This window comes from Lissotriton vulgaris, chromosome 6, assembly GCF_964263255.1.
Source record: "Lissotriton vulgaris chromosome 6, aLisVul1.2, whole genome shotgun sequence".
In the NCBI taxonomy this organism is placed as follows: Eukaryota; Metazoa; Chordata; class Amphibia; order Caudata; family Salamandridae; genus Lissotriton; species Lissotriton vulgaris.
This window is the reverse complement of record NC_141694.1, coordinates 1,211,188,748-1,211,332,926: the sequence shown is the minus strand read 5'-3', so window position 1 is coordinate 1,211,332,926 and position 144,179 is coordinate 1,211,188,748.

Genomic DNA, 144,179 nt, shown 5'->3' with positions numbered 1-144,179 from the left:
ACGGACAGTAATCCTTTCTCCATTGCCTCTCGGCCCGCCGGAGGGTAAGCTTTTTTGTCTTCAAATCGTCGCCAAACCACCGATTTGATTCCTTTGATCTTCGGGTAGATATCCGTCGTAGTGGGGCTACCGAATCGCAGCCTCCAGCGAGCCAGGTGTCGATGGCAGTGGCTTGAGCGATGGAAGACAAGCCCTCTAAGATGGGTGCAGAGTTTAGAAGAGAGGAAGACAGAGCCGAAAGGTCTACCCTGTTCCAGCTCCGCGCCCAGGTGTTTTTAGCAGGCGGGGTCTTTATTACTGACTTAAGGCGGAGGGAAAAGGAAATCAGGGCATGGTCTGACCAGGGGCAAGGGGACACGGTCATGGAAGAGACCGAGGTATTAAGAGACCACACCTGGTCTAGTACATGACCGTGAATATGCGTAGGAGTGTGCAGATGAGAAGTGAAGTTCAGAGATGTAAGTGAGTCGGAAAATTGTTTAGAGGCAGTGCATTCGTGAGAGTCTGAGGGCCAATAATTAAAATCCCCTAAAACTAAGACAGAAGCGTGATTAATCGCTAAAGTGGCCAAGAGATCCTGGAATGCTGGTAAAAACAAATGAGAGGGTTGAGGGGGACGATACATTAATAAACAGGTCAGCGGGGGAGAAAAAGCCAAAGAGCGGGCCACAAGGTGCTCAGTGGGACAGTCATAATTTTTCTATGCATTATCTGTGCATCTGCAGTTAGCAATTCTTGGACTGAATCAGGCACATTTGAAGCAGTAACACCTGGAGGTATTACTGTCAGTGCTGAATCAACAGGTAATGTGTCAATATAAAAGGTCTGCACAGTTTTCTCAATCTGTGTTTTTCTCTGTTCAACAGAAGCAGTAGCCACTGTAGTGCTTACTAGTACACTATTTTCAGTATTTTTAATGGGAACCACATAAAGTGGTGGACACTCAGTTAACAATGCATCCATTATTTCATCACCTGAATCATTATTTATTTGAAGCTCTTTATCATCATTAATTCTCTTCTCCTGCATTTGGTGCTTTACCTTTTTATCCTCACTTGCTTTCTCTCTTGCTGTCTTTTCCCACAAGCTTAAGGCCTCAAATTGTGCAGCTTTAGATGGTGTCTTTATTTCACATAAGACTTCCCTTAATTTGTCAATAATTTGCAATTCAAAAGTACCATCTTTTGGAAACCTCAAAACACCCTCTTTTTCAGTAATCTTGCACCATTGGTGAACCCACATACATGTATTTTGTCCCAAATTGATAGACATAAAATGCACAGGTGTTCCTTCAGGAGCATCACCAATAAAAAACGAATTTTTCACTTTACCTCCTAACAGCTTCTTTAAGCCTTCAAACAATTTCATTTTTGCAACAGTTCAGTGCGATTTCTATTTTCCAAAGCTGTCAGTCTCAATTTTAGTCAGTTTTACTCCTACTACTGACCCTCCTCAAAACTTTACTGCAATATTTTCTTAATCAATAACTCTGTTAGTAACAACATAAATACATTTGCTACTCTGTCTGTTGTGCTAAATAAAGGATAGATTTATATTCACTGCAAGTAACACATTCCGCTTATCCTTCACAAAGTAAGACCTTCTGTTTACTCTTCAAACACTACAGGTAAATCGCTTCCGCTTACCTTTCACACAAGCTCAGAAGAACCTGCTACTACTTTGGCCTTTTCCTTCAGGATATATCTTAGGCCAAAGTTTCACCAGCGAACCCTTTTGCTGTCAATCAAGCTCAGAAGAACCTGCTACTCCTTTAGTGTGACCCTTTCTAGGTGATATCAGACCAAAGTTTCACCAGCGAACTCTTTGCTATAAATCACTCACACAGAAAATAGTCCCTAATTTAACACTGCCAGCCCTACCTAGCTTCTCAGTGCTATTCCAACAGACGAGTAACCTCAGTGCAGTGTGGCTTCCATTTACCACCCGCTATTCCTTCCCGGGATTCCACAGGTGTGCATACCTGCGTGTTTCAAACAACATAGAACAAGACACTAACTTAACATGAAAAGTTAAAACATGTAATCAATAACCAAAAAAGTATGTCCTATGAAATTACCAATATATTTCAATAACACCATCAATTCAAAATGAGCAAAATATCACCAACAGTAAAAACCCTTACTATTTTCAACACTTCAAAAATACATGCTTTAAAAAAAACATGCTAGCATATTAACAACATTTCACAACCCTATTTATACTCACACCACTTCTTGCATCACCTGCCAGTACTGCTTTGCCAGTCTTCCGGGTCCGAGCATTGGAGTCAGGAATCAGGACTTGGACATTTATCTAACTTGGGCAATTATTTTATTTCCCTTCTTAAGGTCAATGATCCATTAGTTGAGTAGTTGATGGTGAAATCAATAATCATTAATCACCAAACTAATCAATAATAACCATCCTCTGATTACCAAAAACTGATGGAGCGGTAATCTCTTCTGGTAATTTCTCAATGCAAAACCCTCATGCTACCTCTAAATTACCGCTCAAAAGGTGTTGGGCCCTTCACACCATGTATTACCTTCAGGAGACTTTAATAATCATGAACAGTCAAAAATGCAATTATTATTTTAAGCCAATAAAGAGAGTTGTTGAGTATTTAAAGGGTTTTATTTTCTAGTCAAAAGTTAATTTTTCTCTGACCCTTTATTCATTAGTAAAATATCAATCAGGTTACAGAATTTGGAAAACAGAAAAAATAGCATTAATACAGAACACATTACAGTCTGCATATAGGCATAACATGTAGGAATGTGGCGCAAAATGTCATTCAAGACTCAAAGAGTTTCTAAGAAAAATATAGTCTTGCAAGGCTAATCAAAAATCAAATAGTTTGCAAAAATCTCCCATTAAGAAAAATAAATGCATAAGTCAAATAAATCTTTTCAGACCTAATTAATTTGTCTAAGCATAACTTGAAGTTTAGCATCTAATTCTATTTAATCAGCTGTTCTTCTGCATCTGTCTGTGTCTAAAGAGCAAGCAGGGAGGGAGACAGCCCGCCCTTCACAAGACCTCAAAGGAATGTGGCCAAGATATGACGTGGAAGCAAGAAACCTCCCCCTGATTCTCCTCGGACGCAAACCCTCAGCAATCTCCCGGGACATTTCTCGTACCTAACCCATAGAAGCCTAAGCCAAAAATGAGCAAGAAGCCAGCTGAGCTGAGAAAGCCCGCCCCTGTCAGTTTTTATACACAAAATTTTGGCAGACTACACAAAATGTTGCATTTCAGGAAAACCTGTATGTTGATTGGTTAGTCATGGTGGCATGAGTTCTCATCACCCTGACGCATTCTAAAAACCTGACCATGCCAGTTTTTAACAAATGAAGCATACATAATAAATACATTTTATAAGTTTGCAACAATTGCTAGGGAAAATTTTCAATAGTCTTCCTTCCTGCCAAAGCGCAGTAGGACGGATACTTTAGTTAGCCGGTACATTGGCACAATCAGAAGAATGTACAGTTCAAGCTGTCCTTCACTTCTTGGCATGAGGAAAGCTGCCACAGTCTGCGCATGCTCCCTTCTCATTCAAAGCAAGCCATAGCTTTTGATGGTTTCACAGGCAGCCATTTAATGGTAGGCCCGAAAATAAAACAAACAAAAAGATAATATTAATGTCATGTGAATCAGCACATTATGTTTCCAAACTCCATTATTTATGTACAACATGTAAAATAAATGTGCAATGTGCAACAAAGTAAAAGAGGTGTTATTAACTGAAAATATTTATCAAAATATGCAACAAGTCAAAGTCTTTTAAGACAGGAATAGTGGATTTAGATTACATGGGATGCGCTGGGAAGAGAGAAACACATTCTATTAATCTTCAAAGCTAAAAAGGCCACTTTTCTCTACATTGCAAAAACACATGTTAATTCAGCAAAAGCATGTCAGACTGAATTGGTCTCACTTTCATATTGTGCCATGTTTTTAACTTGCACCAAAATGTGCGTGGCAATTTAAATGCAGTCTGTCTGAAGCACAAAAATAAAACAATGCCTGACTGCAGAGGAAATCTGCTCCATCAATACCACTAGAGCATTTCCACAAATTTGCAATGCACAAATCTTCAATTTCATTGATTTCAGTGTTATTTTCAGATTCCAGTGGCATTCTGCTTAAAAAGTCTGCTACTACATTCTTTACACCTGGAACATTTTGTATGCCATACATGTAATCCAACAGGCGCATCGAAATTCTTGCTAGACGTGGAGAAGCTGTGTGTAGACCTTTCGTGGTGAGGACCTTCGTTAAAGGTTTGTGGTCCGTGCAAAGGTTTACTTTCCAACCCCAGATGTACTGTCGAAAATGCTCGAGGGCCCAGGCACAGGCCAACGCCTCCTGTTCAATTACTTTCTTCAGCTGATGTTAGCGATTGTGATGCAAACGCAACTGTGTACTCCGCTCCTTTGGCATCTTTCTGTGTTAGTACGGCCCCTATGCCTTTGTTGCTTGCGTCAGTTGTCATGTAGTTTTGGAGAGTGGGATCAAATCCTTGCAAAGGTAGCGTTTTGCACATATCCCGTTTTAGGTCCTGAAAGGTATGTTCGCATTCCTCAGTCCACTCAAATTTGTTTTTTAGTTTCAATTGCTGTCTTAATGCATAAGTTTTTGTTGAAAAGTTCCTGATGAAATATGCATAGTACTCCACCAATCCAAGAAATGACCTTACTTCGTCTTTGCTGGTGGGTACTGGTGAGTCCTTTATAGCTTGAATTAGGTCGTTCTTAGGACTGATGCCTTTACCAGTTATCTGATGGTCCAGATAGTTGACAGAATTGCATGTGAAATAAAATTTCAAATGCTCAGTGGTTAATCCTTTTACATTCAATATGTCTAGAACTTGCTCCACCCGACTGTCATGTTCCTCTCTTGTTTTCCCCATCACTAGGATATCATCCTGGAACAACAATATTCCAGTGACACCTTCAAAGATGGTATTCATTAATCTTTGGAACATTGCAGCCGCAGAGGCAAATCCGAATGGAACGCGGGTGAATCTAAAACATCCAAATGGTGTTACAAAGGTGGTTAATGACTTGCTCTCATGGTGTAGTTGTACCTGGTGGTATGCAGATTTTAAGTCGATGGTGGTAAACCATTTGACGCCCTTGGTAGTGAACAGCATCTCATTTATCTTTGGCGGTGGGTACTGTTCCACCAAGATATTTTGGTTCAGATCTCGTAGGTCAATGCAGAGTCTGAGTTTCCCGTTGGGGCGTTTTGCTACGACAAGAGGTGCGACCCACTCTGACACCTCTACTCTCTCAATTATTCCGTCCATTAGTAATTTGTCAAGTTGCTTTCTGACCTCTTCCCTTATGGCAAATGGTATGTTCCTTGCTTTGTGTACTGTGGGTGTGGTGATGGGTTTCAATTTTATCTTATGTTGGTATCCCTTAAGTACACCCACATTGCCACTGAATACCCTGGGGTATTTTGTTAGTATTTGACTAGCATAGTTGTCTGTGTCAGACAGACTCAGCACGGGTTCATTGCTGTTTGGATCCAGCTTGATTCCCAGACTTCCCTGGTCCATCCAACCGAGTACTGATGGTCCAACTTTTGAAACATAGAGTTTACATTCGGCTTCTCTACCCTTGTATATGAATTTCAAACTTCTGTAACCACGTACTTCTATAGGTTTGCAATTGAATGATTTTATTGCAATGTCTGGTTTATTGAGTCATTCTCCAAACTTCCCTTTGAATTTAGTTACCCAGACCTTCTCGTTCACGATGGTATAGGGTGAGCCTGAATCTGTTTATTTCCACTCCACCAATTGTCATGGTACATACTAGTTACTTTGTCTTAGCTTTTAATTTGGTTCCATTGTCTTTTTCCTGTTCATCGTCTATGTTGAGAATGTACATGTTGATGTCTTCATCATCCTCATCATTTTACTCTTCTTCTTCATCTTCCATTGCTTTTACACGTTGGGGTCTTCTCCTATTGCATGCTTTGTTAAAATGTCCAATTAGACCACAATATGTCAATTTTGCTTCACGGGCTGGGCACTTAAAGTCATACGCCATGTGAGCAGTGCTGAGGCATCGGTAACAATATCCCCTACTCCGTGTCTCATTCCTCCTGTAAGTTTGCTTGGGGTCTTTTGGTTTCACATTCTGCTTACTAACTTTCCAACTTTTTGATCAGACACCTTGTTGACGTTCTCTCCTTCCTTCTTTACTTTATCTTCTTTTAGCACCGCTTTAGCGCATCGTCCCGTGAGTTCAGCCTTCCTCGCTATATCTATAATGTTCTGCAGAGGGTACCCACCCTTAGCCCATAGATTATCTTGAATGTTTTTGCTTGAGCCTTGCATTACAATTTGATCCCTTATTAATTCATCTTGAAGGTGTCCAAAACGACAGTTTATTGCGGGGAACAGCGTTTACAGCGCAACTTTTACAACGCAGTACCTTTACGACGCAACCATTACAACGCAAGTCATTACAACAACTTGCGCTGGGGGGCTCTCTAGGATAGGGAATAGTTTTAATTTACTATCCAACACCTTCCCTACTATCCACGGGGACTGGAGTTGGAATAGTAAATTAAACTATTCACTATCCAGCGCCCCCCAACGCAAGTCGTTGTAACGACTTGCATTGTAAAAGTTGCGTCGTAAAAGGCATGCGTTGTAAAAGCAGGCATTGTAACGACGTACATCCGTCTATTGCTAGGTCTTTTAGTACTGATACATAGTCGTCTATTGACTCTTCCTTCCCTTGTTTCCTATGGAAGAACTTATACCTGCCTACCCCAACACAAACCGTCCGTTTGTAATAAGCATTTAGATCGTCAAAGGCGTTTGAGAATGCATCACTTTCATTTTCTCCTCTTATTTTCTTGTTTATAGAATTATAAACTTTAATTCCTCCTACCCCTAAGATATGCAATAACATTTTATACTTCTTTTCAGGTTTTATTTCTGCATCTTCTTCAAGCGTGGAAATGTAGTTGGGGAAAAATTCCCTCCACTCTTCCCACTTTAACACTGGTTCACTGCCTGCGCACAGAAATAATTCAGGGGGTGAAACGTTCCAGATACAGCCAGTTGCCATGTCACTGATTGTATTTCTTGCTTTATAACGGTTTTAGTGTAAATAGTAGCTGATGTTATGTGCAATGTGCAATGCTTAAACGCCTGAAAGTGTTCTTTGTAATCGTTTAAGTTTGCTTTTGAATGACACTTTTCCTTAAAAGTTTATTAAACATACGCTGCTTTAACTTTAAAATCTAAGATTTTTTTTTTAATGTTTTCGTTACCGTCTGGTCCTCCGTTTGCTGATACTCGCAGATCCATGCCTTTTTGTTGTAAATTGCCATGCGCACTGTCCGCGTCGCTCTTTGCGAGTGTTTTGCTTCCCGGTGTTTTTTTCCTATTGACTGCACCGGTATGAATGAGGCCCCTAAATGTTTTCTTATTTTCAACGTGTGCAAATGCTAAAGCAAAAGCAGACTGCAAATGCTGGACTACACAGGGGAGTAATGCATGGCACTGCAATGCAGGGGGGATCCAACCCTCCTGTGGGACCCCTTCCCTTCAAGGGGCCCCATTCAGGCCAAGGTCAAGGAATATCTATGAGATATGGGAGACTCGAGGGACAGTCATCACACCCTGCAGTAGGGGCCAACTATTTTACTTTATGCCATTTGAACTCCATGCTGGCTTTTACCAGACTACAGTAGTGAGTATACGTAGCCAGATCTGTTTGCAGGGAGCTGCACACCTATGCTGTGTATTTGTTTGGTATACGAGATGATTCCACATAACCAGATATATTACATTACAGTCCAGACTTTCTTTAAAAAGATGTTGTTATCTGCTAGTTTGATCGACATATTTTCCAGTGACGTGAACCACAACCAAAGCTCCCACAATGCACCAGGATGCTAAATGAAAGCCGATGAGTGTAGCAATGATGCCCCCAGTCAGGCGGGCAACTAGAGACAAATTTCTGGGGGGGGGGGGGCTGAAAAATATTTCGGGGAGGGCTAATTCTTCCAACCATAGACAGAGTGACTGAAAGAAGGGGTGAAAACACAACAAACACCTAATTTACAAGTGAATGGTCTTTTAAAGATCCGTTAAGTACTCAGGTGCAGCTGCAATTAGATGGTCACCAGCCTGCGAAGCTGTGTCAGCCTGGGCTGACACACACGACGGGGGTGGGATGGAGTGGTTATAGGGGGGGGGGGGCTGAAGCCCCGTGAGGCAAATTGGTGTTGCACGCCTGCCCTCAGTGTCATGGTTTCATGTGATATTTAAAGTCTGCTGAATAATAGCAGTAGGCGGTTCCACTTTGTTTTCATTTACATTGCCTTTCTGTTTCCTTGTGGTGCATTTTGCTATCATAATTTACCTGTTTGTTCATTATTTTGTGTGTAGTTATGTTGCGTGAAAATCAGTCCTCAAATGCTTTTGCACAAATCACGCATCCTCCCACTCTACCTCATAATTCCTCCACAGATGTTACTGTGAATTCTCTTTGTCATGCTATGGCTTTTACAGCAGACTACACAGCAAGTGGGGAAATTGATTGTCTAATATATTGCCTCATTTAAATTGCTTACCACAAGATCAGCTAGCTAGGAGGTTAATAATCTAATTTCACATTTTAATATGGCCAGATAATACAGACTGCAAGCATCAAAGGGTAGGTCAGGAAGGAATTATTACTCTAATAAACCCGGTCTTGACAAATGTAGATTTGCAGAATTCCGATAAACTGCACACAGCAAAGTGAATCGTTAATAAGCCTTTTATGGAATGAGCCATGCATATTAATTAACGTTATAGTGCAACATGATGTCATGGCACCGAAAACAAAAAAAATCTAATTTCTACAGAAGTAGTTTAAAAGCACTAATGGATAATTTGTTGAACGGTAAAAGCCATAATTGCATATTTTGTCATTTTTCCATAGAAAAGAGGACTATTTAAACGTGAAAGGTATGAACCTTGGGGCATATTTACTAATCGTTCACACAATGCAGTTGCTGCACTGCATTGTGCAGAAGGAAGAGATCAGAAATGCTCCATATTTACAAATATATTCAGCATTTCTGCCCTCACCTAGCTTTACCCCATTGTGTGATGCCTAGTGCCAATGCAAGCACCCTTGCAACATATTTTAATGGTTCCTGTGATACAAGCAGGATTGTTTTTGTGCAGGAAGGGACACCTTCCTGCGCAAAAACATGCTTTAGAGGCATTTTCTGTTTCTATTTGTGCTGCAGAATGCCTCAGCAGATCAGATTTACTATGGTAGTGCGTGGGGGTTATGCCACTTTTGTTGCACTGGGCTAACAAAACATCATTTTTGATATTTGCTTCATCAAGTCAAGCCACTTTGCCTGGCTTTGCGTGGTTTAAAAAGTAACACAACACAGAGCATAGTGCTGCATTGCTTTACCTATTATTGAGAAGGCGATTGAAGGGTGTATTATGGATGTTTTCATGCATCCACCCATGAATTTTGGAACATTCTGAGATCTACCAAAGCTAGTAAATCTGGGAATGAGTCGAAGAGCGACATTTTCCCAAGTGAGATGTAATGAGGAGAAATATCTGTTTTTCTCCTTGTTATTTCTTCTTTTGACGTGGGCTCCATTCTGCAGCACACATACAAAGAGGAATACACCTCTAAGGATTGTTGTTGGGCAGGAAGGTATCCTGCTCGCTATGTAGGCACACTTACACCATGGTGCAGTGGCGCCTGTGTTGGTGCTAGGCAGCCTCTAGTGTGCCAGAGCAGCATGAGAGCTAAAGAGCAGTAAATATGCCCTGCAGCATTTTGACGCATTCCCAGATTGACTATTTTAAGTAAATCTGGGAATGTGTCAAAATCCATGGGTGGATGCACAGGAACATCCTTGCTCAGTCCACGGATTGCCTCCTAAATTGAAATGTAATGTAACACAGGAGAAGCAGCTGACCTTGTGTTAGATTTCTTTACAAATCCAAACAAGGCAGCACAAATCACCCCAGCATGCTTTGTAAGTATTGCTAAAAACTTTGGGCCGGATTACGTCTTTGGCTGTGTGCCAGCGGGCCACCACGCCACCACCCCTCTGCCACAGATTAGGAGTTTCCTCCTGGTCTGGCTGGTGGTGCTTTGGCGGTCTGAGGCAGTGAGCCTTAGAAAGGCACCACAATGGGAATACCAAAGCAAGCGCCTGGAAAGCATGAACTGCTAAGTCCATGCTGTGCAGGAACTGGGCATGCATACAGATAGGAGGGGTACACAATGTGTCCCCCTGCATGCATCCCTATGGCCCTGAGTCACCAGGGACTCTGTAAGGCCCCCTTAATTTCATGGTGGGTTTACTCCCATGAAAACTGTGGGGGTGAGGAAACTTGTAATATGCTTGGCTGCGCCACAGCAGCACTGACAGGTTATTGCGAGCCTCAGACCACTGCAAGACCACCAGGGATTGTGGAACCCTGGCGGTAGCAGTGGGACTATGGCGATCCAACTGCCCAACTTGTAATAGGGCGGTCTGAGTGGCGGTGCCTGCACCGCCACCATGCCCACATAGGTCTATCGGACTGGCGTAGTCATAATAAGGCCCTTTATGTTGTCCTTCAGTCAACTTGTGTGATGTAAGGACATTGCAAAGGCTTCACAAATTTGGGCCGTCACATAGAAATATATCTCTATCATGTTACATTTTTTCCCAATAAGTATTTCACAATAATGTGTTAATCACTTTGGGGTCGAATCACAATTATTTTTAAATATCAGAAATCTACTCATCCTTTATTTACTTCAATAATTTGAGTACATTTTTGATTTTTGGTATATGTACCAAGTTCCCATACGTGGTCTTGAAGGTCATAGATTTCACTGAGTTCTACTGATGCCCTATTAAGATCCCAGTAACAGACAGCTTTCAGCGAAGGTCACCACTGCAAATGGAAAGAGCACGCAAATGGGAGATGTCCAAGACTGCCCCTAAACAGTAGATTGTCACCAGTGTTAAAAATTAACGACAAACAGATGAGGTAAGAACTGATTAACCTCTTTACTGGCCATCCACTCTCCGACTTCCTTCACAGTACTCTCACCAAGATTCTAAGGCAGACTCCGTAGGAAGAGTCCACTTGGGTAACCTGGGGGGTGGGAAAGTATCACTGGGGTAGGGGAGGAAAAGGGAAATAACAACACCAAGCTCCCATCCTAGCCCTTTGCCCTCTTGGCACCTTGACTAAGTGAGCCCCTACAGATCTTAGATTACATGCAGTTATGTAGGGTGTTATGTTATGTTGTGTTATTTGCACTTATAGCGTGCACAGATACTCTGAGGAGTGTCCCGGCGCGAGCCCAGAGAAAGGGAGAGTAAGCACAGATGCCTGAAGATGTGTTTAAGTAAAAAGATAAGTCTTCGATATTTTTAAAATAGATAGAAGCCTTGAATACTGTGGCGAGCCAGGGGGTATGCGTTCCAGGCTATGGTAGATCTGACAGCAAGTTAGGTACCCCCCACTCTAGTGAGCCAGAAGCGGGGAGAATGGGCCAGGAACAGAGAAGAAGAACAAAGATATCTGGTGGGGGCATAAAACTGGAACCTCTTCCATAGATAGGAGGCGCCACAGTCATGCAATGCTGTAATGGCAGAGTTGTTGGCTTTATTTAGCAGTGATATAGATCATTAATCTTGCTCACATCTAGTATAGGTATTCTTAGCCTGTGTTGGCCCTTTTAAGCCCTTTTTTCCAGACCTAGAAGAGGATAGCTGCTTAATATGATAATAGATCCTTTATTCTTGACTTTAACCTGTCTATTGCCTATTGGCTTTGACATATTAGACACATTGGTATGGTTTATGTAGGTATTCTGACAGAGCTAAGGAGCATTTCACCCCTTTCAGGCCTACAGGCCTAGAGCTAGAGGGACTCCATCTTGATGAAGCTGAGAGGCTTTTCAGGGCAAAGGCAAAGTTTATAGTTAAGGCTGTTTTTCACTTGGAGAGAACCGGTCTGGGCCAGCCCTTATCGGTAGGCTGTATTATTCTCTGTGTGGAAGACACAACAAAAGGCCGGCCGGCTGGGTGTGTGTCCTTGATGCGAGGTGATGCAGAGACCTGGTGGGCGGCAGGCTGATGGCTGGAACTTTCCATGAGGAAACAGCATTCTATATCAGTGAAGTGCAGAGGCGGGGTCAGTGAGTCGAGCAGAGTGAGAGTCGAGTAGAGTTGCAGTCGAGTGAAGGTGGCGGTGCCAGAGAGTCGTGTTAAGGTGGAGGAGTGGAAAGCAGTGGAGTGGAGTTGGCAGAGCGAGAGGGTTCAAGCTGGAGAAAGCTGAGTTGAATAGTGAGCTGGAACTGAAGGAAGCAGTCAGAAGCAGTTGCTTATCAGGAGGAGGTGTGAATAGCTGAAGTCTGAAGTAATGCCTTTTAGAAGAGACGGAGGAGAGATCGTGGACTAACCTATGGGAGCAGATGGAGTTAATTGGACATTGGCGCAGAGACAGAGTGAATAAGCTAGTGGAATGAACGGTGATCAGAGCGGCAGGAACCATTAAGATTGAAGCTGGAAGGTGGAGACAGTTCGTGGGGGAGAGGAGTCCAGTGCAAAGTGATCAGCGCAGAGGTGTACCCAAGAGTGCAGGAGAGAGAGGGAGTCTGAGATGAGCCAAGGCACAGACGAGAGAGGAACCCAGATGACAGCTAGAACAAGACTACACACTAATAAGGTGACCTCCATCCTTAATCTTGTCCTTATTCCCTAAGCCATTGTATGTTTTAATCTTTTCTCTTTCAGCGGAGTGTTCCTGTTATGTTTAATCTTTTCTCTTTCAGCGGTGTGTTCTACCTATAGTCTTTGTCAGTCACAGATCTGTGTAAATGTTTATATTGTTGTAATAAAATAACCCCCCAGTTTGTAACAAACTGGCGTGTATCTCATACTTTTGCTCAATCTAGGTAAATGCATATCCTAGGTGTTTACTAGGTACATGAGGCCTGCAGGTGATTAGGCGCGCTATAAAAACCCATTAACAATAACAATAACAATAACATGAATGGATGAGTAATCCCAATCAGGTAAGTGGTGATCACATAAATAGGGAGTGAGTGGACCTATGATGCCAAGAATAGGAGACACACGATATTAATTGGCTAACTCCTATTATTGTAGTAGCAGACCCTTAGTGAAGAGACTTCCCAATATACATATATATATATAGGTGTTCATAGGAATGTGGTCGTCGTTGATATGCGGCGCTAGTGAGAACGCTGGGGAGGATTACCAGCGTGGAGGGCTGCCGGATTGCGGCCCGTGTGTAAGTGAGAGCGCCAGGAAGGAGACTGGCGTGTAGTTTTGCAGAATTGCGAACAGTTTGGAAAAGGGAGCATTGGGTTCTGCAGGCCCATGTGTAGACGCACCGGATTGTGTGTCATATCTGCCCTAGGGTAGACCGGTCTGGGTCTGAGTGGCCGCGTGACCAACTGATGTGAATATAAGTGTGGTGTAGGGTATGGATATCCCTAGTAATCAGTGAGTATTCTTAGTATCCCTATAGATTTAGTGGTGTTTTTAATAATATGAGCTTGTATATTGCGAGTTCCCCATCCTCAGGTAGGTACCCAGGTGCCTGGATAGTTGGTCCTGAGGAGGGATGTGATTACGTTCTGGCTGGGTTGGAGGGGCCCCTAGGGGCTGATCCCACCTACTCAGAAAATCCAGCCATAACAAATGCACAATGGACCAGGGCAAGGGCTTGAAATTTGACTCGATTAGCCACAGGCAGCCAGTGGATTGATCGCAAATGCTGCCTGACATTGCTTCGCATCGGGATGTTAAAAACCAGCCTGGAGGCGGAATTTTGAACAACCTGTAATTTATTAAGAAGATAGCCAGGCAAGCCGGCATACAGAGGATTGGCAGAGTCGAGCCGCGAAAGTATCAGTGCCCTGGTCACTGTTTCTTTAGCTGCTCTGGGGAAATGCAGGAGAAATTTCCTGAGGGTTTTAAGTAAACCAAAGCAGCTCCCCGCTAGCTTCTTAATCTGAGTGGAAAACGAAAGGTTCTCCTCGAACCAGACTCCCACATTTTTCACAGTTGCTCCATTGCAAGGGAAAATCCGCTGGCCATAAAGTTTCTCTGAACTGGGGCGGAGTCCCATAGAGAAGAATTTCAGACTTACCCTAATTACATTTGAGCTGTGCTGAAGAAAGCCATTGAAAGACTGCTGCAAGGCAATTTTTGGCCTGTAACAGGGAGCATTCTGATTTATCAAGGTAAACAGCAGTTGAGTATCATCATTGTAAGCTATAATTTTGGCTCCCAGCTCTTCAGCCAAATAAATCAGAGGGGTGATATATAAATTACAGAGAAGGGTGCGCAAGAGGGATACCTGCAGCACCCCGGTGGTCACCTCCTGAGGTGAGGAGGAGAACGGAGGGAGCCAAACTTGTTGGGTGGCCCTTCCAGGAAGGATTTAAGCCAACTAAGGGCAGCACCCGAGATCCCCATGTCCGCAGGGCAGGTAAGCAACAGAGATTGTGGGACAGTATCGAATGCTGCTGAGAGATTCACTAAAATAAGAGCTGCCCTCCCTCCCGTATCCAAACATTCCTGAATAGCCTCGAGACTTCCATCAAGGCTGACTCAGTGCTATAGGAGGCTCTGAATCCGGATTGAGCTTGATGAAGTAGGCCAACACTCTTGACGAAGTCTATGAGCTGTTTATTAACCACCTTTTCGCAGGCTTTTGCCATAATAAGGAGGGTGGAAATGGGACGGTAATTGACTGGGTTCAGCGGATCTATTGTTGGTTTCTTTAAGAGGGGCAGAATCTTAGCCTGTTTCCATACTAAAGGAATAAAGGCCTCCTGAAGGGACAGATTGATAAGACTGTTGGCTTCAGGGTTCACTGCCTCTGTGACCGAGGCCAGGAGTCTGGCTACGCAGGGATCGGTAGAGGAGCTTGACTTCAAGGCCTTAAGGATCTTTAGTGACTCAGGGAGGTCAAGAGGTAAAAAATCTGTCAGGGTGGGAAACCCAATATGTGGCACCCCGAGGGTGAGGGCCTGGTCATGGAGTGATCATCTAAAAAAAAAGAAAGGAAGCCTGGATGGAACAAACCATTTCAATAAAAAAAAAGAGAAAGTATCTTGCACCAAGCGTTTGACGAGGGAAGTTTGACAGATTCAGCCCTAGGGGCCATAAAGTTTTGGACGATGGAGAAGATTTTTTTAGAATTGTTCCCCGCTAGATCAATGTGGTCCGCATAGTAGAGGCTTTTGGCCTGAGCTATTGAGGTATAATACAGCTTCTGGACTTTCCTAAAGTTCAATTTCGCCAAAGGGCAATAGTCCAACCGCCATACACGTTCTACCTTTTTGCAGTGTGTTGCTTCTGCAGTCTAAGCTCATGACAAAACCATGGCTGGGATGGAGAATCCCTGGATAGTATGTGGGGGCCGTGGGAGAGGAATGGGCCACCACCCTCTTGAGCCAACTGGAGAGGTTTTCAAGCACGTCCCCCAAATTAACAGAGGGGGCTGGTCTGGACTCAGCGATAGTGCAGCAGAAGGTTATCGGGTCGATTTTAGCAAAGGCCAGGCTTTGACCGGTATTGCTCGGGGAAATACTACCCTCCAGAACCTAGGAAAAGTATGTCAGGAAATGATCGGACCAGGGCATCGGCAGAGGATCCTCCACCTTGATAGGGAAGTTGGAACAGATAGGATCAAGGATATCTCCACCTAAGTGTGCTGGTGCCCTGACCCATTGAGTAAGCTGGGCTAGGTTAAGCAAGTCAATAAGCTGCATTCGTCGCACGTAGTCTGGCCGTGCCTTAAACGTAATCTCTCCCTACCTTGATGTTGCCAGGGAAATATATGGTATGATTGTCAATCAATCAATCAGGGGTTTGTAAAGCGCTCTACTTACCCGTGAGGGTCTCAAGGCACTGGGGGGGGGGGGGCAGCTCCGGAACAGTCGAAGAGCCAGGTCTTGAGGTCCCTTCTGAACGTTTGCAGGGTTGAGGAGCATCTGAAGTTCACAGGGAGCTTGTTCCAGGTGTTTGCAATAATGTAAGAGAAAGCTCTCCCGGCGGTTTTGGTTCTGCGGATGCGCAGGACCTTATCCAGGGCGAGTTCAGTGGAGCAGAGGTTCCTCTTGGATATGTTGAAGGATTCTCTCTCTCGTTGAGGTATTTGGGTCCAATGTTGTTGAGGGATTTGAAGGTGTAGGTGAGGAGTTTGAAGGTGACCCTCTTCTTGACGGGGAGCTGGTGGAGGTCTCGTAGGTGTTGGGTCATGTGCTCGTGACCCGTAGTCCAGAGGACGAGTCTGGCTGCGGCGTTCTGGATGGTTTGTAGTTTGCTCAGAAGAGTTTGGTTGATTCCGGTAAAGAGGGAGTTGCCGTAGTCCTTGTGAGTAGAACTTAAACTTGGTGTGAGATATAATGAGACATATCTGAAGGGAGCTTTTTTAATTGGCTTGTTAGACCATCGTTAAACCAGGGGTTGGAATTCTGTAATCTAGATGTATTCTTAGTGGTCCCGGGAGCTATCTCATCCAGGGTATCTGATATCCATTTTTCAACTTTCATGTTTGCCAGATTAACATCCCCCCCAAGCTGAATATCAGTACTTGAAAGGGTATTAGTAACGATTTCTGAAATAAATTTAGCCCACTTCCTTCTAGTAATTATCTGATTAGACTTAATAATGGGTGGGAACCTGTGAAGAGGCACAGACAAAGCCAGCAGGTGGTGTTCTGGTCAGGTAACTATTAACGGAGCATCAACCTCAATCATAGAGAAATTGGCAAATATCAGGTCTAATATATGTCCCAATTGATCGGTGGGGCGCTCATTTTTTGTGTTAGGTTCATGGTTTTAAGCTCCTTACATAGAGATGTGCCTCTGAATTGGAGTTATTGTCAAAGTGCATATTAAGGTGACCTGGAATTATCAGGTTATTATGGCGTAGTGCTGGCTGAATAATGTTCTCTACAAGACTAGATATACACTGTTTTGTGCTCCATGGTGGATGGTAAATTAAATAGCTCGCTAGGGCGTAGTCTTCTGCTAAGCAAAGGAGAAAGAAATGTCCTTGTAGTTCTCAAGGTTAGCGGCCTTAATGATACACTTCAGGAAAAGTTTATGAATTATTTCTATCCCTCCTCCTCTTTTTACTGGGCGGTCCTGTCTTAATATCCCATAACCTTGCGGCATCACAGCTAAAATACCGGTGCTGAAGACTCATTAAGCCAAGTTTCCATCCAGAACAAAGAGTCTGGTTGCTTCTCCATCAGAACCTCAAAAATTTGGTTTTTATGTTTGACCATTGACCAGCAATTAATCAATAGAAACTGCATTTTATAGTCATGTGACAGGGAAAATGTCTTATGTTCTAAATTGCATACAGCACAGGTGTTCGAAGCTAGACCTCAGTATCAGATAATTCAGAGTTCAGAAGGTTGCCAGTTATAGTTGCTTTATATGAGAGTGGTGTACAATTCTTGTGCTACGTTTTTACAAACCCTGAGAATATTGCATCTACATAATAAGAGAAAGAAAAGTGATTTTACCAATGAACTCAATCTACCGGTATGTTAATTACATTTTTTGTAAGTAAAAATAAATATGAATAAGGTATATAATTATCTCATATTGCAACAAAAGATGTTGAAATATATATAATAACAATAAAAAAAGAAAGATGATATATAAATCAAATTGTAAGTTTTTTATATATCTGTTATTAGGTAACTAAGACATAATTTTTCTCTTGTGCAGATCAGATGTCTATCAAGTTAGTTTAGAATGTAGAAGAGAAAGAAATGGTGGCAGTGGAACTTGAGAAACAGCCAGCACCTCCACTATGTTTGCAATAATAAGTTGGTGACCCTCTCTTTTAAGGCGTGCTCTTTGTCTTCATACCGTGCCACCCACAGTAACACCTAATACATTACAGAATCCTCTGTACATATTAATAAACTTGCAAACATAGACAGAGCACAGCACAAGATAAGTAAACAGCTGATTGATCCCAACCAGCAAAGTTAGTTTAATACAAAATTTGGTAATAAGTTCTGTTCAGCATACAATCTTCATAACAGTTGTTCCAATTGTGCAATATTGATACCGCTACAGCTGACACGTCTTTCATCGCCGTTCACAACTTTTTCAAGGCTGTTGACAAGATCATAACATTTGTATTACAATCAAATGGAGATATATAACAGATTTTCTCTTAAGAATCTTTGCTCGTTATATTTCAGCTTAAAATTAAAAAAGTCCCACTTTCCTCTGCCTTGGTGATCATGCAAAAAAGGAAAGTGAAAAGTGATTTAAAAGCAAGAGATCTCCTATTGCTTAGAAATAAAGTAAGTAAGAAACGTGAAAGAAAAAACAAATTCAGATGCCCAAAGAGAGCACCCATTTCAGTGATTCAAAGAACAGTATATTAGAAATTGGTATAAATACCTTCTAAGTAAAATTTAGGTCAAAGACGCAAATGTCATCTAATTCGATGGATCAGAGAACACGTAATCTGAATATAATAGTCCAGAAGCGAGATACTGAGGTTCAGATTTAGTTAAAGCGCCACCTCTATATGTCGATTTTTTCTTCATGAAGATTTCAAGAAAGAAAGGAAGAATATTTAAAGTAATAAAAACATGATCTAATGTTGGCCAAAAAGAGACACCAGAAAAATACTAGAATTGGTATTACGCAATTAATGTGCGATAATAAAGAACCTTCAAAAACATAGGATACAGGTTATAACCCCAATTTACAGGAATTCTAAAGAGCCCACTATCATCTTAACGGACTAACCTGAAAAAAAGTCATAGTGGATAGGTTGAATATAAAACCATATTATTGCTGGTCAAACACTTACTTCAAATTCGCTATTTAAGGGCTTTAAACCAGTGAAATCCTGGAAGATCTAAGCCACGATGGCCAAAATGAGCCGATCCCTATGTAAGTGGTGCCCCATAAAACGCTGTTGAAAAAAAGGGGGAAAGAAGATAATAAGCAGTGGCACCAGGGCCCTAAAACGGACTTAATCTAAAAAACTAAACAACCTAAGGTAGCCACAATTATCCAGAACACTGGGTAAAGTTCGTATTGTCTTTTTTACCAAGTCCAGATGAGAAAATGAAAATGAAAACTACCTATGCTCACCTCTCTCGAGCATAAAGTAATCATTAAATAGCATCCGATACGTTGTCGTGTTCTTATATAGGACCCTAATTCGATATTCCCGATTTATGCCCTTGTGAGGTTATAAATAATAATGTCTTGACAAAGGCATAAGAATCAGATTCACATTCAGTAACAGCCCATGCAATCCAAAGCACAGCATGGCTACTCCCATCGACTCCTAGAAAGCACAACGCGTTCTTTAAACAAACCAAGCCTCCAGCCGCCCGGAAAAACCCCCCCTGCTTTTGTTTTGATTTGAACAAGAACTCCTGAAGTCCTACAAGAACTGTTAGTTCTTGGTGACGTCTTATGTCCAACCTTACCTCAAACCCGGCACCTTTCAGGTATAAAATACCAACAGTTGCCTTAAGCAAACACACGGTGGTTTGGAGCAGAGCAGCCATCTACTTGCCCGAGAACCCAGCTGAAGCGAGTGCCCGCGGAAGCCACCCCTTCTGTTTGACGCACTGAGAGAGACGCTGTCTTTTTCTCCAGCGGAGAAAATCCAGCTCCGGTGTTTCCAGCCTACCCTTGCAGGTTGCTGGGATATCAATTCCTGAGGAAAGAGATACCAGACCTCCCACATTCTATTACCAAGGTACGGAGCTGATTAAACCCTTAGGAGAATACTTGATGGAGATTCCTGGCAAAATTATCTTAACCAACTTAGCTTAACACTGCTACTTATTTGTCCCTTCCCACGTATTAGGCTTAGGTCAGGTACACCGGGGTAGGCGTAGTTAGAAGCACCAGTTGAGCCTTTTAGTCAATGTATTTATGTATGTATATATTTTAACCATTTTAAAGTATCATATGGCTAAGAAACCGTATCATTGCTTTTATAGTATTATTTCATAATACTACTTTTACTGTACGCACTTTACTTTACTTTAAGTAATGCAATTGTGGCAATTCATTTCTCTTGCATGAGAAGGAAGACTGCTCAATAAATAACACCTTTTTATTGAAAACGCCCGTCTCTCTATTTCTCTGCATTCCGGTGAAACTAAGTATGCACTGCTGACTGAGTGAAATATCTGTCTATTGTTTTCACACTACTCTAGAGATATACTCTTATTCTGAGGGAGCAAAGTTGTCATGTTTATGCGGTTGTCGGAAACTGAATCCCTTCTTGTCTGAGCCAGGGAAGGTTATCCCTCCCTCTTCATTCAAGAAAGTTTAAAATGTGACCTCTGAGCTAGCTGGCGCAAACCTAAATTAAGTTTAACATAGTCAGTAGAGACCTGGATGACCTCAGTCCTACGTCTACACTGCTGTTTATGTTATTCCAATGCGCAGAGCCTATTGGGAAAATAGGAACTACACTACATGGCGCCCAACGTTTGGTAAGGCGATAATCTAACGCAAGACAATAGAGTAACTCAGTCGTGCTTTTTCACACAGAACCCTTTTCCCATAAAAACTCCAATAGACGCCTGGAGTGGGTGAAAGGTTAATATCCGCCGGAACTTAGTAGGATGAGAATCCTATGTATCAGTTTCTGGTTTTGATCAATGTTGATGGATACAGAGTTCCAAAATATTGTGCACCTAATCTTTGTTTCCTTGAAATTCGATCTGCAACAGAAAACATTCAGTCAGTTAAAATGTCAGAAAGTGACGAAGAAAGGGAGTGATTAAGAATAGCAGCTTAGAGGAAGACACAAGTCTTCATGAAACTGAACCAAATGCTATACTCATTCCGGTCAATCTAAGAAGAACTATAATTCTAAAACTTACAGAAAATGGGCTAACACCGCGAGGTGGTACAGTTATATTCGTGATAGAGGCACACGAATATCGGCAGACAGAGGTATTCTAATTATGGATATACTATCCAGCAGCACATGCTACGACAAAAGACTTCCACTATTACAAAATAGAGGAACCTCCAGATGAATACACTCCTTTCGAGGAGATTGAGATTCCACTAAAATACCAAGAGCACCTGCTCTGGTTTAAAGGCACCCTAAAACATAATAATCATATCACCAGGCTGGGTCCACTAGGTAGACCAGAAGAAACGGGGCCGGTCCTATGCAACTATGCAACACACCCAGACTACGAAATAATGTCAAGCGAACAACTCCTAGTTAAACTAAAAGAATTAACAAAGGCATATAGGGAATTAGTTCAATTGGCAAGGGATGATATAAAGAACCTCCAGAAACTGAAGGAAATAGATATAGCAGCCCAACCATTGGAACTTGCCAGAATCATAGAAAAATCCTATGAAGAGCTAGGAAGAGATAGTTTGGGTGGGAAACCGATAAAACCCCAACTAACTGAAAATCCTGAAAAAACATTTATTAAAAAAAATTTTAAAACTCCAAAAAGAGTTGGGAAGGTATTAAACAAACCATTCCCAGGGAAAAAGGTTTCCAGTCCAGAGGAAGGTCTCCTCAGCATATAGAGAGATCTCCAGGTCGAGAAGACAAGTCTCCCCAAAGGGAACCCTCAGAAAAAAGATACAACCTTAGAGATAGGGATAAAATAAGAAAACCAGACAGATATCAAGATGTTGATACATGTCCTTCTAGATCATTCTCACTGAATTCTTCTCGATCTTCCTCACAGAAACCGGAAAGAGGAGGACGGTCGGAACACAGAGAAGAACACGCCAAGTCCAAAAACAAGGAAACTGCTCATCAAAGTAAAAAATTACAATTTCCCAGAAAGAAGGTAGAAAGTATTAAGATTAAACATGCCGAGGATACTGAGGACACAGCTGAAAAACGGAGAGTGGGCACAGACAATGCTAGACAGCGGAGCAGAAGTGACCATAGCTCACAAGACCCTGATGAATCTTCTGGAGACAGTGGACACGAATGAATACATTCAGGTGGAAACTGCAGTCACGCGAGTTAGCGTGCCCCATACACTATATGAAATACCACTACGTATAGAGGGAAATAAAACCAGGAAAATTAAAAGTCTCTTTTGGGAAAAACTTTCAAAAGGCTATGAAATTCTGTTAGCTGAGAAAGACTGGCCACCAGAGTTTGTCAGGGAGTGCCCTCATGGCGAAGAAATGATTATGCCTGCCTTCTCGAATCATATCCCGATTCATAAAAAATATACTTATGCAAGAAAATGGGCAGTAGCCCAAGCTCCTGCTTTGTACAAAAATCATGTAGGATGGGATGAGGACTCACCTCATCACAAGACCCAGTGAAAAAATCAGCCCACTGCACAAAGACAGTACCCAGTTAAACAAGAAGCTAAAAAACAAGTCAGAGAGATCTTAGATCAACTTGAGTACCAAGGGGTGATTGAAACATGCACCTCTCAAATGAACAATCCGTTGTTTCCTGTCTCCAAGCCAGACGATTCGTATTGTCTAGTTTTGGACTACAGACACCTTAACTCCTGTTGTAAAACATTTGCAGTACAAAACTCACATAGGGCAGCACTCATGAATAACATTGTGTGCAAAAAATATAAAACGACATAGATATCTCTAATGGATTCTTCTGTCAAAACATTGCACCAGAAAGCAGGTATTTGACCGCTTTCTCAATTTTTGGATCGCAAAAACAATTTTGCCGACTCCCACAGGGATTCAAGAATAGCCCAGGATTATTCTCAGCAAGGGTAACAGAGTTACTACAAATATATGATGATGAAGCATTATCATATGTCGATGACATCTATCTCACAGATGATGACCTAGAGACTCACTTAAAAAGGGTGAACACCATAATACTTGGACTCGCCTCAGAGGGTTACAAATTCAACTTTAAAAAGTCACGAATTGCCCATCTAACTGTCCTATTTTTAGGTTATGAATTATCAAGTGAAGGCAAAAGCCTGGCAGACAATTTCTTAGAGAAATATGCTATACTCCAAGCTCTAAAAACGCTGAATAATTTACAATATCTACTAGGTTTCCTGAATTTCGGAAGAACATACATTCTAAATTATGCTTAGAGGGTTAAACCTCTCTATGAATTAAAAAAAAACAGATTTCAAACAAACCAATTGGACTCAGAAACACACAGAAATTTTGAGATCACTACAAACAGACATGTTAACTAAAACAAAATTGCAAACACGTGAGAACACACGCAATCTTGTAATCCGAGTCATCCCAGGAAGATGCGGATTCGCATACCTGACCTCTAATGAGGGAGAAACGGTACCTATAGCTTACAAATCACATTTATACACTGAAGCTGAAATGAAATTCAGCTCCACAGAGAAAATTCTAACTGCGGTTAGAACTGCTGTAACTAAAGAAGGAGCCCTAGCCCAAGGCAAGAGAATATCTGTTTTTTCAGCAGAATCAGCCCTTGAGGTGTTAACAAGTCCACGTAACCTGGTTAAAGGAGTATTAGATCCAGAATGGATAGAATGGGAAACTTCTTTGGCTACAGAAGATGTTAAATACTATTTTGATCCAAAACTGAAAAAAACTAGATGATCTAGTATATGAACGAGAATATCCTCTGCCAGCTGAAATTCTGCCTCTAGAAAAATATACCTGCGTAATCTATATGGACAGATTCGCGCAACACTTTGATGTAGGAAACAAATCTTATGATGCAGTGTGCGTGATTGTTAAAGGTCGCTGGCGCTCTGGTAGATTCAAACCAATGATTACCAAAACTGAATCACTCAGGAAATGTTCAGCTCAGCGAGCTGAAATAAGAACCTTAAAGATGTCACTTGAAAATGCTGATCGCGAATTCCCCACACTAATAGTGTGCGATTCGTATTTCTGCGTCAAATCCCACAACAGTGACATGCAGACATGGATCAAAAATGGTTACAAAGATGACACAGGTGCCACAATAAAGCATAAAAGGCTTTGGGAACAGGTAGTTCTTTTACAGAAAGAACTACGAAAGACTCACGTAATACACGCATTGAGTCATCGACGAGACGGCGTTCACGTTGCAGGGAATTCATTGGCTAACACTGCCATAGCGGAAGCGGCTCGCCCGGCTTCCGTAGCCACTGAAAAGCGTTCAGAAAAACACATAGATGGGGAAACCATGCTAGCGGTAAAAGCCTCGTTAAAAGGCGATTATTCAGCATTACCTCTCTATCCACTTAGTAATACATACATAATGATGCAAACTCCGTTCCGTTTGCTCGAATCGCTGGAGTGGGGGATAGGGTAATTCCAAACACGAGCAGGAGAGTTTTCCTTATTGAAGACGCACACATGGGACTGGGTCCAAGGCACCAAGAGATAGCAATATCTCTAAAAGAATTACAATCAGAGTACTGGTGGCCGGGGATAAACCTGTAATGTTTCAAATTTGCAAAGGATTGTCCGGACTGCAACAGAGATCGCAGTCGTGAACCGACCGGAGTAATGCCAGGACCCGTTTACTAGAAAGCTTCAGGCTATCTTTAACACAGAAATCCAGTAGGAGAAATGCGTCCCCATAATAATTAAGACAGAATTCACTTAAAATGTAGACCACCATACTCGGCTGACGCCAGAACTGTTATAAAAGATTTGCGAGTCTTTATCGGCACATACGCAATTGGCATGCTACATTCTGATCAGGGTCCCGTGTTTAGCTCTCGAGCTTACAAAGAGACCATGAACAGTATGGGCATCGCATTGCAGTAATCTTCTCCCTTCCATCCTGAGGGAAATGCGGTTGTGGAAAGAAAAAACCGGGACATAAAGCAATCTATAACGGCGAGGGTATTAAGTTCAGGTGATGGGTGGGTCAAACATTTAACAAGTATCCAACGTAGTCTTAATAATCTGCCAAGAAATTCTCTAAAAGGTCTCACTCCATACAAACTATTGTTTGGAACTAGAATGCTTATTAAGGATTTAGATAGTCACACTTCAGTGGTAGAAGAAAAAAGGTTTGATATCAAAGATCGCTTGGCTGTTTTACAGGATCTAAATGAAAAAAGAAAAAAACCTGAGTAACATAAAGTTGAAACAACAGTCGACATCCTCTGAGGAAAAACCACCTGTCCCAGCTAGACCTGTCTGGATTCCAAAGATTGGGGATCTGGTCAGAGAAAAGATCGCGGTAAAGAAGGAATTTGGGCCTTCATACAGAAAAGCAGTACCTATCTTAGCTATCAACGGAACAAGATCAGTAGTACTACCGCCCCTTGCTGGTAAAAGGAGAACCGAGTTGTATCCATCGACCTGGTAAAACCACAATCATGTGGCCAATAATAAGTAGTAGGCCCAGTGGACTCCCAAGAAATAGCAGAATACCAAAGTTTGCTACAATCCAAGAGGCTCATGCTAAGAGACTAATCAAATTGGAGAAATCAGTAATGAATAAAAAAGGACTGTGCAATAATGCCATGGAACTAGTGCCTCTTGAAACCCAAATAATACCAATTCGTCAAGAAACACCAATCTACAATGATGTGGCCTCAGACTATTCTAATGAAACAAAGAAAAATGCAAAAGCAAATGAAAAACCGGAAGCAATTCCTACAATTCATAGAACTGCATCAGTCTACTTCATCAACTTCGACAATTTATCTGAAGACCCAAGCGAACATGAATGAACGCCTCCAACACAAAGTTTTAAAAACAAAGTAATTGAACTTTTCCACCAACTGAAAAAGACTTACCTAATTTCACCATGGATTGAATTTTGGATTGTGTTAGGTGTTCTTTTTCTCCGGCTTTGGTTCATCATGGTTATATGTTTGGGAAGATTCATTGAAGGAAAATATAGTACAAAGGAGACAGCAAGTCAGAACACCAACTTGGTCCTAAAGCCACACACATCTTCTCACATTGAGAAAAGAGAACAGTCATCAGTGAACATCACAGCCATTCCAATACCCGGTGGGGTAGCATGGGACAGAACTGTTTATGACATTTTGGGCCCGGTCGAGCTTTTAAAGTATCCCCACCAGCTCAAGATTTCATTAAGTGATTTTTTGACACCTAGTACCTTCTCTGGTGATTGGGACTTTGAAAAAATTAATAATATGATGTCAGATTTAGTAATGTCAGCCAAATTTACAGAACAGCATTACTTGCAGGGGTCATACAATTATGAAGAGCTTTACTGCTACAACCATTATGGTGATCACTATTTGCATAAAAGTGTTCAGCCTAGAAATGTTTTATCTTTTAACCAGTGGGAACACTATCCTACTCCACCAAAAGGCAGTTCAAAAAAGTTTTCTGATAAATTCCAATACTTCTCAGAACTTAATAAGAGTGACCCAAGAACGTTTTATTTTAAAATTTCAAACAGAACAGGAATGAAAATAATGTTGACCAATACTAAATTGATTTATCCAGAAACATTTTATGACAACATGTCTACATTAGGTTTCGAAATTTGGAAAAACACCATTGAAACAAAAACAATCTGGGGTTCCAAAGATTGGCAAGTATAAGGCCTAGTAGCTCTTTTTAGGGCCTGCACGATCCCAGAACAAATTATTTTCTTAAATGACACAATTCAACAAACTACTGGTCTTGGCCTTGCTAAGATAAAAGACATGAACACACCGTCTATTCCAAGACCCATGCCTAATAGTGACAGCACTACCGATGTGGAGATAGACGTTTCTAATATTTTATACCAAAACAGAACACATACTGATTGGAAAAAGTGGTTTATCTGGCCAACAGACACGAATAACTGTCAAGATAGATTCCTGAACAAAACACAGGGGCTCAAAATGACCAGACCAGACCCTAGATATTCCCAGAGAAAACATCCAGGGATAGTTACAACATACAGTGTAGGGAAACTATGCCTTGAGTGGCTACAGAAATCCACACTGGCTGAAATTAAGTAACACTTGACTTTACTTAAAGACGGTGCTGACTTGCGTGATTTCATAATGGGACCACGCAAACAGCGTCAAAAACGTTTCATAGCGGCTGGTATATACCCTGCATACACGGAAGCATGGAAAATAATGCAAATTGAGACAGCAGAAAAAAATATGAGAAATTGATCATATAAATTTGGAAAAATCACTTTCTGTTGTGGACAATGGATTAACGACTCTGTCTTCCAGAATATATTCACTGGACAGTATTGTATCGTCTGCCTTTGACATAATAGAGCAGGACTTACTAATGCTACAACATGGTCAATCTCAATTACGTTCTATTGTACAGCTTGGATGGACGTTGCAAAATCTGCGTTCAGGCTATGTACCATGGCGTTTAATCAACACAACGTCATTATTCGGTATCTTTAACCTTACTGATAAACAAATCAGTTTGGCACAAAAAGGAGCAGATTATACAATCCTGAGCATTGAAAAACTCGAGAGATTACCATTGACAATGTCAGAAAGACCTGTCATTGAATGGATAATACATGGAACAATTACAATTCGGATAACAACTTTCCAGTTTAATTACTGTCAAGAGTATATACCAGCAGGCCAGTATGAAAGGTTGGGTAAAGAATACATCAAATCAACCTGGGATTCACCTTATACACACGGATGGTATAGTGAAGGAAACAAGGAGGTATTTCTTAGTGGTATAAATTGTAAAAAATCACTAAGCGGTACACTTCTGTGTCAAGGTATTATTTTGCATGGAGCCTGCGAAGGGTCTTCAAACAACCTTTCATGTCACCTGCATGGCACACCTGCAAAACAGATAGAGCCATTTTTTTAGACCACTTTCTAATGGTAGTTACATTTTAATAAGTGACCACAGCTGTTGTGGCATGCTGCCAGGAAAAGCCTATCTGACAACTGTAACTTCTAGGGCCATTTGCTGTATGCAAGTATTGTATCCACACAGCAATCCAGATATGGGGGCTGCGTTATGGCCTCGGTTGAATATCTCTTCTATTCGAATTGATACTTTAAGCAGAATGAAGTCTATTCTTTTACAAACAACTGTGCCTCTAACGTCATCAAAAGAAACATATGAACTGCAAGATGCAAGGACGACAGCAGAGATACATACCCTTTTATCAACAAATTGACCCGTACATTTCGTAGAAGTGTTAAGCCAAATCCTAAACATGTCTGATACCAGTGGAATCGCACATGTATTTAAGACAATTTTTTCGGGACTGTTAACACCATTTGAAACAGTTCTGGGCATCTTCCCGAATTTTGTCCATTCTGTCTTTGGCGGCCTACCCTTAATCTTAGGACTCGTGGCAGGAATTTTATTTTTGCTTCTTCTGCACCGATATGGCAAGCCAATCCACAGGCAAGACTCTAGCAACGATTGAAGAAATGATCTTAGCAATACGATACCAAGACCGTATCACTAAGGTCCTCGGATTGGGCCGGCTAAGAGATCTGAAAACAACTTGGTTTCTTTCATTCAGACCAATCTGGCAAAATTATATAATTCCTGTGCTTCGATGTCTGCTATGTGGAGAAGAATGCATGTTGGACATCTGTCTTACACTACAATCAGCAGTACCAATGGATATTGATACTTTGCTAGGTCCTGTAATGACTCATGCATCGTGTTGTCCCCAGCGGCTACCGATTCTGATGACGGCATTCGTTGAGACTTCCCTACTATGAATAGGTGGCAGCGAAGTATGAGAGGAAAGCAGCACCAAACAGGTACAGCCTTCTGTGAGCATTGCTGATCCAACCATCGATGATAGCAATCACGCAGAGAACTGCACAGTGGCAGTATTTTCAAACTTGGTCGAACTTTCACCTGAAGTGGTAGACCAATTTTTTGCAGGTTTGTCTGAAATAATGTTCTCTCCAATCAACGAGAATAACTCTTAAATAAAAACAATGAGCACACAGTGTTCCCTGAACTCTGAATTCGGCCTTCAGTTTTTTTAAACAAAGCTACAGAAAATATTTGGAACTTTTCCCCTGAAAGCGAAATTATTTTGCCCATACTTTCAAAATATTTACCTTTTTTTGGCACAAAGTAGAACTATTCTTAGAGAACAGAGCTTCTATTTGAGGATACTAGAGACAATATTTTACCTCAGCCTCTAGCAGATATACAGCAATTTGTATAAATATGTGATGAAATGGTCTTGACCTTCTTTTCTGTATTTAGAGCCATTTCATGTGTAATTTTCGCAATTTGTTCAGCTGATATATATATGCATTTATCTGAATGATAACAGTGCTTGAAAAGCGTAAAGTACAAATACTCATTTCCGTGTATTTACCGTATACCATTTTAAATGCGAAATATGTATTTTGGGGTGGGTCGGAAAAAACACATGCACCTTTGAATGTTTAATATTGCTTAGTTTTTAGTAATGATGGACATCAATTCGTGGAGTGGATGTCGTGTTCTTATCTAGGACCCTAATTTGCTATTCCCGATTTTTGCCCTTGTGAGGTTATAATCAATAATGTCTTGACAAAGGCATAAGAATCAGATTCATATTCAGTAACAGCCCATGCAATCCAAAGCACAGCATGGCTACTCCCATCGACTCCTAGAAAGCACAACGCGTTCTTTAAACAAACCAAGCCTCCAGCAGCCCGGGAAAACCCCCCCCTGCTTTTGTTTTGATTTGAACAAGAACTCCTGAAGTCCTGCAAGAACTGTTAGTTCTTGGTGACGTCTTATGTCCAACCTTACGTCAAACCCGTCACCATTCAGGTATAAAATACCAACAGTTGCCTTAAGCAAACACACAGTGGTTTGGAGCTGAGCGGCCATCTACTTGCCCGAGAGCCCAGCTGATGCGAGTGCCCGCGGAAGCGCCCCTTCTGTTTGACGCACTGAGAGAGACACTGTCTTTTTCTCCAGCGGAGAAAATCCAGCTCCGGTGTTTCCAGCCTAACCTTGCAGGTTGCTGGGATATCGAATCCTGAGGAAAGAGATACCAGACCTCCCACATTCTATTACCAAGGTAGGGAGCTGATTAAACCCTTAGGAGAATACTTGATGCAGATTCCTGGCAAAATTATCTTAATCAACTTAACTTAACACTGCTACTTATTTGTCCCTTCCCACGTATTAGGCTTAGGTCAGGTACACCGGGGTAGGCGTAGTTAGAAGCACCAGTTGAGCCTTTTAGTCAATGTATTTATGTGTGTATATATTTTAACCATTTTAAAGTATCATATGGCTAAAAACCATATCATTGCTTTTACAGTATTATTTCATAATACTACTTTTACTGTATGCACTTTACTTTACTTTAAGTATTGCAATTGTGGCAATTCATTTCTCTTGCATGAGAAGGAAGACTGCTCAATAAATAACACCTTTTTATTGAAAACACCCGTCTCTCTATTTCTCTGCATTCTGGTGAAACTAAGTATGCACTGCTGACTGAGTGAAATATCTGTCTATTGTTTTCACACAACTCTAGAGATATACTCTTATTCTGAGGGAGCAAAGTTGTCATGTTTATGCGGTTGTCGGAAACTGAATCCCTTCTTGTCTGAGCCAGGGAAGGTATCCCTCCCTCTTCATTCAAGAAAGTTTCCAGTGACCTCTGAGCTAGCTGGCGCAAACCTAAATTAAGTTTAACATAGTCAGTAGAGACCTAGATGACCTCAGCCTACGTCTACACTGCTGTTTATGTTATTCCAATGCACAGAGCCTATTGGGAAAATAGGAACTACACTACAACGTGTATTCAAATACTCTGGCGGCAGGGTACAAAAAATGTCAAAAGCTGCAGAATGTTGGTAATACTCTGCCTGTAAAACAAAATACAAACAAGAAACAGCTAAAATTGAACTGATGCTTGCCGCCGAGTTGCTAGGTGAGACCAGTAAATAAATATTAGTCGGAAAACCGGGAAAACCGCTAACTTTGTCTATCCGGCTTACCAGAAACAACGGAGCAGTTCAATCCCCAACAACGGTAAAGTCCAAGTGTCGATCTCTGCGTTGGCTGGCTTCGGCTATTTTAAAGCTGTGTAGAGAAAACGCTGTTTGGCTTGTGTGGTCGCGCGGAAATTCGTCATGCACGTTCTCTCCTTCAAAAAGTCCTAAAATCTTAGAGGCTACAAAAAAAAGTGAAATATGCCATCACAAACTGATGGTCTGAAGTTGAGGTAATTGGGGCCACCTAGTAAAATTAGATTTAGAATGTATTTGACTAGACAAGATAGAAAAAGTAAGAATATTGGACTCGGCGTGTACTAATGCGCAATTTATCAGCTCCATTTTGGTAGTTTTTGTGGTAAATAAAAAAAATAAGGTGCACCTAATTCCCGTTTCTCTCATAGTTGGGCTGTGGTTATGATGAATCATGCGAAAAGAGACACAAAAGATAAACCTTTCTCAGTAACAGTGGAGATATGAAAATAGATGTAGAGAAAATCACCACAAAGTTAACCCAAAATGTGGCCTCATAATATAAATCACAAGTATGACCGTGGAAAACGGCAGCAGGGTATATCACTTCATTAGGTGGAGGTGCTACTTTGACTTTCAATGCCAGATGAAGTGGAGGATGGGCGTGGCTGAATTTGTTTCTGTTGTTCACTTACAGCACCACTACTTGAGGTCGAGCTGGATGGAGGTCCATGCTGGCCCTTCTGACTAAAAAAGATGGAAGCTGTAGGTCGTGTTGGTGTTGTAGTTAACGGTGGTGGTACCAGTGCCACGCCGCCCATATCCCGCTCGGCAGCCATTCGGGATAGGGTCGAAATGTGTGTCTACTGCATGCCCGCTGGGGCAGGAGTGACGACTGTGATGACTGGGTCGTCATCAGACTGTTTATCAGCAGCAGAAGACACCACTTCTTGTTCGTCATCATCACCCATAAGTCAAAGCCTTGCGGGAGCCTTCCTTTTAGGCTTGGCTACCTTTGTCGGCTCATGGCGTGACTCACTCTCAGACTGCATTGCTGGGTTCCAATCACAATCAAGGTCATCAGAATGAAGGGGGCTTGAAGACGAACTTGTAGTAGTAGTAGTATCCCTCCTTGACCTTTTTCTTGCTGGGGATCTAGAAGACAATGGATCATCATCAGGAGGAGTGGCTTCCTCGGATGATACATCCTCTTGAATATCAATTTCCTGATGTGCCCCTACTTCTGGAGGAACAAGCGCTGTAGGCAGTTGTGCCGCTCCATGAACCTCTAGTTGCACCTCTCCATGCACCTTTCCATGTGCCTCTCCTTGCGCATCTCCTTGCGCCTCTCCTTGCGCCTCTCCTTGCGCCTCTCCTTGCCCATGAACTTGCGCTTGTACTAGTTGCAGCTGTGTTTGTGGCTAAGGTGTTGAACACTCGTCAGCTGAGTTACACCCGGCGTTGATTGGATGGTACTTTCTTGTGATGAGCCAAAATCACTGGTCGATGGTGATTGAACAACCAAAGTGGCTGCCGCAACAGCAGCACTCATGTTCTTGGACCTAACCTGGCGTGGTGGCACTGAGCCCAATGCAGCAGAGGTGCTGCTTCCAGCTTGGTCCCCGGCGGACACCGCTGCTGCTGCAGGCGTAGTTTTTTTTCCCCAAAAAAGGTGCCGGTGGGCACACTAGTCTCCTTGGTAGGTAGTGCCACTTGCTTCTTCTGCTCCTTCTTACTGGCAGTGGCACTGGCAACTTATTTCGCTGAGGCGCTATGGCCAACTTTCTTTGGGGCCATCTTCTTGAGATGTCAGAACAGCAGGCCGCAGTTGCACGAGTTGCAGAGTTGTCTTGTCTGTGGCCACACGTGACGTCACGTGATGTTGTGCTGCACACACCACTGCAGTCCTTCTTCCTGGCACTGGTGGTTCTCTTGTGCACCTAAAAGCAATGGAAGCCAGAGGAACATCAGTTATACAACCCAAAAAGTAAAAAAACATTCAAAAAATCACCACAATCAAATGCCATCCATGCCCTCAATGATGTTTAAATTCAAGACACCCCACAGAAAGACTAGGCCCATGCAGCACTGAGTACCCCTGGGCATAATGGTTGAAAGCAAAGCAAACTGGGTGCAGGCCTGAGCACACTGCCTCGCTTCAAATTGTCCCCTTGACCCCCACCACATGGCCAGTTCCTGCCTGTACCAGGCCTCAAAAAGGCCCCTACCCATATGGCCAGGCCCCAACACCAACGCAAAAATTCGACAAAAAACACACAAAAATCACCATAATCCCATGCCATCCATGCCCTCAATGATGTTTAAATTCAAGACACCCCACAGAAAGACTAGGCCCATGCACCACTGAGTACCACTGGGCATAATGGTTGAAAGCAAGGCAAACTGGGGGCAGGCCTGAGCACACTGCTTGGCTTCAAAATGGCCCCTTGACCCCCACCACATGGCCAGGCCCTGCCTGTACCAGGCCTCAAAATGGCCCCCACCCACATGGCCAGGCCCCAACACCAACCCAAAAAGTAAAAAACACACACATATCACCACAATCCCATGCCATCCATGCCCTCAATGATGTTTAAATTCAAGACACCCCACTAAAAGACTAGGCCCATGCACCCCTGAGTACCCCTGGGCATATTGGTTGAAAGCAAGGCAAACTGGGTGCAGGCCTGAGCACACTGCCTGGCTTCAAAATGGCCCCTTGACCCCCTACATGGCCCGGCCCTGCCTGTACCAGGCCTCAAAATGGCCCCCACCCACATGGTCAGGCCCCAACACCAACCCAAAAAGTAAAAACACACACAAAAATCACCCCAATCCCATGCCATCCATGCCCTCAATGATGTTTACACTCAAGACACCCCACAGAAAGACTAGGCCCATGCACCACTGTGTACCCCTGGGCATAATGGTTGAAAGCAAGACAAACTGGGTGCAGGCCTGAGCACACTGCCTGGCTTCAAAATTGCCCCTTGACCCCCACCACATGGCCAGGCCCTGCCTGTCCCAGACCTCAAAATGGCCCCCACCCACATGGCCAGGCCCCAACACCACTTCAAAAAGTCGAAAAACACACAAAAATCACCACAATCCAATGCCATCCATGCCCTCAATGATGTTTAAATTCAAGACACCCCATAGAAAGACTAGGTCCATGCACCACTCACTACACCTGGGTCTACTGGCTAGTGAGGCTTTACAGGGACCCCACATTTTTTTACAAAATCAACATATAACAGTGAGCTAAAATTCCATGACATAAATGAGAATTAAGTTAAAAAAAAATCACAGAACCAGTAGTATCATGCACCCATGACTAGCCCTGGGCCTACTGGATACTGTAGCTACCCACAATATATATTTTGTTAAAGTTGTGAAAAAAGTTTTAGAACTGTAGTTGCTTCAACTGCAATTACCCAAATAAACAACACCAACTTACTTGTAAAATCTCAAGTCCAAAAGTGATCCAAACTCCAAAGTCCAAAAATTCCTGAAATACAAATATCCAGCAGCAGCCACAAAAAGCAATCCTTCCAGTTCCACATCCAAATCAAAAGTGAGCAGGACATGGACAAAGCACTGGGAGGAGCCTGCTGGACAGGAACAGGAAGTTGGAGACTCTGGGGCACTTCCTTCCTCCACCCCACCCCAAAAAATGGACTCCTGCACCAAAAAGTGCAGCCAAATGTCAATCTGAGGAGTTATTCTGATCAAAATCATAATTTTCACAAGGTTTATGCTTCGTGCGGTGGATTTATCGTGCAGAATTGCAATTTTTGCAATTTTGGGAACGTGAGCTGTTCAAATCTCCTGCCGGAAGTCAGCTGCGCGATGCATCTACGTGTTCGGCATTGTTTACTCCCGCAATGCTTGATCGCGGTCTTTTATGACGTACTCGCGTTGTCAAACTCTCGCTGTGCAAGATGGCAAGCTGTGATAACATAATTGCGTTCGAAAAACTCTTGCGCGATCACGCACAAGATGGAAAATGGTGCAGCACACGCAAACCGGGAGAAAAACAACTCGGCGGACTCAGAATCACGGTAAGTCAAAGCTGCGCGCGCGTTATTGTATTTTTCAAGCGCCACCAAGCGAAATAATTCGTAGCTTGCGAATGTGCGGATTTTTGGACAAATACGCGCGATTTGTGGATCGCGAAATTGCCAAAAATCTGCATATTTTCCCGCGAAACTGATTTTACGCCCATACTTAGTCCTGTGGTGATATATGTACCTCTCCTTCGATTGAATTGCGGTAAAATGTCTTAGATGGAGATTCTCTGAAAGTCCCATGTCATACTACGAAGTGCTCCTGTATGTAAACTTGTTCACGTATCATTCTTTTTACATAATATTGCTTTGTGATGTTGTGATCTGTCACCATACCATCACAATTGTTTAATAAAAAAAATGAATACATTTTTTTTTAAACTGGACTATTGGGTGCAAGTGTACACCATCAGATTGGTCACTGTAGGATGAACAGTTCATATTTGGTCAAGGATATAGCCTTTTGTGCGAGTGGGCAATGTTATGTTATGTTATGTTATGCGTTTTTATTTGGCGCACAGATGCTCCAGCTAAGGAGCGTTCTGGCGCCCGACAAGGCAGCTGCACAACACAACTAAACAATAAACAAACATAAGTATACAACTAAGGAAATAAAAACGTTTTCACCGCGCGGCGAAAGGAAAGCAAATCGCTCATAGCGCGAATTGCCAGGGGCAAGGAGTTCCACAGAGCAGCTGCACGCACACGAAATGAGCGTCCACCGGCCCTACTCCGCTTGAAGCGCGGCACAACGGCCAGTTCGAGGTCTGCAGATCTTAAGGGTCACGCTGGGATGTAATTGGCCAGGAGGGCCGTAAGGATCGTTGCCGGGGACCCCTTCAAAATCTTGTAGGCGACGCAGAGGACCTTAAACTGGATCCGCTGGGCCACCGGAAGCCAATGCAGTGACCGCAGGGTACTGGAAGTAGGAGAGAATCTTGGGAGGCCTACCACCGCTCTAGCTGCGGCGTTCTGAATCCTCTGTAAGCGCCCGATCTCTGCCAGATTCAGACCGGCCAGCAAGGAACTCGCATAATCCAGCCTGGAGATGACAGTAGCTTGGATCATGAGTTGCCTGGTAGGGGCATCGAAGAACTTTAGCACAGGACGGAGCCCGCGCAGGATGCCGAAGCAGCATGCAGCCGTGCGTTTGGTGTGGCACACAAACGTGAGGGAAGGGTCCAGCCAGACCCCGAGGTTCTTAAGTTCGGCGACTGGGATGGGAGCAGGACCCAACTCCCCCGGCCACCATCTCTCTCCCCACAGTTCCGGCTGTCTGCCAAAGACCATGACCTCGGTCTTACTAGCGTTCAGCTGAAGACAATTGGACGTCATCCAGCTGGCGACCGCCCGCAGTCCTTGTTGAAACCTGGGGGCGTCGACTTCGGCATCCCCGCTGATCGTGACCGCCAGCTGGGTGTCATCGGCATATGACACCATGGTCATACCCCATTGTTTGACAACCTCAGCTAGCGGCCTTACGTACAGATTAAACAACGTAGGGCTCAGCGAGGAGCCTTGGGGGACGCCCAGGTTTAACGGATGGAATTTGGACTGATAAGGCGGGACGGTCACGCTAAAGGCCCGGTTGGTTAAGAACGACCGGAACCACTCGAGAGCGGTGCCGGTGACACCAGCCTCCTCTAGTCGCAGCAGAAGGATAGGGTGCGAGACGGTGTCAAAGGCAGCGCTTAGATCTAATAACACAAGCGCTGCCGTTTGTCCCGCGTCAAGCACGGAGCGAAGATGCTCCACCATGTAAAGCAGGGCCGTCTCCGAGCTGTGACCCGCCCTAAACCCGTTCTGCGTTGCGTCGAGGATATCTGCTCGGCAGAGATGTTCCGAGAGGACAGCATTTACATGCGCCTCCATAACCTTAGCCGGCCACGGCAGGAGTGAAATAGGCCGATAGCTCTCCGGCTTGCTCCCGTCCAGGCTAGGTTTCTTAAGAATAGGCCGAACCATGGCTCGCTTCCACTTCAGTGGAACTTTGCCAGATGTTAGTGACAAATTGATCAAGGAACATAGCGGTGAGATGTCGTGTACCGCTAGGTCCTTGAACACATCAGGGCAAAGTGGATCCTCTGGGGACCCAGACTTCACTCTGCGGGCCAATGTGTCTAGGCTATCAGATGTTAGCAAAGGTAGAGAATGTAGTCCCTCAGATGGTGGCGGCTTAAAAGATGGATTAGCCGAGGGAGTGACCAGAGGAAAGGCTCGATAGATGGCATTCACCTTTTCCAAGAAAAACTCTGCCAATTTTTCACAATGCTCAACAGAGCTCTGGTGTGATGTTGTGACTTTTTTGGCAGTGAGGTCTTTCAGTACCTTGAAGATAGCCTTAGACGGGTTCGAGCTATTCCTGAATTGTGCAGCATAAAATGCGGCACGAGTTCTACATACCGCCCGATGGTACACTTTCACAGTTGACAGATATAGAACTTTCTTCGAGCTGGTATAGGCTTTACGCCACGCCCGCTCTGCGCGCCTGCAAGAGACCTTCAGAGACCTCAGTGAGTCATCGTACCAGGGGCTGGCCTTGCCAGCTCCAGTTTTGCAGGTTACCAAGGGAATAAGGGTGTCCAGGGCCCTGGAGACCCAGTCGCAAAACCTGTCATAGACCTGATCAGGCGAACCCAAGAAGTCAAGCGGGACCGCCGATAGGAGGTGGAAAAACTCATCCAGCTTAAGTTTGTTCCAGCGTCGTCTTGGAACCGAGCACACTACTGGCTTAGGTTGGATAGCCACGATAGGGCAGTGGATCTGTATCAAATAATGATCAGTCCATGCCAGAGGTGTGTAGCTGGTGACGCAGGCTTCCGTAAGATTAGTGAAAAACGGATCAAGGGTATGACCCCCTGAGTGGGTGGGCTGCGCCACCAACTGATTCAGCTGGAGTGCCTCGAGGTCTGCCAAGAAACTGGATACTGAGGGACTGATGGAGTTGTCAAAATGCAGATTTAAGTCTCCAATGATGGAAAAATGCCACATGTTCGATGAAATTCAGCCAGTCAAGAAGGTTGTACACTTCTGTTCAGTGTGGGCCTTCCAACTCATTATTTACCCAATATCTAAAATCCCCAATTAATAATATTTTGGCATTGTGGATTACTAAATGACATACATGTTCTGCCAATAATTGAGGGAAGAGAGGCATGTTGTGAGGGGATCTGTAAAACTATACACAGATCAAGGGATGGAGGATTTAAGTTTATTGACTAGGCTTTCCACAGAGGTGATATCTATTGCTGTGAGAGTAGTGAACTTCAACTCTTGATGAATTATAGCTGTACTCCATCCCCCAGTTTTCTCAAGAGGCCGATTGGTCTGAAGGATGTAGTAGTGGCTAGGAAGACCAGTGAGAATGTCTGGGTTGGATTTCTGAGAAAGCCACGTTTCAGTTAGGAAAAGTATATCTGGTTTGGCAGGAATCCAAGAGATGGAAGATTTCCAATTGGTGTTTCACAGGGATAGGGTATGCAGATATATCAAGGTTAGGTCATGTGCCCTGTGTTTATTATTATACTTTCTCTGAGTAAAGTTTTCAATGGGAGGAGTAAAGGCAAGTTCAGGGCGGTTGTCCCTAGGATTCATAATCCCCAGGTTAATCGCCTAGCATGGATATCAGAATTACATGGGTAATCTTTAGAGTACGTCAGTTTTTCTCAGGTTGTGCCACACAGCAAAAGAGATGCATCTCCTTGGATGGGTCCACAGATGGGCTGGCCGAGAACCTCCAGACCCAATCCAAGGGTCCATAACTGAGGTGGCACCACTTGGCTATGTAGGACTCACAGCTGGCAGAGTCCAGGTGCTGCTGTCAAGGTTATAGGAGCCTTTTGTCCTTGAGGCTCTAGTTAGGAGGCCAGCCAACTAGTCCAAGGAGTCACTTTTGAGTCCTGGGTTCAACAGATAGAAGCTTAGTCCTTGTCACCCAACCAAGAGTGCAGCAGGCATTAGAGCAGAACAGCAGGGCAGCAGTTCCTTCAGGTCAGCACTCCAGCAGAGTGGCACAGCAGACCTTCTTCCTGGCTGAGTATTGACAGGTCCAGATGTGTACTGAGGAGTTGGTGTCTGAGGTTCAATATTTACACCCACTTCTGCCTTTGAAGTGGGAGAAGCTTCTAGAGGTTTCCCTATGAAGTCCACAGGCATCCTTCCTTCTCTGCCCTGGCTTCGGGCTAACTACAGGTGGTATGCGGCCCTTTGTGTGGAGACATTACACAGCCTATTCAAGTGTAAGTAGGGCTGTGCCTAGGTCCACCCTTTCATCCTGCCAGCGTCGGTTCATTCAGGCACACCTAAGCTCTCTATTGTGTATGGCTTTCCAGGAGGATTATCAAAACCTCATAGGCAGCTACACTCAGTCATGTGACCTTGGGACAGGCTGCAGGCACTAAATGGCTAAAGGAGGAAAATGTCAACTTTCTAAACTTTTCAGAATAGAAATTTGCAATCCGACTTTACTATAGGAGAGGGCTTTTTAATACAATTCCAAAGACACCAAACATGAACTGGTTACCTGATATAGCTTATTAAACTTAATAAGGTAACCCTAACGTTATCCTATAGGAGAGGTCGGCCTTGCAGTAGTGAAAAAAAATTACAAAAAAAGAAAGCGCAACTTATCAGGATCAATGCAATGACACCATGGCGGCCACAAACTTGTGATACCCTGGAGCAGTACACTCATGTGAAAAACGCCTCGGCTGCTTTGAAGCTGCTTCATGTTTCACAGCGCGGGCGGCAACACACCTGTACTTTTAAGAGGGTTTAGAGAACCCCTTGCAGGCGGGTGCAGTTAGTGACTACATCCACCTGCAAGTCATTGTCTGGGGGTCCCATGAGATTCCCTTACACCCTCCAGAGGGCTGACATCAGGGGGCACACTGAGAGTGTGCCATCTTGTAGGTAGCGCAGTTTCAATTTGGTCTATCAATTTTTCTTTTTGCATTTGTCACACTAAGTGGGAATGGTATTCCAAGATGTCAGACCCATGCTCACCATGCCACTGAAGTCAAGGAAGCCTGTCTGATGAGGGGTGATACCCTGAAACCGGCCCCAGGATATTTGATTACGGGCCAGCAGGACCTGGCAGTGTAGTCCAAGCCCGACTGCTTCCATGGGGCATAGGGTCAAGACTGATTTGCATATGACCGGGTCTAAACTAGAATGGAATGTTGTGCAAAAAATAATGGCTTTAGGCCCCAGATCTCAGTACTAGGGGTGAAGGTTTGACATTGTTCAATATTCCATCCTTCAATTGTTCTTTTTGCATGAACCTTTCCGGAGGTCATGCCTAAGTTTCCCACAATGCATAAACCATCAACTTTTGGGCAATCACCCAGAGGGCCTGATGGCCCGCGATTCTTTGATTCCAGTATGTTGGTTTTACCTGCAATGTGCAGAGGACTAGTGAGAGCCTGAAGTTGCCTTTAGCTATTAAAGAGATCCCTCTATCTGGGGGAATCAGCCTTTGGTCCAGGACGAGTCTCAGTCATGCAGTTCAAGAAAGGTTGCCACAGGTGCAGAGTATCACACCTTTAGTTTGTGTAGCTCCTCCGATTGCAGACCCAGGTCTCTTTCTGTGTCCTTTGTGGCAAGTTCCAAAGTTCTGGTATAAGGGGTAGCCCTAAATCCTAGATTTAGGTGCATTAAGGGGTGTAGGTGCAAGTGGCAAATTGGCTACTTGCCCTATCGGCTAATCCGTCCCTGAGGTGACCACATCTGGGGGTGTGTATGTCACCTTTTCTACAGTCTATTCTGCCATTTTTAAAAATGGCAGAAATCTTCCATAGCTGTACAGAATGGGTAGCCCACCCTAGAGGTGTGAATAGATTTCTAGTGGAGTACATCTCCTGAATGCCTAATTCTTATGTCTAACTGAGTACAAATGTGCCTGGGGAAGGGGGAGGCTGTTTTGTTCTTTGGGGGCAGCCTGCTTGCATATCCCAAGCGATGGTGTTGTAATATTTTGGCACACTTTTTTAATAAAACAAATTGAAGATATCTTCTCTACATTTCCCCCACTATCAGTTTTGGCAAGTACCCCCCCTATCTGATGACCAATCCCAATTTTTAGATCCTCTTATTGTATCAATCCCTCCCATGGATATGAAAGTTTTAAAAATGTACTTCAATCATTTGAAATCCAGTTTCCTTTTTGATATTGCACCCCCCCCATCATTCTCAATCAGGATTTAATTCTGTTGCCCCTGTTATTCTGGATCTTGTTAATATCTCCTTTTCCTCGGGGATCGTTCATTCCTCATGGAAACAGGCAATGGTTTTAGCTCTTTAGAAGAAACCGACCCTGGACCCTGAAATCTTTGCTAACTATCGCCCAATTTTGCTCCTGCCCGAGATTGCCAAAATAAGTGAAAAGTATGGTAACTCTGTTCTCTCCACAATTTTGGAGGAGAATGAACATCTACATTCCTCCCAAATGGGCTTTAGACCCCATCAAGGCACAGAGGCTGCCTTATTAGTGGTGATCGAAGAATCGAGGAAAATGCTAGATGTTGGAGGGTCTGCTGCCATCATATTACTCGACCTCAGCGCGGCATTTGACACGGTCAATTATCAACTTCTGTTAGCGAGACTCAGAAAAAGTGAGGTGACTGGAATGCTACTCAAATGGCTTGCATCTTTTCGGGTAGATATGTCATTCCAGGACTTTGATGTCAATGCTGTCTCTGAAAGGATGCCTCTGTGATGGGGGTACCTCAGGGCTCCTCCCGGAGCCCCACACTTATTAATGTTTATATGGGCCCCTTGTTCAAGGTGGTCGAGCCCTTTGGGGTCAGGATCATCACATACGCTGATGACACTCAGCTTATTGTGTCCCTCAATCTTTTGGACAATTATAAGACCAACCTGGCCAACTGTCTGGAAAAGGTCTCAGCATGGATGGACGGCTCATTCCTAAAACTGAATGCTGCTAAAACCGAATTGATGTTCTTGGGTAAGACCGCCAACCTAGAGATCACCGGATTCGGGCCTAAATGTCTAGGTGCTATGCCACCCCCCAAAGATCAATTACAAAGTCTTGGGGTATGGCTGGACCACATCTGAACTTTAGGGAACCGGCACGGAGGATGGCAGGTACCTGTTATGGCATCCTGAAAATGATTAGGAAGATTCTATCCCTTCTGCCCTTTAATGCTAGGAATCTGCTGGTGCAAGCCTTGATCCTTTTGCGGCTTAATTACGCCAATGTGATCTATTTAGGCTCCCCTTGCTCTACCATAAAAAACTGCAAATGGTCCAAAATTGTGCTGCACGACTTCTCATTTAGGCTCATAACCGGGAATCTGCTAAGCCACACATCATCTCTCTACATTGTCTGCCAGTGGCCGAAAGAATCCAATTTAAGGCCTTGGGCATTGCCCATAAGTCTCTTTCGGCTAGTGCCCCGCCGATTCTCCAATCCATCATCTCCCCGTACCTCCCAAAAAGATCACTGCGCTCTGTGAAGAAACATCTTGCAACTGTTCCCAGGGTTAACTGAGTTTGGAGCAGTGGCCGTCTATTTTCCGTCATCGGGCCAAAATTTTGGAATCAGCTACCAGACCATATTCGGCTTGAGGCCAACCATCTCTTATTCCTCAAACGTCTGAAGACGCTGTTGCTCCCCTGAATCTGTTGACATTCATCGGTTTAGGCTCTGTCTCTAGCACTGGGAGGACTTTGGTAGCCATGTGGTCTATAAGTGTATATTCATTCATTCAAGGCTTTGAATCTCACCACCTTGATGTGCTACTTCGCTAGCCATCCTCTCAGGGAGGGATGTGTGAGCTCCTTCTCATCCAGGCCATTGTTCCTGACTCATGGGGGAGTTCATACCTCCTGGCAGGAAGTGAGATTCCTGTCTTGACAGCAGAAGATGCAGGCTGGCATCTAGAGCACAAGAAAGGCTGGGGCATGTTGTTTGGTACCAAACATGACAGGTTTCAGCTGTACCATAATGGAACCGGCGACCTCGATTTGCCTGGGTGGCAGCTCATGTTATCCTATGGACCGCATATCAGTTATTGTAGCTCTCAAGGGTAAAGTCCCCTAAAGGGACATATAAGCTTGCACTGATAAGTACTCCCCTTTAATATAATGCACCCTGCCTCCTGGCCACAGGTGCCCTTGCTTAGGGGTTAATGGCATATATTAAAAATAGAACATTGACGTTGCCACACACAGTGAGGGCAAAGTCTAGATTGAGCAATTTGCACTGCTCCTGCAGTCTGCAATAGTAGGGCTGCTGCCATTAATATACTTGGGTCACTCAGGGTGGAACACACAGTGCTTCAGACCCAGGGGCCCCTTTTAATACCCATGCCTGGGTATGTTTGGTACCAAACACCAGAGACTTATAAGTGGGCCAAAATCCTTGCCAATTGGGGTTGCAAATTCACATGTATAAGGTTTAGGGAGAGAGCACTTGCACTGGGGACTGGGCAGCTGGCTCCAGTACATTTTTAGAGTCATGACCATCAGTCTTGGAGCAAAATGTGGGGGGTGCTCATACAAAAAGAGCACTTTTCTACAGCTATCATTACCTGAAGCCTGATTAGTAAGGACCCCTTGCATTTTCACCTTTTGACTGCTCGGTGGCCACTGTAAGTGTGGACCTTGAAGAAATATTATATCTGCTCGTGAGAGAATATTTGCATTCTTAGAAATTCAAATAATGTGCAGCTTTCTGGATCCGTGAGTACAAGGACATACAAAGTGCACATGTTGCCCAAATTGCACATCCAACAGCTACCTAGGTGTATGCAGCACAAGGAGAACAGGTATCATTTGGCAATCAGTCTTTCAAACTTTACTCTCGTGCACAGCACATCCAACTTGCTCATATTTATGGAGACGACTAGGCATCTGTAAGGAGGCCACCATTAAATTGGATGGCGCTGGGTCACCACTAAGGGCCTCATGGACTAAAAACACATATGGTAATAATGGTTGGAATTTGCACATCAACTTTTTCCGAATGCATTTATATTGCGAGATCCGTCCTATTTGTTAATAGATGGGTTCGTACTTCATAAATATTAATGACGTCGTTCACAAATTGCAACCCACTGTGATTGGCATCATCAAACCACCATGCCTTTGACTGCTTTCTGAATAAAGCAATCTTTTTATTTTCAATGCAGTCAGTTTTCCGAAATAGGAAGCAGGATACATTTGAAAAGAAAAATGTAATGTTTGCTTATTAGTAAGCAATGGTCCTGTCCACCACTGCCTTTTTCTAAAAATATTTTCTTGAATCTCAAAGGGGAAGGGGTCACTTGCGAAAGTTATATCACCTCCATTTCAGTGGTGGTAAAATATTAATGTTTTGCTTTCAGATTTCATCTTTAAAACATTATTACATACCTTAAGAAATTAGGCATAGATACATCAAGCTAAAACCGGTCGCAAACGGGCAGATTCTCAGGCCCACATGCATCAAGCACTTTTTCATTCGCAAACGGTGCGATTCCTTAAAATCGGCCGTTTGCGAATGCAAAAGTGCTTTTTGGGATGCATGAAGCAATTTTAGAATTCGTAACATGTTTGCGAATTCTAAAATTGCGGGTGCTTTTAAGAAGTCGCAGATGTGCGATTTCTTAAAAGCAATGCATCATTATTTTAAAAAGTGAAAATTCGCAAATAGGGTGCCAAATTTACCGAGTGGTTGAACCACTCGGTAAATTTGGAAAAAGTGTTTAAAATGTTGAAAATGCTTTTTTTTCAACATTCATGTTACGGACACACATGTCCTTAGGACATGTGTGTGTGCAACATGATGCGAAAAATACATTTCAGGGGTGCATGGGGGGGTCCTTTGGACCCCCCCCTGCACCCATGAAATTTTCTAAGTGACACTCGCAATTTGCATTGACTCCTATGGGCCTTTTGGCCCATAGGAATCAATGGGAATTGCGAAAATTAACTTAAAAATTCGGTATTTCTTTGGGATTCGGTAAAAATTGCGATTTTTACCGAATCACAAAGAAATACCGAAAAAAATGATGCATAGCATTTTGCACTTCTTAATTTGCGATTCCTTATTTTTCGCAAATTAAGAAATGCAAAATGACACAATGATGCATGTGGGCCTATGAATCTGCCCCTTTGCGACCGGTATTTTTGCATTTGGGATTCATCATCCCAAATGCAAAAATCGCAATTTAAGAAATCGCAAAATTGCGATTACTTAAATTGCGATTGCATTTAAGGAATCTCAAATTGAGATTCCTTAAATGCAATGCAATAAAGTAAAGAAAATAGCGATTTCGCTAATAGGGGGAGCAAATTACCATGAAGCATGTGCATGTGTGTGTGCAAGATGTACCCATATGCAGATTTCAGGGGTGCAACAGGGTGTCCTTTTGACACCCTGACACCCTTGAAATTGCAATCTCAATTTGCGATTCTCTAATTGAGAATCGCAAATTGAGAATGTCTTTCCATTCATTCCTATAGGCCTCCAGGCCCATAGGAATGAATGGGGAGGTATTTCTTAATTGCAACTCGCAATTTGTGAGTCGCAATTAAGGAATGTTAAGAAATCGCTATTTTTTTAACGAGTTCTTCATGCATTGCCTTTTGCTATTCCTTATTAGCGAATCCTTATTTTTCGCTAATAAGAAATCGCAGAACGGAGGCTTGATGAATCTATAGGTTAGTCTTTGGAAAGGACACCCTTAACACGTCTCTTCCAAACACTAATTCCTAATGGTTTCCATAAAACATTTAACCATTTGGAAAAAAAATCCAAATCACTAAACGCGCTTTGCACGTTTTAAAAGAAATGTTTTTTAACATTTTCAAACCCTCTGATTTTCAGAATCAAAGGCTTTGTAAATGCTAAAACCATTACTACACGAGGGCCGAACATCCTAGCTACATCCCTGTGAACCCTTTATTTTCAGTAGCTCCTGGGACCGTGATTAAGCTTTTCTTGTTAATACTAGTGAGAGGGTGATGGATGCTTATGACGTTATTGGGAAAAGCCAGCAAAAGACGACTTACCATCTGACACATATACACCTTATAGCATGATGCTTTTACCTTGCTTTTATTTAACAACAAGATATGGTGTGCTTTCAAAAATCAATTGGAGTAACGCACCTTTTAACAATGATTTGTAGCTTAAAAACCAGTGTCATCATAATGGGTACAATGGGCTCTGAAGCAACTAAGGAAAATGGACTCTTTAACCCTTGGTTTGGTAGTAAATGACAGCCATCTTTAGGTCGCAGTGAGCTACTCATGGTCCACAGATCAAGTACCACTGCACCTGCTGCACTAAATATAGTCTTGATATCCCGCATCTTATTAAGAAGTGTGGATAAGCAGGAAAGAAGGATCCTTTTCTCTAACTCTCACTTAAGACCATTAAGAAAACCTGCACAACAAGTCCTTTCCAGTACTCAAAATTGTGGATTTATTAAAATAATAGTATCAATGCAGAAATCAAGAATACAATATTTACGATTGTGGGAATAATCCAAAATTATAATAAATATAGTACTGCAAGGTGCGTTTAGGAAATTAAGTAAACAGTGCACATCTGGCAATCAAAATATACAAAATAAGCCCTAGATACATAATGAACCACAAGCATTTAGCCCTCTCTAAGCAGCAACCCAAGTGCCTTTTTGGGGGGAATAATCTGGACAATGAAAGCAGACAATCATCACAGCAGAATATTTTGTAAAATATTACTTACACAGTAAACCAATCACATTATTATTTTAAAATGACACATACTTGCACATTATACTCATTAACTGTTAGATACATAATTTTTTACAACAAAGAAATTACAATTTTCATTATTGCAAAAACACTAGAGAAACACTGAACTGCTTTTGAAGGTAAATATTATTCACATGTTAATTGAGACTCAGATCAGTGGCCTTGCAATGTGGCAACAACAGAACATCTTTTTACCAGGAAGCCAATGAAACATGATTTTGTTGCATGCAAATAGAGACAGTGGTTTGCAGCTGAATACATATATATTTTTGTAAAGGAAAACTAAATACGAACACACGCAGCTCCTTCCAAGAAAAATAAACATGCAGCCTATTGAGGCCTCGCTATACTAACAAAGCAAAAGTAAATTAGTCAATTTTATTTTAATAAAAAACTAGACTCTCAAACTAGATTTGCCCCTTATAAAAGACCAGGACTTTAAATATGGTGACAAAATCACATTAGACATTGACTCTACACATCATACTGCTCACCATTAAAAAAGAAAAAGAAATTTGACAATGACAGCTGAACTGGGCACACTAGGACGTAAGGTGTGTGCCTCCCTTTTAAGGGACCAGAACATGTGTATACCTTACAAATAACTCTTCCCGGAAACATTCAGCAGCCTGCAGAGGTGAATAATAACCTATTTAATTAGTCTCACAGGAAGGGTTAGTTCTCAAGCACTATCAGGAATGGTGCTTTGTATCTTCTGTGTGTGCTGCTTAATGCAGAACACATAGAAGCTGCAACAAGTCATTTTTTTCAATGAATGTTTATGTGGAGAAAGGGACACCTTCCTGCACATAAACAATCAATCGCGTTTTGCTGTTTCTATGTGCGCTGCACAATGCAGCACACATAGAAACAGCAAAAACTAGGAGAAATAAATAATTTCTCCTTGTTTTACCTGTTTAAGACCAGGTTTTCCCTGGTCTTAATTTTGTTGCTGCCTCCTATTTATGCCACCCTTGTAAAAAGGGGGCGGCATCACAATCAATGGGAGTTGCGGTGGAATGCCTGCAGCAACACCCATTGCCCTCCCCTTTCATGCTAAGTGTAGCATGAAAGGGTGCCTTATTTACAAGGCAGTGTTAAGCCACGTTAAGTGCTTAATGCTGCCTTGTAAATAACATAACGCCCCTATCACCACCGCACGTCTTAAAAAGTTACGTTGTGGTGGCAAAAGGGGCTTGTAAATATGCCTCCATGACTGTCCAATGTACCATCCTATACTGAAGACTGCCTCTGAAATCACGAACAAGCTGTGGAAGGAGATAGTAGACATATGGCTGAGATACCCGCCACCCCCTCTCAACACAATCCCCAAAGGAGGGAAACCGGAAACAGTTCTTGAAGTTTTTGGAAGAGGGAGGGAGTGACCCTCCCGGCCGTATTTATTAAAACAAAATTAAAACATTAAACAGTTTCATATTAATGTACAATTTCATTACCACATTGCGATGTTTGGCTAACCTTAACAGATTCTCTAATACAGAGGTTCTCCTAGCCGAACTAACATCCTACAAACATTTACTTGAAATTATGAAATTGTACATCCTAACGTTTAAGGGCCAACGGCAAGGTCGTAACCGGTGTCAAGATCCCTAACCAGAAATACCCCCCCACTTGTGAGGGGCGACAGCACTGAGGCGTACCTCAAGTGCAACTACCAATTTCCCTTTGACTTGACGGGGGCACCAATAAAACTCGACGCCACTTAAAGGTCGTTCGAGGACTCGTGTGAGGTATCTAGAAGGTAGCGTAGACCCCCCCCAAACCCCGCACAACTTACCACATCTGCCGTCGCAGACGTCACTGGCCCCGGGAAATTCCCCAGAAGGGGGCTGTAACCCCTCCTACACAGGAAGGGGCCTTGACCGCCTTTCCTTTTCTTTCGGCGACCCATCCTTAGAAGGGACCGCCTCCACGTTGAGGGGCCTATGGCCACCTCTCCCGAGCGCTCCCATCCGTGTTGGGTGAAGCCCACTCATAGGGATCTTCCAATTAGTGCTCACCGATCATGACCTTACCGCCCGACCAAAATAAATACGACAATGCTAACTAATCCTATTAAACTAAAAATACATTGGCATTACGACCATATTAAAAGCAAATAAATGAATTTCTTTAATCACAAGACATAAATGAAATAGACCATTCTTTATTACACACTCAAAATCAACACGATAATACCACGACCTGTAAACGAAATTAGAGTTATCCATCAACTTTTATTCCAAACAACTGGCTGTCATCAGGGGCTGGTGGGTGGGTCAAAATTGGCTCTTCGTTCCGTCTCAAGCTCACGTGCAGCGAGGAGGTGCAGCTTCAGAGCACAGGAACAAGAGGATGCCTTCTGGTCTTGCGTCCCCTTTTATCCGTCTTCAGGGCGGGCGTAAACCCGCCCCTGCCTGCCCCGAGGGCGTGGCCAGCCGCGTCAGTGTCTAGGCCAGCCCACTCTAGGGCGGGAAAAAGCGCGCCCCGGCTACGCCGCTTCGGGCATACCAGCCGAGACAGGCTTCCCGCCCAAGATGGCTTCCCGGGGGGATCGAGGTACTCTGCCATACGTGCGGGGGGACCGAGTGGTCACCCCTTTCCATATGGCTGAGATACCCGCCACCCCCTCTCAACACAATCCCCAAAGGAGGGAAACCGGAAACAGTTCTTGAAGTTTTTGGAAGAGGGAGGGAGTGACCCTCCCGGCCGTATTTATTAAAACAAAATTAAAACATTAAACAGTTTCATATTAATGTACAATTTCATTACCACATTGCGATGTTTGGCTAACCTTAACAGATTCTCTAATACAGAGGTTCTCCTAGCCGAACTAACATCCTACAAACATTTACTCGAAATTATGAAATTGTACATCCTAACGTTTAAGGGCCAACGGCAAGGTCGTAACCGGTGTCAAGATCCCTAACCAGAAATACCCCCCCCACTTGTGAGGGGCGACAGCACTGAGGCGTACCTCAAGTGCAACTACCAATTTCCCTTTGACTTGACGGGGGCACCAATAAAACTCGACGCCACTTAAAGGTCGTTCGAGGACTCGTGTGAGGTATCTAGAAGGTAGCGTAGACCCCCCCCCCCAAACCCCGCACAACTTACCACATCTGCCGTCGCAGACGTCACTGGCCCCGGGAAATTCCCCAGGAGGGGGCTGTAACCCCTCCTACACAGGAAGGGGCCTTGACCGCCTTTCCTTTTCTTTCGGCGACCCATCCTTAGAAGGGACTGCCTCCCCGTTGAGGGGCCTATGGCCACCTCTCCCGAGCGCTCCCATCCGTGTTGGGTGACGCCCACTCATAGGGATCTTCCAATTAGTGCTCACCGATCATGACCTTACCGCCACAGGCCGGATAGTTGACCGGCTATCCGGACCCCCCACAAAGCTCCTACCTAAAGGTCATGTTTTAACGTTTTTAACCATGCTAAGAAGTCTCCTATGAGTAACTCATTCCCCACCCGAGACAAATGCACACCATCCCCCAAATACATACTGTCATCATTAATACAGCCATGCGAAATAGAATGCAATGTCCTGGAACGGAACAACCTACTCACTTTGTTATTAAGCTTTCTCACAGAGTGATTCAAAGCAGGAACAGAAATAGCCCCTCGCCACACCTTTCGTGGGATCATATGGGACCATGCAATTGTGCACCCCGGAACTCTCCTCGCCAACCAACTTACAGTGGAAAGCATTGCCTCCAGGAGAAGTCGTCTACCGGTGGTGACCAAATCATTGCCCCCTAGATGTACTATGACTATAGACGGCGGTGACCTCGTCCGCCCTAACAAACCCTCGAAAAATGCTTGAAACTGGTCAATACAGAGACCGCCTCTTCCGTAGAAGGACACACTGTACCCGTATTCCCCAGCTACGTGAATCATGTCACCTGCTTTGAATACGTCCGCGGCACGCCTCACGTATGAGTGGCCCACGACCCACACCTCCTTTTTCACAGCCGGTGATGTCTGACCGCTGGCCCGGTGTTGGGTCGACTGCATAGTCCGCCCCGCCTCGTAGGCTTGCGCAACTGAAAACCAAACAAAGAGAAGAAGCGTGAGTACATCATTACAGCTTCACAACATGTGCAACCGCACATACCTCTTATAACACTTGGAGGACCAACGCCCCACTCGTTTCACTTGTTCAACATTAAGACCCCTAGCTGTAGCTTCCGTAGCAGCCCCTATCCGAAAGGAATGGGTCCCAAACTCGCCCGGGTTCAAGCCCGCAGCGGCAATTGACATCGCAAGCACCCGCTGAAACTGAAATTTCATTATAAAAATGGGGTAACCCAAAACGGTTGTTGGACCTGGGTAGTCAGTATTATCAAAAACAATGGCCCAATCCGTGTTTGTTGGTTGGATCAATCAATCATATGCTCACAGTTTATCACTTTAGAAATTCAACGAGGATTAAAGTTATTTACCTCCAAGATGATTAAATCATGAAATGTTCATTCTACGGGGAAAACAACCACCTGTCACAACTCATTTATTTACAAAAGAAGGAGTTTTAATAGAATACTCCGAATACAGCGACACATTTATTTATATACATTTTTACAATATTCACAGCGAACGGTAAAGGAAAGAGCTAGTGCTTCTATAAGGGTGCCAGAAAAAAGAGAAAAATGGTGGTTTAAAGGAAAAGGGGTGTAAGCCTCGAATGAAACAGTGACATAAGATTAAATAAACTTAAGAGAAAGGCTGGTATTTATCCAGCGTATTAAATAAACAGGCCACTGTTGGTGTCAGTCCAATTATTTAGACAATCATACAGTCTTGACTGGCATGTATGATGTTCAAAGGGATAGTGGTCCTGATGGTTGAAAAAAGGGGGGCGTCCGACGTTTCGACCCGTCTTGTGGTGCTAGGGTAACTGGGGACCTCGACCTGCGGGTCTTCCTCAGGACGTAAAAGGCAAAGCCTTTGTACCGTAGCTAAAACGCTGTAGGCCCAAATTGCTTTGATGGGGGATTCACAATCCTCGTGTGTCTAGAAGGACGTGAAGGGAATGGCCACGGTCACACTCCCAAATATGTTGCAAGCTGGCAACAGTGAAGCGAAACAGTCGAAGGCTGTTCTCAAACGTGAACTTGCTTGTAACTGTAGTAGTTCATGTTAGCGTGTCCCCGTGTGGAAAGAATACAGGATCGTCTTGGTGATTCTCTTAACTTTTTGATGGACGTTTGTCCGCACGGGTAGGTAGAGATTCCAATGGTCAGTTTACAATATGCGGGCGAGAGGTTGTTAGGTAGGTCTCTTCTCGCCAGCCTCCAATCATGTGTGGTGTTACGCGCACATCGCCATGTCCGCACTGTCCGTTAACCATAGATGTGTACGGGTTGTTGACACTGACTCGCCGGCTTCCGATTACACACAGCGTAATGACGTCATATCGACGTTTATAGCGCTCAAGGGTGAATAGACATCGTGGACAGACTCACTCTATGGTTAACGGACAGTGCGGACATGGCGATGTGCGCGTAACACCACACATGATTGGAGGCTGGCGAGAAGAGACCTACCTAACAACCTCTCGCCCGCATATTGTAAACTGACCATTGGAATCTCTACCTACCCGTGCGGACAAACGTCCATCAAAAAGTTAAGAGAATCACCAGGACGATCCTGTATTCTTTCCACACGGGGACACGCTAACATGAACTACTACAGTTACAAGCAAGTTCACGTTTGAGAACAGCCTTCGACTGTTTCGCTTCACTGTTGCCAGCTTGCAACATATTTGGGAGTGTGACCGTGGCCATTCCCTTCACGTCCTTCTAGACACACGAGGATTGTGAATCCCCCATCAAAGCAATTTGGGCCTACAGCGTTTTAGCTACGGTACAAAGGCTTTGCCTTTTACGTCCTGAGGAAGACCCGCAGGTCGAGGTCCCCAGTTACCCTAGCACCACAAGACGGGTCGAAACGTCGGACGCCCCCCTTTTTTCAACCATCAGGACCACTATCCCTTTGAACATCATACATGCCAGTCAAGACTGTATGATTGTCTAAATAATTGGACTGACACCAACAGTGGCCTGTTTATTTAATACGCTGGATAAATACCAGCCTTTCTCTTAAGTTCATTTAATCTTATGTCACTGTTTCATTCGAGGCTTACACCCCTTTTCCTTTAAACCACCATTTTTCTCTTTTTTCTGGCACCCTTATAGAAGCACTAGCTCTTTCCTTTACCGTTCGCTGTGAATATTGTAAAAATGTATATAAATAAATGTGTCGCTGTATTCGGAGTATTCTATTAAAACTCCTTCTTTTGTAAATAAATGAGTTGTGACAGGTGGTTGTTTTCCCCGTAGAATGAACATTTCATGATTTAATCATCTTGGAGGTAAATAACTTTAATCCTCGTTGAATTTCTAAAGTGATAAACTGTGAGCATATGATTGATTGATCCAACCAACAAACACGGATTGGGCCATTGTTTTTGAAACTGAAATTTCGTCAGTGGGGTGGCGTCCGCGTGTCTCAACAAGGTCCCCCCCCATGATGCCACCCTTCGTGCTAGGTAGTCTTCTAAACACTTTACCGGACACATGGAGGACCCGGGAATCCTGCGTATGATTACGCAGTCACCCATCCCATCTTGATCGGTCTTGGACCTGACAAAGGAGACAGTCATTGTCTCTCCTCTGATCTGAACGTGTTCCTGGCACAAACCCCCTGTCACATCCCGTTTGTTCCTTGCCACCAGTTCGCTTACCCGCATCGCCCCATGAAATGCCAGCGTAAAAGCGGCTCGGAACAACACCGTCTCAAACTGAGATGAACATGTGGCAGGGAGTGTGGCCAACAACTGGGCCAACCTATCCAAACCTATCGGGCGCCTCTCATCTACTCTGCGACCCTCAAGGCGTTGCCACCCACGCAGCGCTTTCTGTACAATGAAAGACGCTGTCGGGTCCTGGATACCATGAGCCCTGGCAACAAAGGAAATGGCAGCACGATGCCTCTGGGAGGTAGCCACCGATTTCCCAGCCCTACGTAAGGACATCAGAAAATTCACTACCCATTCCTCGTGGCCCCAAAGTCCCTCTCTATCAGTCCCCAAAAAGGCTAAATAGGACCGAAATGCCCCTTCATATGCCTTCCTTGTCCTTGGTGCTAGGCTCTCTCCCACGAGGTGACGAAGTTCGGGGCACCGAGAGACCAGAGAGCTTCGGGAAAGGGTGCCGGCTCTGGGTCCGCTGTGGGAAGGAAACCCGAGAAAGCCTGCATATGAAAACGAGACAGTGCATCAGCCGCCTGATTCATTACCCCCGGGACATGTTTTGCTCTGAATAGCACATTCAGTTGCATACACAGTAAGACAATTTCTTTGAGCAGTCTTAAAATCAGTTTACATCGTGCTGCCTGGCTATTGATGCACTCGACCACGGTCATATTGTCAGACCAAAATACCACAGAGTGATCTTTGAACCCTTCGGGCCAGGTTCTCAGGGCCACCAAAATGGGGAAAAGTTCCAGGAAAGCAATATTACTTGTCAGTCCATTGTCATGCCACCATGCCGGCCATCTTTGTGCCGACCATTTTGTGCCGAAGATGGCACCAAAACCTATGCTACCTGCCGAATCTGTCCATAGCCCCAGCTCTTCAGAGGACACGGCCGGTTTGTTCCAGACGACTCGACCATTAAAATCCGCCAGAAATGCTAACCAAATGCGCATGTCCTGGCGGACCTCAGCCGATAGCCTCGTGCGATGATGACCCTCCTTTAGGCCGACCATAGCTTGGGCAATTGAACGGGAAAAGGGGCGGGCCATCGGTATAACCCTCAGGGCAAAATTCAACTGTCCCACCAACTGCTGTAATTGATGCAGCGTAACTTTAGATCCATTTATACACATTTGCAGGGCTGCCCTGAACTTCCCCACTTTGTCAGCTGGTAAACGAAAACAACCCTCACTGGAGTCTAACTCGATCCCCAGAAACTCGAGGCAAGTCGCAGGACCCACCGTCTTACCTGGTGCCAATGGCACACCAAACTGCTTCATTAGCACACAAAATTCGGCCAAGGCCTGGCCACATTCGAGATCCCCGGCTGCCCCAAGGAACAGAAAATCATCAAGGTAATGCATTACATGTTGGAAACCCGTCCTCTTTGTGAAGACCCATTGTAGAAAACTACTGAATTTCTCGAAATAGGCACAAGATATAGAGCACCCCATCGGCATACACCTATCCATGTAATAATGACCCTGAAACATGAAACCTAGGAGACGCTGGTCGTCTGGGTGTACCGGGAGCAATCGGAACGCTGACTCGATATCTGACTTCGCCATCAGCGCCCCGGGCCCCAGGCGATTCAAAATGGCTACGGCCTCATCGAAGGATGCGTACCGCACCGAACACACTTCCGGGTCTATTGCATCGTTTACAGAAAGACCACGTGGAGCTGATAAATTATGAATCAGTCGGAACTCACCCGGGTCCTTCTTGGGGACCACCCCTAAAGGAGAACAAACAAAATTCTGCACCGGGGGTACACTAAACGGGCCGGCAACCCGACCTCGAGTAACCTCTTTCCGGATCTTATCCTGTACCACGGTCGTATGCTGCAGGACCGAAAGTTGATTTTTACACTTCTCCACACCCTGAAAGTCCCCTACTGGGATGCGGAAACCATACGAAAACCCGTTCCGCAGCACCCCAGCAGAAGTACGATCCGGGTATTCACTGAGCCAGGGAATCATCGCCAAGGTATCAATCGGGGTAGGTAAAGGCGCCCCTCGGACTATGTTAGACCTGTTTGGCGCCTCCTCTACCGCCGTTATCACCCGTTTTGGCTCTGCACGTGGACTCAGGATGGGACGACCCACACCCACTACATTCGTGTTTAAATTTACACGATCCCTGGGGCCTAGTACATTTACCTCTGTTGAAATTCCAGCAGAACCCCCTTTTCCCTGTATTGCTGGCAGGTCTCGAGTAATCGTCGGTACCCGTACCTGATCGAAAGGGCGTCCCCGCATTTTGGCGGGAGGATTCGCCAACATTACTCCCTACCAATGGCATTTTCAACATACCTGTCTCCTTCATTTTATCCCATGTCAAAGAATCGTAACAATCCCAGGTTAAGCTTTTATTATGCTCTTTAGCCTTTCTAAAAAGATTATCGTAGCAGAACCAATGGTTACCCTGGTGTGACGTCGAGTACCCCATGATTCGCGACTGATAGGTCGGCAACTCGGAAAGCAACTCGGGCCTACGTTCCCCCAAGATCGACGTAAAAATCCCCCATGCTTTGCCCCAATTGCCAATATTCTCATTCACTTTAAAGGCGGCCATTTTTGCGCGCCAAACACTCGGATGCATGAGGTCTTTCTGGCCCTTAACATGCTCCACCTCATAATGATCAACAAGCAACGAGAAGATGTTCACATATTCCCCCGCCCAAATCTTCTCTTTAATTGCCAAAGGCACATGTTGACCCAACCTTTCTCTACGAGAGGGTGCTGACTCATCCCTTGCAATCGGCAATGGCCGCTTACCTGCACCGGACGCTGCCTCTGCGGTCGTAATCATCCCTTGTGGCTTGTCAACTACTGCAGCCGGCGCGGACACCTTGGCTGCATCCCGTTTCTCGCGCAATTGCTTCATCAGCGCCTGCGCGTCGACAGCCGTGGCGCCCTCACTACTTTCGCCCAACCACGCTGCAAGTTGTGCTGCCAGCTCGAGCGGCATATCTTCATTGGACACCGGGGTGACCACCACGGGAATCAGATTCCCCTCCACGGGTACTGGGGTTGGCGCTTCGAGCGGGGTACGGGGAACCGGGACGTCTCCCCCAGCTGGTCCCCTCCTTGGCCTCTTGGCTCTCCCTCCTGGGGCTACTCCAGCCGAAGGACGTTCCGGCCCCCCTTCCCCCTCTCTCTCCGCCACCCGCTTCTTCAGCTCGGTCATCTCCTTCATGAGGACCCGAAGCATCTGTTCAGTCGTCATTCTCTTTCCGCCTTTCTTGGGCATTTCTCCGACAGAGTATCTGTAAGAAAAAAGAAAGATTAAAACGCTCAAAATTGGCTCTTCGTTCCGTCTCGAGCTCACGTGCAGCGAGGAGGTGCAGCTTCAGAGCACAGGAACAAGAGGATGCCTTCTGGTCTTGCGTCCCCTTTTATCCGTCTTCAGGGCGGGCGTAAACCCGCCCCTGCCTGCCCCGAGGGCGTAGCCAGCCGCGTCAGTGTCTAGGCCAGCCCACTCTAGGGCGGGAAAAAGCGCGCCCCGGCTACGCCGCTTCGGGCATACCAGCCGAGACACGCTTCCCGCCCAAGATGGCTTCCCGGGGGGATCGAGGTACTCTGCCATACGTGCGGGGGGACCGAGTGGTCGCCCCTTTCCAAAATCAATGCTATATCAACATATCCACATCCCGTTGAGAATGACAAAAACACTTTACGAACAATGAAAGGCTAGGAGTGCAACTGAGTCACTAAGCACAGGCATGAAAACATGTTAACTGGTTGTGGTGCTCTTCCTCAGTTCTACCTCAAATAGTGGGAAGAAGAAATAATGATATTTTCAACAATTTCCAGATTGGATGATATGAATGAAGATTGGAGAAATCTAAGGTCAGAGACATGGGAGTTGTAATGGAAGTACACAAAGTAGACAACAGTTGATATGACTTAAAACATCTTTGTGAAGAGTGACTGGTGTAACTTGTTACACCTGTTTACATTGGTCTATGTATGTGCTTGCATAGGAAGCAACATCTCTAATGCTATTGCTAACATACTGAGGTTTAGCTATAAAATTCATAATGAATCCTAACCTTGAGGTTGAAGGAATGTATAGTCTGCTGCACACCAATCAAGCAATTAAGGGTGATGTGGCACCGTACTATGACTAATATCCCTTGACAGGATCACGACACACTACATTTGCAAATATATGGTGCTTTTAATTTCACAGTTAGAGCAACTTGTACCTTTCCATCCTAGCTACCTGGTATATATGAGTGTAGTCAATTTATCCTAGGGTATCAGGAAATCTGGATGTGGCATAGAAGATTGCTTTTTCAGCTTTGGCTATGTGGGTATATAGGGAATTACATGTGCTTCCCACTCACTCCCAGCAAGGAATTCATTGCTTGGTTTTGTATTTTGCTGAGCGTGGCTACTGTCCATTGTGTGGTGTCTGTTGCAAATAATGCTAGCACTTCAAGGAATGAAGGCTGCAGTGGATCCCTATAATGTATTCCATGGTATCCCTAATTATGCAAGCTTTGTTATGCATAATACCTATATTCAATCTGTATGTCTCTAGGATCTCAAGCTGACTTAAGGTTCAAGGGTTCAGGCCTTACTCTGACAATCCTGGCTCTCATCTGCTACTGCTACGTCCTTTGATGTCGTAGCTTCAGGGCTTTCTTTCCATCCTAAAGGTACAAGATGTATTATAGCAGAACAATGATTAGCCAGAGTCTTACATATGGCCTAGAAGTACTGTGAGTGCTTCATCCATGCATGACTGTTAATGTGTGTGTGATTTAAATTTGTCAGCTCAAACAGTGCATCTACTCTGTTTTTGTGCAGGTTTGTGTTATTCCTTTCCATTGTTTTCCAGCTTTTCTTTCATTCCCTACGGTTTCAGGGACTTTTGTAAACTGCTTTTGACTGGAGGTATCTTCAGCTGGTATTTTCCACTGGTACTCAATGATCTTGCATAATTGAAATAGGGATTTATTTACCAAATGTGTCGTTTCTCGCATGTGGTAAATGGGACATGCTGTAATTGCAATAGTAAATTGGGTAACTGGACCACAGCCATGCTCCAGCCGCCAGATGCAACCCTGGCCCCTACCCAGCACAGGCCTGCACCAGACTGTGCAGTTCATTCAGTAACATTATGAGCAGGGATTGGAAGGAGGTAAATGTCTGCTTCTTAAGTCCTACACATATTACAATCCTGAGCACAGTATTTCATCATTTCACGGTCTGAGTACTATAAAGCAGATAACAATTATTCATTTTTGACATTCAGTAACATTTTGTTAGAGATCTTCTTAATGGTCAAAGTAAAAATATAGTAAAGTGATATATCATCAAGTTACTATATTAGCTAAGCTTCTCCAGTTAATAGTAGGTACATTGAATGAAGTAGAATGGAGAAACCTGAAGTCATATTCGTTTGCCCTTCTTCAGCACTTATTCTTTTTTTATCACACCCCTTTTACAGATCCCCATTTTTTACATCCCACTTAAACCACTAATGCAAATTTACTTCAAGAACAGAACATGTAAAGCACTGGATAAAAAGTTGCAAACTTTTCTCACAAATAGAACAGGTACTGCACAGGCATCAGCAAAGTGCATTTTTTCTATGCCAATGATGCTTTCATTGATGGGTCCCTAAAATGAAGGTGTGTGTATGTGCAGGGCACAGCTGCACACCTGTTGTATGCAACTGCCTTTTCCTTTTAAGTTTAAAAGTACAAATTATTTAGTAAAGCATGCAAAATACAATAGAATAAAAGAAGAAATAACCAATAAGCATAAAATGATAATGTTCAATATATGAAAAGAGAAAAAAAAGAAGAAAGAGAAAAAGGGAAATGGAAAGAAAAATAGCAATCATATACCATCAAAAAATGGAAAGAAAAATAGCAATCATATGCCATGAAAAAAAGCAAACAACTATATAACAATATTTCTAAATGAGTAAATAAACTGCAAATATAGTACTATATATAATATGAATACATTCACAGAGGTTTAGGTACTTCTTCAATGTAAGTATTATGTGAACACGTCCTGGCAGAAAATTAAAAAAAAATGTGTTATTGGTAACCAGAGAAGATCCATTTTAATAGCGAGCATACCTGGATGTAGATATGCTCTATCTAATCTATGATTGCAACAGACTCTATACCACAATGCCTGAAAGATACAGTTGACGCATCCTTCTGTGACTTGGTAATCTGTTGAAAGGCAGCAGCAAGAAGCAAGTCAAATCATTATATTGAGATGACCAATACTCTGAAATGCTTCCCAGGAACATATTAATTAAAGAAAATGGGATGTTTGTACGAAAAATAGTATTTATCTGTTGCCAAATTCATATCCAGAAGTTATGAATAGAAGGACATTCAAATAGCATGTGTTTGAGATCAGCTGGAGTGACAGTGCATGACCAACAGGTAGAGGGAGTATTGGGATCAAATCTATATAATTTAGCAGGTGTCTTTAGGAGTTTAATATAAATGTAAAATAAAGTTTGAGTTGTCTTTGCTGCTCTAGAGGATTTCTTTATTTTAGTCCAAATTGTATTCCATACTGGAATTGGAAAGAGCTTTGTAAGTCAGACTCCCAATAATATTCCAACTCTGTTTCATCTTGAGTGTCTGAAAAAGACAATAAATATTTGTAAATTTGAGATACAGAGGGAGAATAACATAAGATTGACTGTATACTAGATACTGGAGAGCTAGGCACATGATTGGGGGGAAGTTTATCATAAGAGGATTGAACCACATAGAATAAAGATCAGTATTTAGTTTGATAGGAGGAGGGAAAGGTAAAAAATGTTCTTGAGCTATCGAAAATGGAATGCAAACCTCATCTTGAAAAAGTTGATAAGTCCATCCGAGTCTTTTAGCAAACCAGTCTTTCCAGAATATCAAATTTTTATAGATCTTAATATGTCTATTATACCAAATTGATGATTTTAAACATTGAGGGGCAGATTTATGTTGGGAATGCTCCACGTTTGCGTCACGCAACTGCGGCGTAAACGTGGCGCATCCCTACGACCCATTTACAATGTGACGCATCTAGTCAGATGCGTCACGTTGTAAAGCCCTGCGCCAGTTGTTGGCGTTCTGGCGCAGGGTGGGCGTTCCGGGCCAGGTGCGCCTCGCAAAAGTGGTTGAGTGAAATCTATAAGATTTCACTCAGTCACTTACAGGCCAATAATGCGTCAAAACCCTGCGCCTGCTTGAAGCAGGCGTAGATCTTGACGCAGCATTGTAAAGATGGGGCGCCCCGAGCCTTGCTGGAGCTGCGTCGCGCTTGCGACACAACTCCAGCAATGCGCCACCTTTACGGCACAGATGCGTCACGCATCTGTACCATTTTTGCCCCATGGTGCGCCGCATTGTAAATGCGGCGCACCATGGGTGGCGGAGCAGCGGCGCAAAATAACTGGTGCATCCCTGTTATCATAAATCTGCCCCTGAGTTTTAATACTTTCACATGAAAAAAAATGGGTTGAAAAACCTTACAAGCATTTTTAAAAATAGGAAAAGATAATGAGAAGGGTTTATGAGAAAAGCAGAGCTATTCCTGAAAATTGAAAGGATGAATAAAAGATTTTTCAAGATCCACCCGCAAGAAATAGGTTATAGAATAATTTTCAGATAACAAAAAAGAAGACTGTTTGAGAAACAAAGCTGTATGGTAAGAATGAAAATCCAGAAAATTAACACTATCCATCTGTGTAGGTCTTTTGAGTTTACAAATAGACTTTCTAGCTTTTTTGTTGTGCCATAAGAGCTTTGATAAAATATTCTATAATTTCTTATAATGTAAGTTAGAAATATTTATAGGAACATTAGCTAAATAAAACAGTATTATGGGAACTTACATCATTTTTATGGTATCTAAATGACCCCTTCATGATACAAAACGGCATGCCATTGAGACAAAAGTAATATTTATTTTAATGCCTTCAGGTTAAAGGTGACAGTTTCTTCAATAGTAGCAGTGAACCATAATGTGAGATATTTAACTTTATCTAAGTTCCAATGGTAAGAAGGCGATGCAAAATCAGCATCTAAAGAAGCCGCTACCCAAAAATATTTATATGATTTGGATTTACTTAGGACATTAAAAAATAATCTATTACTCTCTTATAAATGTCTACCTTTCACAAAACCACACTCTTCCTTCCCAATTAATTGAGGTAATGAAGAATTCAAATGCCGAGCAAGTATTTTCCCAAATATCCTATAGTCTAAATTGATTGAAGAAATAGGCCTATAGTTTTTGCACAGAGTATGTCTTTAGTTTTTTTAGGGAGAAGACATATTAAAGCATTTTGAAAAGACCCACCAGATTTCTGGGAAGGTATCAAATAAATAAACAATTGATGTAATTTAGGTATAAGAATTTAGAGAAAAACTCAACAGTGAACCCTTGGGCCTGGAGCTTTCTCTGTTTTACTAGTATTAATAGCAGTAAGAATAGCATTACTCTGAATATGAGCATCCAAAGAGGAGAAATCCAAATTAAGTGAAGAGGGAGGATCGATAGAGGATAAATATTGAAGAATATCTTCTTGATGAGAGTGAGATTCCTGAGTATAACGAGATTGAAGAAATAAGTACATTCTGAAATTGTATCTTCATTTTAATGAACAATGAGATTAGTAGAGGTTAAACAAGGTTAAATCTTGATACAGACTTTTTTAATCTGAAGGTAACAAGTTTACCTGCCCTGTTTTGATCAACATAATATTTAGCACTCGTTTTAAGTAAATATGAATTAGCTATTTCTGTAGAAAGTTTATTGAAAGCAAATTTAGCCTTGATGAGTTCCTCAAGGCAAGATTTCAAATTTGTAGAATATAAAGAGTGCTCTAGTTGTTTAATATGTAAGTTAAGTGATTTTATGTTATTTAAAGAAGAATTTCTTGTTATGGGTTACAAAAGAAATAATGAAATCTCTAGAGGCAGCTTTAAAGGAGCCCCAAACAATCTGAGGAGTTTCATTTTCTAAAAAATGTGTCACAGATTTTTGAAAACCTTGAGTAAAATTGGTATTTAAAAGAAGAGAGTTATCGAATCTCCTTCTCCTAATTCCCTTAATAGGTGGAAGGAGATCTAAGTCCAGTGAGACAGGAGCATGGTCTGAAATGAATACTGAACCTATATCAGAGTGAGACACATGCTGTACAAGTGATTTAGGAATGAAAAAGTAATCAATTCTAGATTCAGAAGGATGCACAGGAGAGAAAAATGTCTAATCTTAAAGGGTAGGATGACATTTTCTCCAGCCATCAACAAGGGACCTTTGCTGTATAGTAGATATAAAATGAGAATGTAAATATGAAATAATACGTTTAGTTTTGGTATATCTATCAATAATGCGGTCAACAACCATGTTACAGTCTCCACCAACTAATAAATAATCATCATTATAAGCCATTGTTTTAGAGAAAATCTGGGGCCAGAATAATTTATCAGGATTAGTGGGGGCATACAAGTTAAAAATAGTCATAGGTATTTTAATAACTAACAAAGAAGCAGAGACCCTTCAACCCTAAGCATCATCATCTTGCTATATAATTTGGATATCCAAAAGTTTGTGACATAGAATAGCTACACCATTGCATTTTACCAACCTAGCAGAAGCAAAATATATCCAACCCACTGGCGGTTGAGTTTAGAAATGTCCATCTTGGTTACATGAATTTCTGGCAATAAAACAATGTCACCTTTTAGATCAGATACTTTTGACAATTCCCTTTCGCGTTTTATAGGTGATCCTAAACCTTTAATATTAGAAAATATGAATCTTAAAGCCATCTACACAACAAATACCAGGCTTAAAGCTTTGAATAAATTATAATATTCTGCAAATGCATTAATATCATATATGTAATAATATTTAGAAAAAAAAGAAACAACAATATACCTATAGAAATGAATAGTGTATGAGAGAAAAGTATATTCGTGAAACAGTAGGAGGTATTCAGTAAATAGAGAAAAAGGAAAAGAAAAGAGGACGAGAGAAAGAGAAACGAGAAATACATAATATACTTATGAAAAAATCTAGGATATAAGACATATGATGAGAATAGAATTTTGTTTTGTAGTTCATGATTTTGTTTTTATAAGTCACTTTAAAGAGGCAAGGATGGAAAAGGCCATATCTGGCATTCAATCTCGGAGCACTGGTCTCATATCCAAGAACTTCTTTGCCCTATACGCCGTTGCTTTAGCATAGTTCTGAGAAAAGAAAAGAAACAGCCTTGCCATGAGATTTTGCCTTTAAATGTTGCTGTCTGTAAAGCCTTTAGTATATCAATATATTCCCAAAAATAAATTATAATTATAATGCCTCTTGGTTTGTTTGATGAAGATGGCGTTAGTGGGTTGTAACCCAGGTGATGTGTTCCTTGGATGTTTGGTGCTGGAAGATCAGGAAAACCAAGAACTTTTGGAAGAAATGATTGAAAAAAGGAGAGAGGATTAGATCCTTCGAGTCCATCCAGCAGACCATAAATACGCAAATTACTTTTTCAAGATTTTCAACTTGTTTTTTAAGGTGTGAAATCTCAACATAGACAGAAGAACCTGATTTAAAACGGTTTGAAAAGAGTCCACTCAGTGTTCTGTTTGGGTAACTTTGTGGGATGTATGACGTTACAACGCATACTTTTACCACGCATACCATTACAACGCGGTTTTTACAATGCATACCATTACAACGCATAGCGCTTTGGGGTGCTGGATAGTGAATAGTTTAATTTACTATTCCAACTCCAGTCCCCGTGGACACTAGGGAAGGTGTTGGATAGTAAATTAAACTTATTCCCTAGCCTAGAGCTCCCCCCAGCGCAATGCGTTGTAATGGTTTGCGTTGTAATGACTGCGTTGTAATGGTAGTGCGTGGTAAAAGATTTGTTATAAAGGTTGTATACCAACTTTGTGTTCCATATTAGGCCATTTCTCATCAAGGTGTTGAAGATGCACATTTGTTTCTTCCATGTATAGTTTAAGTGCTCATATCTCCTCAAGGATTAATTCCATAGTTCTTGGTGGTGGATATATAACAGGTAAAGGAGGATCCTTTTTGTCTCGTTTACCTGATGAAAGTGACGAGGAGGTGGACAACTTAAACACAAGCTTAGAAGAGGGGAGTGGAGTGTTAGATGGCATTGGTCCTACTGGAATAGATGACGCACCTTGCTCTGACTCCTCCATATTGTCTTTAAAAATACTATAAGGATTGTAGTCCACTAACAATGGAAAATTAGGAGGACCCTCAACAATACATCAAACAGATCTTGTTTTCCCTATAAACAAAGTAACATAAGGAGAAAATTCTATGAATTAAGGAACCCTAATTTGAAGACGGAGCAGACAATAAGGCAAAACCTCAAAGACAAAAGACAATGGTTAGAGATGGAGTCTGAAAAACTGGAGCAAATTCCAAAAAGTCCAATAACAAAAAAACATTCTTAAAAAAGTAAAAATTCCAGAAGGATAACGAAAATAAGACTTGTGTTGACAGCAATATACACTAAAAGGTCACCAGTTGAAATTCACATGCCAAAATCACAGATTATAGCTTGTAAAAAAAGAAGTATATTGTAACTAAAAGCAATTCCACATATATAATTAGTACTGCTGGAAAATCGTTAACTTGAGCAATCTGAGTAGCATAATGAAACATCGAAAATGCTATAGAAACTGTCACATTATTTGCCATCTGTTGCCATAAGGATAGAAAAGGTTGAGACGGTCAATTGGAGAAAACAAAATGGCGGGAGCGAGTTCGGTGACAGAAAAGTGCCTGACGAAGGAGCAGAAACTCGACCAGGAGCCCTTCATGACCACAAGGACTCCAGTCCATGTTGTGTATGAGTGAAGAAGCTGCCTGGAGGAAACACATTTTCCCAGTCTACTGCGGAGTCTCACACATATCAGCCATCTTCATCGGCGCCCAGTCGACAGCCCCTCACAACTGCACTCATGGGCGTCTGCAGGGGGGAAAGGAGGGGCGCTTGCCCCCCCTGGAGCACCTCTCCTTGCCCCCCTGTGCACGACCATGTGCATAAATGCATCCCAGAGGGAGGCCTGACGCCGGGGCTCATCCTCAGGCAGGACATCATCCAACCGTCCGCCTTAATTTTAGGCATTGCAGGGAACAGAGCTGTTCCCTGCAAAAGGCATCGGCTCCCTGATGGGGCCACCTCGCACTCCCCTGTGGACCAGAGCAGCCCCACCCCGTCCATTATCATACTGTGTGAGCATGATTGCCACATACAGAATGATAATGGGCATGTCATTCGGTCACAGGGAAGTGCAAAAACGCCATGCTGCTGCTAGGTGAGAATCCAGTTAGCCAAAGGAAGGCGGTGAAAGAAGTTGAAAGGAAAGGATTATAGTTATAGTATAGCAGCCATGGTTGCTGCTTTTTTGTTTTATGCAACTAATAACCATAGACAAAGCCAATAGTTCTGGCTTGTTGCAGGTGTAACGTTACTTGCTCCAAGTGTAACGTTACTTGTTGTATTATATATCTGGATGCAATGACGGAAGCAACGAAAATACCAGTCAGGCGGCATATTATATTAAGCACCGATTTTTATCTTATGTGTTTTAAGCCACGCTTTTTATTACATCAAACACCCTTTTGGAGAGACCCCCCTAGTTTTTTCATCCCACTTAACACTCTGAAAACAACACCATGCTAGTCGCCCCATGTCAAGGCACTGTGCATCATGCATGACTCATGCCTTCCACTTTTTCAGATTGCCTATGTGCAGGGGCATAGTGAACTCTGCATCACCCCACCCCTTGCTTTAGGAACTACAGCAAGGGTGGAGATCTTGATAGGTCTCATAATTAATGTGAAAAGGTGAGTGAGTAAGTAAGTGAATAGATAGGTGGATGGATGGCTGGATAGATGAGTGAAATGATGGATGGATGGATGAGTGAAAGGGTGGATGACGGGCAAGTGAATGGGTGGATGGATGAGTGAAATGATCGATGAATTGATAAGTGAGAAGGTGAATTGATGAATTGATAAGTGAAAGGGTGAATGGATGGACGGATGAGTGAAAGGGTGGATGTAAGGCTGGATGAGTGAATGAAAGGGCGGGTAGATGGACAAAAGGATGGATCAATGAGTGAAGGAGTGAAAGGGTGGATGGATGAGTGAAAGGATGGATGAATGATAGGTTTAATGGATGGATTCATGAGTGGATGAGTAGATGGATGGGTGGGTGGATGGAAGGATGGATGGCTAAGTGAAAGGGGAATTGAAAGAGGAAGGGGAATGGGTAAATGTATGACTGAACGGGTGAATGGCTGAATGGATGAGTTAATGGATGGACGGTGGAAGAGTGGATGGATGAGTGGATGGATAGAAAGGATGAAAGGGTAGATGGATGGATGATGGATGAGTAAAAGGGTGGATTGAGGGACAGGTATGTCAAATGATAGATGGAGGGAAACATGATGGATAGGTTTGTAAATGGATGAATGTGGACATTGTTGGGCACACAGATGGAAGGACAGAATGAATGGTGAAAGACTGAATGATGGAAGAAAGTATGATTACACATTGTAAGCCCCATTCTCTTAAGCAACATTTCCTATACATTGACTTTCCCATTTATATGAGTGATTGCCTTGGTATAATATGTGTGTGTTGTAACGCACTCCAAAACTCTGCCTCACATACTTGGGATGAGTAGCACTATAGAAGAAATGAAATACACATGAGAGAGGATCTATGTGAAGATGAGGGGCGCCATTGGAGGGTGGTATCAAAGCCAGACTGGCTGGACCGGGCATCAGGTGTTTTCTCTGGAAGCTGGAAAGGTGGGGGCGGTTTTGTTACCACAAAAAGACCTGCACACATGGCGCTAGTTTTACACCTCCGCTGCATCACAGAAGTGACGCAAAAGTGGCGAACGGGGCTTGTAAATCTGCCCCACTGTTTTTAAACTATCCTTACCATATTAGATGAAATTAAGGAACCAGATAGTTATAATAAACCTTTGGTAATGTCTAATGAGGATGAATATCAAAGACACACAGGATCTAAAGTCTTGTTTGTTTATATGTACAAATGTTTTCCTAAAATAATTTTGTGGTTTATATAAATAAAGATATGGGGAGGGCGGACATTTCCGTTCCGCCCTAGGAATATGCGATAATTTGCACTTTCCGCCTTCCGCAAAGAAGGCGGAAAATCTGTGCAAATTTCCGCACAATCCAGAGCGGAGCGAAAATTGGCTGCCCGCCCGCGTCCCGCTTCCCGCTCGCCTTATTAATTATATTTTAAAGCTGGAAATAAAGTTATGCGCATGCGCATTCCTCACCAGGAATGCGCATGCGCAGGCTCCCGCGCATGCGCAGGTTCAGAGAAGAAGCCGGACCATGAAGTTTGCGGCGCAATAATAAGGTATGTTTTCTTTTAACTTTATTTCCAGCTTTCAAATATAATTAATAGGCGGGCGGGAAGGCTGGCGGGAAGCAAAAGGCTGGCGGGAGGCGGGCGGGCAGGCTCTGCAAAACTGAAATATCGCTGAGAGGAACGGAGATTTGGTCAATCTCCGTGCCTCTCTGCGATAGTCCATTCGGCAACTCTGCGCCCACCCTTAATAAAGATATGATATTTAAAAAAGTATAATGGCATTTATTTACATTTTATTTATATTTTGCACTGAACATCTTTTTTTAGAGACGGAAATAGTAATGCAGAGGGTTTCTACTATGTCCATGCTGGCAGGAGTGGCATCCATGGATGTTTATTACATGCATAATGGCGTCTACACAGGGTGAGGAAGGTGGTGCAAACTGCTGAAACACGTCAGAGCCTTCTGAAAATAAAATCTTTTTTAAATCTATTCTAGACATGTAGGTACCTGTTGCCGGGCAAAAAAGCAGGAGTGGGAATAGATATGTATAGGTAGTTATAGTTAGGACCCAGGTTTTTTTGACTTACCTACAACGTTGGTGTTCGTTGACAAATTTTCATTAAATTTTCCCCAAAATATTCCAAAGTAGGTTCTGTGTGGCATGGAAAGTTTGGAGGTGATCCGTGTAGTGAGTGCAGAGAAATTGGGGCACAAAATAAGCCTGCGTTTGAAATGTTGATTCCCATACCAATGCATTGTCCAACCTACAGCCTGAACTGCTGGAGGAAATTACACCAAATTTGGCAGAAAGGTAGATGTTGTTAAATAAATTGTGCTTTTTGTTATTTGGTGTAAATCTGTTCATTAGTAGTTCAGAAATTTAAGATGAAAAGGATAAATATTTCATCAGTCGCAATGCCCTCATGAAAAAAGACAAGCTTGTGCAGGGAAATAAACTGCTCTGATTGGCTGCCAACACAAAGTCCCCCCAAAAGTGAAAACAAAGAAAAGGGGGTTGGGTAGGAATACTCTCACCATCAAGCTATGGTTTTGGCATCCCCTGGGACCCCACCATGGCATAAAAGCATTTTAAAAATTATGAAAAGTCTGACCCAAATCGGCAATATTTGAGGTAATTCTTTGTTTTTTAAAACATGCATGGGCTCCCGCGCTTGCTATTAAATAACCCCTTGGTGGGCCAGGTCCCTGGGGCATATAATAGATATAGGAGGGGACTGACAGGGCCCCCTTCCTTGGGTTATTGAAAGCCCAGGGATCTGCCAACTCCTGATGCAATCTTCATTATGAATGCGGTTGGACTGCAACCTCCCTGGGTCTATTTCCAATTATGCGGGGGGGCCATGTGGACCCTCCCCACAATGGGAACCACCACCTCCCTTGGTCTAATTAAAACAATATGGGGGGCCTTGCAGACCTTCAATAATCAAAACTAGAATGGACACTTGTTTCTACAAAACCATTGGTTTGTTTTCGAAAACCCTCATAGACATCCTGGTATTGTCTTTTGCGGTGTATCTTTTTTCCGCCCCATCAGGAGTCATGGCGTATTCATCGGGTGATCGATTGACGTGCTGGGTGCCTGCCTCACCTGAGGCTACCTCTGGTACAAGTAGAAGTGTCCAGAGATCAAAAGAATATATGTGTAGGAATAGACTGAAAATAGTGTCTAATCAAAAAAAGATTATTTATTCTGGATAGTTTAGGCACTATAGTTAAAAAGGAGTTGCGATATGCAGGTGGTCAAGTTACTGGACTACCATATCTCTTGAAAGACGTGTGTTCAAGAGATATGGTAGTCCAGTAACTTGACCACCTGCATATCGCAACTCCTTTTTAACTATAGTGCCTAAACTATCCAGAATAAATAATCTTTTTTTGATTAGACACTATTTTTAGTCTATTCCTACACATATATTCTTTTGATCTCTGGACACTTCTACTTGTACCAGAGGTAGCCTCAGGTGAGGCAGGCACCCAGCACGTCAATCGATCACCCGATGAATACGCCATGACTCCTGATGGGGCGGAAAAAAGATACACCGCAAACGACAATACCAGGATGTCTATGAGGGTTTTCGAATACAAACCAATGGTTTTGTAGAAACAAGTGTCCATTCTATTTTTGATTATTGAACGTTTACCTAGGGGAAATGAATGGACTTCTAATCCTCTTCCCTCATTTTTTGATAATGGGCCTTGCAGACCTCCTCTGCCCTGGGAAATGCCACCTCCTTGGGCTAATTCCAATAATATGGGGCAGGGCCATGTGGATCCTTCCCTGCCCTGGGGCCTGCCATCTCCCTGGGGCTAATTCACACAAATGCAGGGGCCACATGGCACCAGTGCAGCCCTGGGGACTGCAACCACCAGGGGCTACATCAAATAAGAATGCATTGTTATTTTATATAGCTCCAGGGACCGACACCACCCTTAAGCACACATAAAATGTAGGGATTCTGTTGCAGACCCCAGGCCCCGGGGACCACCACCTCCCTGGGCTATACAGAAGATGGAAGGGGGCCCCCCTCCAGGAGTACATGGCCCTGTGGACCACCACCTCCAAGGCGAGGTCCAGCAATGTCACAGGGTGCCACCCCTGGGACACCACAGTTTGTGTTCGCTTGGTGGGAGCACAGCTCCTGCCAAGCAATAGCAAACACTGCTCCGCTTCGTGGAAGCGAGAGCAATAAAAATGCGAAGCAGAGGAGAAATGCTTTTAGACAGTGGGAGCTGCACGACTCTATGAGGAGACTCCATAACAAAGTTGTTTACCACAAAAATTATGGATTTAAATGATTTAGCATGTAAACAACATTATAGAGTTTACTGCATTAAAGTAAAATATTTACTAAATATGTGTGCTGTTACGAATTGTTACAAGTAATAATTCAGTTAAACAATAGTAGGTGTGTGATAGTGAGTATTAATCATATGTGCAGGTGTCTAAACCTTTTACACACTGAATCATGATTTAAAATTTTTTAATGTTGTTAAAACACATAATAGATTTTGAAAACTACAATTTCCATACAGTTTGCATGTTAGGAGTTATTGAAGGATATAATATCACAATGCCATTTGAGAATTCCTTATATAATATCACAAAGTTGTTGCATGGAAATGTTATTGTTCATCTGACTTCCATGCATACATGATAAACTTAAAGTGTGTCTCCTACCTGGTACAATGGGGGCAGATGTGTCAATATTGACATCAGCTGCAGCTTCAATCTATTCAGTCATCTGCTCTTATGCCATAGTGGCTGTTTCTCTGGTAGGTCCACTACCTGTTGCTGATGCAGCATTCCTTCTAGTGAGGGGAATGGAGATCATACCTTGCTTTGGTTTCTTATCAATACTTGCATTCGTTACACTCACGTCATTAATATATTGCGGAATCCGAGTCTATATTTGCTTCTTGATCACCTCAGGAAAAAGAAGCTTTCCCATTAGTCTTGTAACTTTCCTGGATACTCGGGTCCACAAATGTTGGAAATTGCTTTACTGGTTAAGGAGGGTGAAACCTTTCTCAAGCAGCAGACAGAAGCTCTGTCAGGGTGAAATGCAAGCAACCAGCATATTAACATGTGCTTAACCCTGGGGGGCTCGGCACAAAAGCAGTCAGATGTAAAATAGAGGCAATCTGTAAATTATTTATAGCCCTTCAGTGAAGTAACAAAGAGAAAATACAACAGAAGAAACATTGCGCATACATTTACACAAATAGACTCAAATGTAATACATTATTTCTGACCAATCTGATAATAATTTTATCAGCAAAACATGAGCTATGCACATTTCTCATGATTTCAAACCAGTAAAGCACCTAAAAGCACAACTCAAAGTTAACTAGTCATGCAAGACTGTATGACAGTCATAAGTTCTGACCAAATGTGATGGAGAGGGGCGCAATACATGGACCAGGTTAGTCCAGCTAAAAAAGTTAGCTTCCAAAGTCCAGCACAAAAAGTTCCTTTCACAGTGGGGGGTGGGGGGGGTTTGCAAGGAGCAGGGAAGGCATTGTGGATGGTTGTCGATGTAGTAAGAAGAGCATGTTGGGCATCACAGATGGCCATAGTTGGAGCTTCATCTTAGCAGCCACCTCGAGCTGTTGATGCTGTAGCACAAAATGCCAATCTTGCGTTGCCAGGAGAAGAGTTGGGTATACTGGAGATTCATAGTGGTGGTCGGCGTGAGCAGCAAGATCTTGGCGCAAAACAGGCCTTTTCGCGGTCCCAAAGAGCCTGACACTTCAGGATTTCTTCTCTACTTTGGAGAGGAGCTCAACTGATGCCACACCAAGGGCACAGGACCTGAAAGGCACCCCTTGGTGTTTAGGAATGTACTCCCGTGGAGACCAGAAGGTTGCAGGCAGATCCAGCTGCAGGTTCAGGCAGAGGACCAGCTGGGCAGTTGCATGAATCCTCAGAGGTTTCTTATGTCCTTGTAGGTCAGAACAGGAGGTTAGTCAGCTACCCATGGATTCACTTCAGCAGCCTGGGATGAAGGGTGCAGGTCAAGTCCTTCTTCTAAGCAAACAAGGCAGGAGGCACTTGGGCAGTAAAGTAGCAGGGCAGCAGATGGCAGTCTTTCTTCTGTAGTATCAACAGGTTAGAGAATGTGTTGAAGAGTTGCGTCTGAGGGTCCTATATATATGTCTGGGGCCCATTTTGAAGTAGGGGAAGTTTCTAGAGAATTCACTTTGAAGTACTAATCTGGCTGCCTATTTTATTGCAAAAAAGGGATGTGTTCTACTGCACCCTTACCATCCTGCCAGATAATGACCCATTCAGGCACACATAATCCCACTATTGTGTAGCCTCTGTGTGGAATAAACAAAGTCCAACTGACAACTACACCCAGTCATGTAACCCCGGAACAGTCGGCAGGCACCAAATGGTTAAGGAAGGAAAATGCCAGCTTTCTAAAAGCAACATTTTGAAACTTGTAACTCAAAAACTGACTTTAAGATTAAAGAGGATTTCTATTACAATTTCTCAAACACCAAACATAAAATGTTCACCTTTTCCCAATCAGAAGTAAGCACTTATTACATTTTAAAAGGCAACCCAATGTTGGAGAAGTAGGCCTCACAGGAGTTAAAAAAGAAATGTAGATGCTTTTTACTACCAGAACATGTAAAACTGAAAAGTACACGTTCAACCTCATAATCACAATGCACTCTACCCTATGGGCTACGTAGGGTCCACCCTAGGGGTGACATATGCAAGAAAGGGGGATTTAAGGTTTAACATGGGGGTTATATTGTCAAGTTGAATTGCAATGGCAGGCCTGGCACATGTTTCAAGGGGCTACTTAAGTGGGTGGCACAATAAGTGCTGCAGGACCATTAGGAGCATTTAATGTACAAGCCTGGGGTGTACGGTATACCACTCTACAAAGGACTTATAAGAACTGGCGTAACAAAACTTGCAAGGTATATGGATGGGCCCACTCCAGACTTAATCAGGAGCTCTATGGCCAGAGTACTGTGCTGAGGGGCCCCCTGGAGTTGGGGGGCCCGCTGCACCATGGGGGCTGGCGGGGCCTCTTTTACGCCACTGCTTCTAAATATGGCATTCAGTGTAAACCAATTTTACTCTGTTTAAAGGAGAGAGCACAAGTACTTTAGCACTGGTTAGCAGTGGTACACAGAACAGAGTCTAAAGCCAGAGCCAACAAAAATACATGTCAGTAAAAACTAGAAGTTAAAGGCAAAAGATTTGTGGGTGACCCTGCAGAGAGGTCCAAGTCCAACAACAAAAATCTTTATTTCATTGTCAATTAATTTATGATTCCTTGTTCCAATGGCTTCATCTCTGCCATGTGGCTCCTGATTTTTCTTTCTAAAGGTTCGACTTGCTGAACTCCAATCCTGCTCTCCAAAGCAATCCAGACCTTCAGGATTCTTCAATGTGGGTACTTTCAGTGCCTTAAGATGTCTCCAATTCTAAAGGCTCTTCAGCTGGTGCTATTTTCATATTTCATCAATTCTAAATTAGCTAATTGGTACTTTGTGAATGCGAATACTACATGAGGTTCCGTGACGATTGTAAGTGGTGTTTTCGACTCGTACGAATATGGTCGAGTCTGGTATCTATGAACCGCAAATGACGAGTTTAGTGGGTGTACGCAGTTTCGCTGTGCTAACCTAAACCGTTCGTCTGTTACGTGGGTTTTTCTATCTGTACCCACGGGTTCCATCTTAGATGCGGCATCCATTTTGTCTCTTGCCCTCAAGTAGCCAGCGAACGGACGTTGTCCGCTTCGCGACCCTGGGATTCTCAAGACTCTTGCGGAAGACACATGTCCTTTGAAACTGTCTTTATGACGAGGGGGATGATACTGAAAGGCAGATGGCCCCGCTCGAGGCTCATCTTGCCGTGCCGGTCTATTGTCTCAGCCGTGCATCTCATTAGGCACGTCCCTTTGATGCCTGTAGCTCGTGTTTCCCGTTACCTCCCTTTTACACCCTTTTCGATCTCCCCACTGTTTCCATCTTCCTCTGCACCTGTCCTTGTTCCTTCTTCGATCTGTTTTACTGCCGATTGGAATGTACTAATGGTGGGAAGATCGGTTTTTACAGTTGGGAACCGCCAAATGTTTCCGTACTTATGTTCCGGACCTTGAAAGTATCAAAGTGACCAAAGCGACCCCTCTCGGGGATAATTATGAGAACAGAGAAAAAGAGGAGAACGACCGCGCTGATAAAAAGACAAAAGAACTTAAAACCAAAGTGTTGTTGCAGCAGGCGTATCCTCCGCGTTCGAATCAGAATGCTTCGCAGCAAAATAGATCGCAGCCGCAATCGAATAGGTCGCAATCTCGAACTGACTCCTCTTCCCAAAGATCTTCGTTAGGGTACAATCAGTGTGCCTATTGTAGACAGGAGGGTCATTTAAAATTCAACTGTCCTGTTCTAAATGATCGTAATAGTGGTAATGCGTCTAGAGGAGGTCGTGGTGGTTCTCAGCAGACATCACGTGGTAGGGGTCGTGGTGCTCAAAATGATCGTTCAGATAACTCATCAAATTCCAATAACTGTTTTGATCAACGTGGATCATCGCAAGGACGATCTGCGCAGTACAATGTAGACGATTATTACGTCGATCAGGGAACTGACAACAGTAATTACTAGGACAGCCATAGACAAGGAGAGGGAGTGGTATCAGTTCCGGTTGATCAGAGGGGGCCTTACGTCGCAGTTGCTACATCGGGCGTCGTTGAGCCTTTTCTGTTGGACACTGGTGCAGCGAAAAGTTCCATAATGCATTCGAAACTCCCTGGCGCACCTTTGTCTGGCTTAACAAATGTTTCCGTTGGATTCTCGGCGCCCCCGTTAGCAATCCAGTTTCGCTCCCTTTGCCCCTTACAATTGGGCCTCGTGAGCTTCAAGCTCCGTTGATTTTGACTACTGGTTGTGGTGAAAATCTTTTGGGCCTGGATTTGCTTAAACGTTTGTATGCGACTTTGTACTGTTCTCCTGCGGGAGTAAAGCTTACTTTGGGTGAGAGGGTTGTCTCTCCTATGTACCTGTCTCTCGATAAGCTTCCACCGGAATTGAATTCTCTTCCTGCATCCTTGTGGGCAACGGGTCCCAATGATGTGGGCCTGCTTGACATCTCCCCTTATGTTGTTCAGCTGAAATCAAATGTGCGATTGCCACGTATTCCCCAGTATCGAATCTCTCTTGATGGTGAACGAGCACTGTTAGCGATCATCTATGATCTGATTGAGAAAGATGTTATTGAAGAAACTCGGGGAAACGTGTGCAACAGCCCTGTACTGCCCATTCTCAAACGTACTGATCCTTCGAAACCGCCTGTTTATCGTTTTGTTATCGATTTACGGGAGGTAAATAAAATTGTGATTCCTCAGTTCCCTGTTGTGCCTGACATTACGGCGCTACTGACTCTGATTCCAGCTTCTGCATCTTGGTTTTCGGTGATCGATTTGAAGAATGCTTTCTTTAGCATTCCGATTGCCGATGAAAGCAGAGACCTTTTCGGTTTCTCTCTTGGTGGTCGCAGCTTCCGGTTTAAACGTGCTCCTCAGGGCTACTGTGAGAGTCCATCGATTTACAGTCAAGCCTTGAAGGGTCAACTGGATGCGTTTACGTTGCCGGCTGGTGCGGCCTTAATCCAATATGTCGATGACTTATTGGTGGCTGCAGATACTCAGGACATTTGCAAAATTGCTACGGTGTCGTTGCTGCAACATCTCTGTGACTTATATCACAAGGTGTCACCTTCTAAACTCCAATATTGTTGTCAAGAAGTAACCTATCTAGGTCACTTATTGTCAAAGGAGGGAAGGCGTTTGACCCCAGAGAGAATTGCAGCAATTGCGCGAATGACTGTGCCAACAACCCAAAGAGATGTGCGTGCCTTTTTAGGTATCACGTCATACTGCAGGCAGTGGATTCCAAATTTTTCATTGCTAGCGAAACCATTGGTGGCTCTTACGTGCAAGGATGTTTCAACTCCTTTACCATGGACGGAAGAATGTCAGAAAAGTTTTTCTGAATTGCGTGACTCATTGTGTTCGGCTCCTGTGTTAGGTACTCCTGACTACAGCAAGCCGTTTACATTATATGTTCACGAGAGGGAAGGTTGTGCTTTGAGTGTCTTAACGCAACCTTTTGGTGGTAAGCAACATCCATGTGCATATTTTTCCTCCACCTTGGACCCGGTAGCTAGAGCATTGCCGAGTTGCTTGAGAGCAACAGCGGCAGCTGCGGTGTCCATCCGACAATCAGCAGGATTGGTCATGGATAATATGCTTACGGTGATGGTTCCGCATGCAGTCGACACTCTTTTGAATCGTACGAAAACTCAGCACTTGACGAGTGCGAGGTTGTCTGGGTACGAGTTGACGCTGTTGGCAAGTCATATTCAGATAAAACGTTGCAATGTTCTGAACCCGGCGACTTTGTTACCAATTAGCATGGAGTCAGATGAGATAGCAGAACATGACTGTTATTTGAGGACTGAAGAGGAAACAAAATGTCGAGTGGACCTTAAAAACACTCCTTTGGAAAATCCAGATGGAACTTTGTATGCGGATGGTTCATGTTTTAAATTGCCAAATGGTGATGTGACTACTGCGTATGCTGTTGTAACTTTGAATACTGTTGTGGAAGCTGCGAGACTGAATCAGAACTCTGCCCAGGCTGCAGAACTGATTGCTCTCACTAGAGCGTGTGTGTTAGCGAAAGGGAAACGTGTGAATGTGTTTACCGACAGCCAATATGCATTTGGCGTCGCCCATAGTTTTGGACGGTTGTGGAGAGAGAGAGGTTTTATGACGCCGCATGGCACGAAGATTCAGCATGGACAGCTTGTGAATGATCTTTTGGATGCACTTACGTTGCCTAAGCAGGTAGCGATTGTTAAATGTAGTGCACATCGTAAGGTGACGGATGATGTTGGTCGTGGTAATGCATTTGCGGATGAGACTGCTAAGGAGACTGCCCGGAACCTTAGCACTCGAATGTATGTGACGAGTTCGGTTAGGTGGCCTACAGAGACTAGTATGTGTGAAGACACTATCGAAAGTGTGAAAGCAATTCAAAATGAGGCCACCGACACTGAAAAGACGAAGTGGAAAGAAAGTACGGGAAAGTTGGATGCGAATGGTTGTTGGGTTGATTTGTCGGAACATAAGAGATGGATGTTGCCGGATGTGTATGTGCTAGCTGTTGTGACAATGGCACATGGGTTAGCACATATTAGCGTGAAAGGTATTTGTAAGTTGCTGTCCCCTGTGTGGAAGAATGATGGTATCACGAAATGTGCTGAACGCTTGGTTAAGAATTGTATGGTATGCATGTTGTACAATCCTGGTAAGGGAACCCCAACACCTCCTGGGCATTTTGCTCCCCCTTCATGTCCTTTTGAGGTGATCCAACTAGACTTCATCCATATGGAGCGATGCAACAACCTGAAATACGTTTTAGTTGTGGTTTGCGCGTTCTCCCGATGGATTGAAGCCTATCCTCTCAAAGACAATACTGCCCTGTCGACTGCGAAAATCCTACTGAAGGAATACTTTCCTCGGTATGGAATGCCTCGGATTGTATGGTCTGATAACGGAAGTGAGTTTTTGGGGAGTGTGATGAAGAGTGTGTGTAAGGGCCTTGGAATTAATCAGAAATTCCATAGCGCCAATCATCCCCAGTCAGCTGGTTTGGTTGAAGGGTATAACGGCACCCTTAAACTAAAGCTAGCGAAGATTCAGGCTACGACTGGTCTTTCGTGGCCTGACGCTTTACCCTTAGCTTTACTGTCAACAAGGGCAACCGTACACTCCTGAGTAGGGCTTAGTCCCTATGAAATAGTGTTCGGTCGTCCTGCGAATGTTTGGGGGGTCCCTAGACCGGGTGTGTTCTCTAGTCTTGAGCATCCAATGTTAATTGATTATCTTCATGATCTGACTGCTAAACTGAGGTTAATTCACCAACAGGTTTACGAAGCATTGCCGACGCAGACGGAGGGTCCAGGCCACCAGCTCCAGCCCGGAGACTGGGTGGTAACACGCAACTTTGCCCGTAAGAAGAATTTGGAACCCTGCTTCACTGGGCCCTACCAGGTCCTCCTTGCCACGAGAACTGCCGTTCGTTTAGAGGGTCGAAAAAATTGGGTGCATGCCACCCATACGAAGAAAGTTCCTATACCTTTACCGGCAGACTCGTGGGTGAGGAGGGGCATTGCTTCAGCTGAATCCGAAGGATTGCCGGCTTTTGTACCTTTTAGCGACGCACAACCTGTCGGAGAATCCTCAGTGCAGCAGAAAGACATTGTTGAACATTTGCCACCAAAAGACTCAAGACCAGAACATTCGACTGATCAGCAGAACTCTGTTCCCTCATCGGATCCTCTGTTTGATGAACAGACACGTCCTGGGAAAACTCGATACTTTTTGCGATCCAGCACTAAGGACAAATAAAAAGATTTCGTTTTTTGACAATTGTATTTTCCCGTTTTCCACGATCAGTCTGAACACCCGTATCATTGTAATTATTTTTGTATATATTGAGTTTCGTTCCACATGTATTTTTACTTCCACAGCTGAGAGACTTTTTGTATATACATTGTGAATAAAGGCCGTAGGGCCGCGCGTGTACTTCCTTCTGGTTAGTAGGTCTTGACGCTAGGTTAAAGACCGTCGGTTCCTGGGAACTCCTAGGGATTGACTATTGCTACACAGAACGAAGTGCATCAAGAAACATTGCGGACGGTTATAGGGGATGGCGTTTTCAAAGCTGATGGACTTGGAAGAAGCTCAGGCGCAAAGATTCAAACTGCAACAACTTGTTCGTACCAAATGTTTTATGTTTCAAATATTTGTATTGCTTTTGACTGTGTCTGCACTATTGGCGGGTGGGGTGTATTACATGATGTCGTACTTCTTACTTTCTGCCGTACCTACTTCTACTTCTGACCCTAAACTTACCTCCACTGCATCCCCTCATTCTTTCCATATCTTACCCGAACACGAACAGGCTAGACGTGCAGAATTCCGAAATAATTCCTTTATTCAGCTCCTTCATCAGCACCAGTTAGTGGTTAACACTACTAATTGTTGGGTGTGTGGGCTGATGCCACATACCACGGATAAGGGAATTCCATATCTGGTCTTACCGTATAGTTCCCAGGGTTCAGCTCGAGCATTCCAAACAATGTTTCGAAGCGCACTAGATTCTTACCCCAGTCGAGAGCCACGTTCTCCCTACTTTGGCCCTGGCTCGTATCATAAGCCTTTGTCTATAGCGATAGAAGATTTGGATAGAGATATCTATGAGCCGTCGCTCATCCCAGAGGAAGAGGTACAAGCCTATAGGGTCCTGAGTAAGGTCGAGTATAGTGCGCTCACGAGTGAAAAACAGCTTAGAAGCTCGCCTCCGATATGGGTCGTACCCCACATTGGTAATTTCTGTCTAATGGGTCGTGGCCGGAGATCGAAAGCTCGACTTTAGGCACGTCCCTTTGATGCCTGTAGCTCGTGTTTCCCGATACCTCCCTTTTACACCCTTTTCGATCTCCCCACTGTTTCCATCTTCCTCTGCACCTGTCCTTGTTCCTTCTTCGATCTGTTTTACTGCCGATTGGAATGTACTAATGGTGGGAAGATGGGTTTTTACAGTTGGAACCGCCAAATGTTTCCGTACTTATGTTCCGGACCTTGAAAGTATCAAAGTGACCAAAGCGACCCCTCTCGGGGATAATTATGGGAACCGAGTTGTAAACCTTTGTGTACCATGTAAACCTATGGGAGAAATGTGTATAAAAGGAGCGATCCACAGTAGCAATTTGAAGCAGTCTCCTCGAACCTACACTTGTTGTACTTCCTGTGACTTCTGTGTTCCCTGCAGTAAATAAACCTCGAATCTTTGACGCCGAAGGAAGTGTCCCGTATCTCTGTCATTCGTACGCCGGAGCAGGTTACCCACGAAGGTTTCAGGTGTTGTCCCCTGGCACCGCTGGGTCTTAAATAACCCAGTCCTTTATACAGAATCTGTGTTTTAAAGCAGGTCATATATGCACATATCAAATTGCGATTTCTAAACTGTGCTACATTATTGTTTGCAACTAACACATTGGGAACTATTTTTTTAGAACATCAAGTACTCAGTTGGCAAAACTGCACATAAATAATCCTGAAATGCCATTTTGTCACTTCTATGTGTGCTGCTTAATGCAGCACACACGGCAGTTACAACATGTCATTTTTTTAAGGATTGTTTATGTGCAGGAAAGGTCACCTTCTTACACATACACAATCCAAAGCATTTTGCTTTTTCCATGTGTGTTGCATGAGGCAGCACAAATGGAAAAGGCAAAAACGAGGAGAAATAAAGTGTTTCTCTTCATTTCGCCATGTTAAGACCAGGTTTTTCCTGATCTTAATTTTTGGTACTCCCTCCTATTACTGCTTCCCTTGTAAATAGGGGGCAGCATCAATGGCTGTTGCAGTGGAACGCCCGCCGCAACACTCCCTGCCCACCACTTTCACACTAAGCATAGCGTGTAAAGGGGGCATTATTTACAAGGCAGCGTTAAGCCACTTTAAGTGGCTTAATGCTGCCTTGTAATAAGGCGAAGCACCTATCACCACAAAAACGTCACAAAAAGTGATACTCCCCTGGCAATAGGGGCTTGTACATATGCCCCTAAAATTTAATGTAGTTAAAAAAAAGAAAATACAATAAAGACTGAGAACAGCGCAGAGTGGGAAAGGAAAAAAGAAAGTAGCAGGGAAAAGATAAGAAGAAGGTAAGACAAAAGTGGAAGTAAAAAAGCCAAAACAAATAATGTAGAATGGAAGGCAAATGGGACATCAGGAACATCATTGAAGGGATTACTATTCTCAAAGAGCCCATTGGAAGAGGAGTGGCATACCCTTATGGTTTACCCTCTGACCGCCGTAATCAAAATACGGCAGTCAGAGGGGAGGCTCCGGATGACAGGTGGCGGGACTCCGATTGTGGTTAGAGGCTCTCCGCCCGACATCCAAATTGAGCTCTTAATGTAGCCTCAAAGATGTAAAGATCTACACTCTCATAAAGATGAAGGACCTGTGCAAAGTGAAAGAAGGAGGAGTCTTTTGGAGCCCTACACCACTCAATGACTTCTCCTTTCCACTCAATCTCATTCTACTAACCACCTACATTGCATCAGCCACAAATATATGCTCCTATGGGCCCCCTTTAACATATCTTTAAAGATATAACTTGTGTATTTTCACCCTTGACACTGACAAATCACCAGCCGAAATGCATTGGGAAGGGAACAATTGTAATCAACATTACGCTGTACGAACAAAAGAATGATGCATTATGGGTCATGAAGTTTTGAAGTGACAATCAAATGAAATATGACCATTAGATGTGAATATAACATCATGTATCAATAAAAAGAAGCATGCAACTCAATGATAAAGGAGTGAAGAAACATGTATTTCAGTTTAACTGGAAGTCCAGCATTTCCCCTGGTGCCCAGGGAGACAGATCAGGGATTCTTGGGTCTGCTACCTACAGCATAAATCACCAGCTCTGTCATATTATCTTTCTTAATCTGTATACCTGGCGTTAGTAGGAATTTACTCCTGGCACCCTACTACACCCCTCCAGATCCACCTTCTTTAGTTACTGGATCCCCCGACCACCACAGGTTTCACATTCTACTAAAAGCAGAGTGTGGGACTTGGCCCTTTTTGGCTAAAATTCCCTAAACGTTTTGCTTTTCCCCTAGACCTTTTTTCTGAGGTGTTGCCAACTTAGATGCTTTGGAAACTTTGCCACTGCTAAACAGTGTTAAAGTGCAAGTGCTCCCTGTGTAGTGTATAATGGAGATTAGCTGTCCATTATTGGTATGTTTGCTTTACTAGTAAAGTACACTACGTGTGCCAGGGCTAGTAATGCAAATGCTACTGGTGGGCCTGCAGCATTTATTGTGCCATCCACTCAAGTAGCCTTGAGAAGGGAACTCAGGCCTGCCATTGACGGGCCTGCGCGGAGTTTCCTAATCTGCCAGGTTGCTCTGGTAATCCCTTTCCATACACATCAGGCACCCCTCTAATAGGTCTACGGTACCCCCGGGACCGGGTGCAGTGCATTTGAAAGGTGGGACAGGTATCAAGGTGTGTATCATCTCCTGGCAGTGAAATAATCTCCATTTCGTTTTCACTGCTGAAAGGCCATCTAGCCCATTAGAATAGAATGGAAAGGCTGCGTAATGTGTTTGCCAACCTATCTTCCCACGGCTTAAGGTGGAAAAGTTTAGTATGCCTGAACTCGCCATGCAATAACACACCTTTTTATAAAGATGGCTTTTGAATTATGTGTTTGTAGCCACTCTTTCATAAGTGGCTGGGTTTTTGTGCTTTAAACATTTCTGTGTGCCTCTGCCTGGTTGTGGATTGACTGGCTGGATTTGAAGGCAATAGAATCTGGGTAAGGTCTTGACCCAGGGGAGGAGGTGAGACAGCACAGGCTGACCTGCATCTGAAGTGTGTAGGGGGAGGAGAATGCCTAGAGATGAAGAGCCCTGGGCTGGTGCTATAAAACAATTGTCCCATCTCCTGCTGAGTGATTGAGAATCCAGACCCCCACTAATCAAAGGAAGAAGGTGTCACTGGTAGGGAGGCACCCAGAACTAGTTTGAGCAGGAGACAGTGCCCCCTGTATCACAAAGACTTCAAAGCCATTGAGGGGTATAACAATGCGAGCTGAAGCCACTGAACTTTGGAGAATGGCTTGGTCAAGTGTGAACAAGACTTGAACTAATTCATTGATCAAGGGGAACCTTTTCCAAGGAAGAAGCAACTGAAGACTGCTCTTGCTGTGCGATCTGGGTCTGGTCTGCAATTTGCTGTTTCAACTAGGGAAAGGTTGTAGGGACTTTGCGGTGTGCTGTGTCCCCCTGCTTCAAGGATTTTGCTATGTGCTGTGTCCTGAAGTAACTATCCCCAAGGGCTGGAGGTGAGCTGGCTCCCGGTTTGGAAACACAGGAACACAGAAATTTCCAGAGAAGACTCTCAGATACGCTGTGGGTGCATGTGCTCTGTCTAGCCTTAGACCTTAGCACGTCATGCCCGGTGATCTTGGGCACCTGGAGTTCCAAACGAGACTCAGAGATGCAGTGTGCGTGTGCTCTGTCTAGCCTGAGTCCTTCAAGAGGATCGACCTGTGAACGTGTTCACCGGGGAGCTGTGTAAGTCTGAGCGACAGAGTGTGCATGTGCTTTGGGGCAGCCTGAGACTTTCATGTGGGTTGGCCCGTGTACATCTGTACATCAGAAGAGCAAGTGTGTCTCAGCGTAGCTGTGTGTGTGTGCTGTTTGCAGCCTTAGACCCTCGCTGGAGGTGCCCTGTGAACGGGGGCACTGGAAGCTAAAGTGTGTCTCAGCGACGCTGTGTGTGTAAACCTACTACTGCCTGAGACTGGCGCAAGAGGTGCTCTGTGATCATGGGCACCAGAAGATCAAGTGTGTCTCAGCAACGCTGCCTGCATGTGCCATGCGCAGCCTGAGACCCTCGTGAGGAGTTCTCTGGTTATTGTGCACCGGGCGTTCCTGTGAGTCTCACTGACTTAGAGTGTGGGTGTAGTTTGCAGCCTGGGATCTTCCCATTGCCCAAAAACTCAGATCAATTGCATCGGAGGCCCAGGTCGCTGGATGAGGAGAGGAGAGTGGGTTCGCGCCCCTCAGGTAATGTGTGTCTACTCCTGGGGCAGGGCGCAGGCTTGAAGGGAGACGCTCTCAGTCTCCCTCTCTGTCCTGCAGCGTGAGCGTCTGCTTCAGCTCAGGTTGAGGCCCGTGTGCCACGGGAGTGGCGGCACCCGGGCCTGACTGCGAAGCTGCATCTACTGTGTTCTATCTTACCCGTGTGGGGGGGGCAATTGTGGCCAGAGACTAACCGCAAGCCAGCACGAGTGGCGGACAGACTGCCGGAGGTACAGTGAATGGTGCCAGAGTAACTTACGTATTGCATTACTTCTGCATACCGGTGTATCTGATGATTGTATAACGCATAGCTTTATTCATGCACAACGGACTGCCTGTTTTGTCGTATTGCCCATTGCCTAATGAACTGCCTGATAGGTGTGTTACACATTGCACTAGGTTTGCATAACGAACTGCCTGATATATGTGTTATGCCTTGTCTCAGTCCTGCATCACGATATGGCGGATTGTCGTATTACACATTGCATTAGTGTTGCATACCGAACTTCCGGATATATGTGTTCCGCAATGCATTCGTTTCACATAACGAACTGCCTGATAACTGTATTACACGTTGCATTGCTTTTCTCTAACAGATTACCTGAAAGGGGACCGTACGTATTGCATTATGGGGGCATAGCAGTTTACCACGTTGTTGCTTTACGCATTGCAATACAAAGACAGTACAAATCACCAGATAGCAGTATTACGACTTGCATTATTCTTATGTTGTGAAGAACCTGATCCGTGCATATCAAACTGCATATTACGACATTAGGATTACGTAGGATTGTTTAGTTTATGTCAATTATAATATTCCAGGGAGCCTCTCTCAGTCACTTGTTTTGGGCCATAACCACTGCTTTGGGGATCTGTACACTTGAACTCTTCTCCGGCTGTTGGTCCCCCCCGCTGCCACCTCAGGAACACCACGCGGCCGCTGAGCGGGGGGACTGCAACCCCCAGAAACCTTTGCCTTATCACCCTACCCACCTCCGCCCACTTCCGCGCCTGGAAGGCGCTCAAAAGAACGGCGCTTCCTCAGTGGAGTGGGAGCCTCTCTCAGTCACTTGTTTTGGGCCATAACCACTGCTTTGGGGAACTGTACCTGCCGCATCACGCTGTTCAGTGCTTGAACTCTTCTCCGGCTGCTGGTCCCCCCTACCGCCTCAGGAACACTACGCGGCCGCTGAGCGGGGGGACTAAAGCCCCCAGAAACCTTTGCCTTATCACCCCGCCCACCTCCGCCCACTTCCGCTCCTGGAAGGCGCTCAAAAGAACGGCGCTTCCTCTGCATCGCGGGATGCGCGTGGGATGTGCGCGGGCGGCGCCGGGCTAAGCCCGGGCAAAGGGCGGGCTGTCTGTGGCTGTCCGGGGCCGAGGAGGCCGGGCTGGGAAACCCCCTTTACAACGGGCTTACCGGGACATTGAAAGTGAGATCATACATCTCCCCCAAGTACTAATACTTACCTGTCCTTGTGATCATATTGTCAATATAACCTACTGTGAACCCTGTATCATTTGTACATAAGGACCCTAGTGCAGTATACCCACACTATAGGAAGATGACCTCAAGGAGTAGCAAAGGAAGGAAATCCTTGGTGGGAGGGACTGTCAGAGGGACATTAGATCAGTTCATAACCAGGGCTGCCTCAGTATTGGAACATGAAATAGCCATTACTGAGCGCCGCCTGTCCTCAGAACTCCTTCACAACAAACGCTCATCCTTGGGAGCTATTCAGCTAGCGACCACTCCAATACAAGCCTTGGATAAAGATTTAACTAGTGACACTAGTACCCCCTCACAGAGACAAGATGCAACAGCTTCATTAGAGATAAGCAGGGCGTACAGTAATAAGGATTCAAGTATAGAACCTTTATTAGAAATTATTTCGGAGGAGTCTATAATATTAACATCTCCCAAGCCAAACTCCAAGAATAAAACACAAATTACATCAATGGCACAAGGGCCTACACTAAAAAGGAAGCTTGGGGGGGACTAGACAAAAGGGAAGGTGTGCTAAAACATCCAAAATTCTTCTAAGTCCTTCAAATGGACGATTTACTGGACCTGGGAAGAACTTGCCCGATCAGCTACCCACATCCTCTTTCTCCACACAAGGGTTAATGGAGAATATTGAACTTTTAGTGAAATCTCTCTGTTACCACTTGTGGAGAGAGTGAAAAGGATAGGTGAACAACTGGGGTCCATACAGGAAGCAATAGCTTCAAATACTGTATTAATAAAGGAACTGGCAGCCCATAAGCAGAACAAGATCACATGCAGGCAAAGCACAGGGCAGAACATAACTAATGTAAGTAACAAAGCAGATCCCTCACCAGCACTACATGACAACATATTGTTCCCGTTGAAAACACATAGCGTCCCTACAATACCCAGGTCAGAAGGTCCTGTAGGACAAACCAGTGACTTAGCGGACAAACAGGGAAACATTGCCAGGGATCATTCAATTAATAAGAACTTTAAAGGCATCAAACAACAAATAGATCTGCCGCTGGAAGCGGCTCCCTATGTCATAGTACTGACTGGGTCCCCGAATTGGCAGCTGGTAAACCTGAAGGTTACTCAGAACTTAAAAATAAAGTTGTTTACTGGCTGAGAAACAATAGGCCACTGCCACCCAATTTAGATGGTGTAATCCTACATGTGAGAATATTAAGCTGGGTGGGGCACAGACCTAAAGATATCGAGGGGGACGTCATAATTGTCAATTTCAGAGATTGCAGGGTAATTCCCTACATTAGAGACTGGTATCTTGAGAGAGCTGTGGAAGGGATATCGACACGTGATTTGAGTTACTTCTACCCCGTTCTCTATTATCTAAACCATCAAGACCTTTTATCCCATATCAGAGCAACGCAGCGGGTCTTAGCTTTAATATTCACACCTCTAACCGATTTGGCACATTCTCGGGGTTGAAAGAGTAGACTGACTCACTAATGAGAAGTCAATGGTCCAGGGTATATCCAAATATACTGATTATAGCTGCCCCTAAGGGAACCTAAGATGATGAATTGCCAACATCGATGGAGTACACTAAATTTTTGGTCGCAACAAAACCCATTGAACAGGATATTTTAAGGAGAGGTTGCGGGGGAAGGAAAGATGACAGAAACCACACAGTCAAGACTTCTCTGGTTGATACCAAGGTTAACACAAGCCCTATGCCAACTCCGGGAACTGCAGAAGGACCCAGAGCAGGGACGGATAATATCGTCTCCACCACAGAGGTGCCACCCACTAATAACATCCTTTTGCTGGAATGTGGCGGGTTTGTCTGATAAAATCACAAATCCACTTTGGCTAGAAATCGCGCACAAGCATAGTATTGTATGCCTGCAGGAAACATGGTCCAGAAAGGAGTTACATATTTTGGGATTCAAAACATTCCATACCCCAGCTATGCCTAGCTGACACAGTAGACATAAGGGGGGGCTATGTACATACATCTCGTCTTTGAGAATAAAATAGAACTAATCTATGAAAAAATTACAAAGACTGTGAATTCTAGGAGTAATGTTGTCAGCTCCCCCTCCTTGCCACCTATGTATGAAAGTACCCCATTTACTATGTTCCCGGAAGTTAGCCTACTTGATGTCACCTCTTTGCTCAGTCAAATCAAATCAGGATCCCCAACAGATTCTCTGCCTGCGAAAATGATTGCCCCTCTAGGTACTTTGCTTTCACCTGGCATCCAAGCCGTGATTAACCTTTCTCTTAAGGAAGGGCAAGTTCCTCAAGAATGGAAGAAAGCGATAGTGAACCCTATTCGGAAGAACGCAGCTCTGCCATGGTCAGATCTTTCCAACCTCCGTCCTATCTCCCTTTTGCCTTACTTAAGAAAGATGACCGAGAAGCATGTGAACACCCATTTGTCCAATTTTATCGAGGCAGCTGGTGGTTTGGACCACTCGCAATCAGGGTTCAGACCCAATCACAGCACTGAATCAGCCCTCCTCTCCGTGACCGACACCATCAGGATGGCACAGGATAGAGGGGGCTCTATGATTCTGGTGCTGTTGGATTTATCCGCTGTCTTTGACACGGTGTCACATGATATTCTTCTCAGTCGTCTGCAGAGGGTGGGGATAGGAGGCTCTGCTCTGTCCTGGCTTGAGAGTTTTCTCTCGGGACGCTCACAAAGTGTCTGATTGGGCTCCCATTATTCCACCTCTAGGGAGCTCACCAAGGGGTCCCTAAAGGCTCATGCCTCAGCCCTACACTTTTTAATGTGTATGTGGCCCCCTTGGCTGACATTGTGAGAGAATATGGGTTCACTCCAATATCATACGCCCATGACACCCAGCTTTTGTTCCCATTCCAGACTCTAACACCGGCAACCAAAAATGCATTTGCCGCAGGTATGAGAGCAGTGTCCGATTGGATGGCCTCCAATTGCCTCCAATGTAATGTGGGCAAAACAGAGGTCATGCTTTTTGGGGAGGCTCCCCTCCTGTGGTCACCCAAATGGTGGCCTCTGGATTTAGGACCAGCTCCTTGCCCCAAGCAGGTAGTGAAAAACCTAGGGGTATGGCTCGACCAGTCATTGTTATTAAAAGAACACGCAAATCAGGTAAAAGGATCCTGTCTTAGAGTTATAGGACTCCTGAAATGCGTGTTCCCTTTTTTGGCCAATAGCTATAGGAAAATGCCTGTCCAGATGCTTGTGGTCAGCAGGCTAGATTACTGCAACGGGCTTCTTATATCTGCCAATGAAGAACAGTTTAGCAGATTACAGGTAGCCCAGAATACGGCGGCCAGACTGGTTCTCAACGCCCAAGCCAAGTCCCCTTCACGCCCTCTCCTCGACAAACTTCACTGGCTGCCTATTCACCAGCGGGTTAAGTTTAAAGTATGCTGCGTAATCCATAAGTGTCTGTTTGGCTCAGGTCCCATATATTTGGTAGAAAAAATGTAATCTTTATAAACCCGGCCGCTACTTGTGTTCTGGTAACCAACTGCTGCTCCAGGTCCCACGCATTAAGAGGGCAAGACACGGTGGCCGAGCACTGTCTTACAGAGGTCCTACCCTGTGGAATACGCTGCCCCTCACCCTGAGGCAAAACACCAACCTTCAAGCCTTTAAGAAGTCCTTAAAGACACACCTGTTTCTGACAGCTTAAACCCTGCATCTTTCATGATTTTGTCTTGGCTCTCTGGTAAGAACGCAAGTGCGGAGATACCCGTTCGGGGGTCGAATTCCTGTGCTATACACGCACATAAATAAATAAATTAATAATGTAGGATCTACACTTGTAAAGTTCTTTACAACAGAATTTTATCAAAATATTGTTACCCTTTGGGGAGTCTTAAAAAACTTCACACTGGTAAATTTTTACAACAATATTCCAACTCCTTTAATTGAGACTGTTGTAAACAATCTTATGTCTAATCTATCAAAAATCGAGGAGCAAATGGTGGGAGACATGGCCCTGTTATGGGTAGGGGATTTCAATTGCCCTCTTTGCCCTCGAGGAGAGGCGGGCGTTTGTGGCATGGGTGATTATAAGGAAGGGCCCCCGACTCATTTCCATCATTCTAAACTAGGGGACCTTCTGAACAGTCTGACCTCACACTTTATCTTGTCTTTTGCTAATGAATTGTGTTCTCCAACTAAACCATTCAGACCCACTTTTAATGGGAGAGGATGCAATTCATGTATTGACTTCACGCTCCTATCCTCAAGATACTCAGGGGCCATACTTAATTGAGACACATTAGACACCGCACTCAGTGACCATTATCCTATCTCTGTTACTATGAAGCCTAATGATCATACTGTAAACTCAATGATTAACATCTTAGATCAAATAACACCAAGGCCAGCGAGCAACAATGGGTCTTGCATTAAATGGGATAAGGTGGTGCCTGTGAACTTCCTCCAAACTTTAGTTGAGAATACTATGAGGAAATTCAAACATGTCTCTCTAACAAAGGTGAGCATCAGACCTTCATTGACTCCTTTATCAAAATATCGCTAGAAATAAAAAGACTATTAACCAGTGTGCCTCGCCATTCCCCAAAAGAGAGTCAAGGCTGGTTTGACAAGAGCTGTACTAGGGCACTCACTGCTCTCAAGAAAGCTCTACACTCTTCCCCAAGGTCTCAGGAAAACATTCAGATAGCTAGGCGCTTTTATCGTGCCACTGTAAATAGCAGGTAAAAAGAATTAAAAAAGAAGGCGTTGTTGGCTCTCCACGAAGCATCTGAGAGGAGGGACAACATAGCCTTCTGGAAGGCAGTAAACGCCCCTTTCCTGCAAAATACCCAGGGAGCCCAAATAGACTAGTAATCCCGGCTAAAACCTGGGTTACCCACTTTGAAGGTCTATATGATAAAGTAGAGCTTGTAGGACAATCAATCAATCAATCAGCAAAATTTGTAAAGCGCGCTACTCACCCGCTAGGGTCTCAAGGCGCTGGGAGGAGGGGGAGACACTACTGCTCGAACAGCCAGGTCTTGAGTTGCTTTCTGAAGGAGAGATGGTCCTTGGTGAGCCAAAAGTGGGCGGGGAGGGAGTTCCATGTCTTGGCTGCCAGGTAGGAGAAGGATCTTCCTCCGGCGGTGGTCCTGTGGATTCGTGGGACGGAGACGAGGGCGAGGCTGGCGAATCGAAGCTGGCGGCTGGGTGTGTAGAATGTGAGGCGGCTGTTGAGGTATTTGGGGCCCGTGTCGTGGAGAGCCTTGTGTGCGTGGGTGAGGAGCCTGAACGTGTTCCTCTTGCTGACGGGGAGCCAGTTCAGGTCTCTCAGATGGGCAGAGATGTGGTTGTGGCGGGGAATGTCCAGGATGAGTCGTGCAGAAGCGTTCTGTATGCGCTGGAGTCTTTTCTGGAGTTTGGCTGTGGTTCCCGCGTAGAGGGTGTTCCCGTAGTCCAGTCAGCTGGGGACGAGGGCCTGGGTGACCGTCTTCCTGGTTTCGGTGGGGATCCACCGGAAGATCTTACGGAGCATGCCCAGGGTGTTGAAACTGGATGACGAGACGGCGTTGACTTGTTTGGTCATTGTGAGCGAGGATTTCAGGATGAAGCCCAGGTTGCGTGCATGGTCCGTGGGCTTGGGGGCGGAGCCCAGGGCCGGGGGCCACCAGGAGTCGCCCCAGGCAGAGGGGGAAGGTCCCAAGATGAGGACTTCCTTCTTGTCTGAGTTCAGTTTCAGACGGCTGAGCTTCATCCATTCCGCGATGTCTTTCAATCCTTCCTGGAAGCTGGTTCTGGTGGTGGTGGGGTCGTTGGTGAGGGAGAGTATCAGCTGGGTGTTGTCAGCGTAGGAGATGATGTTGAGGTTGTGGCTGCAAGGGGGCTCATGTAGATGTTGAAGAGGGTGGGGCTGAGTGAGGATCCTTGCGGGATGCCGCAGATGACTTCGGTGGCCGTGGAACAAAACGGGGGAGGCGGATCTCTGGGTTCTTCCAGCGAGGAACGAGATGATCCACTCCAAGGCCGTTCCTTGGATTCCGGTGTTGCTGAGGCACTGTACTAGGGTGCGGTGGCATACAGTGTCGAAGGCTGCAGAGATGTCTAGGAGGATGAGAGCGACTGTTTCATCATTGTCGAGCAGGGCCCTGATGTCATCGGTATCTGCGATGAGGGCGGTCTCAGTGCTGTGGTTTGCTCGGAAGCTGGACTGCGAGGGGTCGAGGGATCCGTTTGACTCGAGGAAGGCAGAGAGTTGTTTGTTGACGGTCTTCTCAATGACTTTGGCAGGAAAAGGCAGGAGCGAGATGGGGCGTAAGTTCTTGAGCTCCGTGGGGTCCGCAGTGGGTTTCTTCAGGAGGGCGCTGAGCTCAGCATGTTTCCAGCTCTCTGGGAAGGTGGCGGATGCGAAGGAGCAGTTAATGATGTCCCCGAGATGGGGTGTGATGATGGTGTCTGCTTTTTTGAAGATGTGGTGTGGGCAGGGGTCGGTTGGGGAGCCTGAGTGGGTGGTGTTCATCATGCGGTTGGTGTCTTCGGTGCTGACCGGGGTCCAGGCGCAGAGGGTGGTGTTGGGGGGTGCTGGTTCAGTGGTTGGGTGCCTGGAATGTGCCCCAAAGCTGTTGTGTATGTCGGTGCTCTTGCGGTGAAAGGAAGAGGCAAGTGAGTTGCAGAGGTCTTGCGAGGGTGTGATGTCGTTGTTTCCGGTGCTGGGGTTGGAGAGCTCTTTAACGATGCTGAAGAGTTCCTTGCTGTTGTGGGTGTTGTTGTCCAATTGTTCTTTGAATGTTGTCCTCTTGGTGGTGCGGATCAGCTGGTGGTGTTTGCGGGTGGCGTCCTTGAGGGCTGACATGTTTTCTGTTGTCTGGTCGTGGCGCCATGCTTTCTCGAGGGTGTGGCAGGTTTTCTAGGAGTTTATGAGGTCGTTGGTAAACCACAAGGCCCTCTGGCTGCCGGGTCTGCTGGGAGGGTTCTTCAGCGATGCGAGGTCATCGGTGCAGTTGGTGAGCCACTGAGTGAGCTTGTGGGCTTCTTCGTTGGGGTCCTTCGTGTTGGTGGGAGGGTTCTGGCTGAGGGAGTTGGTGAGCTGGTCGGTGGTGATCTTGCTCCAGCTTCTGCGGGGAACCTGTTGCGGGCGGTGGTGGGTCATGGTTCTCTCGAAGTGAAGTAGACGCAGCTGTGGTCTGTCCAGTGTAGTCGGGTTACGTGGCTGAAGGAGATGTGCTTGCTGGAGGAGAAGATGGGGTCTAGCGTGTGGCCGGCGTAGTGGGTGGGGGTGTTCACCAGTTGCTTGAGTCCGAGGTTGGCGAGGTTGTCCAGTAGGGCTGCGGAGTTGTTGTTGTTGTTGTTCTCCAGGTGGAAGTTGAGGTCCCCAGGAGGATGTAGGACCCAATGATCTCGGTGCACCTGTGGAGCATAAATCACTTAGCTCTTTCCCTCTAGGTATTTTCTTCCAATGCGAGGAAGTCATCAGGGCACTGAAAGAAAGTCCCTCATGGAAGGCACCTGGACCGGACTGCGTCCCAATAGATGTATTTAAATCAGGGATCGATCTATGGGCACCCATGCTCACCAACGTGCTCAATTCCTCAAATAACATCGGATTAATTTCGACCTGGCCAGAGGCCATCGTAGTACCGATCTTCAAAAAAGGGGACAGGAATGACCCCACTTGTTATCGTACAATTCCGCTACTCGATGGCCTGATGAAGGTTGCCGGGAGGATCATCTTAAATGGAATCCCGGTTTGGATGGAAGAGCATGATGCCATCTCAAATTTACAATATGGTTTTAGAGCTGGTAAAGGCACCATAGAACAGGGCCTCAATTTGGCATTAATAACAGCTAAATACATCCAGGCCAAAAAAGGCAATCTTTTCGTGACTTTCGTGGACTTAAGTTCCACATTTGATTGCGTGGACCACAAGATGCTCTGGCTGATACTTTCTGAGATTAGCTTGGATAAACACATACTCCTGTTCGTTAAAGAACTCTACAGGGGGGCAGGAGCACGAGTCAGGTATGGCAGGAGGGGTGAGTGTTCTGACATATTTCAGATGCATAGAGGAGTAAGCCAGGGGTGCATTTTAGCACCCCTGCTCTTCACCCTATAAATTAATTTGGTAGGCCTACATTTCACTGAAGCATACTATGATTATCCTACAGTAAATGGGACCCCTATACCCATACTCCTCTATGCAGATGATGCTGCAATTATGTCCCAGACAAGGGTAGGTCTGCAAAGGGCAGTGGGAAAATGTTCAGATTTTATGAAAAACAGAGGTCTACGTGTAAATGTCTCAAAAACTTACACTATGTCCTGTGGAACAGGGAATAGAAGGACACCATGCCCAATTTTTTGGGACGGGAGAAAAGTGGAGAACACAGATAGGTTCTCCTACCTTGGTATCAATTTTGATAGAAAGGGTACATGGCAGGCGGCTGTAATGGCAAGGGACTTAGCGTTCTCAAGGGCCACGGGTGCTCTGATTAATTTTGCTAAACACTTGGGAGAGAGACCAGTTGGAGAACTCCTACAGATCTAGAAAGCCAAATGTACATCGACCGGCACATATGCAGCTGGCCTCTGGGGAATTGAGCAGGTGGATCCTATCCAACGCTCTGAGAACTCCTTTCTTCGCTATTTACTGGCAACTCCTAAAAGTACACAATGAATTAGGTCTCCCGTATATCTCGGACATTATAAAATCTTTACCAGTTCTGCTGTGGCATAATGTCTGGGTAAAATCGGAGACAAGTTTGAAAGGGGAAGTTATAAAGGATTGTTTGGCCTTAGATGGTGCTGATAATATTAAATGGTTCAAGTATGTCAGATAAATGTTGAAATACATCGGGCATCCAGAATACTTTTCCAATCTGTAAGTATGGAGATGGTGCCCAGACCACTCCTCTTACAGCACCTAGATAGTAAAAGATGGCTGGTAGAAAAGGGCAAAAGTAGAAAATCAATTGACCACTATTGTTAAAGGGGTACAGCAGTATTTGCTCATAGAACCATCCCCCTTCACACGTATGCTCTTGACCCGTTTCCGCACGGACACCCTTTTCAGAATAATTACTTTCCCACATTGTAACGATTGGATAAGGGATATAAAAACCTGCCCGTGCGAGAACATTTCACACCAGTCTAACATTTACTGTATATTATTCTGCAGATTCTATCAGCTCCCGAGGGAAAGACTGTTGAAACCTCTACTAAAGACATGGGGCCTACGAACCTGTAGAGGGGCCTTTAACAAACTGAAAACTTTAGATAACGTACATTCCATCAAAGTCGCAGCCACCTATTTAAAGGAGATTGTTAGACTCAGGAACCTGATGTAATTCTAGAACAATCATAACTAGATGGCTCAGACAATGTAATCAGTACTTTTATAATGAATGTATTAAATTACCAAGTGTAGAGCGCCCATGCTCAGCAAGGATTTTATATTCTATTAAGTTTTGTAAGTTTTAAGCCACTTTTTAATGTATTTATTCCAGATGTATTGGAAGTTTTTATTATGTTGTTTTTCATTGTATGCTTTTATGATTCTGTTTTACAAATCGAATAAAGCTTTATTGATACAATATACCAGGGGGAGTATTACCCTGATGCATATTTTGGTTTAGTATTGTGTGGTCGCATTGTATATGGTTTTATAAACATATACTTGTTTTTTTAAGAAACTCGTGTGGAGTCTATTAGTGGTGTCATCATTGCATTGCTGTGGGCGTAATTGCAAATACTTTACACATTGGCCTTGAAGATAAGCCTGGCTGCTCATGCCAAGCTACCAAAGGTGGTGAAGCGGGGCTATCTCTAGAGGTGACCTGTCTTTTCCCTAACGTTGGGGCTCGCAGATCCCTGTTTGGCCTACAGTACCTACCTCAGCCAACCAGGGATCCTTGTAATTCTAACACAGTGTAGTTACCATCATGTGGATAGAAGCTCTGAGAGAGCTATGCCTGACTCAATGAATGTTCTCTCTTGTTGGCCCTCAGGTCAGAGCATACATGAGGCTAACAAAAGAAATTGTGATTTTCAGAACAAAGTCACCTTCCTCATTTCACCAACTCCTCGTGTCTCTGGTATAAAGACCGATGAGGCAGTCCTACCATCACCTGTAAAGTGCTGTAGCCCTTCAATTCAGTATTTTATCCATTTATGGCATTGGATGGCCAGTAAATGTGTGTTTTCCTTTTGTGCCTGGACAACATTGGAACTCCCACCGTCAGTCTCATCCTGAACTCCAAAAACATCCACAAGTAAGACAGTAGTCATTTCGTGGGCACACAATAGCACACAAAGCATATGGATCTATCCAATGACATCCTTCTTTGTATTCTGCCATCTAGGGAAATCAACCCCCTGTACGTTGTGCCATGGTAGCTTTCAGGCAGTAGTACATTACATTTTTGGGCTAGTAGATGGTGTGCAAGAAGCTGGTGAAGAGGCACCTCATGTTAAGTCTCTACAAGAGGTGCTCAGGAAATTGGAAGTGCATCAGAGGTGTGGTCAATTTATTGACCATCCTCCTGTGGGAGGTAGACAAAAACAATGGTGAAATTGCCTGAAATCGATGGACAGGAAAATGACAGTAGGATACGTACTTAAAAGTCTTAAAAGTGTGACCATAGATGGAGCAAAAATCTAGGAGAAGATCTTTGGAATTCTGGACATGGCAATACTGAAGTCATCAGTGAAGATCCAGGAAAGTTTTATGCCTAAGAATTTTTGGGGCAGGAGAAATACCCAAAGAAATGTAGAAGAGACAGGAGTGGTGATGCTCCCAGAGAGTATGGTGAGTGACAAACAACATCTGTGTAGGGTAGAGAGTACAAGCCATGGGTGTATATTGTGAAGAACTTAAGGTGCATGGGAAATCATTTGATAGTGGGCTTATCCTGAGCTATGTGTGATGGCACATTCATTAGACAGAATTTCAGGATAACCACATACGGTAATGAAAACCCTGTACAATAGGCCCACCACAAAAAGTTGTGCTACATTCACATATCTTAAATGACACATGCTTAAATCGTTATGGGAAAATCATTGGAAGAAAGATGACACTGTTAGTTTTTGCTTGTCTCCGCAAATAAAACTTACAATACCACACATTTTTGTGAGGAGAATTGTGTGTTTTATATAGGTTGCAAGTCCACTTGGTATCCATGATGGGGAAACAAAGGGCCAAATGTAGGTACTTGTCAAACAAAGCAGTGCAGCACCCAAAGTTGTTGAGCTGCATAGCGTGATGGTGAGAGGGGGAAGTGCATATCTACAACTCACCTCCCCCTCTCCCTAGTGCCGGCACAGGATTTTGCTGCCTAGTGCCACTCACACACCTTTGTGCCATAGTGCAAAGATATCTGCTTAGTCTAGCATAGGTTTTGTTTTGTACTGGAAGGGTATCCTTCCAGTGCAAAATGCAATGCTTAGTCTAAGTTTAAAACTTTTCTTCTTCAGTGCAGCACACATGCAAATCCAGAAAAGAAAGCATTTATCCTTGCAATGCATGTTTCAAGTGTCGTTAACTTTTTGTGTAAAATCGTGTCTCATATTGTTAGTAGATAGGGTTTTGCATTAAGAACCATGGGTGGAAGCATGGGAATACTCATGTAACAACCATGGCATTTTCTCCTGACACAGAGCTACGTTTCTTTTACTTTTTCTCACAAACTAAGACAAATGCCAATACACGTTGGTTTGTAGATAAAAAAAATAATTCTGCTGGGTTTGTCTGCTTTAAAAAAGTAACACAAACTGGGCAAACAACATTTGTAACTCTGGGCCAGAGTCCTATCACCTGACATGTTACACTGATAATTGGATGATTGTTTGATGGTGTCTCTTAGTTGTAGAAATATATGCACACATACACAACACTAATTAGTACCTCCCCACGTAGGCAAAATACTCCATTCCTCCCACATCACAACCCACCATTGCTACAACCCCTGCTGTGGTCGAAACCATCACCGAGCTGCCCTCCTAGATGCAGTTGCAGCTGCCACCCCTGTAACTAACCGCAGATACACCTGCCATCAATCTCTTGATCCCTCTACCTCCCCCTCTGATGCCCACTGAGGTTAGCAAGGAGGTGATCAGTCAACTCCACAATAACTACTGGTTACAATTGGTTGTGCTTGAGCACTTAACTCTGTGTGCCTGGAATTTCTTTGATGATCTGTTTCTTGATGCTTTGCCTTGCATTGATGCTGGGTCAGGTATACCACGTCTCCCAATTGGGGGTACAATTAGTCAATTGAGGCTGTGTCTGGACATACAGTGGTTTGGCCAGGAATGTAAGACTTTGTCTGGATATATGAAGGTTGTGCCTAGGCATTTTGAGTTTATGAATTGTGGAGTGGAGGAAATGTTTCTAGAATATTTTAAAGTCAGACATGCTATATCTGAAGGATACCCTGAAATTTTCAATGCAATCCCAATGCTGGAGGAAATTTAATTGATAAATTGTTCTCTGTGTTGAGAGCTTCCTCCACTGTAAATGCAATTACAATTATAGCACCACACTACTGAAAATAGATCCCTTTAGCTAGGTTTTATTGAGAGGTGTCTACCACAGATAGAAATCATCTTTTCCAATATCTGGCATCAAAGAAATGATATTCTGGTTATAAAGATTTATAATAGTGACTTTGGCTTTGTAATTAGTGATCTGTGTTCACAATTCCTTAACACTGTATTCGCTTTATACTGCTAGCCCCAATAGGAAACACACATCATTCTGCCTGGAGCTACACCCTTCAAAACAGCATGAATAGAACACATACCACTTTCCAGTAGTGATGGACAGGGGCTGCTGTGGTGGCAAATATCATCGACCTGGCGAGGGGTGCTGATTTAACCTGTATATCTAATAAAGAATATTTTACATAGATAAAATTAATTCACGGAAAAAACTTAACTTACTTCATAATTCAATAAAATAAACTCTTAAATAGGTGGTGTAAGAAAGCACTTACATGATCAATCGCATATGCCATAAAAATGTGCAGTAGCTTATTCAAACATATTTTCTGGCGTTACCTTTTTGTAAAAAGCCAGAGACAGAGCAAAGGCTTAACAGAATTACAGCAGAAAACATAAAATGAGAAAGGGACGTGAACAGGCTAAGTCACCTGCAAATAAAAAAATATGTTACTTTAACTCCTGATATACGCCAGACTTGTGTTTTGAATTCCTTGGTGTGACTTTTTTAGGCTTTTACCTTGTCAAATCTGTTTTTTTGCAAGCTGCTGGCATATTGCAATTTAATCCTCATTTTCAAAGGAATGTTTCAAGCAAGGCAATTTGAAGATAGCAAACATCTTTATGTCAATTATCTAGTGATAAACTGGTGCTTACTGTAACCAACTGCATATACTTTAAACATAGCTCAGCATTTACCAAGCAGTCCAACCTGCTTTTTCAGCTGTTTTCTAAATATGTGTGCCTTTTGAAGCAATGCTTCTCAGTAGTTTAAAGCACGCTGTGCAAAGGAGAAAGATCAAATGTATTTTTAATTTTACCCTTTATCTTAAAAGCTGTTTTAGGGAAGAAATGTCAATAAAGCTGTGGAACATACCATTTAAGTCGTTGAAATAAAGTGTAATGATTAGAGGGCGAAGTGGTCCGAACTTTTCAGTAAATCCTGCTAAAATATGGGCTGCACACCACTACCTTATAATAAAGAGCTTATTATAATACTCTGTATCAAAATGTGAGAAATCTTGGGAGCACATAAAACTAAGGGCCACATTTCCAGATATTAGTGCTACATAGTTCCTTTTTTACAATGGGCCTTATTTATGAGGGCTTGCAACACTTTTACGCCGCCATTGCAGCTCTTTTTGTGACGCATAAGCAGCATAAGAAAATGCACCACGTTGCACCCTATTTACAAAGTGACACATCTAAGCAGATGCGTCACTTTGTAAAGCCTCCGCTGTATTATACCTGTCAGGTATAATGTATGCAGGGTGGGCATTCCCCCGCAAATAGCCTTGTAGAAGAGGCCCTAAAATCTATCAGATTTCACTGTGCCACTTTTAGGACGCCACTGCGTCAAAACCTTACACCAGCCTCACAGCAGTCGTAAGACTGACGCAGGTCCTTTCACATGGGGCTTGGCCCATGTTAAAGGACAAATTGCTGGAGTTGCATCTGTTTTCAGACACACGCCATCAATGCATCACTTTTGCACCTACAGATACATCAGTATTAGTGACGTATCTGTAACTCCTTGCGACATGGAGCGCTGTATATTAAATTCAACAAAATGCCAATGCTAATGCACAACTCTTATCTTTCACAGGGTGTATCGAAAGGAAACAATATCACTGTCAACCCCTTTTTCCGTTGGATTTAATCAATACTTTTTTTTTCAAAATTTACATCATTAAATATTCGACACCAAAGTCTATTTGATTCAAAAGTTTGGAAAAACAATCAAGCTTCCTTTACCCACAGACTCTCTCAAAGGACATTCTTTCACTCATACCACCTTGTCTTGTGTACCCTCCCAAGACACTTTCGCTAACACACTCCTCAATACAATCATACAATGTACTACCCTGACATCCCAGCACACTTAAACTTAGCTTGCAACCTTTGAAATTTAAACAATTCCACACAAATTACATAATATAAGGAAAAATTCCACAGACATAATGGCTGAGCAAAACAATTCACTAAATCACACGATTTTTAGATTTTACAGAAATGTTTACAATCTTGGGGGGCCATAGAAAAAAGGTTGATGCATTTCGAACCCCTTCAGAAACAGGGTACTCCTCAGGACCCAAAAGCTTATTTTGTACTGAAAGATCAGCCGATCTCTACTGTGTTCTCACGAACTCTCAAGCAATGAAACACTCTTTTGGCAGATGAAGAGAAGAAAGGTCCCGGGTCAAACATTTCAGAACTGAACTCCTAGATGTTCTGTTTGTAGAAACTTGTTGTCCGGGGGTTCTTTTCCTTTTAGTATTGAAGTACATGTGGCTCGTTTCACGTTTTTCTTACGAAACGGGCTAGCACCGATGCTTTTTCGAATTTCAGTCCGCCAGGGAGCTTCAGTGAAACGAGACGCATCTACTTCAATACTAAAAGGAAAAGAACCCACGGACAACAAGTGTCTACAAACAGAACATCTAAGAGTCCAGTTCTGAAACGTTTGACACTGCACCTATCTTCTCTTCATTTGCAAAAAGAGCATTTAATTGCTTGAGATTTCATGAGAACACAGTAGAGATCGACTGATCTTTCAATACAAAATAAGCTTTTGGATCTTGATGAGAACCCCATTTCTGAAGGGGTTTGAAACGTGTCGACCTTTTTTGTATGGCCAAACAAGATTGTAAACATTTCTGTAAAATCTAAAAATCGTGTGATTTAGTGAATCATTTTACTTGGACATTATGTCTATGGAATGTTTCCTTATATTATGTATGTTGTGTGGAATTGTATACATTTGAAAGGTTGCAAGCAGGTTATGAGTGTGCTGGGATGTGAGGGTAGTAAATTGTATGATTGATTGTATTGAGGAGTGTGTTAGCGAAGGTGTCTTAAGAGGGTACACAAGAGAAGTTGGTATGAGTGAAAGAATGTCCTTGGAGAGAGTTTGGGGGTAAAGGAAGCTTGATTGTTTTTCTAAACTTTTGAATCAAATAGACTTTGGTGTCGGTTATTTATTGATGTAAATTGTGAAAAAAAAGTATTGATTAAATCCAACGGAAAAAGTAGTTGACGGTGATATTGTTTACTTTTAATACACCCTGTGAAAGATAAGAGTTGTGCATTACCATTGGCATTTTGTTGTTATTTACTTATAATTGGTTCAGTAGTGTTGATTCAGAGCCAGACCTCCCTTTGGTTTTTTGTATATTAAATACAGCGCATTCATCGTGTCGCAAGTAGGGTGCAGTGAAAACTGTTGCATCGCTGTTTTGTCACAGCGGTACAACAGTTTTCATAAATGAGGCCCACAAAGTGGTGTTTGAATTAAACAAATTGCTGATTTTTTTATGCACATCAGGAGCAACAACCATGGCAGGGAAAGATAAAGTCACAGGACAGCCGGTCCAGGTGTTTGGGACTTCTATTCTTCTCCCCTCTAAGGAGGCTGCTCTAGGGTCTTATCCCTGATAAGCATGAGCGAATTTTGCGGATCTCGCGTTCGCGAATTTTGCGGATTTGCGGATTCGCAATCCGCAAAATCCGCGAATTCCCGCGAATTTGCGGATTTTTTTTTTTTTGTGTTCGCCCGTGTTTCTGCCAGTTCGCGAGGGTTTTGTACACTTTCGCAAATTGCAAACTTACCTGTCGGGTCGCAAGTTTCGCGAACTTGTTGTTTCTACGTGTCCAGCCTGTTTGGGACACTCTTCTTCATCACTGCCACTCTCTGTCACCACTGCCACTCTCTGACTACTCATGCCACCCTCTGGCCCACCCATGCCACCCTCTGTTTCATCACCACACCCTCTGGTTGTCCAGTGTACATTATTTTCGGCAAAGCAAAGCACACCTTCCCTGCCTCAAGTGACCTGAATTAATTTGGGGCTGATTCATGTGTCACAGAATATTTTTTTAGCTGGCACCTGCTTCCTTAGTGTGCCCTGATTAGTGATCTTTTGCACTTGCTAAGTGCTTTCATTGTTGCAAAATTAGTTACAACACCTGCCCTGCCCCAACTGACAATAATGAATTAGGGGCTGATTAATGGATTTTAACTTCCAGCCTGGCTCCTGCTTGTCTCCCTTAGCTGTAATTCAGGACCTTTGTGGCATATGTGTAACTATTCTGAGGTTCAGAGCAGGGTCACATACTAGTTTCAACTGGCAACTGAACTCTGGAGGGGCCCCTCAGGAAGCACTCCAGGAAATGGCTACTAATGATGAGCCTGAACTTTTGAACCTGGTAAGTAGTTACTTTCAGTTTTGCTAAAATCGTATTTCTGCAATTTTGCACTTATTCGCGGGGCGCGAACTCACGCGAACAGTGCGAGCAGTGCGAGCAAAATCCGCTGCTCGCGGATTTGCGGATTTTGCGGGAAATTCGCAAATCTCGCGGATTGCGGATTTCCCGAAAATCCGCAAAATCCGCGAGCGGAACGGATTTTCCGCCCACGCCTAATCCCTGACCAACTGAAAAGTATTGCCCCCACACAAAGGACTGTTGGTGAAATAGATACAGGATTGCATGGCATGAAGAGAAAAAACTAAGGAGAATTCAACGTAGAATCATTGGGCTGCCATGACCACTGGGGTGGCCCGCAAATACAAATGCAGGTCAGCACCAAGGAACACCAGTGCAACAGCATCCACACTGCCAGACTAATGGACATGCCAACTCAGAGCAAGCTATGTAACATACCATAAATATCGAAAAGGGAGCAAACTGCAAACTATATTTAACTGCTATATCCTTCCTCATGCACAATTATGGTTATTAAGTGAGGCTATAATTAACAGTATGACTTTCGTGCATGTAAATCACCAAACTCACTGTACTTCACAAGAAAACCAGTTAAGCCAAAGGCACATTTCTAACACATACCCTGTAGGAAGGTGATTAGCACATGCATGGCCTGCAGTGCTGTTTGAGGGTTGCAAAAAGCAGCACATCTACTGCCTAGGTAAGCCCTTCCTCTGATCAACAGTCATTTGCAGAACAAGTAGCCTGCTTTCCTCAAATAGAATTGCTTCGCTGCTCCAATATAGGAGCCACACAGCCATCAAAGATTGTTCTGGGTTATTATTTCACAGTTCCTATGGTTGGCAGGTGCATGTTACTGAGGCAAATTAATCATATCTGCACTTTAACCACCACCACTGTTGTAAAAGTCCTTAGATTCCACATGAGATTGCAACAAATTGCATGTCCCGAGTGATGTCATGTAGCATTACCACAAAGTCACAAAAATGCTGCACTGCAAAAGATGTGTTATGGTTTATTGCATCAAAGAAGGAACTAAAGTATACCTGTCAGACCTGCCAACCTAAGAGTGGTCTACCCTTAAACCTTTTGCCTTCACCCTCCTATTTTTTATTTTTCTGAATTTGTTTTTGCTTGCTTTAGGACCCTGTGAGCTTTACCACTGCTAACCAATGCTAAAGTGCTTTTGCTCACTCCGTAAAACATGGTAAAATTGGCTTAGACCTGATTGGCATGATTAATTTACCCAGAAGTCCCTAGTAAAGTGGTATAGAATACAACCAGGGGCTATAAATTAAATGCTACTAGTGGACCTGTAGCACTTATTGGTCCACCCACTTAAGTTGGCCCCTTAAAACCATCCCCAGGTCTCCCATTGCAGCCTGAATGCAGTTTTAAACTGCCAATTTTACTAGGCAACACACCCCCCTGCCAATCTTTAAACTCCCCTTGTATTGCTTATTTCACCCGCAGCTAGTTGCTGGGTAGTTCATAGGGCAGGAAGAAGTGTAATTGAAAGATTGGGCATGTACTTTTAAGTTTTGCATATCCTGGTAGTGAAATACTCTAAATCCGGTTTTCACTACTGTGAGGTCTATCTCACGCAAAAAATAACATTAGGCTGTCTTATTACATTTAATACCTGCTAACGTTTGATTGGGAACGGGTAGAGATTTCATGTTAAATGTCTAAGATATTGTAATTTAAAATCTTTTTTAATGGTAAAGTTGAATTTTAAGTTACAATATTGAAAATGTTTTTTTACGAAGTTGTAATTTCCCTTCCCCAGCTAACTGTTCCAGGGTCACAAGAATAAATGTAGTTGGCAGTTGGACCTTGTTATTCTTCACAGACCGCCACACAATAAGAACTTATAAGTAAATTAAATGTGCCAATTATGTATAGGTTTTGCTATAGCATAATGTCTACCATAGGTTTTGTATTGGAAGGATAACCTACCAGAACAAAATCCAGGCTAGACATCACATATACACCCTTGCACTACGGTTCAGGAGTATGCATGTAGTGCAAGGCAGTCTATAGTGTGCCAAGGCAGGGGGAAACAGATTCATACTTAGTGCTGCTCTGCGTGCTCCCTTAGAGGCAACTCTGCAGACCAATTTTTATTGCTGTACTGCGTTGCATCAAATGTTATTACATATTCTGCCCCTATCAGTTTTAGATGTTATCTACTTGTCTGGTTCATGCCAAAACACAAATAAAAAGAGTAAAGTAGTTGGAGAAAAAGCATGACACACACTATGATTTAGGAGGAATTCAAGCAGAGCAGTCCAGTTAAGACTGAAAGAAATTGTTTTCTTTTTTTTGTTTAGATCTTTGTTACCCTTGCTTCTCAAATGCATCTCATTTCAATTGAGGTAAAAATTGGAAACAGACATCCAAAAACACAGGTTCATGAACCTATCACTTCTACTTCCTTGTCAAAGGAATATGTTGATGTCAAATAAATGCCTTTTGCCAATTCACTCTGTAGAAATGAAAGATTGCGATAGCCTTCACTTGATGATTCATTCTTTGGGTTAACTTGTAGATCAGTAGAACTTTTATGAGTACCATAGAAAGCTTAAAAGCTTTATTTGTACTATGAGCAGTTCTACATATTCTAGTCCTCTCCTAGTTGCCTTTTTTGTTCAGTACACAATGTTTGCTTTGCTGGAACAAAGAGCATTATTGGGGTCTTCTTTCTGTGACTGATTGTTAACAATATTGGAAGGTTTGCATTAATTATAAACTCTAAGTAAAATTTCAGTTTGGACCTGGAGGCAGTTGCATATCGTATGCAGTGATATGCCAACTACAGTGACGCATATGTTAAGTGGGCAGACAATAAACACTATTTATTTATTTTGAAGATTTTCTATAGCGGGAACAAGACCCTTGTGGGAATTAGAGCACTTTACATGTCATACGTTGCGAACAAGAATAAACATGGAAAAAATAAGCATAGAGAAATACAATTATAGATGCTTCAGATATAAATATAAGGTGCTCAATAGTACAAAACTAGCAATTGAAAAACGGTGCTCAATAATACAGACTAGTAATTAACATATGGTAAAGAGTAAGTAATTCACATGAATTTGGCCATGAAAATCGCTTTCACTTCTTTTTTGAAGGAGGCAGTGGATGGGTTTGTTCTTGTTTCTGTGGGCAAAGCATTCCAGATCCTGGGAGTCCTTCAAGAAAAGGACCGGTTATACGTTTTTTCTTGACAAATCATTGTGGCTTCGGTAAAAGATTCTTGGAGCTTTTGGAAGCTCTATTACCAGCAGAGAGTACCAGTTTCTGAGCTAGATAGCTTAAGGAATTGCTGTGTAAGGCCTTTTGAGTCATACATGCTATTTTCAGGTGAATTCTAGCCTTAAACAGTAGCCAGTTGAGGGCTCTAAGGTCTGGGGATATGTGAGAGGTTCTCTTTGAGCCTGTGATGAGTCTCGACTAGATGCAATATAAATCAAAAGAGAATCACTGTATATTAAATGCAAAATTAATTCAGAGTTAGTAATTTAGAGCTAGATATACAAAGCATTTTAATGGTTGAAAAAGCTCGACTTCATCTTTTCACTACTGTTAAAATGCTTTTTCTTATGCACTAACCCCTTTTTCAGAGTTGTTATTTTTTTCTGAGTCTTACAATGTTATTCGGAATGGCTCCTGATTCAGTATCTGGTAGGTGCGTGTTGTAGGCATTCTTCCATATAATGAATTAGTATATAATGCATCAATTTTTAGTGACTAAAATCCGATTGCAAAACATAGATATTTTACTGACATCTCAAAGAAAGCGGGTAATCCATTCTTTGTGAAGGTAAAAAAATGTTTGTTTAAGAGTTGGCAGAGGTCCACAGAGGAAATTCTGCTCAATTTGGTTTTTGCTCCTGGAAGTGTGTAGTCATTTTACCCTGGAGTTAATTGTTAATACAAACCACCATGCTGTAATAAAGGATTGAAAAAAAGCTGAATATAACCTGTGCTCATTATTCCACATTTTCAGCAATGATCTCTTAAGTAATTTAATAGATTCCAGAATCAACTAGCGCTAATGCTATTCGAGGGTGGTAGCCTTTTGACCTGAATGAAAGAGCTGGGCTAAAAGACTTCAGAATGTCTTTTTTTCAGAGGTTATTCTACATTGCAACAAACTAACCTTGAAAATTTTATTGCACCACGCCTGAAATATGACTAACTAATCTTGTAAAATCCTTCACTGCACTAGTCTGTTATGGTGCTAATCATCATATGGGGCCAAATGTGTGACTGCGTTTTGCAGTTGCAAAGGGGGTTTAGGCCCGTTTGCGGCCACAAAAAACGTGTGGTCATTGTACCAACCCTATTTTGCGAGTTGCTAATCAATTAGCGACTTTCAAAATACGGTTAGCGACTTGCTATTAAGAAGGGGCTTGCAGAGGGTGTCTCTTCCTATTAGCGAGTCCAGAACCCATGTATGAATGTTTTGCAACCGCAATTGAGGTAGCAAAACACTTGCAGTTTACCACCCTTCTCAGAAGGGTGGTAAGCTACTCACAAATCGGAAGGGGTCCCCAGGGGACCCTTTCCCCTTTAGGAATGCATGTGCAAATATTTTTTAAGAGCAGAAAGTGGGCCCAGGGACCACTGCCTGCCCTTACAAAATTAAACTGAAAGCTTCATATTGATTTTTTAAATGCATCACATTTTCCTTTAAGGAAAACGGGCTGCATTTTAAAAAAAATAGAACCGCTTTATTTACAAAGCAGTCCCAGACTTGGTGGTCTGCTGATCCCAGCAGGCCAACATTCCCGGGAGTGCTAGCCACTCCCAATGGAGTCACAAATTGCGACAGCCTTATTAGTATTCATGAGGCATGCAATTTGCGACCCTATTGGGAATCACATACAGTGAGTCAGACACTGTTGTACATAGCAAAAGTAAAAAAAATGCTATTGTTGTACATCTGGCCAATGGTTCTTTAATGCATACTTAAATTCCCTACAATGTCACACCACCATCAAAGAAGCTGTCTGAATAATCCCCATGGCCCAGCCAATTGTAGACCGATCTCTGATCTACGAACTGCTGCACAGATTTTCAAACCGTGGCCACTTCAAAATGATCAACATTCTCTGCAATTGTTAGTCTGGCATGAAATCTCACAAGAGAACATAAGCCACCCTAATGAACAACTGGGTAAAATTGATTGAGCCTATGACTGGGTTATGTGATATTCCTCGATCATCCTCCACTTATCTGTGGCATTTAACACTTTAGACCACAATATTCTTCTAACAGGTTTGGAGACCTCTTGCAGAATCAGAGTATAAAGCCCTCTGTGTTGCCAGTTATTTGCATCAAGAGACACATATAGGTGAATCTCATCCTTTAATCTCTGAAATTACTAACATAACTTGCTGTTGATTTTATAATTCTTACTACTTTTGGTTGCTTTCTAGTCCAGTGTGCTCCACTCATTGCCTTCATTGGCATCCATAAAAGAGACTGAGGTTTATCTTTGACACTGACTCATTATTCAGCCCATAGCTTGATGTGACAAGGTGCATATATTTACATGCTGTGTGTTTATGCATTGAATATAATCACTTAATATAAAATGTAAACCTTGTAATAAGGCCTAACAATGCATAGAATTTGTTTGCCTTTCTTATAAATAATGACAGAATGATATTTCACTCTCTTAATGCAAAATTGTCACATGTTCCTTGCTGTCTAAGCTGAAGGAGATTTTTAAACAGTGTCTTACATCTAACAGCCAAACTCAACTTGTTTCAAGAATATGTCAAAGCTCTTTGGAATGTTGCTGCTTTTGAGCTGTCAGAAGGATTTTAGAAACATGACAAAATATGACAAAGAGCCCCCTTTTTTATCAAGCATACAGACCTAATGCAGCAAATTTCTTCTAGATGTTGTTGCTTTGTTTCCCTACTCTATTCTTGCTGCAAAAGCTCTCTGAATTCACCACCTGGGTACTATTGCAGTGAAAAATAGTGCATAAAATGTAGATGAGAAATAAAAAAAGTACTGAACTACTGGGAGAAACCGCATGTGCATGAAGATGTGGTCAGTCACCACAGTGAAGGATGGGGATCTAGAGAAAAAAGTTTAAAAGGGAATGATGCAAGGTTTAACAACTTTATCATATAGCATCTCTCTAGTGACAGCATCCCAGTCAGCATGGGTGACTTTTGTTTTTGTCAGACTACAAAATTACTATATAACCACCAACAGTTCTCCGTGAGCAGAGCCCCAGACCCGCCTGCGTCTTTTGAAGAAAAAGGACAGTACTTACCTGAAAAATAAATCGCAAGAGATGTGGGCTTAGGTGCGAGACAGAACACTTTTCTTTCTTGCAGCATTAAAAAAAGGTTAAAGAGCACAAGTAAGATGGAGAAGCAGATGGCAGATGGAGTTAATGAGCCATACATCTTCGTGTGCATCTGAATGGGATGAAATATAAATTAAAACAATAGAGTTTTAATAATGGATTGAGACTGGCACAAGTACGCTGCTCTGGATAGTTATTTTAGTTTTTTTGTATCTGAGGCGCATTCCAATAATAAGACTGGTAAACTGCTGAATAAAAAGGTGGTTTGCAATTTGTCTGTGAGAGAGAAATTGTTTGTTTGAATGGAGAGTGCTCACCTGTGAAACGGAGGAAAAGTGAACTGCAGCATGACTTCCTGGTGAAATAAAGCGCATGAAAACCATTTGAAATTAGAGTCAACATACTTCTTTTGAGAAGTGTGGGTGGTATATATATATATATATATATATATATATATATATATATATATATATATATATATATATATATATATATATATACATATACAGACACAAGAAATCACGCGGCACACTTATTGGCAGTGAAGATTTTTCGTTTATTTCATAGGTCTAGCGTAAAACTCCTACGCGTTTCGAACAAACGTTCTTGATCACGGCAGTGTTCTACATTAGTCCTTTCTTAATTTCCACATTTTATACTCTCTCCCTTTAACTTTCAGGGTGATGCATTATGGGCCTTGTAGTTGTGTCAAAATTACTTTATTGTTTTTTATTATTTTTTATTTTTTAATTATGTTTAGTGAGTATGTTTCAGCTGGAAGTTGTTGTGGGGATGCTTATATAAAGCGATACTCTGTAACACGTATAATCCTTTAGTAGGAAATTCATTACGTGTTGATTCACGGAAATGCCGTGAAAATATACCAATGATGCCGTGATCAAGAACGTTTGTTCGAAACGCGTAGGAGTTTTGCGCTAGACCTATGAAATAAACGAAAAATCTTCACTGCCAAGAAGTGTGCCGCGTGATTTCTTGTATCTGCAACAAAACAGAGACACGCTCCCGGTCTCGAACGCGGGCACCGACATATTGAGTTCCCTCTGCAACAGGGACAGTTGAGAGGAAATATATATATATGTGTATATATATATATGGTCATGGTCATGTGAACAAGGCTCCTCGGAGCCGAAACGTCATGCGATGTGCTTGCACTAATTAAATATTTTGCACGAACTTGGACCGTGTCTGCGTCGTTCTATGGAGTGTGGGGGACCCCTTACCCTATGGAGACAGAGCGCTGATTTTCGGATATATATATATATATTACCTACTGGCTATCGCCAGTAGGTATATATAGTTAGAATTTTTTCCCTATGGGACTTTTGAAAATTCTATGTCTAATAACTTTGGCGTTTGTGGACGGAATCGGCTGAAAGTTTCAGGAAAATGGCACATTTTGTTTCTGAGCAGCCCCTGAAAATTTGGTGGGGTTTCGTCAAGGGGGGGCTGAGAAAAAAGGGGGGTCCCAAAACGCGTTTTTTGCATTGAGTTTTCCATAGGGCGGTTGGACTCACTTTTAGCTCGAACGGCTGAATGGATTTGCACAAAACTTGGCAAAATTGTAGGGACTGTTAGCCCGATGTGCCTTTGCTAGGTCTCAATATATGTGCTCCAGTAGTTTTTGAGAAATTAACGTTCAAACCAAGATATATATCTGTAACAGCGCTCTGGGCAGCGATCCGGTCCGCTTACTTTTCGCTTATCGGAACTTTGCGCGCAGAAAGCTGATTGGCTCTCCGGTGTCTGTCAACATTCTAAACAGTCCGGAGCGGACGCCATCTTGTCTCTCGGTAGGATCGAGAGAGAAGAAGAGGTGGAAAACGAAGGGGGAATTTAATGAAAGGGGGCAAGGTATCCCCCTCTTGACCCCCTAGGAATGTTGTTGGGGTTATTAAAGGGTCCCGTGGGGAAAATAAAAAATAAATGATTTTTCACGGTAGAAGCGCGGCCGCGAACTGGTAGCGAAACGGGAATTCGCCATTTTGTGCTTCGTAAATTAAATTACTAGTTATAAGTGGGTGCGGGAGACGTATCCTAATCCCCTATGTTTCCTGAGGGTGGGTGAGGAGGCTGATATATGTTGATACATCTCTTCCAGCGGCTGTGCGTGAGCTTTTTTTTTTTTTTTGCTGCGTGACAGTCCGGAGCGGCCGCCATCTTGTCTCTCGGTAGGATCGAGAGAGAAGAAAAGGTGAAAAACTAAGGGGGAATTTAATGAAAGGGGGCAAGGTATCCCCCTCTTGACCCCCTAGGAATGTTGTTGGGGTTATTAAAGGGTCCCGTGGGGAAAATAAAAAAAAAATGATTTTTCACGGTAGAAGCGCTTCACGGGCCGCGAACTGGGCCGCAAACTGGTAGCGAAACGGGAATTCGCCATTTTGTGCTTCGTTAATTAAAGTACTAGGTATAAGGGGGTGCGGGAGACATATCCTAATCCCCTATGTTTCCTGAGGGTGGCTGAGGAGGCTGATATATGTTGATATATCTCTTCCAGCGGCTGCGCCATCTTGCCTTTTTTCGAATGCCACAATTTTGTCGTGCACGGCAGCCATTTTAGATGCCAGGCTGGTCCCAGGCTATCACCTACCCCTGCGGATGTAGTTTATGGCCCCAGCTGTAGAGAATTCAGACATGCCAACCCTCCCGATTCAGGCGTGTGACTACTGATTTCAGTGCTAGTCTCCCGCCTCCCGATTTCTGCAAGCAAAAACCCGGGGGCATATTACGAACAACTAGCGATAATTTTTGTCTCTAACTTGTTTAGAGACAAAAATTATCGCCGCACATCGGCGATTTTTATCGCAGATAAACCTTGCTATTATCGCAGAAAAGTCAGCGATATTCATGTATTATCGAGCAAATGCTCTTAGCCATGTTATCCACCTCCCATTGGATAACATGGCTAAGAACTGCTCAGGGCAGGTGTTAGATTTTGGAGATATTCGCGCTTAGCGCGAATATCTCCAAAAGTTGGTAATGGGAGAAAGCGATGTTAGAGACTGTTTCCAGTCGCTAACATCTTGGCACGCCACTTTGCATGTTATTAGTGATAAGTATCACTGACATGCAAAGCGGGGCCCAAGATGGTCGCTATCTCCTTTTAGCTGTCACTAACTGGTGTTAGCGACAGCTTGGTAATAGGGAGATAATTTTATCTCCGCTTTCATGGCTTTTAAAGCCAAAAAAGTGGAGATAAACCCCCTTGATAATATGCCCCACGATTCCTTGGGGGTTTCAGCTGACAGGGCTTGGTATTGTGTTACATGGTAATTTTTCCAGGAAACGTCAGAGGGTCGATGCAGGGGTTCTAGAAGAGGTGATAAACCATTTAAGCCTCATGAACAAGCGCATGGTCTTTTAAAGATTTGTGAAGTACTCGGGGCGGCGGTGTGTGTGTGCCTTCTTTCAGGAGCGGGCGGGGGGGCACTGCCAGCAACTTGCCAGGTCAGGTAGTGTTCAACACGTGCATCAAACTTTCTCTGCCTGCTATTGCGCTCCATGCTTCGGAAAGGTAAGAAAAAGAACGTGCATTTGAGTTTGAAATGTCCGATCCTGCAGCAGCACACTTCCAAAGCCCACACATGACAATAACCCGATTCAAGGCCCCATTCACCCGTTTTTCAAAAAATAGATAACACTCCAACAAATTAAGGTTATAAAACTTTATTAACTTTTAACGATAATGAACAGAACAAAAACTAAAAACATTTAAACATTTATTAACACAAAAAGCAACAATGGTTAGAAGCTGTCTTTTGTGCGAATAGTCCCAAGGCAGCACAACGTGCAGAGTTCTGGACGGCACCCAGGTGATGTCGCCTGGGTGCCGCACTGGTTTAGGGATCCTACAATGCTGCTCCGGGAATTGGCGTGGGGCGTCCCGGGTGGGGCGGGGGGAGGCCTCGTCAGTAGCGGTCTGTTGTGCGAATAGTCCCAAGGCAGCACAACGTGCAGAGTTCTGGACGGCACCCAGGTGATGTCGCCTGGGTGCCGCACTGGTTTAGGGATCCTACAATGCAGCACAGAAAAACAGCGTGGGGCGTCCCGGGTGGTGCGGGGGGAGGCCTCGTCAGTAGCGGTCTGTGTCCAGTGTCACATGGCTGACACAACATGTACGACAGGCACCCAGGTGATGTCCAGTAAACTGCCGCACTGGTTTTGGTATCCTACAATGCTGCTCCGAAAATTGGCGTGCGGCGGCCCGGGGGGGGGCGTGGGGGAGCCGGCGTGAACGGGCCTCCCCAGGTGGCGGCCATCTAGCTGAGTTGCGCTCGCTCTTGCGGCCACAGCGTCTCGCTCACCATGTTGTTGAGTTGCTCCCACTCTTGCAGTGCAGCGATAGGCGGCTGCCACATGGCCCTTAAAATGGCGGACGGCTCCTCGGTTTTGGGCCTGGTCCACTGAAATGGCCCTGGGACACTTTGGAACTCGGACGCTTGCCTGCTAGGGCTTGGGCTCCATTCTCGAAAAGCGTCCCCTCAGCCGTGAAGATTGTATAAAAGTCTTGGGGGCCCCCGACTCCCGCAGGCTTCCGGTGGGGAGCGGCTGCCATGATTGCTCGCGGAATGACCACGACGGAGCCACGAGATGGTGGTGCTCTCATGCTGACGCCAGCTTCAGTCTGAATGATCCAGAAACAAGGTGGGGCTTTCATCGTTTGGGAAAAAAAAATGTTCTAAACCAATGAAAAGTGTTATTTTTAGGTCATATGACCAAGCCTTCCATCTTTAGGAAACCAAAAGTAAAATGAACCAATGAAAAGTTTTATAAACAAGTCACATGACCTGTTATGCGACATAGGGCTACAAAAAGCGTAGAAAATCCGTTGGCACGTGAGGCGGCGTCAGTAGCGGACCGATGTGCGAATAGGCCGAAGGCAGCACAACGCGCCGAGATCCGGATGGCACCGAGGTGGTGTCCAGCAAATTGCCGCACTGGTGTGGCCATCCTACAATGCTGCGCCGAAAGACGGCGTGTCCAGCTGAATTGCGGTCACTGTTGCGGTACAGTGACTCGAACGCGCCGAGATCCGGATGGCGCCGAGGTGGTGTCCAGCAAATTGCCGTACTGGTGTGGCCATCCTACAATGCTGCGCCGAAAGACGGCGTGTTCAGCTGAGTTCCGGTCACTCTTCCGGCACAGTGACTCGAACGCGCTGAGATCCGGATGGCACCGAGGTGGTGTCCAGCAAGTGGCTGCACTGGTGTGGCCATCCTACAATGCTGCGCCGGAAGTCGGCGTGGGGTGCCCCGTTGGCTTATGAGGTGATGTCAGTAGTGGACTGATGTGTGAATAGGTCGGAACCAGCACAAGGCGCCAAGATCCGAATGGCAAGTCCTGGATGTTGAGTGCCTCAGTTGAGATTTCTGAGCAGTGCTTGTAGGACTGTCTGAAGCTTATTTGCACCTGCTGCAGCTTCACTAGGTCCGGCGGAACTTTTTGCCTTTTCCTTTCTGCTTCTTTTCCTACAATGCGTTTCTTCTGAAGACACGACCAGGTCCCTGAATGTGTGCAGGGGGACGCTATTGATTGAATGAACGCGCCGAGATCTGGATGGCACCGAGGTGGTGTCCAGCAAATTGCCGCACTGGTGTGGCCATCCTACAATGCTGCGCCGAAAGTCGGCGTGGGGTGCCCCGTTGGTTTATGAGGTGATGTCAGTTGCGGACCGATGTGTGAATAGGTCGGAACCAGCACAAGGCGCCCTGCACTGTTGAGCCTTTTTCAATGTCTGTTTTTTGTTGTTTCCCCTCCATCAAAAACAAAACAAAAATACAAGGCGCCAAGATCCGAATGGCAAGTCCTGGATGTTGAGTGCCTCAGTTGAGAGTTCTGAGCAGTGCTTGTAAGACTGTCTGAAGCTTATTTGCACCTGCTGCAGCTTCACTAGGTCCGGCGGAACTTTTTTCCTTTTCCTTTCTGCTTCTTTTCCTACAATGCGTTTCATCTGAAGACACGACCAGGTCCCTGAATGTGTGCAGGGGGACGCTATTGATTGAATGAAAATGGCGGCTTGACACAAAGCTGACTCAAGCGTTACTGTTGGTGCTATACAGACAAAAATTGGTTTTCAGTTTGTACATTCTTCAGGTTTTTTTTTCCATCCAAGTCTGATTGAGAGTTTGTAGAAAAATGGCTTCAGATTTTCCACATACTACTCTTCAACATTCTTCCTAAATGTAACAATGTGAAACTCACTAGGAGAACGGCTGTTTCTGTTTCCTTTCAAAATGCTGCCACCAATATTTTCTGAATGGAAGACACCATCTTGTAACATAAAGGGCCGAAAGGGGTTCTGGTCTGGCCGATGGTTGGTGGAGACATTTTGACTATATCTTGGACCTGCCCGGCCTCGCCCAAAATGGCGCCGGTATAAATGGGACTCGTAACTCTTTGCCCGCAAATGTATATCTAGAAAATGTTATTGTAAGTGGCCCTGTCGTATTTTAATTACAAAATGTACGTCCACCGATTCCGCAACTGTTAGACACCTTTGTTCTTGTCACCTAATGGCCCGCTCGTTACGTTCTTCTACAGTGTAAATGTCTCCTCATCATATACGATTTCAGTTTGCTCCGTGGCCGGCCCACGTGGTTATAGGCCCGTATTTGTATACTGACATTTTCACAATAAAGGTTTTTAAAACAAAACACGGTAGTAGTATTTTCATTTGTAAAGTTTTTACTTTTAGTGACTGTTTTCGAATCAGTAAAAGGCAAGTGAAATAAAGCAGTCCAATTACATGACGGATAAAAGGTATAATATGTAGGAACGCAGTAAAGATAAATGGTCAAGGGCAGTTGTGTTTTTCATGTCTGCAACATAAAGTGATCGATAAGAATCTGATAATCAGGCGTATCGGCGACTAAGACAGCAGGCCGAATCTCTTTTACTCAACGGCTCCGTCATGGAAGGAAGAAACGCCCTTTTTCTCGAAAAAGGAATATATTTTACTTGCAAGACAGTTGTAAATTTTCCGGGAAAGTACATTAGCCTGGAATATTATAACATATGTTTGAAAAAAAAATATTGTTCGAAAATAATAAAAAGCGTAATTTTTAGGTCATATGACCAAGCTTTTCATCATTAAATTAACAAAAGTAAAATGAACCAATGAAAAGTTTTATTAACAAGTCACATGACCTGTTATGCTTACGTTACGCGCTGCGCGCCGCGCCTCGGATCACTTCAGGGTGCGCTAACGCGGCGTGTCATAAAACGCATTACGCGACAACGTAGGTCAAGAATATAGTCTAAATGTCTCCACCAACCAGCGTTCAGAACACAACCCCTTTCAGCAGTCCAAAAAGTTCTGTTAAATGACAACAGAGGGGACAGGCAACAAGAACCATCAGTCAAAGAGGGGAGGGCAAGTTCTTCTCTTCCGGGTCATGTTGGGGCGCTACCGGAACTGATCGAATTGGTAGTCTACAGTGTTTCTGGATGTTTCAGACTAAAGCTGGCGTCAGCATGAGACCACTACCATCTCGTAGCTCCGTCGTGGCCATTCCACGAGCAATCATGGCAGCCGCTCCCCACCAGAAGCCTGCAGGAGTCGGAGGCCCCCAAGACTTTTGTAGAATCTTCACGGCTGAGGGGACGCTTTTCGAGAATGGGACCCAAGCCCTAGCAGACAAGCGTCCGAGTTCCAAGGTGTCCCAGGGCCATTTTAGTGGACCAGGCCCAAAACCGAAGAGCCGGCCGCCATTTTGAGAGTCCTGTGGCAGCCGCCTATCGCTGCACCGCAAGAGCGGGCGCATCTCAACTACATGGTGAGCGAGACGCTGTAGTCGCAAGAGCGGGCGGAAAACAGCTGAATGGCGGAAGAGGCACAGTGTAGCAAAAGCGGGCGGAATGGCAACTAAAACGATAAAGGGGCGCCCCACTACAGCTTGTCTTCAGGTCAAACGGATTGTGGGACAAGGTCCAGAATTGAAGAGTCATCAAAAGGCAAAAAGTTCCGCCGGACCCCGTGAGCCGGCCGCCTATGTCGGGGGCGATCTCAGGCTACACCAGTGCTATAAGACTTGGGGAGGGTGTCGGAGCCAAGCGTCTTCTCCGAGTCCATGGCCATCACACCGCCCCTCAGGGGCCTCCGTCAAGCTGTTTAGGAAGGTAACATATCACATTGTTTTCTAATGCAGTCAGGTCCACAAACGACACTCACTTACTTTGAGAATAGTGAAGCTGCAGTAGGTGGAAATAAGCTTCAGACAGTGTTACAAGCGCTGCTCAGAACTCTTAACTATGGCACCCAACATCCAGAACTTATGCTATTTGAGAATGGTAGTGACATCGAAGCATCTCAGGGACCAAAACCATTAACGTACTTTCACGTATGAAAATCTTACTTGGGGAGGGGGCAGGAGCGAAGCGCCCCCTCCCAGTCAGCGCCACCACACCGTATGTTGAAAATCTGAAGCCATCGTTCTACAAAGTCAATCAAACTTGGATTGAAAAATCTAGAAAAATGTACAAACTGAAAACCAGTTTTGGTCTGCATAGCATCAGTAACAACGCTTGAGTCAGCTTTGTGTCAAGCCGCCATTTTGATTCAACAAAGCACAGGCATTGAAAAAGGCTGAAATTCAGAACTCTAAACTATGGCACCCAACATCCAGGAGCTTGCTATCCGGATCTTGGAGCCTTGTGCTGTTTTCGATCTATTCACACATTGGTCCACTACTGACATCATCTTATAAACCAACGTTATGTAAATAGTTTTTTAATAAAATGTTTTACCCTGTTTCTTTGCTGGTGTGTTGTCTATATTTTTAATATTTGCATAGGGTTTGTCATTATTTTGTGCGGGATGGGTGATGGAGCCGAGCTGTCTTGCAGCCCTCATGGTGTGGAGCTCAGTTCATCTCACTATTTTCGTATTTCTCAAGAAGGGTTGTTCCTAATATTTCTATTTTAGCGAGGTCAAAAAGAGATCCAATTAGTGGCCTACTGATTTTGCTCGATTACTTTTATTTTTTTACACGATTTTTCACTATCTGCAAAGACTAAACAGAGTATTGCGACTTTGTGCTTGTTTGTAAATAGAGAATGATCCAAAGAGAACCAATTCTAAAACAGTAAATGCTTGGACAACAATCAATCAAATGGAGAGACAAGGAGGTACGACGGATTACAACGGGGGTAAAGGCCTGCGTTAACTACCCTTCAGTATCTGCAAAGAGAGAGTACTACTAAGGCAAAAGAGGGGAGGGGGGGGGGCAGCGTTCAAAGCACATCAGCGTGCATAAATACGAAAATGTTTTTATCTATCACGTACTTGACATTTTAAAGCTTTTCATATTTGCTATTAAAAAACCAATGAAATTCACAGAAAAAACCATAGGTTATAGTGGATATATAGTTAGGAATTTGCATTTACAAAACCTTGAAAATTCAATGAAAAAACCATAGGTTATAGGCCATATATAGTTAGGAATTAGCATTTACAAAACCTTATTTTACTCGCATAAAACCATTGAAATTCCATATATAGTTAGCTAACTATAAGCGCTAACTATATATCGCGCACCCGCAATCCACTGCTGATGATGTCACATATTACATCATTCATGACATGGTCAGTGACATCACTGATGACATCACTGATGACATCTCAAATGACATCACTGATGACAACTCAAATGATATCAATGATGACATCTCAAATGACATCACTGATGACATCACTGATGACAACTCAAATGACATCACTGATGATATCTCATTTGTCATCACTGATCACATCACTCATGTGATAATACAATGAACCTCTTCAGACTCTAATATAACCTTACATACACTCAGTATAAACAGACACTCACAGACTGTCACTCATCCATGGAGTTACTCACACACCTAGTCAGTCATGCAAAGAATCAATCACACCTCCATTTCCTCAACTATACAGTTATACACATCTTACTTATTCAAACATATAATAACACATATTTACTCTCTTATATAATCCCTGATACAAGCTCACAGTGATCGATACAGCCACTCACACATTCACTGGCTCTTATGCACAGTTATTTATATATCTCAACTCTCACATGTACTGTGTTTTACATACGTACTTACTTGCACATGTAGCAATGAGAAATCCATTCACTCACCAACACACCCATGCACAGTCAACCGCCCATATAGCTGTTTCCACATGCACTCTTGAACTCATACTCCTAGTGAATCAACTGCTTACACATCTATGCACAGAGTCACGCACCTCCCAGCCACCCACACACACACTCAGCCTCCCATTCAAATACTTGGGCAACCAATCAATAACCCATATGGCCACTCTTATAGCTACTGATCAACACATGCAGCAGCTTACACAACAACAAACATACTGATGCACGAATTAAGACAGTTTAGTCACTAACCCATGTACTCAGTGAGACACATTTAATCACTCACTCATACAGTCAGTCATGCACCTACTAAATTCTTCATCCAGACACTTATACATCCACTCATTCTTCAATATGTGAAACATATTTAAACTTTACAGACACATACAATCACTGGTTGTTTTGATCAGTGATGTCATCAGTGATGTCATTTGAGATGTCATCAGTGATGTCATCAGTGATGTCACTGACCATGTCATGAATGATGTAATATGTGACATCATCAGCAGTGGATTGCGGGTGCGCGATATATAGTTAGCGCTTATAGTTAGCTAACTATATATGGAATTTCAATGGTTTTATGCGAGTAAAATAAGGTTTTGTAAATGCTAATTCCTAACTATATATGGCCTATAACCTATGGTTTTTTCATTGAATTTTCAAGGTTTTGTAAATGCAAATTCCTAACTATATATCCACTATAACCTATGTTTTTTTCTGTGAATATACATATATATATATATATATATATAAAGTCGAACTTTTTGACACTTTCTACGTCAAAAAACACACGAACACCTTTTATCTTCAAGGAACGCTTTAATGCAGGTTTCTGGCAGTAAACTCTACGCGTTTCAGGAGCTCACCTCCCTTGCTCATGAGCTATATATATTGCTGCTTCCTCTTCACGCCAGGTCGTGCACTCAAGCACGGGTGCCTTGTTGCGAGGGGCGTACCTCGCTAATATTGCGGCTCCTTCTTCTTCGTATTTTTCAAAGAAAACAAGCACTCACGGGAGGAGGATCAATTGCTTTTATTACCGACCCGAGGGTCGGTAATAAAAGTAATTGATCCTCCTCCCGTGAGTGCTTGTTTTCTTTGAAAAATACGAAGAAGAAGGAGCCACAATATATATATATATATATATATATATATATATATATATATATATATATATATATATATATATATATATATATATATATATATATATATATATATATATATATATATATATATATATATATATATATATATATATATATATATATATATATATATATATATATATATATATATTCACAGCTCCTCTGCCAGACCAAAGTCGACACACCAGCAGTCTCAGTAAGTTAAACCAATTCGGTTTATTGCACAAAAAAGTAAAGACGCGTTTCAGCACTTGCCTTCGTCAGTTTACATATATATATTGTTTTGACTTATACTGGGTGCTCCCTTGTGTCTGGACAAAGCTATACCTCTATGAAGAGCTCTAATTAGAGAGAAACACTGGTGACTAGCCACTTGGAGAGACCACTGCCTAAAAGTAATACTCTGAAATCTATGAGTGGTTTCTTCCCTTGTGGGAAATGCAAAGCGTGTGCTGGGAGTAAAACAGTACTTTCAGTAGACAATCAAGACACCGGCAAAAAACTGCACATAAAACAGTTTATCACCTGCAGTACTCCCCTAGCTGTCTATTGTTTGGTGTGTCCCTGCGGCCTCCGCTATATAGGGAGCACCATCAATATGCTGAAGTTGCGGATTTTAGAACACCTAAGAGCCATCGACAAAGCCGATCAGGCATACCCAGTTGCCCGGCATTTTGCCGAAAAACACAACAGGGACCGCAATCAACTCCAGTATTTTGGTCTTGACACCATAAAAAACAATGCTAGAGGGGGTGACCGCCTGCGACGACTACGCAGACTTGAGTCACGCTATATAATAGACCTCTCCACGAAGTGGCCCAAGGGGATGAACAGTGGGGAAGAAATGGTCGTCCATTTAGGCAAATAACATCATGTCTGTTCCTATAATTAACTGTATTCCATTCTTGCAAAAATATGGGTCAGAGAGTATATATTATCACTGCGTGTGTGCATGTGTATATATATTGTAGGCTTTTGCATAAGCATGTGGTGGAGGTTATGAAGATGAATTAACAAACTGCCTCTCGAGCTCACATGTAACTCACATATGCAGAAGTTCTATTGATCTTTATCATCTCTTTTTTATCTTTCTTATATATACATCACCCAGGATAAGTGGCACTTTAATAGGATTCGAAGGGCTCTTTGTTTCCTATGTTACTCGTTTAGCCAACAGTAACTAGATTAAAATACACCACTGGCACATCTTCACGGTTTCCCCTGGTACCCCTCACCCTTTGCACTTTGTATGATATGTTTATGGTTTATCTATTTGAGATATATAATTTTGCATTTCAGGTTACACATAGAGTAATCTCTCTTTGTTTTTAGGGGACCATTGCCGATCCACGGCTATATCAAACAGTGTTCAATAATCCACTAGCATTGTGAATAACATCTCCCATCTACGCATTCTTACCTATCTGTAGGTATGATTACGTGCAGTACATTCATCACAAACATAAATGTATGTATTTTTTGCCGTTACAAGATGGCGCCCGCAGTGGTTGGGAAAGTTTTGGTCCTCTGTCGATGTCGACTGAGAGGTGTAACCTGTGTACTTTGCAATCTATATCATGTACCGGTTGTTTATGTGTAAATCACACACTGACGAAGGCCAAGAGCCGAAACGCGTCTGTGGCGCGCTTGTAGTAAATAAACTACTGTGTGAGGGAAGGTACCCCCCGAGTGCTGTCATCTTTTCCTTGGGAATACAAGGTTGTTCGAGCGCAATATATATATATATATATATATTCACAGCTCCTCTGCCAGACCAAAGTCGACACACCAGCAGTCTCAGTAAGTTAAACCAATTCGGTTTATTGCACAAAAAAGTAAAGACGCGTTTCAGCACTTGCCTTCGTCAGTTTACAGTTTATATATATATATATTGTTTTGACTTATACTGGGTGCTCCCTTGTGTCTGGACAAAGCTATACCTCTATGAAGAGCTCTAATTAGTGAGAAACACTGTGTCAGGGGTTGCTTTTACTCATTTCAGGTTTGCTTGGGTTGGTATTTTACCAATTCAAAGCTGTAATACTGTGCCTGGAGTGATAAATGGCGTTTGTCATTTTACAGCTCGGCAAGGACAGCACTGTGCTAGTCCTATGCTTAAAGAATTTGCTGTAGAAATAGCAAAAGGCTTTGTCATTTTCTATCTCGGCGTGGATGGCACTGTGCTAATCCCATGCTTAAAAACTTGGATAGAAAAACAGACATTTGAGGTGAGCAGATCTAGAGTGTCGCTGGTGTTGAGAGTGCTGCTTTCCACCTAAACTGGAGAACTACCCAGAGTTTTCTCCTTCCTTTTTGCATAATTTATGCGTCACTCTATGCCTGAAAGGGTTTTGTTTTGATACATATATATATATATATATAGATCTGGTACTGGGGTGAGTGTCTGAAAGGTTTCAGCGCTCCGTCCATCATCTCCTTGTGTTTGCTTTTTTTGCCGTAAGTTGGCAGGGTATACCCAGACGTGGGTCCCTTGCTGACTTTCCCACTGGATTCATGCTAGCTTGACTGATGAGGACCATTAGCCGGAAACTGGTCCCAGGATGCTTGTTTCTGGTCCAGAGAAGACATGGCTTGGCAGTTCGGGCTGGACTGTTCTCATGAGGCACAGGGTCAAGACTGATTTGCATATTGCTATGTCTGAAGTGGGGTGGCAAAATGAGCTAAAGAACGATGATGGACTCAATCCAGATCTGTGACTGGGGTGAGTGTCTGAAAAGTTTCAGCGCTTTGTCTATAATCTCCTTGTGTTTGCTTTGACCACCCTAAGTTGGCAGAGTATGACCAGACTTGGGTCCCTAGCTCACTTTGCCACTGGATTCAAGCTAGCTTTGCTGATGAGGGCCGTTAGCCGGAAACAGGTCCTAGGATGCTTGTTTCAGGTCCAGGGAAGACATGGCTTTGCAGTTCAGTCTAGACTGTTCCCATGAGACACAGGGTTAAGACTGACTTGCATATAGCTAGGTCTGAACTGGGGTAACAAAGTGAGCTGAAGAACGATGATGGATTCATCCCAGATCTGTGACCGGAGGTGAGTGTCTGAAAAGTTAAAGCGCTCCATCCATCATCTCCTTGTGTTTGCTTTATTCTCCCTAGGTTGGCAGGGTATGCCCAGACGTGGGTCCCTTGCTCAGTTTGCCTCTGGGTTCAAGCTAACCTGGCTGATGAGGGCAGTTAGTCCGAAACCGGTCCCAGGATGCTTGTTTCCAGTCTAGGAAAGACATAGCTTGGCAGTTCAGTCTAGACTGTTCCCATGAGGCACAGAGTCAAGACTGATTTGCATATAGCTATGGCTTAACTGGGGTGGCGAAGTGAGCTAAAGAACGATGATGGATTCAACCCAGATCTGTGACTGTGGGTGAGTGTCTGAAAAGTTTCAGTTCTCCGTCCATCATCTCCTTGTGCATGGCGCTTTTTACACCACCCTCCAAACGCTCCTCTTGGCGCACTGCTGGTGGGCGATGATTTCCTCCTGTGTCTTGAGGGCCTTCGGACACAAGTGGACTTCATCCCTCAAGCAGCAGTGCACCAGGAATCGCATTTGCATAATGGCGTAAAAGGGGGCGTGTCCTCTGACCACTCTCAGCAATCAAGCTGTGTGGGGCTTACTTGAGGTCCCTGGTGGGCTAGGTGGCCCCCAGAGACCCTCATGAGGAAAGGGGACTTTTTCCCCCAACCAAGAGTATGCCAGAAGGTACATTTGCAGAGTTGGTCCCCAAGGATGGCCTCTGGGCCAACAACCCCTCTTGTTACCTCCAGTAAGTCTGACACAGTGGGATTGCTAAGACGTCTTCGGAGTCCACACCCCTCTCTCCACCACTCTGCATACGCACCTCCTGCCAGTCTACTTAATGGGGATGAAGTCATCTTTACTCCTGAGGGACTTTGGGGTCCAAGAAGCCCTCCTGTAAATCCTACGCAGCAGAATTCCTGAGCGCTGGTCGGAGGCCCAGCACCCTTTCTCTACCACTCTGCAAACGTGACTACTAGTTAAAGAAGCCTCTTTCTGCATGTCTGTCTTAGAGGTTGTTTTATTATGTATTAGGGCCTTACAGGGGAGGTCATACCAATCCCAGGGGTACCCCAACTCATAGTGTACCCTAGTGTATGTAGGTGTTTTCACTGTATTCTATTAGCATAGCACTGGCTCTAGGCCTGGTTAGTCAGAGTCAGTTACCACCAGTACCCATCAGCAAAAGGTGGAGGCACAGGATGACTTTGAAACAAGACTTTTTTCGGCACCTGTGTTGGTTCTTTCTGCATTTCTCTTGCTTCTATCTGCACCTTTCTAGCTCTTTCTGCACTTGTCCTACCTCTGTAGGCATAGTTAGAAATTAGCGTTTAAAAAACCTTTGAAATTCACTGAATAAACCATAGGTTTCAGGGACATTATAGCTAGAAATTAGCATTTAAAAAACCTTTTGAAATTCACTGAAAAAAACATCGGTTTCAGGAATATTATAGTTAGTTGAACATTGTTCATTGGACATTTCACTTGTCCAAAACCAGTGATATTTGGCCGTTTTAGTTAGTTCAGCTAACTATAACTCGTGCCCCCGCAATGCACTGCTGATGATGTCACATATACCATAATTCATGACACGGTCAGTGACAACACTGATGACATCTCAAATTACATCACTGATGTCATTATCCACATGATAATCTTATGCACCTCCTCACACTCTCATATAACCTTTGATACACCCACTCTAAAATACAGACTACCATTTTCGAAACAATAGACACCTCAATACCAGTTACAACATACACACTCAGTGATGTCATCAGTGATGTCATTTGAGATGTCAGCAGTGATATCATCAGTGATGTCACTGGCCATGTCATGAATGATGTAATATGTGACATCATAAGCAGTGCATTGCATGGCCGTGAGTTATAGTTAGCTGAACTAACTATGATGGCTGAATGTCACTGGTTTTGTACAAGTGAAATGTCAAACTAACTATAACGTCAAAGGTTTTTTAAATGCTAATTTCTAACTATAACGTCCCTGAAACCAATATTTTTTCAGTGAATATATATATATACATGTTCATTCATAAAAACTACGGAAGTCTGAACCTTGAAAATCCAATTGCTCAGAGAAACACTCAGAAAAAACTAAAAGGATGAAAGTTGAGAGAGAGATGAGAGAAGAAATAATAGCAAGGAATGAAAATCATCTTTCCAACATGGTACCCAACTGAAGGATAGGTCAATCATTAGATATGAAGAAAATCTTCATTTTTTGATGGTCGATGGGAGTAAGACAACCCTGAAAGGATCATGACAGCGAGAATAAGACTGAAAACGGACTGAGCATTAGAAACATCTATGTTGAATATTTAGACTGTGTAACATCCCAAGCGTACATTTTTTTGTTCATGAGAAATACTGTAAAGATTATCTGGAGAAAGACAATGCATTGTAACCTAGAAATTGCAATTTTGCACAATATATTTGCACTATGCACTTGTCACTTCAATTCTTTGGGTTCAAAATATGTCTCATGAGGCTGTTAACTTTTAAAACATAGGCTTGTAAGGTATAGTTTGTACAAAGTACTTCACTCCATTACAACTTCTTTGCCTAAACATTGAAGACATGGCGAGTGGGAGTCAATGATTGATCCAAATTGATATTTTGCTGACGTGTAATTTGCACTTTGCACATGTCACTTTTTCTTCTTTCTCCCTATTTGTACGATAAATTGAAATCGCTTGGGGACAACTTACCTTACTCCATGGTCTTTATAACCCATTGTCATCTTCTAATTTTATTCTAATAATAATCTAATTTAAGTTTCATTTTCAACTCAGCTTGAGTCCAACTGCAGTCCCTTTCTTGGCTGTCTCACAATAGGAATTCCAGGGTCAGATCTGTAATAAGTTTTATTTAGAGAAGGTTGACCCTGTCCTCCTTGCTTGTTATTATACATGTTCCTATTATTATATACTTTCCCGTTGGCATCCTCTGTAAAACACCCTCCTTCCTTTTACATTACCCTCTGTACAAATTCCAATACTCATCATATCTTCTTTTCTCTTTCCCTCCTACGATCTTTCCTTCCCCTTTTTCTATCTAATTTCCCATTCATCTGTCCTTCTATTTCTCCATTCCTTAATCTTTACTTTTCCCGCTCCAATCTGACTTTAGATACGATCATGAATATGATTTTTACTATTTTTAAGAACCTCATGTTTAGTGTTTGCATATGAATGTCCTCCACCTCCTTTGACCTTAAGAAAAAAAGTACTTTACTGAAAACACCGCCAACAATGTCTGAACATGAAAATGTAAAAAAAACTAAATTGAAAGAGAATGGCAGCCTTAATATGCCATATCAAGAAAAGTAAAATGTGGGTTAACAGTCTAGTCTATGTTTTTAATGGAAATAAGCAAGGGATCTTATGCACTTTATCACTTTAAAAAGACAGTCTAGACGGTGGGACTCTATGGTCCAGTTGAAGGCATCCGCCGAAACGCGTCGACTGTCCCTTTGGTTCTTTGCACTTGGTGTCAGAGATGAAAAAAATGAAAAAATAAATATATTTCAAAACTTGACTTCCCGTGGAATCCCTCTGTGCCGTGGGCCGTGGATACTCTGGTGGGGGACACTGCCAAGTTGTTCTGAAAAAAAAAAATATATATATATATATATATATATTACCTACTGGCGGTCGCCAGTAGGTAGTTATAGTTAGGATTTTTTTCAATGTTAAATCTCAAAATTCTATTTGGGATAACTTTGGCGCCGGTTGACAAATCTGCCTGAAAATTTCCTCAAAATGGCCTCGCGGCGTTCTGATCCTTCCCTGAAAGGTTGGGGGGGATTCGTTCAGCAGGAGCAGAGATAAAAGGGAGGTCCCAAAATGCGTTTTCCCCATGTTAATTTCCATAGGGCAGTCGATTTCACTTTTAGCCCGAACGGCTGAATGGATTTCCACCAAACTTGGCTAAATTGTATGGACTGGTAGCCCGATGTGCCTTTGCTATGTCTCAAGATATGTGCTCCAGTGGATTTTGAGTAATTTATGTTAAAAAAAATATATATATCTATAGGCGCGCTCCGGTGCGCGCACCGGGGAGCGCACCAGGCGCGACACGCGACTTCCGCGCGGAAAGCTGATTGGCTCACGGGTGTCTGTAAACATTCGAAACAGTCCGGAGCGACGCCATCTTGTGTCTCGGTGGGGACATAAAAAAAAGGGAGAAATGACTATAAGGGGGCAGGGTAGACCCCCTCCTGACCCCCTAGGTTTGATGTGTGGGCTAAAATAGGGTCCCGCGGGGCATTTTAAAAAAATATTTTTTTTTGATTTGCGCGGGGGGAGCGCCCGGTACGCGCACCGGGAAGCGCACCGGGGAGCGAAGCACGGAGAAAATCCAGGGCCTTATTTATGAAGGCATTGCGACAGTTTTGCGCCGCCTGTGCGTCACTTTTTGTGACGCACCAGCGGTGTAAAAAAATGTGCATCGTTGCGCTATATTTAAAAAGTGAAGCATCTAGGTAGATGGATCACTTTTTAAAACCCTGTGCCACATTATACCTGCGTCAGGTATAATGTATGCAGAGGGGGCGTTCCCCAGCAAAAAGCTTGGTAATAGCGACGCAGTGAAATCTATGAGATTTCACTGCGTCACTTTTAGGATGCTGTTGCATCAAAATCTTGCGCCTGCCTCACAGCAGGTGTAAGACTGAAGCAAGACCTTTCACATGGTGCTTTCCCCATGTGAAAGGACGCATTACTGGAGTTGCGTCACTTTTGTGACGCACTCCAGCAATGCGTCACTTTTGTGTTTACAGATACGTCAGAAATACTGACGTATCTGTAACTCCTTGCAACATGATTCGTCATACATTAAATATGACACATCTGGAATGTCGTGAGGAGTGCGCACAGAAAAGTGACACATCGCACTAGCGGTGTAAAAAAATGCGCCTCGTTGCGCTATATTTAAAAAGTGACCCATCTAGGTAGATGGGTCACTTTTTAAAACCCTGCGCCACATTATACCTGCGTCAGGTATAATGTATGCAGAGGGGGCGTTCCCCCGCAAAAAGCTTGTTAATAGCGACGAAGTGAAATCTATGAGATTTCACTGCGTCACTTTTAGGATGCTGTTGCGTCAAAATCTTGCGCCTGCCTCACAGCAGGTGTAAGACTGATGCAAGACCTTTCACATGGTGCTTTCCCCATGTGAAAGGACGCATTACTGGAGTGCGTCACTTTTGTGACGCACTCCAGCAATGCGTCACTTTTGTGTTTACAGATACGTCAGAAATACTGACGTATCTGTAACTCCTTGCGACATGATTCGTAATACAGTAAATATGACACATCTGGAATGTCGTAAGGAGTGCACACAGCAGAGTGACGCATCGCACCAGCGGTGTAAAAAAATGAGCCTCGTTGCGCTATATTAAAAAAGTGACGCATCTAGGTAGATGGGTCACTTTTTAAAACCCTGCGCCACATTATACCTGCGTCAGGTATAATGTATGCAGAGGGGGCGTTCCCCCGCAAAAAGCTTCGTAATAGCGACGCATTGAAATCTATGAGATTTCACTGCGTCACTTTTAGGATGCTGTTGCGTCAAAATCTTGCGCCTGCCTCACAGCAGGTGTAAGACTGACGCAAGACCTTTCACATGGTGCTTTCCCCATGTGAAAGGACGCATTACTGGAGTTGCATCACTTTTGTGACCCACTCCAGCAATGCGTCACTTTTATGTTTACAGATACGTCAGAAATACTGACGTATCTGTAACTCCTTGCTACATGATTCGTCATACATTAAATATGACACATCTGGAATGTCGTAAGGAGTGCGCACAGAAAAGTGACCCATCGCTGTTTTCACGCAGCGATGCATCACTTTTCAGAAATGAGGCCTCCAGTTTATTCACTGTGTCACCTCTACGACCCTTTCTTGCGTCAATACGTCCCTTTTGCATACATTACACCTGACGTAGGAATAATGTGGCGCAGGTGCTTACAAAGTGATGCAACTACCTAGATGTGTCACTTTGTAAATATGACTGAATAAGGTACATTTTTTACAGCACTGGTGCGTCACAAAAAGTAACGCATCGGTGGCGTTAAAGTGACGCATGGCCTCATAAATGAGTCCTTCAGTCTTCTACTCATGCGTCATATTAAATTTATGACGTATTATGTTGGAAGTTCTTTTAGATACGTTAGTATTTCAGACGTATCTGTAAGCGCAAAAGTGAAGCATTGCTGGAGTGTGTCACAAAAATGAAGCAACTCCAGCAATGTATCTTTTCACATGGGGCCAAGCCCCATGTGAAAGCGCCTGCACGCCTGCTGTGAAACAGGCGTAAGATTTGGACGCAACAGCGTCATAAAAGTGACGCAGTGATATCTCATAGATTTCACTGCGTCATCTGTACGACCCTTTCTTGCGTCAATACGTCCCTTTTGCATACATTACACCTGACGTAGGAATAATGTGGCGCACTTGTTTTCTTCTTTTTTCTAAACAGGAACAAAAACAGGGAATGGAAACTGCTCAACAGGAGCAAAAAGAACAAAAAAAATTAGGGGTGGAAAGGGCAGCGATGGTTTTCTAATGCTCGAACCATGAGCTGTACACTTTGTTCTCCAAAGGTAAGCAGTTGATTGCAGTATCTGCATCTGAGGGCACCATGGTTAAAAGCAGGTTGAATGTTTGGCACCAGCTCCTGCGATTGCCCCCTCCCAGAAGAAGTTGCTCCTCCGGTGGATGTAGAGGCCCCATCACTGGGAACCTCTTGTGCCAGCGCCCTGACACTTTCCCGGGCAAAATTCTGGGGGTGCTTCCTCTCCACATGCCGGATCATCGTGAAGTTTCCAAATGAGTATTTTTTTAAGGGGTTACCCCGTGATAGGACTTCTTTGCAGATCCTGCACTCCACTTTTGGAGCATTCACCTTTTTTTGGTTAGGTGGTATTTTAAAAAATTTCCAAATAAAATGTTCCTTCACCTTTCGTTGATCAGGCTCTTCATTGATGAATTCAAGTTCTTCATCACTGCTGGATGGTCTGGCAGCCATGATTAACCCAAGAAGGATCCAGGAGCAAAAAGGCAGGTCTTGCAGTCACAAAAGTGAAAGAAGAAGTGAAGGAAATGGGTGGGGATGTCATTCTTTGTAAAAAAAACTGTTAGCAACCAATGAAAAGTGTTATTTTAAGGTCACATGGCTTGACGCGCTGACGCTGCGCGCTCCGGAGCGCTTCCGGGTGCGCACACGTGGCGCGAACGTAGGCGCTTCCGGGGGCGCACACGCGGCGCGAATGTAGGCGCTTCCGGGGCGCATACACGGCGCGAACGTAGGCGCTTCCGGAGGCGCACACGCGGCGCGAGCGTAGGTGCTTTCGGGGGCGCTTACGTTGCGCGCCGAAGTGACGTCATCATAGTTTTACGGAAATGCACAATCATTTTCATTTCCTTCTTAAAAAAAACTGCTTTTATTTGTATGGTACGAAATGTTTTGCGTTATTATTAACTTTTCATTCATATTTTTTTCACGAACGAAAGTAGCGCTCTGGGTGCGCTTTCCGGAGAGCTTACCGGTGAGTTTACCGGAGAGCTTACCGGAGAGCTTACCGGAGCGCGCACCCAGAGCGACCCAGGAAAAAATGATTAAAAAAAAACTTACAAATTAATACTTACACAAAACAGCAAATTGTAAAAAAAAACATAGGTTAGAAACTCGATATAGAAAGGAATTAGCATTTAAAAAACCTATGAAATTCACTGAAAAAACCATAGGTTTCACACCAGTTATAGTTAGGAATTAGCATTTAAAAAACCTATTAAATTCACTGAAAAAACCATAGGTTTGACACCAGTTATAGTTAGCTGGAAATTTTACTGACATAAAACCATTGAAATTCCCACGTTATAGTTAGTTGGACTCACTATAACTTGCGCGCCTGCAATGCACTGCTGATGACGTCACATATTACATCACTCATGACATGGTCAGTGACATCTTGACTCTTTGCAAAAGGAAATAAAATAATGCACTTACAACTTGGGTGGACGCTCGTGATTTCGCGCTGAAGCGAGGTTAATCTGCGAGGTATTCTGGATATATATATATATATATAACCTACTGGCAGTCGCCAGTAGGTATATATAGTTAGTACCTAGTTTCCATAGGAAATCCGCAACATTCTATTGGGAATAACTTTGGCGCCGGTTGATGAATCTTCGCGAATTTCTCAAAGAAGATGGCCCGCTCCTTCACTGAAAGTTTTAGGGGGAATCGTCAAGTGGGGGCAGAGAAAATAGGGGGTCCCAAAACGTGTTTTCCCCATGTTATTTTCCATAGGACGATTAGACACGGCTACAGCCCGAACGGCTGAACGGAATTACACCAAATTTGGCAGAGAGGTAGAGCTCGGTTCGCAGAGCGCCCTTTTGCCTAAATGGTGTAAATCCCTCCAGTAGTTCCTGAGAAAATCAAAAGGAATGTATATATCTATAAGCGCGCACCGTACGCGTACCGTACGCGTACCGTACGCGTACCGTGTGCGCACGGTACACGTACCGTGCGTGGACCTTCGCGTGCGCGAGCTGCATGCTGATTTGCTGCCAATGCTGATTGGCTGCCAATGTCTGTCAACACTCCAAAACAGAAATTGTTGGCAGCCCTGACCCCCTAGCGTGTTTTCCACCTTTGTTTCACTGCTTTCTTGTGTCTTGGTTCTACCGAGGCACAAGATGGCTGCCAACACTTCCTGGTTTGGAGTATTGACAGACAGTGGCTGCCAATCAGCATGCCTTCCCGAGAAAGCAGCATGCTCATTGGCTGTGTTGGCATCCATCTTCTGCTAGGTAGACCGAGGCACAAGAAAGCAGAAAAACAAATGTGTAGAAAAAAAAGGGGGCAGGGTAGAAGCACCCTGACCCCAAAGGCCTGCTCAGGGGGTCCCACAAGGACCCCCAAGGCCAAAAATGTTTGTTTTTTTAAAACCCAGTATGTTTATTTAAAAATTACCCACCAGGGGGACCAAATCGCGGAGGTATAGTGATAAAGAAGTGTGGGGGATGCCCAATACCCCCCGCACTGCCCCAGGGACCGCCACCCTCTGGGGCAAAGCAAAGCAGCCCCCTGGCGCATACTGGAGGCTCCTGGTGGGCTAGTTGCCCCCCACGGACCCCCAGTATGCAAGGGGAATTAGTTCCCCCTCTGCAAACATGCCGGGAGCCTGCATTGCAGAGAGGTGTAAAAAAGGGTGTAGCCTCATTACACCTCTCTGCAATGCAGCCCACTGGCTTATACTGAAGGTTCCAGGTGGGCTAGTTGGCCCACAGGGACCCCCAGTATGCAAGGGGAATTAGTTCCTCCTCTGCAAATGCGCCAGGGGTTGCGTTGGAGAGAGGTGTAAAAAATGGTGTGGCCTCAATACACCTCTCTGCAATGCAGCCCCCTGGCGCATACTGCAGGTTCCAGGTGGGCTTGTTGACTCCCAGGGACCCCCAGTATGCAAGGGGAATTAGTTCCCCCTCTGCAAACACGCCCGGGGGCTGCGCTGCAGAGAGGTGTAAAAAAGGGTGTGGCCTCATTATACCTCTCTGCAACGAAGCCCCCTGGCGCATACTGGAGGTTTCTGGTGGGCTAGTTGGCCCACAGGGAACCCCATTATGCAAGGGGAATTAGTTCCCCCTCTGCAAACACGCCTGGGGGCTGCATTGCAGAGAGGTGTAAAAAGGGGCGTGGCTTCATTACACTTCCCTGTGGCGTGCAGAAGAATGAATTCTTCTTCAATCCAGAGGTCCCCTAGAGGGCAACTAGTCCAGCAGGTATCTCCAGTAAGCGCCATGGAGCTGCGCTGCAGAGTGTTGTAAAAAGGGGGGGTGCCCTCTGAACACTTGCCTGCAAAAATGTAGTAAATCAGTATAAAAAAAAATAACAATTAATACATTTAAAAATTGTCATTTAGAGGAGGAGCTTCACGGGCAAGCAAGATGGCCGCGTAAGCTCGGAGCTCCGGAGACCCTCCGCATAAATCCTGATGGAAATCCTGATCCACGGCAGTGGAATACTGTGGGTGAACGGTTGTTGAGACAGGACCCGCTGTCTGATTCAAAATCCGACACTCCTAGACGGAGTTACACCGTGTTGGAAAGTCGTGCCAGGGACGTGCTATTGCCTGTGTGGTGGCTGACGACGGCGACGCTGTAACACATGAACGGAGTGCTGTGAGAGTGACTACTCCGCTGGCCCTACGAAGCACGCCGAGCTACGTAGTGATCCATCGCTGAGGAACGACTGGTGGCCGCGACACTTGGAAGTCGCTTTGCATAGCCGGGGTGGCCTTCGTACACGACCCATTTTCTGGTCCCCGAAACCATCATGGCGGGCAAGGGCGAGCCAGACAAGGCGACGAATCGAGTAAGTAGGAAAACTACTTATTCCCAGTCGAACAAAATGGATTGCTACGCCCAGCAGAAGAATTCACCAGGTGCGGCTGCCCGGCCAAAGGACTCTCATCGAGAAGAGTCGCCAGACACGTCGGACCCGACACTTCGAGACGTTATGGGCGCCATTGCGGGCATCAAAACGGAGATGCACAAACAACACGAGGTCCTGACGCATAAAGTCGACACTTTGGCGATTGAGATCAATTTGATTAGAGCCGATCTGGGTAAGACCAACGATAGGGTCAAATCACTGGATATTAAAACCACAAGCCTCACAACGGATGTATCGGACCTACAAACCGAGGTCCGAGACTTGAAGTCGGCCAACGATCTTTTCTCGAGGCGACTGGATGATTTTGAAGGACGTGCCAGGCGACAGAACGTTCGAATGATTGGTGTACCGGAAGGGGCAGAGGAATCGGCCACTGATCTCTTTGTGGAAGACCTGGTGCAAACTCATCTGGCTCCTGCGGGCCTCAGCCGTTTCTTCTCAGTGGAGCGAGCTCATAGAATCCCGGGGGAAACGCCCGAAACTGGGTGCCCCACCGAGACCCATTATAGCACGGCTGTTTAATTTCAAGTATCGGGACGCTATCCTGCAGGCCTCAAGAAGGAACGGGCCGCTCAAGTTCCAGAATGAGGACATAAACTTTTATCCGGACTTCACTCGGTCTGTACAGCGGCAGCGACAAAGTTTTGCGGGGGTGAAGAGGCGCCTTAGAGACCTTGGGATGAAGTACTCGATGATGTTCCCTGTGAAACTGCGCGTTGAACATGATGGCTGTGCTATATTTTTCGATTTGCCTGAAGTGGTGAGCGAGTGATTGGACACTTTGCCTCAGAGACATGATGAACGAGAGGAACATTAGGAGGGCGCCTCGGGAGGCCCTGAGCAACAGGAGTAGAGTCTACTTTCGCAACTTTATCGGACGGTGGAACTGTTGGCGACAACCGATGTCACACTACTGCACTTTATAATGCATATCCTTCGCTTTGTTATGGAGTGTGGCGGGGGTGCCTGTGCGATATCCTTTCTCCTCTAGGGTATTTCTGTAGCGTAGTTTTCTGGGGCGACAGGCACACTGCTGGTTGGGGGGGCTATTTAGTCTGATGCAGGGGTGCAGGGAGGGGGGTGGTTTGATTGTTGGTTGTGTGTTTTTTCCTTTTTTCTCTTTCTCTTCTTTAAGGCAACGTAAAGACTGTAATTTTTCTACTTGTGTAACTATGATGCCTGCCAGGATCGGCAAAGGCCCACGATTTGACGATGGGGGGTATGAAACTAAAAGTATTGTGTTGGAACGTCAACGGGCTGGGGGATCGCATAAAGAGAGGTGTGGTTCTACAACTGTTTAAAAGATGTATGCCTGACGTTATTTTGCTACAAGAGACACACTTGGTGGGAAATACGTGCCAAGCGCTTAATAGGAAGGGATTCAAGATGGTGGCACACTCTGGGTTCTCTTCGGGGTCCCGGGGGGCGGGGATCATGGTGCGCGCATCTCTCCCTCTCGAGATTGACTCTAGTGTTGCTGATGAGAGGGGGCGGTACGTTGCTGTGTCGGGAAGATGGGAGGGACGGTCTTTGGTTCTGGTTTCGGTTTACGTTCCCCCTGTGTTGCAAAACAACACGTTTCAGGATCTTGGGAGCGCCATTTTGGGTCTACCTGAGGGTTTGCTTATCATAGGAGGTGACTTCAATTCAGTTTGTTCGGGAACCCTAGACAGACATCCACCCAGAGATCTCCGAAGTTCGCAATCATGGCTACCCGACTTCCTGGATACTATGGGACTTATTGACTGCTGGCGACTCATGCATCCTACCCAAAGTCAGTACTCATTCCACTCAGGGGCACATGGAAGCTTCTCCAGAATCGATTATGTTCTGGCTCTAGCGGCCCACGCGTCGGCAGTTTCTGAGGCCCGATTGATGGCTAGGGGCATCTCAGACCATTCTCCGGTCTGGATGTGCTTTGACTTCAATATTGTGGTGACCGAGAGGGTGGTACCGGTTAATCCATGGTACTTCCGCAACCCCAGGACTCGCGGACTCATGGCCAAGGCTATTGAGCTCTATTTTTCTGAGAACTCTGGGTCGGTTACATCGGCTATCACCCTATGGGAGGCATTTAAGATGGTCTTGAGGGGTGAGGCGTTCTCCCTTATTGCTGATGTTCGGAGACGCAGAGACGAGGATGTGGTGCATATCGAATCTGAGATTAAAGATCTGGACTCCCAACTGGAAGTCGACCCTACACCGGACCTACTCCATGTTCTCTCACTCAAACAGTCAGAATATCGGGCTACTGTCACTGACGCTGCCAAGGTCATGAGCAGAGAGCAACAGGGTAGGATCTACGATGTCGGGGATAAGGCGGGCAAGCTTATCGCTTGGTTGGACAAAAAAGAGAGAGCCAGCCGGGTGGTCCCAGAGGTGTTGGGGGAGGACGGCGTGACTGTCACCGATCCGAGTGCCATTGTCGTGACGTTTGCGGACTATTTTGAGGCTGTTTACACCTCGGTGTCTGACCAGTCCGAGACCGACTCCGAGGAGCTTTTGGCAGGGGCGGAACTCCCGTGTCTGTCGGAAGCGGATCGGGACGACTTGGATAGAGATATTACCGCCGATGAGATTGCCCTCGCCATTCGCTCCCTTAGGTCCGGTAAAGCGCCCGGCCCTAATGGTATACCCGTGGAGCTCTATAAGATTAAGCCTGATGTCATCTCCCCGCCCCTGCGGAACATGTTCCTGGAGGCGCGGGAGACGGGCATGCTTCCCCTGGACCAGAGACTGGCCACCATTGTGGTCATTCATAAGGAAGGGAAGCCCAGAGACCTGTGTCGATCGTATCGTCCCATCTCTCTGTTGAATGCTGAACCCAAGATTCTGGCCAAATTGCTAGCTAACCGTTTGATTGGCGCGATTGGCGACTTGGTGCACCCGGACCAGTCGGGCTTTATTCCACACCGCAACACTGCCCTTAACCTTCGGAGACTGCATGGGGCCCTCGCCAGGGCCCACACGCTCAGGGAGCCAGCCGTCCTGGCGTCTTTGGATGCTACGATGGCGTTCGACTCCCTTGAGTGGAACTACCTGTGGGCAGTGTTGGCGAAGTTCGGATTTGGTTTGGAATTCATAGGGTGGGTCAATCTTCTGTACGCTAGTCCGCTGGCCAATGTAACGGTTAATGGTCGTGTGTCTGCGTCCTTTGCTCTCCGCAGGGGTACCAGGCAGGGCTGCCCCCTGTCACCCCTGTTGTTTGCATTGGCACTTGAACCGTTGGCTGCGTGGCTGCGACACCACCCAGATATAAATGGAATACGCTGGTCCCCTGGATTCGAGGACCGGGTGTCACTATACGCGGATGACATCTTGCTGTATCTCACCTCTCCCTGTAAGTCGCTCATTGTGGTGTGTGATGTGCTCCGTCTTTATGGTCGGCACTCTGGCCTGGTTATTAACTGGTCGAAGTCGCTCCTGTATGTGCTGAGAGGGGGGACGCCTCGACTTCCAAGGGATTGCGGCATACAGGTCTCGCGGCATGGATTTAAATACTTGGGGATCTATATTTCAACGGATCCCAAAGTCCGCTACGTGAATAACTTGCTTCCCCCTCTCGTCCATCTCAGGCGTGACGTAGAGGGCTGGCTAAAACTAACGCTTTCCCTGCCTGGGCGTGCGGCACTGTTTAAAATGATGTCCCTGCCTAGGTTCCTATATGCTCTACAAAATACCCAGGATCCGGTCCCATCCAGCTACTTTAGGGAGGTTGAGGGTTTGCAACGGGCCCTTCTCTGGGATGGTAGACCACGCATCGCCATTACGAAGCTTACGCTCCCGTGTTATGACGGGGGTATAGCATTGCCTGACATCCGGAGATACTATTGGGCTTCCCAGTTAGCAGCCCTTAATCAGGGCCTCTACGGTCCAGCAGTAAACCCAGGTTATGCCATGGATCGGTGGCTCCTGGACGACGGGAAGTATCATAGGGCGCTATACTCGAGATCTCTGGATGGTCGAATGTCGGGACCAAAGAAGACAGCTGTACACATATGGCGGGCGATTACAAAGTCGCAGGGGTGGAAGGGTAGTCTTACGATGGCAACCCCATATTTTTGATTCTAAAATACTGGGCAAATTATGGCACATGAAGGGATTCGACAAGTGGGACATGATAGGCATATCTAAGGTGGAAGACATGATTGTGAAAGGGGAGATAAAATCCTTTACACTTTTACAGACAGAGTACCAGCTGGGTGGAACAGAAAATTTCCGGTACGCCCAGCTGCGTCATGCCCTTCTAGCAGTTATGCCGGAGGGCGAGAAGATCCCGGAGTATTCCCCGTTGGAGGATAGGGTGCTGGACGGCCACATGCCGGACAGCGCCATTTCCTTAATTTATAAAAAAAGTATTAATGTCCGTACTGACCTCCTCCTTGGGGTGAAAGACCAGTGGGTGCGTCATGGGATAGAGCTAGACGATGAAGACTGGCAATGTGCAGTGTCCTCCCCCAAGGAGGTGGCTATCCCGGCCAGGCTGCGGCTGGTTCAATTAAAAGTTCTTCATAGGGTTTATGTGACGGGTCCCAGGTTGATACACATGGGTCATTCAGTGGATGGCCTCTGTAGGCGCGGCTGTGGCGCTTTAGCCACCTTTATGCATATTATCTGGGAGTGCAGTGCAGTAGCCTCCTACTGGAGGCGGATACATATGATCATGAGTGAAGTGACTGGGGTGGATGCTCGGGCGGAGGCCCGATGCTGCCTCCTGAATGTGTGGGGTCCTACTGATTATAACAGTGCACAAACCCAATGGGTCACCCTGGGAAACATGGTCGCAAAGCGAGATATTGCACAGATGTGGGGTGCTGCTACAGCCCCAAAGGTGGTACAGTGGAAGGCCAACATGGATTGGTGTATGTTCCGAGAGAAGACGGTCTATGTGGCCAGGGGTAAACCCAAAAAGTGGCAAAAGATATGGGGGGCCTGGAACGAGTATAGGGGTGACATCTGCATACCGCCTGACACCGCCCCCCTGGAAGAACGACTGACCCCGTAGTCTACGGCTCCAACACACGTTCTATTCGCAGATCTATCCTGTATCCCCCCCCCCCCCCCCCCCCCCCTAGGGTCTTGCAATTGGGTACTGTTCTGACTGTCTTTTAGGTTATTTGGCCTAGCCTTTCCCATGTTCGGGCTCTGTTGCAAAAATGTTTAAATTGCCTTGCTTCTTAGCACTAGTTTGGTGCTTTCTCCTTCTTGTCTTAGTTAATTTCCTACAAAAACAGAAAATAAAACCTTGGCACGCTTTGGTAACATGCTTCTTGTACACTAGCCTTCTGATCGTTGATAGGCTGCCTAGCCTCCGGGATGTATGGCTAAATAGCTGTGTGCACTGACTTGAAAATAAAGGTTTTCAAAAAAAAAATTTGTCATTTAAAAAACCTTCGAAATTAAATGAAAAAACCATAGGTTTCAGGCCTGATATTGTTAGGAATTAGCATTTAAAAAAACATTGAAATTCACTAAAAAAACATAGGTTTCAGGCCTTATATAGTTAGGAATTAGCATTAAAAAAACCTTTGAAATTCACTGAAAAACCATAGGTTTCAGGCCTTATATAGTTAGGAGTTAGCGTTTAAAAAACCTTGCAAATTCAATGAAAAAACCATAAGTTTCAGGCCTTATATAATTAGGAATTAGCATTTAAAAAACCTTGCAAATTCACTGAAAAAACCATAGGTTTCAGGCCTTATATAGTTAGGAATTAGCATTTTAAAAACCTTTGAAATTCACTGAAAAAACCATAGGTTTCAGGCCTTATATAGTTAGGAATTAGCATTTTAAAAACCTTTGAAATTCACTCAAAGAACTATAAGTTTTAGGGGTGTTATAGTTAGCTGGACATTTCACTTATACAAAACCATTGAAATTGCTCCTCTATAGTTAGTTGTACTAACTATATTTCGTGCACCCGCAATCCACTGCTGATGATGTCACATATTAGATCATTCATGACATGGTCAGTGACATCACTGATGACATCTCAAATGACATCACTGATGACATCACTGATGACATCATCCACGTGACAATCACATACACCTTTTCATACACTAGTAAAATCTTTCATCACTCTTTGTAAAATACAGAGTATAATATTTGAATCCATTGTCACAGCAATACAAGTATATAAAGCCCCACTCAGTGATTCATATATGTATACACACATCTAATCACTTACCTGTAGATTCACTGATACATGCTGTCAATGAACAACAGAACACTATCAAAAATACTTATACACCTATATCAACACTACACACCAGCACACGTCCTATTCACATATGAAGTCATCCTACTCACTTATGCAAACAATGGATAATACTTACATATTTACTTAGCTACACACTTATACAAACACCACTTCATCTATTCATTTAGATAGTAAGTCATACTTAGTGAATTATAAAATCATTATTAGAAGTATACAGTTATCCATACAGTCACTCACACAATCATTGAGTCTTATGTATACTTATTTATATACAACAATTGACACATACACTTTTATTTTTCTAGTTTGTTGGACATGTACCTTGAGACATATATTTGCTCATCACCACACCCATAAAGAGATGCACTCACCCAAACAACTGTTAGAACATGTAGTTTTAACTTCATATATCTACTGAATCAACTATTCACACATCTTTGGACAGTCACACACCCCCCACCGAACCACACACACTTTCACTCTCCCATACAAATGCTCGGTTAACTAACCAATAACTAATATAGACTTTCACATAGCTAGTAACCAACTGTAGAACCAGTTTACACAACAACTGACAAAGTGATGCAGATATTAACACAGTTTAGTCACTATCCACTATATTTAGTGAGACACTATAAATTGGTCAAGTAAACAGTCAATTACACTGCTACTAAATCCTCCATCCAAATATTTATTTATATATATCCACTCATTCTTCAATGTAAATTGCTATATATATATATCTATATATATAATGCATATTTAAATAACAAAGCAAATCACATTCACTGGATGATGTCATCAGTGATGTCATCAGTGATGTCATTTGAGATGTCATCAGTGATGTCACTGACCATGTCATGAATGATCTAATATGTGACATTATCAGCAGTGGATTGCGGGTGCGCGAAATATAGTTAGTACCGCTAACTATATAGGAGCAATTTCAATGGTTTTGTATGAGTGAAATGTCCAGCTAACTTTAACACCCCTAAAAGTTATAGTTTTTTGAGTGAATTTCAAAGGTTTTTTAAATGCTAATTCCTAACTATATCAGGCCTGAAACCTATGGTTTTTTCAGTGAATTTCAAATGTTTTGTAAATGCTAATTCCTAACTATATAAGGCCTGAAACCTATGGTTTTTTCAGTGAATATATATATATATATATATATATATATATATATATATATATACATATTACCTACTGGCTATCGCCAGTAGGTATATATAGTTAGAATTTTTTCTCTATGGGACTTTTGAAAATTCTATGTCTAATAACTTTGGCGTTTGTGGACGGAATCGGCTGAAATTTTCAGGAAAATGGCACATTTTGTTTCTGAGCAGCCCCTGAAAATTTGGTGGGGTTTCGTCAAGGGGGGGCTGAGAAAAAAGGGGGGTCCCAAAACGCGTTTTTTGCATTGAGTTTTCCATAGGGCGGTTGGACTCACTTTTAGCTCGAACGGCTGAATGGATTTGCACGAAACTTGGCAAAATTGTAGGGACTGTTAGCCCGATGTGCCTTTGCTAGGTCTCAATATATGTGCTCCAGTAGTTTTTGAGAAATTAACGTTCAAACCAAGATATATATCTGTAACAGCGCTCTGGGCAGCGATCCGGTCCGCTTACTTTTCGCTTATCGGAACTTTGCGCGCAGAAAGCTGATTGGCTCTCCGGTGTCTGTCAACATTCTAAACAGTCCGGAGCGGACGCCATCTTGTCTCTCGGTAGGATCGAGAGAGAAGAAGAGGTGGAAAACGAAGGGGGAATTTAATGAAAGGGGGCAAGGTATCCCCCTCTTGACCCCCTAGGAATGTTGTTGGGGTTAATAAAGGGTCCCGTGGGGAAAATAAAAAAAAAATGATTTTTCACGGTAGAAGCGCGGCCGCGAACTGGTAGCGAAACGGGAATTCGCCATTTTGTGCTTCGTAAATTAAATTACTAGTTATAAGTGGGTGCGGGAGACGTATCCTAATCCCCTATGTTTCCTGAGGGTGGGTGAGGAGGCTGATATATGTTGATACATCTCTTCCAGCGGCTGTGCGTGAGCTTTTTTTTTTTTTTTGCTGCGTGACAGTCTGGAGCGGCCGCCATCTTGTCTCTCGGTAGGATCGAGAGAGAAGAAAAGGTGAAAAACTAAGGGGGAATTTAATGAAAGGGGGCAAGGTATCCCCCTCTTGACCCCCTAGGAATGTTGTTGGGGTTATTAAAGGGTCCCGTGGGGAAAATAAAAAAAAAATGATTTTTCACGGTAGAAGCGCTTCACGGGCCGCGAACTGGGCCGCAAACTGGTAGCGAAACGGGAATTCGCCATTTTGTGCTTCGTTAATTAAAGTACTAGGTATAAGGGGGTGCGGGAGACGTATCCTAATCCCCTATGTTTCCTGAGGGTGGCTGAGGAGGCTGATATATGTTGATACATCTCTTCCAGCGGCTGCGCCATCTTGCCTTTTTTCGAATGCCACAATTTTGTCGTGCACTGCAGCCATTTTAGATGCCAGGCTGGTCCCAGGCTATCACCTAACCCTGCGGATGTAGTTTATGGCCCCAGCTGTAGAGAATTCAGACATGCCAATCCTCCTGATTCAGGCGTGTGAGTACTGATTTCAGTGCTAGTCTCCCGCCTCCCGATTTCTGCAAGCAAAAACCCGGGGGCATATTACGAACAACTAGCGATAATTTTTGTCTCTAACTTGTTTAGAGACAAAAATTATCGCCGCACATCGGCGATTTTTATCGCAGATAAACCTTGCTATTATCGCAGAAAAGTCAGCGATATTCATGTATTATCGACCTAATGCTCTTAGCCATGTTATCCACCTCCCATTGGATAACATGGCTAAGAACTGCTCAGGGCAGGTGTTAGATTTTGGAGATATTCGCGCTTAGCGCGAATATCTCCAAAAGTTGGTAATAGAAGGTAGCGATGTTAGGGACTGTTTCCAGTCGCTAACATCTTGGCACGCCACTTTGCATGTCATTAGTGATAAGTATCACTGACATGCAAAGCGGGGCCCAAGATGGTCGCTATCTCCTTTTAGCTGTCACTAACTGGTGTTAGCGACAGCTTGATAATAGGGAAATAATTTTATCTCCGCTTTCATGGTTTTTAAAGCCAAAAAAGCGGAGATAAACCCCCTTGATAATATGCCCCACGATTCCTTGGGGGTTTCAGCTGACAGGGCTTGGTATTGTGTTACATGGTAATTTTTCCATGAAACGTCAGAGGGTCGATGCAGGGGTTCTAGAAGAGGTGATAAACCATTTAAGCCTCATGAACAAGCGCATGGTCTTTTAAAGATTTGTGAAGTACTCGGGGCGGCGGTGTGTGTGTGCCCTCTTTCAGGAGCGGGCGGGGGGGCACTGCCAGCAACTTGCCAGGTCAGGTAGTGTTCAACACGTGCATCACCCTTTCTCTGCCTGCTATTGCGCTCCATGCTTCGGAAAGGTAAGAAAAAGAACGTGCATTTGAGTTTGAAATGTCCGATCCTGCAGCAGCACACTTCCAAAGCCCACACATGACAATAACCCGATTCAAGGCCCCATTCACCCGTTTTAAAAAAAATAGATAACACTCCAACAAAATAAGGTTATAAAACTTTATTAACTACTAACTTTAACGAACGGAACAAAAACTAAAAACATTTAAACATTTCTCAATACAAAAAGCAACAATGGTTAGAAGCTGTCTTTTGTGCGAATAGTCCCAAGGCAGCACAACGTGCAGAGTTCTGGACGGCACCCAGGTGATGTCGCCTGGGTGCCGCACTGGTTTAGGGATCCTACAATGCTGCTCCGAAAATTGGTGTGGGGCGTCCCGGGTGGGGCGGGGGGAGGCCTCGTCAGTAGCGGTCTGTTGTGCGAATAGTCCCAAGGCAGCACAACGTGCAGAGTTCTGGACGGCACCCAGGTGATGTCGCCTGGGTGCCGCACTGGTTTAGGGATCCTACAATGCAGCACAGAAAAACAGCGTGGGGCGTCCCGGGTGGTGCGGGGGGAGGCCTCGTCAGTAGCGGTCTGTGTCCAGTGTCACATGGCTGACACAACATGTACGACAGGCACCCAGGTGATGTCCAGTAAACTGCCGCACAGGTTTTGGTATCCTACAATGCTGCTCCGAAAATTGGCGTGCGGCGGCCCGGGGGGGGGGGCGTGGGGGAGCCGGCGTGAACGGGCCTCCCCGGGTGGCGGCCATCTAGCTGAGTTGCGCTCGCTCTTGCGGCCACAGCGTCTCGCTCACCATGTTGTTGAGTTGCTCCCACTCTTGCAGTGCAGCGATAGGCGGCTGCCACATGGCTCTTAAAATGGCGGACAGCTCCTCGGTTTTAGGCCT